Source organism: Rattus norvegicus, chromosome 5 (assembly GCF_021556685.1).
Source record: "Rattus norvegicus strain SHRSP/BbbUtx chromosome 5, alternate assembly SHRSP_T2T, whole genome shotgun sequence".
Lineage (NCBI taxonomy): Eukaryota > Metazoa > Chordata > Mammalia > Rodentia > Muridae > Rattus > Rattus norvegicus.
This window is the reverse complement of record NC_141538.1, coordinates 63,142,953-63,282,319: the sequence shown is the minus strand read 5'-3', so window position 1 is coordinate 63,282,319 and position 139,367 is coordinate 63,142,953. Positions and strand designations below refer to the sequence as shown.

Here is a 139,367-nt window from a genome sequence, read left to right as displayed (position 1 = left end):
CTCAGTTAGGACGCTCAAATCTAAATCTGAATGAGGGGAACTAGTCATTGGTGGTAGATGGAGAGAGAGAATAGTAATTTAGTTTCATTTCTCTGTATGTGTTTTAGAGACTATAAAAAATGGCAAAAAAAAGAACCAAAAATAACATGTTTGAGACACTCATGTATTTTGTATACATTTGCCCCTAAAAGCACTTCCTGTGGTATAATTTTGTTAGTTTCGTACTTCTAGTGAAAGATCACCTTACTGGCCTTCAACGTGGAAAAACTGATAAAGAAAATTCTGTAAAGGAGTCTGCTTCTTAGGGGCCAGGCAACTGGCTCACTAGGAGACGGTGACTGCCAGCACCTCCGGTGACATGACGTGGTCCCTGCGAACTCAGATGGTAGAAAGAGAGAACCAAATCCTTTAGTCTGTCCTCTGACTTGCACACGGACCTCAGGACACATGGACATCAGGACATGCCCATGGCTGCCCAACCCCTACACAGTAAATAGACAATTTTCTTAAGAAGAGAGTGCTCTTTTAAAAGAGTGGGTTCCTTAGACCCCTTCCTCAGAGCCCTCCACGTCCTGCCCTTGCACCCTCAGTAAGGAACAAACATAACGCATTGCTTTCTATATACAAGTGTGGCCGACTTTCTAACGTTTCTTATGCATTGTGTTCACACCGTAGTAGGCTATGTTTTCCTACTTGCATCATTGATATCTCACAGGTCTGGAAAACATGTAACTTTCCCCATTAAAATAGATGTGTTTGGTGCCAGTAGTGTATCTCAACTGATAGAGTGCTTGCCTGGCATGCAGAAAACTGTGAGTTCAATCCCCCAACACTGTATAATAACCAAATATGACGGCATGTACCTATGGTCTCCACACTAAGGAGGTAGAGGCAGGAGGATCAAGGGCTCCAGGTCACGTTTAGCTCAGAGCAAGCTCTCATCCGGCCTATAACAGGAGGCCCTGTCTCAGGGGGTGGAGAGAATGGATTTCTAAAGCCAGGTATTCAGAGTAGGGAACACCTGCCATCTCAGCGCTTAACAGGCCGAGGACTGAGTATCCACAAGTCTGAGGGCCAGCCAGGGCTACCGTGAGATACTTTCTAAAACCAAGAGGCAGGGAGGGCCGGAGAGATGGCTCAGTGGTTAAGAGCACTGGAGACCCTTCCAGAGGACTGGAATTTGATTCCCAGCACCCACATGCTGGCTCACAACCATCTGACGCTCCAGTTCCAGGACACCTGATGCTCTCTTCTGGCCTCTCTGGGTACCAGGCAGGCATGTGATACACAGACACATGCATACAGAACACCCATATATACACTTCTTTAATTTTAAGGGTGGTGGTCTTCACCTAATCCCCTATCCCAGCAATGAAGTACCTCTACATAAAAAGTCATGGTTTGGAATTAGCATTGTCCTGCAGAGTGAAAACTGAGTCATATTGTCCCAGCTTGGCTTCAGGCAACTATTTTGGGAACTGATTGAAGTAGCTGTGGGTGGGACAGTCTTCATTCATTGCTTCAGGCACGAAGACAGCTTCTCAACATTCTGCGTTGGTGATCTGAGGGACCCAAGCTTGGCCTCTGACAGTTAAGACTTAGAGAATCACTGATGAGAGTCCACGAAGAGTCATGTGACCAAGGAAAAGGTGTTCACCAGCAAGGGTTGGGTTTAACTGAGAAGAGTGGAGCCTCCCGGTTATACTGCTTAAACAAGACAGCAGCATAGCTCTCTGACTAGTAGAGAGGCCTGCAGGGTGGGCGAGCCAGGGCTCTTGTCCTGGAATACTTCAGGCTCCCAATCCGCACTGCTTCTAGCGTCATTGGCCCTGTGGTACAGACCTTACCTCACGGTGTGAGTCAGCCTAGTTTGTAATGTGACCCCTCAAAGCACAGCTACAGGATGAAAAAGATGGGAAGTGATGGAGGCGGAAGCAGGTAGATCTCTGTGAGTTCAAGCCCCATCCAGACTACATAGCAATTTCCAGGTCAGCCAGGGCTGCACAGTGAGACCCTGTCTCAAAAGAAAACAAAGGCCGTATACCAACCATCCTTAGGAAAGGTGTCTATGAAGAACACCTATTCTCTAGTTCCACTTACAGTTAAATATTGAGACTGTTACTAGGCATCCATTACAGCTAATTGAATCTCTAGGCTAAGGCTAGTTTTGATTCTGGGTGACTGAGTCTCTTAGCTCCTTGGGGTATAGCAGAGTACCATAGGCTTAAACAACATTCAGTTCTTCCCATTCTGGAGGTTGGGGAGTTCAAGGTCATCCAGGCACCTGTTGCTATTCCCGGGAAGGCCTCCTTCTGGTCTTCCTGGCTCACGGATAATAGTTTCCGTGTTTGTGTGTGTGTGTGTGTGTGTGTGTGTGTGTGTGTAGGGGGGGAAGACAAAAAGAGACAGAGAGACAGAGACAGAGACAAAGACAGAGAGACAGAGAGAGAACATGTGTATACAGAGTGGAGAGAGAATCTGTGTGTATACATGGAGAGGTAGAATGTATGTGTAGAAAGAGAAAACAAAGAAAGAGAATGTCTCTATGTATTCTCTCTCTCTCTCTCTCTCTCTGTGTGTGTGTGTGTGTGTAGAAAGAGAGAGAGCGAAAGAGAGAGAGAGAATGTGTGTGGAGACAATTTTAGGTATTAGGGTCTCATATCAGGGCATAATGTTAACTACTTACCTCCCAAGAGCTCCTCCACATAGCATCTTATTACTGGGAGACCTGCTACAGATGAGCACAGGAGGGATATAAACATTCAGCTTCTAAAGCATCATGTGATCTGGTTTAAAATGGAGAATTCTTTGATCACTGAAGAACGGGAGACCAGACTTGGAGAGACAATCAGGGTTCTGTCTTCTCATTGTGGTTTGTTCTTATTGAATTCTGTTCTTCGACAATTTCGTACGTGAATAATGTATTCTACTTACCTTCCCCTACACACACCCTCCCTTATCCTTCCCCACACCTCTGACAATCCCTCTCCTCCCTTAAAAATCTTTCCTTCATATTTACTAGTTTGTGTCTTGCTCCATGTCCTGCAGCTTTTAATGAGGACGGTCTACCTGATCTTGGGTTTGAACTAACATCAGAATATGGTGGGCTCGCCAGTGGCGATACAGCCTGATACTATGCCTTCCTCTCCCAGAACCTGTGAGTGCCAACAGACCAGCAGTAAACGGTAGAACTAGTGAGTCCTGTCCATCCCTGCCTGTGTGTTCCTACAGGGACAGGTTCTTTGAGTTCATTACCACAGCCCTTCATACCAAGCCCTTCTTGACCTACAGGTCAAGAACCTGTTTTGTTCTTGATGTAAGAGCTGCCGCTGGGCCAGGCATGGTGGGTGGCACACCCTGAATCTCACCACTGGAGAGGTTGAGGCAGGAGGTTCTGAAGTAGGAGGCTAGCCTGGGCTACACAATAAGACATTTTTTTCAAAAGAGAAAAAGGGGGAGCTTTGGGGCTGCAGCTCAATGGGAGATGGTTACTAGAATTCAGAAGGCTCTAGGTTTGTGGCCTCAGTACCACAAACAAAGCGAAGGAAAATCCTGTACCTGCAGAAACTCATGCAGCTAATCAGGGAAAGAAGTCAATAAAAATAGGTATTAAAGCATTGCATTGATTTTTCTCATGGTGACCAGGACAATCTTACACAACTATTAAGTCACGATGAAATGACAATCACAGGACAGAATTAGTGGCTGTGCCTTTCCAGTTCAGACCCTGTGAATTATGAAGGCTTGATAAAGTGTCTAACGCAGTCTTTGTTCTTAATCCTCGCCCAGGGTCTGATGGGGTGGGCACAGGAATTATAAGCTGACCGTGTGCATCTGAACATGTGAGACCATGTGAGACCAGCTTCATTGACTGCTTCCAGACAGCAGGGACGTCTTTCACGTTCTGAGACACACTTCCAAAATGTTCAGGAATAAAACCTTCACTTGGGTATCTCAGAGATGAGACCTGCTTAGGAGTGATGTAACGACAATTTTCTCTGCTAGTAAATGTCCTGAGAAAACACTGCACCTCGTACCACAGCAAAGGCAGTATGCTGGCTTCATCCCCTTTTTTAAAGCTAGAGTCTGTAGCTCTAGTCTTAGTTACTGTTATCGCTGTGAAGAGACACCAGGACCAAGGCAGCGTTAGGAAAGAAAGCATTTGATTGGGGCTGGCTTACAGTTTAAAGGATTCAGTCTATTATCATCATGGAGGACAGCATGGTGCCCTGCAGGCAGATGTGTGCTGGGGAAGTAGCTGAGAGCTACATCCTGATCTACAGGAAGAGAGGAAGAAAGTGAGAAAGAAAGAGAGCGGGGAGAGAGGGAGGGAGAGGGAGACAGAGACAGAGAAACTGAGCCTTGCTTGAACTTTTGAAATCTCAAAGCCTACCCTCAGTGACATACTCCCTCCAACAAGACCACGCCTACTACAACAAGGCCCCACTTCCTAATCCTTCTCAAGTAGTGCCAGCCCCTAATGACTAAGTATTCAAATATATGAGCCTATGTGGGGGGCAGGGGAGGCAGTCTTATTCCTATCACCACATTCAGTGTTTCAGTTCAGATCTCAAAACTTCCCACACATTCACTCATTGGAGAAGGAAGATTGCCTTCAAGAGTTACTGCGGACAGACTCACCAGAGGCTACTTGTGCATGAGGCTTCTGCCCTGGACAGAAAGTGAACCAACCTCTAGGATTCTATCAGAGGCTCTGGCGGAAGGGGAGGGGCCTTGTCATTCCTGCCTCTGCCTCTGAGACTAAACACTTCCGTTGCAGACAAATATCCCCACAGCTGCTTCCAAGGCCAGAATTCCGGAACATCAGTAACCTGCAGACTTGATCCTGCCAGGGACTGATCTCGGGGATAGCACTCCCAGACCCTTAAAGAACATCTGAGCTGTGCTGCTCCTCATTGGCTTGCCGGCTTTTGGCTAGCATCCTGCTGCTGCTGGGTCCAAACCGGTTTCATTTAAACAAGCCCCAAGCGGCAACCTGCTTTAAGCTCACTTAATGTTTTATTTTCATTTTAAATACATTTCAGAATACTGTTTTTATTTTTATGCTTCTGGGCGCTTTGTTTTATGTATACATGCTGATACTGTGTATCATATCCACGCCTGGTGCCAACAGAGGCCAGAGGCATTGGATCCTCGGAAGCTGGAGTTCCAGATGCTGTGAGACACCTGACGTGGATTCTAGAACCTTCGCAGATCCTCCGCAAGAGCAGCAGATGCCCTGACTGCTGAGCCATCTCTTCAGCACCATGTTTGAAGCCCCCCACCTACCCCCTTAAGGTTATACCCTCAGATATTGAAGGCATGCCTGTAATATTCAAAGTTTTTCTTTAACTTGTCTGAAAATTTATCAGAAAATAATCTACTCTTTATGTACCTGGAATATCGGGATTTGGTTGTTTTTTTTTTTTCTTACAGAAATAAACTGGGGGGTGAGTAGCTAAGAGTTATTGCCGTTCTTCCATAGGACCTGTAAGATAATTCTCCATTCTTATTTTATATCTATGAGTCTTTTGTCTGTGTGTATGTCTGTGCACACTTACATGCCTGGTGTTTGTTCTTGGAGGCAGAAGAGGGTGTTGTGCCGGTGTTCCAGATGGTTTTGAGCCTCCATGTGGGTTCTGGGAATCAAAGCCTATCCCGGAAAGGCAGCCCCATGGTCTTAGCTTCTGAGCCATCTCCCATCCCATTAGTTATATCATTAGCTGAAGGACTCGTTCTCTCATCTGCATCTCCTTGGACACTGCACTTCAGGGTCACCGTTTACTCCCTTCTGAGTTCCATCTCGTGAACTTCTGAGAAGTGGGACTCAAACAGCCTGCCACCAGCACGTCTGGCCATATGCCGAAGAAGTTACTCTGACCCCAAGTAAAACCCGGTAGCTTGCCAATATTTTCACCAGTTAGGAATGAAAAGAATTTAGTCATAGGACTTGAAAATAAATTGAAGTCTCTTTTTAGCCATTTTTTGTTTTTAGTGGAGACCAAGATCCCATTCATTGCAAAGCGCTCTCCTAGGCATGAATGCCTGTGTTTGAGCCAGGAGTCACAAATGATTGACTATGACCCAGCACAGGGTGGGGTGGGATTCCTGGCACCTTTTTTTTTTTTTTTTAAGCAAAGGAAAAAACAACTGAGCAGAAATTGTTACTTTCAATAGCTTTTTGTGGGAATGTAGATGAAAGAGACCAGTTTTTAAAAATCCCTGTATTGCAAGAATTATAAACATGATTGTATAAAGCCAAAAAAAAAAAAAAAGTGTTCCAAGTCAATAGACATGTGACTTAGATTTTTACCTTTAGGGGCATTAACTAACAAGGCAGCTTTAGTCTGCTAACTTTTTAATCTAAGGGGCTCTGGATTCAAATGTTTACTTGTGAAATCTAAATATTTGCTTTTGCTAAAGCGAAGCTGAAAAATCTGAGCATCGGCCGAGTAGTCCGTACTGAAAAGGCCAGTCTGGTTGGAGACGGATGGGAAACCTACTGCGCACCTTTGAGCAAATGTGTTCTAAATCATCACCTTTCAGTGGATAATTTTACCTTTATATAGAATACACTTGGAAACTTTAGTCAAACGGCATCTCTTTTTAACTACATTTTTAAAGTTGTCTTACAAAGTAGTTGGTATCATTAGGTGACACAAATCAAGCGACCTGAATAAGAAAGAAAAAAAAATGCCTAGCTATCTTATGTGAAAGGAAATCTGGGGCCAGAAATCCTCAGTTTGACCTGTGGAATCCCAAGCATTAAATGTAGCGGGAGGCCTGCTGCATCAAAGAAGAATAGATACCCTAAATTAACGTGATTTTCAGATTAATAACAAATCCCTAAAACACTGGGGTATCCTGTGTTTTTCTGCTGCTCTAATATAATATAAAATATCAATGACAACGATAATAGCAAAAGACAAAATCTACCCCTTAGAGTGTCTCGAATCCCTGCTTAACGTTGGTTTTCTAACATCTCTCTCTCTTTATTTGAGAGACGTTTTTATTCCTATGAACTCAAGCACATGGGCTGGGGCAGGCAGAAGAGGGTGTCTTATTCCCTGGAGTTGTGGGGTTGTAAGTGGTTGTGAGCCGCAGGACCAGGGTACCGGCAACTGAACTCAGCTCTGGAAAAACAGCAAATGCAGAGCGGGCTCTCCAGCCCCGCCGCTTATTTTGCCCATGTCCTTGCACCTGTCGTAGGGCCCTCAGGTATTTCTTATTCATTTAATTTTTCTTTCTCTTTTATTCATAAGCCTTTCCTTTTCAAGCTCCAAAACACTCAAGATTTGATCCTCTGACCCTTCTCAAACAACTAAGCTATTACATGTTTCTGGAGGGGAGGACCGAGCTCGGAACTGAGAGCACAAGTGAGTCCCGTCTCCCCCACCCCCGCAAGGTCCCTGGCTGCTCCCTGCTCTGCAGCCCCAGGTCTTGCCTCCACAGATAAGCAGACAGCAACGCAAAGATCCATTTATATCCAGGAAGTTTTTCTGATCAGTTCTAATCCCATTTCTCTTGGTTTAGAACCAGGTCCCTCTAGCACAACAGATCTTTGCAAGCTTAAAGCAGACAGTTAAATATAGGAAAATAAGCATGAAAATTTATGTAGAAAATTGGGCACTGGTTTGAGAGTCAATTGTACCAAAACCTCATAATTAAATGTTTTAGGATGTGATAACAATATTTTAGTTATACTTAAGATAATAACCTCACTTTTAGAACTATTCGGAATGTTTGCAGGTTGATAGAATTTCTGGAATTAACTTTGTAACTATGAGTGAGGTTCATGGAAGATTACACCAGATAACTGAGTTGAAAGTGGCCAAACAGCAGGTTTATGTGACTATATCATACTATTCCGTGGGGGTTTTTGTTTGTTTGTTTTAGTGCTTTTTAGCATTATTTTGTTCCCATAAAAGTTTCAAGAACAAGATTTACAATCTCTGCCCTCAGGAGGCTGAGGCAGAAAGAACCCAAGTCTACAGTCAGCCTGGGTTGCATAGTGAATTCCAGGCCAGCTTGGGCAGTTTATGGAGGCCCTCTATCAAAAATAAAATAAAGTGAATTTAAACATTAGAAGTTATTTTATGCCAGGTGGGCAGAGGCAGACAGATCTCTGTGAGTTCAAGGCCACCCTGGTCTACAGAGTTAGTTCCAGGACAGCCAGGGCTACACGAAGAAATCCTGCCATGGACACAAACAAACAAAAGTTAATTGTATACATACAAGCACCCTGGTGCATTACCACGAAAAGAGAATGTTTTGGCACTTGCTACATCATGATCAACCTTGAAAATGGTACTTTGAGTGAAATAAGCAAGTCACAAAAGGAAAGAGAGAGTGACCCTGCTTACAGGAGAGAAAACTAAGTAATTAAATTCAGAGACAGAAAGGAAGATGGCTGGAGGCTTTGGGCAGAATTACCTTGTAATCAGTTACAGAGTTTCAGTTCAGTAGAATAGACATAGTTATGGAGGCAGTGGTGACGCTTATGCATCTTTGAAAATGTACCCAGTACCACCGAACTCTGCCCTTAAATGGATGGAAATGTGAGATACAGATGCAGCTCAGTGGTAGGTGGCCCAGCAACCACCAAGCCCTATGTTCGAGCCCTGCTACAGGGAGAAGCAGTTAAAATGATTAACTGTTGTGTGGCACATGACTAAAAAACAATTTGTAAAAGACATAGGGATTACTATGGTTAAAAAATAGAATAAAATAAATCTCAAAAAATGTTTAAAGGGAATCATATTCCTGGTTTCTCTAAACAAGCACAATTGTGTAGCTTTCTAAACCGCACACAATAGTGGCCTCTAGTGGTCAATCACTAAACTACAGCTCCTTAGAAAGTTGAATCAGAGCCGGCCATGTCATTTATTTCTCCGTTGTCAGTGGTTACCAGATTTCCAAACTCCACAGCCACGATTAGTTTTTAATGACAATTTGTATGATTTTCCCAATATATAAAGCAACAACAATACCACCTACTACATAACAGAATAAAACGCATTCTATGCCTTCCTGGGATCTGCTTACCAAAAAGTGAGTTAGAAACATTTGTCAAAAGACTCTATGTAGAAGGCTGGAGAGATGGCTTGGTGGCTCAGAGCACTGACTGATCTTCTGAAGGAGCCATGTTCAATCTCCAGCACCCACATGGCAGATCACATCTGTGTGTAACCCTAGTTCCAGCAGATTCCAGGCCTTCCTCTGACCTCTGAGGATATCCGGCTCTATGGAGGCTTTGCAGTCCTTCTGAGGAGAGGCCAACCACACCAGACGCAACCTTTGCATGGTAGACTGGATCTAACACGCACTCTCAAGGCTCACAGTGCCACAGCAGGCAATGAACCCCTTGGGAGGTAGGATGTTAGCCCCTTTTCTCATTTTGTGTTCCCTGGCTTCCACGGAGAAAGCTGTTTCCTCTGCCACACTCTCCCATCATCATAGGACCAAAGCAACAGGATCAAGTGACCATGGACTAATAAACACTTCCTACTTTAAGTCACTGGTCTTGTGGATCTTGTCACAGCTGAGGAAAGCTAACTAAAGCACTTCGTAGGAATAGCCAGAATGGTCCAGAATGAGACTGGAGCCAGGACTCTAGCAGCCCATCCTGACTGCTATCCTGGGACCAGCCCTCTGCCTGAGTCCACCTCTCCTAAGTATGGAGCCTTTGAGATGCAGATGTGCCTCGTCCTTGGGTTACACTGTAGCTGTTCTGTAAGGAGCCAGCACTGCTCTGTAAATCAGAAGACTCTCATTGTGAGGGATACAGAGTGTCAGAGGGAATAGGAAGTATGAGGAAAGTCAAAGGTCATGGAAATAGGGCCCAGAAAGTCATCATTTAGTCTGGAAGTGCCATAAGACGTAGCAGAAAATGCCCATTTCCTTGTCAGAACTTGAGCGCTTTGCTTGAAATGTGGGGAGGATGTGGGTGACTCCATTTTTTTTTAACTTGGGAGATCCACCTCAACTCATTTCCCTGATGAGTGAATGCAGAAAAGGACTTTGTTCATCTGTGCCCTGAGTGTCCTTGCTGAGTGTAGCTCTGAATGCCTGCTAGGCCGGAAGTCTCTTTGTGGAAACAGCAATGTTTATCTGTAATGACAACAGCCAGGGTTGCCTTGATGCCACGCTTAAAAAAATAATGCTAAGACTCAGCCAGGCACAGGGACATAAGCCTTTTATCCCAGCTCTTAGGAGGCAGAAGCTGGCTTATCTCTGTAAGTTCAAGGCCAGCCTGGTCTACATAGCAAGTTCCAGGACAGCCAAGGATATGTAGAGAGGCTCCCTCTTTAAATAAAGAGATAGATACATAGAAATTAGTTACGGGGTTGGGGATTTAGCTCAGTGGTAGAGCGCTTGCCTAGGAAGCGCAAGGCCCTGGGTTCGGTCCCCAGCTCCGAAAAAAAAAAAAAAGAACCAAAAAAAAAAAAAAAAAAAAAGAAATTAGTTACTACACATGATGAGAAGCCACACACTCTTGTTCCATGTCAGACATTCAGAAGGTACAAAAGGTAAAAGTAAGTCTCCTGCATCCAAACCCATCCCTGTGAGGCTGTCAAGTCTTTCCATACTTTTATTCCACAGTCACACGAATGCATAAATAATATGTAAATTAGGAGTTTTAAAAATGTTTACGTGTGTGTGTGTGTGTGCGTGTGTGTGTGTGTGTGTGTGATATGTGTGTGCAGGAGAGCATGGCTGCCCCGGAACTGGAGTTCCATGGTTGTGAGCTGACACGTGGAGCTGGGAACCACATTGGTATCCTCTGCAAGAGGATAAGAGCAGTAAGCTCTCTTTTCTTTCTTTTTTTTTTTTTTTGAAGATTTATTTATTTATTTTGTCTCTGTGAGTACACTGTAGCTGTCTTCAGACACACCAGAAGAGGGCATCAGATCCCATTACAGATGGTTGTGAGCCACCATGTGGTTGCTGGGAATTGAACTCAGGACCTCTGGAAGAGTAGTCAGTGCTCTTAACTGCTGAGCCATCCCTCCAGTTCCTAAATTAGGAGTTTTTGAGTTTTGTATTTTATATGGAGGAGGGTTTTTCATTTTCATTTTTAAATCTCTTTTGTCACAGTTTCTTGGCCTCTTGATTTGTTTTTGAGATCGGCCTCAAAGTCACTGGTGCAGCAGAGGAGCTGAAAATCCTAATCTTCTGCCTCAGAGCTGGGTTGGCAGGCATGTGCTCCCACCCCTGACAGGCATGTGCTCCCACCCCTGACAGGCGTGTGCTCCCACCCCTGATAGACGTGTGCTCCCACCCCTGACAGGCGTGTGCTCCCACCCCTGACAGGCCCCTGATAGACGTGTGCTCCCACCCCTGACAGGCGTGTGCTCCCACCCCTGACAGGCATGTGCTCCCACCCCTGACAGGCATGTGCTCCCACCCCTGACAGGCGTGTGCTCCCACCCCTGATAGACGTGTGCTCCCACCCCTGACAGGCGTGTGCTCCCACCCCTGACAGGCCCCTGATAGACGTGTGCTCCCACCCCTGACAGGCGTGTGCTCCCACCCCTGACAGGCATGTGCTCCCACCCCTGACAGGCGTGTGCTCCCACCCCAAAGCTGCCGTTCCTTTCCTGAAGCCATTCGGTAACTTGCTGTATTCTCTATTTATTGCTGACCAGTGGCCAAGCCGGCACAAGTCTTCACTATTTCACTTTATGGATGGACTGTAATTTGCTCATATATTTTCCTACTGATCAATACTTGGATACAATATTTCACAATTAAAATAATACTGCAAGAGCGCCTCTTTATATGCTTTTACTCGTGTGCCCTGTTTCCCTAAGATAAGGCTGGGGTGTTCAGTGCCCAGGGCCTAACCACCTGCTGTTCCAGCTCCTGTCCTGCTCGGTGTAAATGCAATTTCTCTCTCCCTATCCCCACTCATCCCCCAAGCTCACAGCACCCCCACCCCTTAGCTCTCAGACCTATGTGCATCAAACACCACATCACCTGTTTCTCGGCTGCCAAGAATGGGACTGACTAAAGGAGCCGGTTCAAGGACATGTTGGCTTGTGTTGCTCATTGAGTACAAGAATTTCAATAGAGAAATGTATGGACAAACTATGGCGCACACTAGGCTAATAGGTGGTACTTTTCAACATCTGCAGCTTTGCTCAGACGGTACAAGCATAGAATCTCAGCACTCAGGCTAAGACAGGGGGATTGCAGCGATATCAAGGTCAGCCTGAGCTATGTCACAAGACTCCATCTCAACTAACTAAACAAATAAATATAAAAATTAGTTTTAAAATGGACATAATTTTTATTAAAACATCTTTTAAAGCCTCCCCCAACAGTGACACACTTCCTCCAGCAAAGCCACAGTGCCTAGTAGTGCCACTCCCTATGGGCCAAGTGCTCAAACACAGGGTCTATAGGGGTCGTTCCTTTTCAAACCACCATGGAGTTCCTACTGTGTGAGTCGATACCGGATGAGAGTGAAACATTTGTAAAGGGCATTCCCTAGTGAATCTATGCTTAAATAGTTTCTGGAAAATAACAAGCACTAAAAAGCCACTTTTCAGATTTAAAAACAAACGAAAACTTCAACAACAACAAAAGAGGTACGGGCAGGCTGCATTCCTAGCTGGACGCCCCAGGGATAGTGTGAACCCTTACCTTTTCCTTCAGCTTCTAGAAGCTGCCACACATGGCTGGCATTCCCTCACATTCTCCTCACATCTTATTGCTGTCACCCAACTCTTCCGCCTCCCCCTTCCACATTGGAGAATACATCTTTATTGTAATGGAGCCTCCCATGTTGACCAAGACAATCATGTTATTGCGAGGTCAAACAATTAACATCTGTCATCCGTGATCTGAATCCTCCTTTTGAATAAACCATACACACGAGTTCTAGGGGGTTAAAGCCATGAACATTTTAGGAAAATATTACTTACCAAGTGCAGATGCCAGGAGTCCGGAGGTGGGGGCCTCTCAGCAGCTTCCGAGTTCAGGCTTATATATGAGGAACGTTCTCTGGCCCTGGGGTGGAAGGGAAGGAGGGCTGCCAGCTCTTTGCAAGGAGGTGACTGACAGGTGAGGTAAGTTGACTGACACTGAAGAGGAAGCAACCGGTGTTTATCTATGGTTAGGATGCCAATGCCCCTGGATCTCAGAAGGACAGAGGACCTCTGAAACACCACAACCCCCGCTTCATAGGCAGGGTCTATGGGTGTCTTAGGGTTTCCATTGCTATGAAGAGACACCATGACCAAGGCAACTCTTATAAAGGACAACATTTAATTGGGTCTCGCTTCCAGGTTAACAGGTTCAGTCCATTATCATCAAGGCAGGAAGCATGACGACATCCAGGCAGACATGGCACTGGAGAAGCTGAGAGTTCTACATCTTCTTTGGAAGACAAACAGGAGAACACTGCTGTCTTCCAGGCAGCTAAGAGGAAGGTTGCAAAGCCCACCCCCAGAGTGACACACTTCCTCCAACAAAGCCACACCCCTCGATAATGCCACTCCCTGGGCCAAGCGTATTCAAACCACCACAGTGGACATCTGGAAGGGTATGTGGAAGATAGAAGTGGCCACAAGGAGTGTCCTAGCTGTGGGCTCTGTTACTTCCTCCACAACCAGGGTACACAGAAAGCTGTCTTGGCAGGTTTGTTTGTCTTACAACGGGAGACCTGGAAATGGGTTAATGGCCTGTCTCAGAAGGCCTGGGACCAGACAGGCACAGTTAAACATCTCCCATAGGCCAGTGGGCTCCAGACCATTCTTTATTCTCTCTGCAGTCTTCCCAACCACACCTTTTTGGAGCTGGGTATGATGTCAGACATCCCAGGACTCAGGAGGCTGAAGCAGAGAATCAGGAGTTCAAGGCCCAGCCTGTGCTACGGAATGAGACCCAGTCTCAAGAAGAAGGCTCACAGGATTGAAGAGTCCAGTGCTCTGAGAGTTGTCAACACTATTGCCCTTAGGCCTGTGGTGTCTCTAAGATTTACATCATGGTGGAACAAAACCACTCACCTTATTGTCAGGAGGTAAAAGAGGGGATGAAGGAAAGCTGGGGTCCCACCGCGTCCTTCAAAAACGTACCTTCAGCTACTGAAGAGCCTCTTAAAGGTTCCGCCATCTTCCAGTAGTGCCACCCTGAGGAGCAAGCTTCTCTCACCTGGGCCTCTGGGGGCTGCACGCAGTCTCACTTGCCCAGACAATAGTTCACCAGGGCCTAGAGTTCTCCACATTCTATGCAGAAAGTGTGTTCTATAGAAAGTCAAGTTTAACCATACAACTGCACGATCACTCTACTTCTTCCTTGATAGTATATGATGAATTATTGGTGGGGAGGAGTGCAGAAGCTAAATTTACCTCGTTGTTTAAAGACTGCTTAACATGGATTGTGATGGCCCTGCTGGGACGTGCCAGTCAGCTACTCCTGTTGGCATTTAAAGCACTTCTAGCTGCAGATGTGCTGTATGGGGGCAGGGGGGGGGTGTCTGAGTGGGAGTGTGGAAACACCGTAGACCTCCACGTCTCCAACTGTGTGCCTGCCTTTTCAAGTGTCACGACCTCAGGAATGGGGATCTGGCAAGACACAATGGTCTTTTCTATTCCTTGGAACAGTGGTTTCCTCTAAGGAAGGTACTTTTTCCGGAAAACATGTTATTTCAAGGCCTCTTGATTCCAGAATGTAGCGAGTCCCACAGAGACACCCCTGCCAGGTTTCAGAGCCAGGGGCTGTGGAGAGAGGGTACAGTGGGGGGGGGGTGCCCTTCCCCATGTCTCCTACAGCTCGGAGCTCAAGGATTTCCAGTTTTCATCCTGCAGACAAGCAAGACAGGATTCTCATCTCTGCAACCTAGCATGTTGTGGTAGAAACCCAGCCAGGACTAACACAAAATGGCCAGAGTCCCCGGAACCTGCGTGGCTCATTCATACTGCCCCTTGATGAAGGCTGGAACTGAGGAAGGAGCCCCAAAACAGTAGGGGAAGCACGAAAGGCAGCAGGAGCTACGGAGCAAGCAGAAAGGGCGCTATATTTGGAACTGGGAGGACTGGGTGACAGAGTGACTTGGCCCCACATTGCCAGGCTGGCCTGAAGCAGATGCCTCCCTCTCTGCCACCAGCTAAACACTTCCTATTTTGCTGGTATTTTGGTGCCATTCCCTTTTCCTTGTACTGATGCCTCCTCTCTTGGGGATGGTAGGCAGAGGACTGCCTCTGGCAATAAGGGGGCTCCCTGCCGGCAGTTGCTGGGCCTGTCTCTCTTCTTATACAACAGGTAACACCAGGGAAAATGGCACACCACATCCCTCATACACCAACCATACAAATACCACACACACAAGACACACACAACAGAGCACGCAAACACACCACACCACCCACAGTGAAACCACACCCACATACCAAACACAGCAGACACACACACACACACACACACACACACACACACACACACACACTCATACCACATATACAAAATATACTCCACATACCCACATCCTGTACACCCTGCATTTCCCACCCCTCAGTACACAAGCCATATACTATACACATATCACATGTGCTAGCAAACGTTGTGTCAACCTAAGCCAAGCTAGAATCATCTGAGAGGAGGGAGCCCCAACTGAGGAATTCCTTCCATAAGACTGGGCTGTGACAGACACCACTACAATGAGCATCTATGTGACAGGAGAGAAAGAGAAGCAGTTTGTGCACCATGTAGAGGGAGGAACTGAAGAAGTGACTGCACTGAGGAACAGCCTGATGTGAGGAGCCTTCACTTCCGCTTGAGGCCACGGTGAGGTTCCAGCCTGGGCTGCCACCGAGGGCCATGTCTGGGTTCATGTCCATGTTACCACCGAAAGCCATCCGGACATCCCTGGTCTGGGCTGCTGCCTGAGGCCACATTGATGCCCACCTGCCCCACCCCTGGCAAGCTGCAGCACTGGGGTAAGCAGCCTCCATCTCACCTGGGCATCCCAGTAGAGCTGGCCCTGGTGGCATGAGTTCTAGAGAGCCACCCTGAGGGCCTGAGTGCAGGAGAGGAGGCCCTGACCCTCACTGGCCTTGTGGTGGTGTGGACATAGGAGAAATGTCCTCCACCTCCCAACCCCTCAGCCCTGCCTGGGCAGTGTGGGAGAGCTGGCCCTGCTGGTATGGGCATAGGAGAGCTACCAGGCTAAATAAATAATGGAGAGCATTCAGGCCCAGAGTCAGGGCTTTGAATTGGCCTAACCCGGCATCGACACTACCTAGAAACTGTTGGAGCACTTGAAGGGGTCAGTCCTGCAGATCCAAAGCTGCAGGCTTTCCATGACACAGGGCAACAAGAGGATATCTGAGGAGTCCCAGTGAGGAGCCAGTATTGATAGTGTAGCCTCAAGGCAGATCAATGACTTACTGCAATGAACATTTGCAAGTGAAGCTGTTTGGGCAAAGGGGTGTACTGTGTGACACACTGAAGCTTCCACAGGTGTGGGGCAGTGGGCAGTGAAATGTACCCTGATTCCTGGTTGAGACAGGTCAAATCCCCAGGAGACCTTATAAGGGACAGCAGGTGCATTCCCAGCCTCCCAGATCAGGGTCTCACTCACTGCAGCCCCTCACAGACCCCTGCGGAGAGGTTTGAAATAGACCAGTCACATAGAGCAATGCCCCAAGCCCCTCCTCCACAGGTGAGGAGATAACCACAGGTCATGTAGGCTCAAGACAGATCAGTCGTAGAAACAGGACCACACCCCAAATATGTAGATGAGGTCTTCCCAAGCTCTCAGGCCAAACCAGTAGGAAGCACCTGCTGTCAGACACTGACCCATCCAGAAAAAAAAACTATATTTAAGTGTCGTGCTCAGAATTAAAGACGTGCAGGAGTTATTCCATCGTCTGAGAGCTTCTGTTATAGGAGCTATGACACTGCAGCTTGGGGAAGAGATCTGCTCTCCCAAAATCGTGACAGCCAGAAGCTCCCTTTCACCCCTCACTGGCTAGTCAGTCTCCTGCAGCAGCACATGACCAAAAGCAACTTAGGAAGGATTCTGCCTGCATGTTCTGCTTTGGCTCTTCTCTACCATTCGAAGAACTCCTGATGCCCCCTCTGGCTTTTGTATACACACACACACACACACACACACACAAACACACACACACACACACCCTTGTGTTCAGGTGCTTCATTGTATTTGGGGACTCACCCACCCCCCCACCCCCCCACCCCCGAATAATCTAAGAGTTGCCAGGAAGAAGGTTCTGCTGAGTTCCTGTGGAGATATGCTGACAAGATTCCTTTCAAGGAAGATCTTCAGAGTCTGCTTCAGGGCAGAACTCTGCCTGAGGGGCCGACAAACCCCCCCTGGTGAGCCAGCACTCAAGGGGAGCTCCAGTGAGGGCCAACAGGCTCTGCCTCAGACTGGCTGCTTCCTCTGGGCAGTGCTGCTTCTTCCTCCCCTCTCAGGTGCTCTTCCCAGCAGGCGTCAGACCCACACTGCCTCTTCTGACCTGTTGTGAGTTCCTTCACTAAGTCCCCAGGACTCCCTGCCCTCCCTTCTGTTCTATCTGTAAAAGCCCTAGTCAGGGGCTCCGTATCCAGACTGACATGTTTCCAAAAGTTTCTATCTCCTGAGCCTTGACCTCCTCAGACTCACTCCACCCTGTCTAGCAGCCCGACTTTCTTCCTGCGCTCCTTCCCTACCCGCCTCCCACCCCCATATATCTCCAGACCCAAGCCTGTCTCTCTGGATCCTTCCTGTGGCAGCCACATGTCTGGACACCCTTACAACCCAAAGGACCCTTGTTCAGTCTCGTCCCAACAGGCAGGTCCTGAGGGAGTCCATTCAAGGTTAGAGGCAGACATACAAGCCAGGAAGCTACTTTTCCATCCTTCAGATCACAGTCTTTAAATACGACACGGCATCTATTCCGTCAGCAGATTTTCTATTAATAAAAACAAATGTCCCCTTATTTGTGTTAAAATCAACAGCTTCTTCTCGTGCGCTGAAATGTAACAACATTTTAACTTTTTTTGGAATTATCTTTCAGTTCACGATTTTTCTATCATTCCTAAGTGACGCAAATCACTCACATTTGCTAAGAATAGAGGCAGCCTGTCGGACTGTGGCAATAAAGCAAGTCTTGTTCAAAATGTGTTTAAAAGTCTTCTTGGTGGCCTTCCTGCTAATGAAACACCTTGTGCTCTCTGCGGCTCTCGTTTTTCTATTCTGCTTCCTTTTGTGGTTTTCCAGAGCAGATTTGGAAAGAACCATAAAAGGATATACGTCCTCGATTATAAAATAAGTCACTTGTTCCCAGAAAACAGCTCTTTGTTTTCCGGATTTCAGGCAACAGGAGCAAGCCCCAGGTTTGGGCACTGTGCAACATCCCAAAAATACTAACAAATGTGTAGTTCTTCAAAACGTCCACTGGAGGGCTCTGGGTCCTTGGGTGGCAAATAGACTTCCGTCACAGCGCCCTGCTGACAGGGGGTTAACTTCCGGTGAGGTTTCATGGCTGGTTGGAGCTACCCCGTAGAATAACACACAGTATCCATCCACATCTCCTCAGCCCCAGCTGACCTTATAACCTCTCAGCTTAGATGTAACTCACACCTAGTCCCAGCATCTCAGCTCCGCGAGAATAGAGAGGGCAGAGCAAGCCAGAATGGGGAAAGGCAAGAAGTTTGTGAACATAGAAGGATGGAGGCCTGCCTATTGAAGGAGTAGATGAGCCTGACCCACTAGCCGCACAAATGCTGAGGGACTGCCAACCTCACACAACAGTCCAGAAGTTCTGGGCCCTCGGCAGTGGCCGGGATTGGAGAGCCGGCCCCGTGAAGAGCGACGCCTCCTGGTGAAACGTGGCCACAGTGAAGCTACGTCTGGGGCCGCTCTCTGCGTCTTGGTTGTGTGAGTCATAGCTGAAGTAGCAGAGGATGCAGGTAATGGCCATGGTGATGACAAACAGCACTACCACCATCCCAATCACCGCTGTCTCCATGACTTCTGAGCACTTGTGTGGCACTTGACACACCGAACACTGTGGGTGGTCTCGGAGCCTTAGTGCCCCATCAGAAGCTGGGGCTGTTGGCGACCACAGGCGGCTCTGTGCTGGATTGCTTCTCCGCCGCCTTCTAAGACTCCGGTCTGAGGCCTTGGACTGTGCCACTGTCGGCCACCAATCCCTTCTGCTGGAATCAGACAATCTTCGGTCTAGTTTTAACCTCAGGTCAGACCTCCAAGAGCTGTGGTCAACTCTACTGGCAGCTGCTAGAAGCACCATCAGGAAAGATGTAAGCAAGTGATTCTCTGAACACGGAAGGGGTAAGGAAAGGAGGGGCAGAAGATGTTGCGAGGCGGGAAGCCCGGCCCACTAACAACGCCTCAGGATTTCTAGAGTTACTGATTAAAAGAAAAAAAAAAATAGCGACTGTACAAAATTCCAACCTCCTAGGAGGACCCAGGAAGAGCCTGGCTCCTCCCTGGGAGGACTCAAGGCTAGCAATTGGCCTCTCTGCGTGCCTTCCCAGGCCCTGCACCTAGGCCGGGGGTGGGGGGTTGGGGGAGTAATGGGGTGTGGAGTAAGACACATGCCAACTCCGGGCAAAGTGGAGATGAGGTGAAGGGTGGGGGTGGGGTGGGGAGAGGGGGTGCGCACACAGGGGCCTGCAGGAAGGGAGATAGGAGAGTGAGAGTAGGTTGTGCTTGACCTCATTTTCCATGCAGGGTTGGGAGTTGTGTATATGGGGAAGGACTTCCTCCAACCCTTCCATTGAGTCATAGGGCCCTTTTGCTCGTCTCTATACCCCTCTCCCCCATTTGCTGCCATCCGGGGCCCACCATTCACATGGGGTGCTGTGAAGACTTACCCTGGACTCCAATAGTGACATCCCCGACTGTCTCTGGAGCTGTAGACCCCTTGTCTGGTGACCACCCCAGGTGGCCATGACCCTTCCCGGGAGCCTGCAGTGTTTTTGTTGGTGCTGCCCGCTGGCCTGGAATTTGGCTAGGAGATGCCTTGAGCAGCTGTGAGTACTTCCTGAATCCCTTCCTCCAATTGTGATTGAAGGCCTCTGACCTACAGCCACCACCTCCTCAGCCCCAGCACTTAGCCCGCCCCGCACACTTGCGGGCTCATTAACCGACCCTTGAGAGGATGGGGGAAGGGAGCCCGGCCCAAGCACGCTCACACCCAGTTCCTCTTGAAACTGTCCCACATTCAGAGAGGAGTGTAGTATCAGCCTGCCCTTTACCCACACTATGAAAAGCAGAGTCTTAAGAAATAGTGCTCGCTTCGGCAGCACATATACTAAAATTGGAACGATACAGAGAAGATTAGCATGGCCCCTGCGCAAGGATGACACGCAAATTCGTGAAGCGTTCCATATTTTTTAAACCCTCTTGCTGATTGCAAAAAAAAAAAAAAAAAAGAAATAGTACTTCTGGGTACTGGACACAGCCAGACACTGTCTCACAAACATTTATCCCACAGCCCTGTGCAGTAATAGGACCTCCATCCCCCCGTCCAGTCATAGGACCAGGACAGGGACAGTCGAGATGGTCACACCTGGCCAGACCTGCTGCTAGTGAGCCATAAAGGACAGCACCCAGTGACAGAACATCGTTCCCTTTCTCGACCCCAACTCTCTCTTCTGGGGACCAATGCAGTCAGAGTGATCACCTGATTCTGCCGTTTGCCTGATCAGAACCCCATGGCCCCAAAGTGGGGGGGGGGGGACAGAGAGAAAACAAAGAGAGACAGAGAGAGGCAGAGACAGAGAGACAGAGGCAGAGACACAGAGAGAGAGACAGGAGAGGCAGAGACACAGAGAGACAGAGACACAGAGAGGACCAAGAGAGACAGAGAGAGGCAGAGACAGAGAGACAGAGGCAGACAGAGAGAGACAGAGAAGGAGGGGAGCTATGCCCGAGGTCATGCAGCCAGTTTCTCCCAGGCCCAAGAGAACTTCAGGAGCAATATGGGCAAACAGCCCACTCACAGGGCAGGCGAGCAAACAATACACTGCCCTGTTCTACCACAGCCCTTCTTCTAAGACGCCCTGATAATCTGGGCTCGTCCTCCACATGGGCACCATAGGGTACCTCGTTGAATCCCCAGCATGGCCTGGTGGGGCTGGGAGATGGGCCCTAAGAGGCTGTTGCAAACCTTTATCTTGCTTCTCTTTTGCCAGCTCTTTGAGTGTGCTAGGGAGAATGGGCCAGCATTTTCAACAGGAATGCAGGAAGTTTGTCCGGCCCCATTTCCTTTTCTGCCTAGCCTTCTCTCTCTTTCCCATCTTTTGTGTGTCTGTAAACTTCCTGTGAAGCTGAAGTGGGCAGTCTGCAGCAAGCAGAATGCAGGTGGCTGTAGCTAGAGAGGGGCCAGGGTGGAGGGCTGGACTGGGCCAAGCCCCGCAGTGAGGAAGGAGAGATGGGTGTGAAGCACACTTCAGAGAGAAACTAGTCCATCAGACCTCTCTGGTCCACTTTGCCAGCACAGAAACCTTAGTGCAGCTGTCAGTGTGAATTTGCCTCACTGGTCACCCCTCGCCTAGTCCTCACAGAGTCCCCTGGGAAATAGAAGGAAAGAGGACATTCTATCCCAGTGAGTCACTGACTCTCTGGCGTTCCCTCCTCTGAGCCTTGTCCAGCTTCTCCCTTGTTCTCAGGCTCAGGCTGGGACAAGATTTCCTTCCCCTTCATGGACCCAACCGTTTATTCATAGTGTGTTAGGGTCATTTGCATGCCTGTTGACTGGGGAAGGAGTCTCTACTATTCCATTTTAAGGAGGAAGAAACTGAGGCCTAGGCCAGGCACATCCTCCTGAGGCTGCCTGGTGTGCCAAGCAGTTAATTGTTCCTTATCTCTGGTCTTATCGGGCCACTACCTTACATCTGCAAACGCAAACAGGCTGGCTGGAAACTCAAGGGTGGGATAAGAATCCCTACTCAGTCCCCAGCCGCTGAACCCAGTGTTGGTACCTGCTCTGGACCAGGCGAGGTAGAGCACTCAGTAGAGTGCTCCGAGAGCTAGGACACAGTCTAGGTGGTCTCAGCAGGCCCTTTCCCAAAGCTCTAGGCTGTCCACACTGAATTCTTCCTCAGAGCTTACGTAGGGACTGCCTGCTTCTCCCCGTTCCACAGCCAGACCCCACCTCAGCTTCTCCTTCCAGAAGAGTTCCCAGGGCCCCGTGACACAACCCTCCCTCCCTCCAACAGTCAAGAACCAGTTTCACAAAAAAAGCTTTCTAGTGGCTTTTATTTCTTACAGCCAAGCAGCTGAGAATGCCCAGACCACATTCTGCCCCTGGAAGCATGTCACAGAGCCCCCCCAACCAGAGCACTCCATATCCACCCAGGCTTCCAGGGTCACCAGGAGTGGCAGTCACAAGGTAGGAAGTTCAACCAGCCCTGCTCCAAGCTCAAGCCCTCCATTGTGCAGAGGGCCAATCAGGGGGTTCTCAGGTCTTTGTCATGCACAGGAAGAAGGGCTCGTATGCAAATGAAACCCAAGCAGGACCAGGATCCCAGTATCCTCATCCATCCCAGAGATACACCCTTTGCTATGGAAGCATCAGGATCCACTCATTTTGCTGCTGGGTGGAGGGCAAAGTCAGTAGGTGCTATCTATTGGCCTCAGCGGCGGGCTCCATGACCGTGGTGGTGGTGGTGACGGTGCTGGTGGAGACGATGGGGAGAATGATGGTGCTGGTGAACGCCTACACTGGTCACCCCATGTGGGCCACGGTGATGGTGATGGTGAACGACTCTTGGGAGACGCAGACGCCGGCCGTAGAAGAGTCTAGGCCGGGCTTGTCGGATTCGGTTTCTCTCCACATCATGTTCCTGTGACCTGTGGAAAAGACAGAGGGCCAGCATCAGCAGCAACATCAAAAAAGCCAGCACAGTGCCTGTGATCCAACACACAAGGGTTGTGTTCCCCAGAAGGCCTAACATCTGGAAGCCAGAGGTTCTCCACACTTCACTCAGTGGCCCCCGTCAGCAGCCTCTGCTCAGGACTCACAGTCACTGAACTCAAGGGTGTCTCAGCTCCTGCAGACTGGAGAACAGCCAGGGAATGTGGGAGAGGCCTGTTTGGACGGGCTTCTCAACAGCCAGAAGGCTGTTTGGGGTGGGGAGGGGGAGGCCACGAAGGGAAAATGGGTGGAGACCAAGGAGCTGTGGAACTGACTTCCTTGAAGGGAGAGCCTGAATTCAGGGATAAGAGGTCAATATCCTATCTATCCCTGCCTCCGGGAAGAAGGAGGGCCCTCCTCTGGGCTTGTTTTTCTCACCTAGGAACCACTGTGTGGAGGTTAAAAGTAGGCTTTGGATGGAAGCAATCCCCTAGCTTGTTGACTGCAGCTTGCAACACCCTCCACAATTGAGGGTCAGAGTCTGTCCAGTGAGTCAGCCCAAGTTCTGTGAATGTCAGTCAGGGATGTGTGGAGCCTGACGTGGGCCACAGGCAGTTCATCATCCAGGGATGCTTCCCCTGCTGGGTCTAGGATGCCAGAAGGCTGGGTGTCAGCCTCGGGTCAACAGGAAGCCACTTGAGGTCACATCGGCCAGCCCCTTGTCCCCCAGGTCAACAATCTCAGTGGACGGCAGTCTCTTTGCCCTGTCGCAAAGCTCGGGTCGTTCCTTCCTGGCTGGGGACGTGTTCCGTGATCAGAATGTGCACAGTCTTCAACTCTCATTACTCGTTCTGAATCTTCTGTCCCCTAGTCACCAAGCATGAGGCTAGGATTCAGGGTGTCCCTAGCATCTCTGTTGTCTGTAAGCCAACCAGGCTCTCATATGCAGCTGGGCTCCCCAAAGCCCCTGCTCTATGCCCAGGGACCCTCAGGGGTCCTTCAGCCCATTCCTCAAAGCTCCTTCCAGAGAGTGCTCAGCCCCGAAACCTCAGACTGGCTCACAGCTCTGCAGTAACACTACTCTGTAAAGTAGGGCAAGGCCCTACCTCAAGCCCACTGTGTCCTCTCTGAAGTAAACTCCAGGGACACTCCCCTGCCCTACTCCCAGTCACGCCTGCTTTCTCTGACATCTTTCCTGAAAAGCTGCAGCAGCTCAAAGGGCTGAGCATCACCTTGGGCCGCTGCTGTCAAGGGAGGCTGGCCTCCAGAGGCTTCCTGGCCCTCCCGAGAAGTCACTCGAACTTTTAATGAGGCTTGCATGGAGAACTCCTCCTGCAGACTCTTGGGACTCTGCCAGCTGCCTCCCCTTGAGGCACCTTGAAGAAAGAGCCCTGCAGGAACTGGGAAGGAGGGAGAAGGGAGGCGAGAGGAAAAGGGCGTGAGGAAGAGAGGGAAGCAGAAAATGTTCCTCTACAGGACTTCTCCAAGGAGGTGCCCACCCCCACACAAGCTGGGAACATGTTGTTCTGCAATGTGCGGATTTGAAGACCTTCAGTCATTCCTAAGGACCCCTGGGAACCACCCTGCCTCAGCCCACATTAGGGAAACTGAGGCCAAAGAAGGGAAGAAACTTGCCTGAGTCTCTCACCTGTGCGGGTTAGTGTGTACTGCAAGCAATCTCCAGCCCTTCGGTTGGGGTGGGAAGAACTGTGCAGGGTTGAGGATGTCCCAGCTGCTGGCACCTTCCAGAGACAGCAGACGATGTTGTGCAATGAGAGGAGAGCTAGAGGACCAGGGCTGAAGAGAGGCCCATCTGCACACAGCGCACATCTATTTTATGAGGTATGGATTTTCTCCCCATTTGGTTAGAAGATAGGACCTTGGAGTGGCCATCTTGTCAGCTGCTTTGGGTACTTAGTGGTGACAGGCTGCAGTCTCCAGGGCTTCAGAAGTAACTACTTACGTCCCCTGTGGGATACTGCCTTCCTACTTCTAAACTGTGCCTGCTTCCTTGATCACTTTGAGTGGCCCGACTCGACAAGGCTCTGCTAGATTGATGACCTTAGAGGGACTGACTCTGATGAACTAGGGCCACCCTCAGAAAAGCTGTCCTGCGGCCCTGTCATTGACTATCCCCCCTGCAGTTGGGTCTTTCTCCTGCAGGACTCCACAGGTAGCCTTCTTAGTCAGAGCCTTCAGACCACCAGCTGATGGGCAAGCCTTTGAAAATTCTTCCTATCCTACTTCAGTCCTATGCCTCCCAGGATGCCTCAACTCAACGAGTGTCTTTGTGTGCACACAGACACTTTTAAAGCAATGTACCCAGTGGGGCGTGCACGTGCGCGCACGCACACACACACACACACACACACACACACACACACACACACACGATCCACACGTTCATACATGTTCCACAGGAGGCTGTGTGGTTTCCTGGTTAACCAGCAAGAACAACCACATTGTTTTCGCTAATTGGTGGCACCACCTAGTGGTGGCAGTGAATAAACCCCTTTTGTATCCTGACCCATCAAAAATGTCTATTATCCTGACTTTGGTTTGTAGACCATATTTAACAGCCATACACTTAACTAACTCGCCATTCCAAATTATCAGTAACATGGCCAGAGAATTAAAAATGGGGAAATACTATTCCACAACATACCCTTGGCCCTGGAACTTTATAGTAAATGTCTCCGGGTGCAGTGCATGGGAGCCAGGGAGGGGGCATATTGACTAAGAAAAGGCATTCCTGGGAAGGAGCTGAGGTAAGTCCCAGTGGGGCTGTCCAAGAACTATGCAAGAGGCATCCGGGTCAAGGAACAGCCCAGAGGCCGGCTGCAGCAGCAAACAGCTGGGTGACCTGGACAACTCAGAAGGTTGAGGAAAGAGGATCGGGATTTCCAGGCCATCCTCAGATACTGACCAAAGAGGCCAAGCCATAAAGGTAGGACCAACGAGATCTTAATATCGCCATGACAATAATAATGATATTTAAAGGGACAAGGTCAAACCACCGGAGGGGGAAAAGATTGACAGTTTCATTAAAAACTAAACACAGTCCGCCATACGATCCAACAATCTACCTACGTGAGCTCAAAACACGCCTGCCCCAAACCCCGCATATTACATTCTGTCAGCCCCCAGCAGGTGAGCACACAGGGAGAGCCTGGGCAGGGAGATACTGCATCGCTGTTCAGGGTTAAAAAGAAATGGGCTCTCAACTCATGAGCCGATCTCTACAACGTACACTCACCTTTCGCTATGTAAAAGAAGCCAATAGGAAGACTCCACACCATGTGGACCCAACTCTGTGACACTGTGGGAAATGCGGCCCTAAGGGGTGGAAGGAAGAAAAGTGGACCACAGAAGTCCTTTAAGGTAGGGCGTCCATATTTAAGATGCTATAAAGGTGAGAATGTGGCATCAAATATTGGTTCAAATGTGTAGCACATGCCACCGAGCATGAGCCCTAACACAGACAGCCGTGACTTTCGAGTGTCACTGTGTCAGTGCAGGCTCATCGAGTTTACAGATGCTCTGCTGTGGTTTGTGAGGTTGATGGCAGGGAAGGCTGAGCATAAAGAGGACGGTTGGGGACTCTCTGCTTCCTCCACATACATTTTCTGCAATCCTCGCACCACTACTCTAAGTAAAAACTGGTTTTAATGGGAGAGGGGTGGGTGAAGAATGCCCAGGAACAGTGGGAGGAAAGCCTTTAAACAGTCTAAATATAGAGAGATGGAGTTCTTGTCTGTGGGTCTCTTGGTCTCTTGATTTTTGACAGAATCTCATTCTATAGCCTTGGCTGGCCTTGAATTTGTGGCAATCCTTCTGCTCCAGTCTTCTAGGTGTTGGGATTACAAGTGTGAGACAGACAGACAGACAGACAGACAGACAGACACTCACACACACACCCTGCCAGCTGCCACACTCCCTCCTACCAGCTGCCACCACTACCCCTCCAGCTGCCACCACTACCCCCCCCAGCTGCTACTGCCCCCAGCCACCACCACCACTGCCAGCTACCACCCCCAGCTTAGTGTTTAGTGTTCATTGTTTATGAGTCGACCAAGCCCTCAGACCAGGACTAACAATGCCCAGCACAGACGCCACAGACAAACCGCAGAGTCCTAACCATCAAATATGCTTCTTTCTGTCCCTAGAATATAGAAAGACAAATATCCACGAGCAAGTAACGCATGTTCTAGGAAGGCGAGGGCGGTTTGATAGACTTTTTTTTTTAATTTACTGATGTAATTAATTCTAGGATAAAAAAAAAGTGAGATCACATCAGTATCCCGACAGATGGCCCGAAAAAAGCATCTGATAAAATTAGCAGTGCATTCCTGATAAGTATTACAAATGAACAAGAAAAGGAAGACTACAGGTTTTTTAAATGATTTACTTATTTTTATTTCATGTTGTAAGCTGCCCTGTGGGTGTTGGGAATCGAACCAAGGTCAAGAGCCAGCACTCCTAACCACTGAGCTACCTCTCCAGTCCCCAGAAGACTACACTCTTAATGTGATTAAAAGGAAAGATATCTTAACTCAAATAGATAACATCATTATTTTAGAAATAACCATTCCTTTAAAAGCAATAACAAATTGTTCAGTGCCATTGCTTCTGCTCAGCTTAGAACTACTAAGTCAGAGACTACTAGAAAAGGCAGGAAGACGTGTAATTGCATAGCTACGAAACTTAGAAGAATGTTCTGAAAAGCCTTTAATCCATTAAGAACTGCGGTTCTGTTCATTCCTTTCTTTATCTTGAGTCGGCATGTTTTGCATCACACGCTGGCCTTGAACTTGTGTAACAGAGGAGGGCCTGGAAATTCTGATCCTTTTCCCTGTGCCTCCCGAGTACGGGGATTACAGGCATGTGCCATGAAGCACAGCTTATGCCCTGCTAGAGATCAAGCCCAGGGCCTTCTGCATTGTGTAAGCACACTACCAACCAGGTTACTACAGCCCGAACTCAGAATTAGATCACTTAAAATTAAATAGCTAGATGCAAGCCAGATGAAGACTTGGGACAACCAGGAATTCAAAAGCAGCTTCAAATCTACAGTGGATCTGAGACCAGCCCAGGCTGAGCAAAAGCGGATGTCAAGAAAATAAATAAGTAAATATGAAATTTAAAACTACAAAATATTGTGTATAGGACCCAATACTTTGTCAAGAGACATGAAGAAAAACACAAGCAACTGAAGTGACCGACCTTGAGTTTCAATGGGAAAAGCTCAGGGCCTATAAACCAAGCCTCACTTCAATAAAGGTCCGGTGGAACTAGAAACAGCTTGCCCCAAGCATTGCTGGAGGGATTGTTACAAGTAACAGAAGGTAATAGTTTGAAAGCTAGGGGTGCTTTTCTGCTTTGTCTCTCCAAATACATCATTTTCCCCAAATAGCCCAGGGTGTTCGTCAAGCTCAGAATTGTGCAGAATGGAGGACTTCACCTTCAAACCCAGATTTTGCCTAACTTAAGCCACTCCCCTGGGGAGCTTCTAAATTCTTGATTCTCTCCGTTTCAGCCTGCAGAATAAAGAACCAAGCTGAGGCCTCATGACATTCCCCCATGATGTCGAAAGCCATCCCTAGGGTAGGTAGACCGAAGCCATGATCTATTTCTGGCCCCAGGGGATGATGGAAAGAGAGAAGTGCAAATGTGTGCGCCAGCTGCTCTGAGCTCCAGAGATAAACAGGGAGCTGCGGGCAGATGGCTCGAGAGAATCAGCCAGAGCGCAGACGGAACTTGAAAAGGGGATTTGGTCTACAAAATGCACAAAACCTGGGTACTCGTGAAACTGTGACCTCATTTTTACACATATGCTGCTCATTAGCTTGGAGTGCTCATGTTACAAATATAAACAGGCGTGGATACACACTTAGAAAGCTACATAAGCCACAGTACATAACACACAGCAGTGTGTGTGCCTGCGGGTGTGAATGTGTGTGTGAGCGTGAGTTCCCGTGTGTGTGTGTGTGTGTGTGAATGTGTATGAGTGTGTGTTCGTGTCTGAAGGCAAGTGTGTGAGTGTGAGTGAGTGTGTGAGAAAATGTGTACGTGTGTGAGTGTGCGAGTGTGAATACGTGTGTGAAAGTGTACGAGTGTGTGTTAGTGTCTGAGTGTAAGTTGTGAGTGTAAATGAGTGAGTGTAAATGAGTGAGTATGTGATTGAGTGTGTGTGCACATGTGTGTGAGTGTGTGTAAGTGAGTGTGTATGCATGTGGGGGACAGAGGACATTCCTCTGGTGTCACCCACTTTTTATTTTTATTTTTTTGAGATACGGTCTCTGCTTGCCCTGGAACTTACCGAGCAGGCTGGTTAGCTGACCAGCAAGCCCCAGGGATCCCCCGTCTCCATGTCCCAGTCACATGGCTGGGATTACAAGGCCACACCACCATGCCTTTTTTAACTTCCTCCTTTTTAGCATGGTGGATTCTGTGGCTCAAACTGAAGTCCTTAGACTCCCGAGGCAAGGACAGCAAGCTCTGCTCTCCCTCAGCTCTCCCTCGGCTCTCCCTCGGCCCTGCACACCCAGTTTTTTGTTGCCATTGCTTTGCTGCGCGTTGGGTTTTGGAGGCAATTTCATGTAGCCTAGAGACTGGCCTCCAGAGGGCTGTGTAGCTGAGGCTCCTGGTGACATCCGGTGACATCCAGCTCAGTGTCTGCCACCCCTGGCTGCAAATGACTTATACTCGGCATTTCTAAACTTGCAAAAATGAGTATTTTCCTGTACAATAATGAAAGAAAAATTATTGCAAATTTAGGAAAATGATCAGGAATAATGCCAACTCAAATATAATACCACAGCCAAGGATCAACTTCATTCACCAAAGCCAAAAGACAGAATCGCAGTCTCAGACAAAAGCTGTCAAGAGCAGTACTGTGTGCCTGGGGCTGTGTGGCCAGCGCTCAAGAGGCTGAGGTGGGAAGATGTCAAGTTTGAAGCCAGCCTGAGCTACATATTCACGTGCGCGCGCGCGCACACACACACACACACACACACACACACACACACACACAGAGATTATATATAACATATATATGTATATATGTGTGTATATGTATATATACACATATAAATGTTTTAACAGACTCACTGCTAGCGGGGTCAGGTGGAGATGGTTTAATCCCTGGAGTCTTCGTTCCCTACCTTCCATGAACTTATAGAGCATGAACACAGGTGAGCAGCAAGCTTTCCTGACCCCCAGTTTCCCCTCATGCACAATGGGGAAGGTTGGAGACTGCTTGCGTTTGCACCCTCTAATCTTCCTTGTTCCCTCTCTTTCCAAATGGCTCTGATTTTCAGAAGGCATTTTTTAGAGATAACTTTGTAACTTAGGATTATGTTCATATGTGTGGTGCCAAAGCTGAGGAGGGAAGCAAGAAAGGCATGATCCTTGCTGCCCCGGGAGCCTTTTCCTTGAGTCAGAAGACAGAAATATCAAGTATTACAACACAGCGCACGTCAGGACCAAAGTGGTCCCAAGAAAAGCATACGAGAAATCATCTGTAAGCAATAAAGTGCTCTCCCAGCCCCAGCTACGTAAATCCCTACTTCACCATCTCTTCTCAGTCAAGCCTCAGAACAAGTCTGCCATCATCACATGACATACACATGCTGAGGCACTAGGCTGAGGGTCAGAGCTGGCAGGGCATGGTGCCGTGTGTGTGTGTGTGAGTGTGTGAGTGTGTGTGTAAGTGTGTGTGTGTCTGTGTGTGTGTGTGAGTGTGTGTCTGTATGTGTGTGAGTGTGTGTGAGTGTGTATGTCTGTGTGTGTGTCTGTGTGTGTGTGAGTGTGTGTGTGAGTGTGTATGTGTGTGTGAGTGTGTGTGTCTGTGTGTAAGTGTGTGTGTGTCTGTATGTGTGTGAGTGTGTGTGTCTGTGTGTGTATGTGTGTGTGAGTGTGTGTGTGAGTGTGTGTGTCTGTGTGTGTGAGTGTGTGTGTATGTGTGTGTGAGTGTGTGTGTGTGAGTGTGTGTGTCTGTGTGTGTGAGTGTGTGTGTCTGTGTGTGTGTCTGTATGTGTGTGAGTGTGTGTGTCTGTGTGTGTGTCTGTGTGTGTGTCTGTATGTGTGTGTGTCTGTGTGTGTGTGTCTGTATGTGTGTGTGTCTGTGTGTGTGAGAGGGAGAGAGAGAGCAGGCATGTGTGTAGTGTGGTGGTGTGAGTGTAAGTGTGTTCACATGTGTGTAGAGGCCAAAGGCTGATATGAAGTTCTTTCTCAATCACTCTCCACTGTTTGTCTGTTTGTTTGTATAGGGTCTCACACTGGAACTCTGATTCTCCTACTCTGGCTAGTCAACAAGGCCCAGGGTCCATCTCGTCTCCATCTCCCCTGAGCTGGGATTACAGGCACAAGCCGGCTTTTATGTGGGTGCCTGAAATCAGGTCTCCGTGTTTGCCATCTCCCCAGGCACCACAGACATCTCAAAAAAAAAAAAAAAAAAAAAAAAGACAATATGGCTGGAGAGATGGCTCAGCGGTTAAGAGCACTGACTGCTCTTCCAGAGGTCCTGAGTTCAATTCCCAGCAACCACATGGTGGCTCACAACCATCTGTAATGGGATCTGATGCCCTCTCCTGGTGTGTCTGAAGACAGCGACAGTGTACTCACATACATTAAACAGACAATACATCTTTTAAAAAGACAATAAAATAGTGTGAACAGACGGGTAGATATTGGATAAACAGATTGAATGTGATAAGACAAACTTATTAAATGGTTACTGACTGTAGAGACTCGGCGTTGAGTGTATGGCCATTGTTCTGGTTTAATGTGAGGCTCACGAACTTAATGCTTGGTTCCAGATGGTGGCACTGTTTGGGGAGGCTGTGGAATCTTTGCGGTGTAGGGCCTTGTTGGAGAAGTAGGTCACTGCAGATGTGTCCTTAGGAGTTATATCTTTCCCATATTCCTTTCCTCTGCTTTCTGGACACCATGTCAAACAGAAGCTCCTTGGCACTCACTCCAGCCATCATCATGAACCCAAGGACACTGGCCTAAGCAACGGTGAACAGAAGTTCCTGGAAGGAAGCCACACTTGAACTGGGCGTTCTGCAAGACTGATTAATGGAGTAGAATGTCATTGTTGTGGAGGGGTTGGGGTGATACAGGCTGCGGTGGGAGCTGTGTTTTTGCATTGGCATAACCATTGACTGGACCCTCTGAAACTCTGATCTCTTTCTGTCCTTGAGTTGTTTTTGTTACAGCTACTGGAACCCAACCAACACAGTTATTTATTGTAGCTTTATCTCGTATTCTTTATATATCTGAAATTTTTCAAGGAAGGAAGGAAGGAACAAACGAACTAACTAACTAACGAACGAATGAGCGAACGGAAGGAGGAAGGACGTGTAGGGGGGCAGCTCCAATGCTAAGGTTCTGTTCCCCTATTGGTTCTTTATCTGTCAGTAAAGGAAGCCATGGGCCAATTGCTGGGTAGAAGGTATAGGCTGGACTTCTGGGTCCCGGGAGGAAAAGGCAGGCACAAGGAAGGAGAGGAAGAGATCTTATCATGATTTGGAGGGGAAGAAGCCAGCAGCCATTCGAGGTCTTGGGAGCAGCTGGGGCCTGCGGCCATTGCTACCGGCAAGATGGTCATGGATGTTTGGCAGGGGCTAGGCAGGACTAGCAGGTGGGAGGAGCGGAGATAAGTCTGTTATTAAGGGGGCACTTTTCTAGGCAGGAGATAGTAACACTCAGCAATGTGTCCAAGGCAGGTTGAAAAGGAACAAACTGTGTATGAGTCTTTTGTCCAAGGATTCAAGGGAAGCTCGGTGGGGGCTGGTAGTGTGGTCACTTCCTGGAGATAATAGAGCATAAAACTACACATGACAAGAAAGAAAGAAAGAAAGAAAGAAAGAAAGAAAGAAAGAAAGAAAGAAAGAAAGAAAGGAGGAAGGAAGGAAGGAAGGAAGGAAGAAAGAAAGAGGGAGGGAGGAAGAAAGGATGGAAGGAAGGAAAGGCAAAAATTGCAAGAAAAGTAGGCAACTGTTGTGGGGTTGGTAGGTAAGTAAAACCTTCGGGTGTTGCCCAATATGGCAGCCACTACCTGCTTGGTCAGTGAGGAGACACAGCTAGTCTGAGTTGAGATGCTGTGTGTGTTGTACACACTCAGTATTCCAAAGACTTAGAACAGAAAAGGATGCAAATACATCGTTACTAACTATTCTGACCACGTTCATACATTAGCCTCTCTGGTATGGCTGCCAAAAAGTTCGAAGTGTGGCTTTCATTGCATTTCTACTTGCCCCAAATTGCCTTCTATTGCTGTGATAAAAGGCCATGCCCCAAAGCAACCTGGGGAGGAAGGGTTGGTTTGACTTACAGCTCCCCGCCACAACCATCATTGAGGAGCTCAGGACAGGAACTGAAGCAGAGACGTGGAGGAGTGTTGTTTACTGACTTGCCTGCTGAGGGCTGTCGCACTTCACAGTAGCCTAGGCGTTCCAAGCCGTGTCCTGTTCTGAGGGAAACAAAGGTGAGTCCTGCACAGTCACTGAAGTCAGAGAGCCGAAGTCCAGGACCAAGCCAAGCGGACCTGACAACAGCTGGTGATCTTTATCACTGGGCATCTCGGTGGCTGCCTGGCTGAGGATGTCCTTTGACGCCTTTGGATCCAGCCTGGGCGTAGCCACTTTCCTAGAGAACGTTTGGAAACATGAGCTACATCTAGACATGTCAGGAGGACGGAGCCTGCACTTGGTGCGCAAGAACCAGAAATGGGTAAATGTCCTCCAGTGGTGTGACGGTGCAGCAGAAGGGAACCGGTGTGGTCCCTCGCCAAAGTATCCCTGATGCTCCTGGTGAGAAACCGGAAGGTAGTAGAGGCCTGTGTATTTGTTTCTGTCTCCTGCTTGAGAGCCAATTCCACTGAGTAATCAGCGTTTGTTTGTTTGTAGTAAGAAGAGGAACCCCCAGGAATCCGACTCATCCAAGTCTCCCTGGGGGGGAAGGAGGAGCACCCAGGGCAGTCAGCATCCCCGAGAGCTTGGCTCCCATCAGGACACCCGTGTGATCGTGAAAATCACCCAAAGCAGTGTTCAATTAGCCCTTTCTAATTGACCTTCAGTCTAATTTGACCTTCTGGGAGGTTGTCCCTGGAGTTCAGCACAGGATGCCACAGCAGAGAACTTTCAGGAACAGCACCCGGGGGAAGTGACAAGTCCTTCTGGTTGAATCTCAGGGGCAGGAGCTGTGGGGGTTTGGGATTATGATAAACTTGGAGGTCCCCAAACTTATCAGATCTTAGAAAGCCTGGGCTGAAGCACAGGTCAGGGTATGAGCATCGGGGAGCCCAGGAGAGACGCCAGCCTGCAGGAGGATCCCAAGTCTCTTCTCAGAATACCCGGGAAGAAGGTGTTCCAATCCCAGCAATCCTACGGGGAGATTAGGAATGGACACAGGAGGGTCCCTGGAGGCTTGTCAGCCAGCCGGCCTGGCACACGTAGCAGAAGAACAATCTAGAAGCCCCGTCTCAAATGTGGTGGAAGGTTAAGACACCTGAGGTTGTCCTTTGACCTCCACACTTGTGTCACGGTGCACACACATCAGCATTCACACAGGCAAATGAAAAAGCTCATGGATGTGTGTGTGTGTGTGTGTGTGTGTGTACATGTTGCACAAACCCAAATTCACCCTCCCCCCAAAAATAGAAAAACCTGAGTAGACTTTTGTCCTTATTGTCAATTTGATACAAGCTAGAAGAGGAACATCAATGGAGGGAACACCTCCAATGACTGATTGTAGACAAGTCTGGAGGGCATTTGCTTGACTAATGATTCTCGCCGGAGGGCCCACCCCATCGTAGGTGGGGCCAGCTCTGGGCTGGTGGTCCTGGGTTCTATAGGAAAGCCTCAGGAAGCAAGCCAGTCAGCAGCACCCTGCAAGTCTCTACATCAGCTCCTGCCTCCAGGTTCCTGCCCTGTTCAAATTCCTGTCCTGACTTCTCTTCATGAGTTGTAAGGTGAAATAAGCCCTCTCTTCCCCAGGTAGTGTTTGGTCATGACATCCTATCACTGAAGTAGAAAGCAGACCTGAACAACTTCTGCTCAGTAAAGAGGTTGAATTGGTAAACAGAAAAAGCACAAGAGTGGTGGCTTTTCTGGCCAATGAACTAAACATTTAAAGAAAAATAGCAATTCCTCATAACCTGCTCAAAATATTAGGGACGGGGGATTTAAAGGCAACTCACAGGATGCGTGAAGGTGTTGTGAAGAGTCCATCTGACGAGGGACTCACACTCAGGAGACGTGAAGAACTCACAGAAAGATAGATACCACGACTTTAAGATAAAGTTTGAAGAACTAGTTTCTCAAAGATAAAAATCACCAATAAACACAGAAAAGAGGTCCAATGTCATTACTCACTGGGGTGGAAATAAAATCCAGGAGAGACCACTTCATCCTCTATTTTTGCACAGCTACAGTAAAAAAAGAAGAGGGGGAGGAGAAAGGGGAAGAAAGAAAAAGTCAAATATTAGCAAGAATTCCAAGGAGCTAGAAGCCTTGTGCACAGCTGCAGGGGTGCAAAATTAGGCAGCTGCCTTGAGAAGAGCCCAGTAGCTCCTCAACACGAGAAAGAGAATTTCCATGTGACTGTGGCTCTGCTCCTAGAAGGAAGCCCAGGAAAGGAAGCACTGCCACCCATTAAGTTCAAGGTTCACAGAGTATTGTTTATAACGGACAGAAGACAGAAGACGGGCACAGTCCAAACTAACCAGTCAGACAGCATATCCTGAAATTCTTTTCTGTAGTTTAGCCAAGCATGCCACCGCTCCTTTCTCTTCATTTCATATTGTAAGGTTGGCCTAGAATGCCTGGCAATCCTCCTGCCTCACCTCCCAAGTACAGAGATTACAGACCTGGTTATTAGGGAGTACTCCTCAACTATGCTTTCTGACTTGGTGACTTGCTTTTAACATAAGCCTTTAACGATCGGCAGAATAGATCTTCTTTTCTTTTCCTATATATTCATTCATTCATTCATTCATTCATGCATTCATTCATTTGCCCTGGCTACCCCTGAACTCGCTGTGTAGACGAGGCTGGCCTTGAACTCTCAGAGATCCACCTGCCTCTGCCTCCCGAGTGCTGAGACTAAAGGAGTGAGCCCGACTCTCATTCCTTAGCTGGCTTTCCTTTCATGCTGATTTATTACTGTTCTGTGGAACAGTAATAAAAATCTATTCTTATCCCTGTGGCGTGTCAATCACAGGACCTCCTCTTCTGCTTGTTTTGTCTTCTTTAGTGCTGATTCTTTGTTGGGTCTGGTTTTCCTCCTCCGGTGCTGACTTTCCTGAGTGCGTTCTACTTCTTACTGGCGTTTTCTTATCTAGGATTCCCCACCTCTGTCTGACTTTGTGCTTCTTTGTGACTGTGATTCGCAGGCACACATTGTCTCAGGCTGGAGGAGCTACTGGGGGTGGGGCCATCATCTGAGCTCATCCTTCCCCCAGAGACCCTTCTGTCTCAGATGACAATGCCCACTGAGGCCCTCCCTTGCCCGCTTCCCTGAGCTGATGCCACCCACAGCAGCTCCCTCCTTCCTTGGCTGTGCTTCACCCCAACTCATCCGCTTGCTGTCTCCCCAGAATTCCTCAGTATTTCTGGCCAGTTGGTGGCACTGTCTCTTGTTTTTCAGACTCCTTGGAAATCTCTTTGTTTAACTAGGTACAAATTCTACCTTCTACCGCTTTTCAGAAAGGTTTCCAAACAGTCTGGGGCAGCAGACACAAGAGCTTGTCTTCTGAACCCGAGGTCAGGACGTAGTTTTCTAACTTGTCAGTTCATTCATAGGAAAAGCCATCCTGGTTCATAAAGTGAAATTATATTTGAGGGTTTGCTTTATTGAAAGTGACCTCTGATGTGGCTGGCTGTTCAGCTCAGGGATGGGGCACTTGCCTGTTGTGCCTGGGGCCTGGCTCACCATCAGTCCCACAAAGGAAAGGGAAAACGGGAAAAAATGGTGTGAAATCATCATCAAGTTTAGAGAACAAGATCTGTTGGTGAGGGGTTTGGGGAACCTAGATATTTTTATCTTATATTTATCTGTACAACATGTCTTGATCACATCCCCTTCCCACCCTTCTTATGGGAGCGTTCCCTACCCCCTCTCTCTCTCTCCTTCACTCTCCCTTCTGATTCTCCCCCTCCCCCCTTCTCTACTGGAATGCTGACTGATCTATTTGGCTTGATCTTGCACGGGTCTTGAGCAGGTAACAACCACAGCAAGTTCATGAGTGCAACAGCCACGACATTTCTAGAAGACAACATTTTACATCCCCTAGCTCGTCCTAGAAGGCTGGATTCTTCAGATGCAGATTGCAGATACCTCTTTCTTAGGGGTTTCACAGTATTGACAGTAGTAGAGCCCCAGAGACCATGTGGACAATCACCCAAGGATACCCAGATTTTATATCTGCCTTGTTCCTAGATTCAAGATTCCTGCTGCCCTAGTAATCTGTCAGGCCTGAGCGCCCCAGTTCAGGATTTTACTGGGATCCCAGCCCCATCTTCAAAGGTCATGAGCATTGGCTTGATGGCCACCAGGGGGAGCCTGGGAGCTGGTCAACTCTCCTTCCCTCTCAGACTAATCTGCAGGATAAGAACAAACAGCAGAAAAACAAAAACAAAAACAAACAGCAGGAGGAAATAGAAAATTCAATTCACACACGCACACACGCGCACACACACACACACATGCACACACACCATACCGCACAAATATTGCTGTAAATCACGCTGTTGACATATAAGAAGAATCGTGTGATCAGAACAAAGCCAAAGACATGTATTAATGGAGGGACAATGTTCATGCATGAGAAAACTTGATTTTTGTAAAGATATCAAGTCCCACCCCAAACCAGACAATCAATCACCTGCAGGGTTCCAGAAGACCTTTCATGAAATCTGACAAGTTGATTGCAAAATCCGTGTGGGAAAGAAATGTTCAAGGATGGCCAAAGAATTGTTGAAGGGGCTGACAGGGCTTAGGGCTGGGTCACAGCAGCTTAGAGATGTTCATTTACTGTAAGGTGACCACAGCAGTTAAAACAGTGTAGTGTGAAGGGGTTGGGGATTTAGCTCAGTGGTAGATCAGTTGCCTAGCAAGCACAAGGCCCTGGGTTCGGTCCCCAGCTCCGAAAAAATAAAAGAAAAGAAAAAAAAAAAAACAAAACAGTGTAGTGTGAGGACAGGAAGAGGCATCTCTTTAGGACAGACCAGGGTGTCCAAAAACAGACACACGAGTACCTGTGAGATTAGTGCATGACCTACGTAACTTAAAAAAAAAAAAGCATGTTCTTGCCATAGAGCCCAGGCTGGCTTCAAACTTCCCCAAAGTGGCTGTTTAAGGTCTGTGAAGGACAGTCTTTATAATAAATTCTGTTATGGGAAGTAAATAAGTTTGCCAAATTCACTCGGTGCAGAGAAGATATCGTCTAAAAATGAGCCAAAGCGAAAAACAAGTTGAAAAGACTGAGGAATGAAGATGGCCATGAGTTCCAGGCTAGCCCGGGCTAGCTACAGAGTGAGATCCTGTCTCAAAAGAGTCACAACAAAAAATGTAAGTTATCAGGAAAAAATATTTTTAAAATGTATTTATAACTTGGGAACATGAACAGACAAGAGAGAGAGAGAGAGAGAGAGAGAGAGAGAGAGAGAGAGAGAGAGAGAGAGAAAGCTATGGACTCCAAATAATTGAATGTCAACGTAACAAAACACAGCAGTAAAAGGTTAAAAAAAGGGGTGAAGAGGTTAAGAGCATGGATGCACAGACACGTGCACACAGGCAAAACACCAATGCACATAAAATAAAAAGGAAACCAAGCTTTTAAAAAAAGTTCAGCAATGACAATGACAACATCCAGCTCCAAAATGAAATGGTAGCAAGGGTGGTTTTGTCGAGACAAGCCCTGTGTCTAGGAGAGGAGCTTTAAGCTACACCCTCCCTCACACCTTAGAACACTGCTTAAAGAGATCCCTAAGTCATCAGAGGTATGGACCCTGGAAGCTAGGAACTTCAGTGAAGAGGCATCACACGGATGCCTTGAGTACAGGGAAAAGGGACCCAGGGGAGGCATTGGATATCGGTCACTAGCCACCTGGGTGGTCATTAGCCACCTGGACAGTCACTAGTCACCTGGTCACTAACCACCTGGGCAATCACTAACCACTTGGGCAGTCACTAACCACCTGGGCTGTCACTACACCTGGGCTGTCACTAGCCACCTGGGCAGTCACTAACCACCTGGGCTGTCACTACACCTGGGCTGTCACTAGCCACCTGGGCACACCTGTTCTGTATTGACTGGGGACAAATGACACAGTGAACCAACCATAGCCATCCTTCTGCCTCACTAAATGGCACTGAGCTGCCACTGGACCTCTGTACAGCAATCTCTTGTCCATACAATAGGTCTTGGTCAAAATGGTTTTCAAGCACTGACTCATCGAAATAGTCAAACCAAGGCAGTTTTACTTGTTTCTCTACCCTGTGCCTCCCTTGTCACACCTTAGATTTTATAATTTTGTGAACTCTTGATGAGTGCTGACCCAAGACCTCTCACCCCTACCTAGGAGGCCACAGTGCTTATTTTCTGCTCACTTGTTCTCCCGTTTAATTTGTGAACTTATTAAAATTGTCTATGTATTCATTAATTATGAATTCACTCATTAAGCACCTACCCATTCATTGATTGACTTGTAAGTGTCCCTGGGCCGATTCTGGCTGGGGACTGACCTGCATGGATTCCTGAACCTCGAGTCACTTTCTCCAATTTTTTTTACACCAATTAAGCTCTCTAACTAGACTGGAAACTTACTAGTGTAATTGGGTCTTTGGGACATCCTCCCTGAAGCATCCCAAAGTTTGTTAGCTGGGCACACTTCCTCTCCTCTCTTTAAGTTGTCTTGGGGATTGTGCGATCCCTTGGTACACAGGGCACTTGGAATGGTGCTACTTTCATTTGGCCTGCTTGCTCCCTAGAAGAGTGTTGGCCAGGAGAGCACTGAGATCTGCCCAGAATGGAGAGGCCCCCTCCTGCCTGCAGTAAGCTACTGAGATCTATCCAGCCTTGATCTCACCAGAATGTCCTAACCCTCCGCCTCAGAGACTCCTGCTGAGTCTCAGCCCGAACAATAATCCTGCCAAGTTCTAAATGTTACACTTAATTTTATCAAGTTGCAAACTCTTCATGAATTCCTCAAAACAATAACAACGACGACGACGACAACAACCCCACACAAGAAAAGCTTGGCGTGTTCCCATGGTTTGGAAAGTCAGGCTGGAATGAAACTTCTCCCCCCAGGAGCCAGAGCCCAGATCTGGAGGAGGCCGAAGGTGAGACAGGTTTGTGCAGAGGAAATGAAGGGTGGAGAGCCCTGAGGAACAACCAAGGCTTTGGCTTCCCACTCTCATTCCTGTGATACTGACGATCTCTGAGCCTCAGTTTCCCCAAATGTAAGGATCCTGTTAATGAGCAGGTTCTGCAAGAGTGACTCTTTAGGCTGAAAGCAGTCCAGAATTGGCCAATTGGCCCTTCCGTTTACGTTAGTCCAACTATTGCAGGAAGACAGCAAGACACTACCTAGTCTCACATACTTGGCCTTCAGAACCCAAGGGGGGAGAGGAAAGGAGATGACATCCCTGTGGCCTGGGAGGGGACACAGCAGACAAGAAGTGAGAGAGGTGGCTCACCCAAGGCTGAAGAACACCAAGGTAGGAAGCGGACTGGCTTAAGAGGTGAGGAAAGGCTTACTGAGTGAACTGAGTTTTAGGGAGCAGCGGGTCAGGAGAGTGGAGAAGACAGAAAGGGCTCCCTGGCCTGCGTCTCCCTGGTTGTAGGAGAAAAGGCAGAGCTGGGGAGACTCTGCTTTGGCATGAAGGCTGGGAAGCAGACAGAACATGCAGTCCATTTTGTCAGCTTATCCCAGGCTTCTCTGTAACCCCCACCCTCGGGGTTGTTCCTTCCTAATGGACTCCCCTTCACCTCTCAACAAGCTGAGGTCTTTATGTACCTCCTCTAGAAATTGGGCCATTCTGCCTAGCTCAGTAAAGCACTTTGGCCATAGGACCAAAAGTCTGCCAGTCCTGGTGTGTGTGTGTGTGTGTGTGTGTGTGTGTGTGTGTGTGTGACACGAGAGAGAGAGAGAGAGAGAGAGAGAGAGAGAGAGAGAGAGAGAGAGAGAGAGAGATCTGTTTACATGCATTCACGTGAGTTTAGGAATGACACACATACACATACGAGCCCATGGGTAGGGTGGACACTCATGCATATGGTGTGGTAGACAGGCGTTTGTGCACTCAGTTGCATGTATGTGTCTGTGTGTTCCAGCACATAGCCCAGGACCTCGGGTGCCTGTGCGACTACTCGAAGAGGAGGGCAAGACTTAATCCTGTCACTGGAGCTTCAAGAGAAGACTGTGCCTTGCCTCAATCCTGACACAGTGCTTGTCTCGGATGGAGCCCTGATCCCAGAGAGGCCCCACCCAAACACCCAGCCTCAGAGAATCCCCACTGAGCTTTGGTGGGGAACTCTCAGCTCATACTACTCCTGACCTCACAGTGATGTGGGCACAGTCACGTTGAGACCAAAGCTTCTACTTGAATCCCTGGGACTAGATCAGAGCTCTCCTTGCTACAGAAGGGGCCTTGATTTCCCAAGGTGGGGCTCGGTGTAGGACTAAGCTCTTGACTCTCTGTTAATACTGTGTAAGAAGGAGGAATATCCAGCAGGACCACCCAGCCTTGACACTGAGGTATGTTAGAAGCACAGAGAGACGCTTCAAGAGCCCCCTCACCAAAAAGAAGTTTGTGTGCCTCGTAGGGAGGAGAGGTCCGGCATGGTTGAAGGGTTTGGAGTCAGCCCTGGAGGCAACCACGTGCTCAGTTGTTCCCCTGATGCCTAGCACGGTGTTTGGTGGTCCTAAGTCACTTCTTGCTTTCTGGAAAGATTAGACAAGCAGCAAATAAATGGGGGAGAAGTCTCCAGCTGGAGAGACAGAGAGGAGCTGGATTTGGGCACTGTGGTTCATGCTATGGTAGCATCGTCTCAGGTACTCCGACACTGAAAAAGGGTTTAAACCTGTCTTTTGTTTGTTTGTTTGTTTGTTTTATTTTGTTAGGTTGTTTGTTTTGGGGGGAGGGTGGTTTTGTTTGCTTGTCTGTTTTTTGCTGGTGAGAGGATTGTGGGGAGGAAGCAGGGGGGTGCCCATCTAGGGCAGCAGATATGGGGCTTGTTGGAGGCAAATGTCAGCTCCGTGTGGTTCGATGTTACAATGCTGTGAAGAGCCCTCCAGGAGATTTACTTCCCTGGCAGCTACTGTGTGAGCTCAGTTTCCCCACCCGCCACAAGAGATCTCGCCAATGAAGCTGTCAGGAAACCTCCTGTGTTAACAACCTTGGAGGTTTGGAAGCCAAAGCATCCTTTGTTCTGGCCGGGAGAAAATAAGACTGGGGACTGTGTCTCAGGGTCTGTTTTTTCTTGCCTGTCACTAGAGAGCTCACAAAAAGAAGCAACTTCTAAAGCTTCAGCCCACACAAAGCTGCTGACCGAGCATCTCTGTGGTGGGGAGGGGGGCGTTCCCACTCACAGGCTTAGAGACACAAAGTATAGGGTGTGTGGGGACCAGAGCTGACCTGAAGAGACAAGCCAGACCCCGACTCTGAGGGATAAATGAGTTCCAGACAGTGGGAACCAAGTAATGGCTCAGAGACTGCCTGAAAGACACGAGGCCCTCCAGAGACGTTCTAGCTTTAAGTGTGGTGCCCGCCTGGGCCAGTAGCACTGCAGCCGCATACAGACCCACTGAGCCAGAAACGCTTCGAGGAAAACAAGGTGTGTTTCGACAGCCTTCCAAATGAATCCAGTGTGTGGATCTCCGATCCTACTCATCAGCTCCCAAACTGTCCATAGGCTCCTTGTCTGTGATAGGTTACGTGTGGGAAGGGGATCTAGGGTCAAAGGACTTCGGGAGCACATGGTCTGCATTGCTTTTGGAGAGCTACTAATAAACGTAAGACAAGTCCTCTAGTAAAGCCTGTGCTTCAGTCAGCATTGGCTCACAGTGATTCTTCAGACTGCCAAGAACAGCCTTTTAGGGAAACACTGCTCTAAACCGCCCACCCTTCTCACACGGATGAACTGAAGCCTACAGAGGGCGAGGAGTCTGTCCCAAGGTCACAGAAAGTGTCGCCACGCTGGAAAAGGCCTTGACAATCTCTGTGGTCCCACGAGCTGCACCCTCTGTCCTTTCCTCCATCTGTGTATCCAACCAGAACCCTCCATTATGGAGCCCAGCAACAGAACAGCATTCTCTGAGTTCATCTTGAAGGGATTTTCTGGCTACCCAGCCCTGGAGCACCTACTCTTTCCTCTGTGTTCAGTTATGTACCTGGTGACCCTGCTGGGGAACACGGCCATCGTGGTGGTGAGCATCTTGGATGCTCGCCTACACACGCCCATGTACTTTTTCCTGGGTAACCTTTCCATCTTGGACATCTGCTACACGTCTACCTTTGTGCCCCTGATGCTGGTCCACCTCCTGTCATCCCGGAAGACCATCTCCTTTAGTGGCTGTGCCATCCAGATGTGTCTGAGCCTCTCTACGGGCTCCACCGAGTGCCTGCTGCTAGCGGTCATGGCCTACGACCGCTACTTGGCCATCTGCCAGCCGCTCAGGTACCCCGTGCTCATGAGCCACAGGCTCTGCCTGATGCTAGCGGGAACCTCCTGGGTGCTCTGCCTCTTCAAGTCAGTGACAGAGACGGTCATCGCCATGAGGCTGCCCTTCTGCGGCCGCCACGTGATCAGACACTTCACCTGTGAGATCCTGGCTGTGCTGAAGTTGGCCTGTGGGGATACATCAGTCAGCGATGCCTTTCTGCTGGTGGGAGCCATCCTCCTGCTGCCCGTACCCCTGACCCTCATCTGCCTGTCCTACATGCTAATCCTGGCCACCATCCTGAGGGTGCCCTCAGCCACCGGGCGCCGCAAAGCCTTCTCCACCTGCTCGGCACACCTGGCTGTGGTTCTGCTTTTCTACAGTACCATCATCTTCATGTACATGAAACCCAAGAGCAAAGAGGCTCGTATCTCAGACCAGGTCTTTACAGTCCTCTACGCTGTGGTGACCCCCATGCTGAACCCCATTATCTACAGCCTGAGGAACAAGGAGGTAAAGGAGGCTGCCAGGAAAGCTTGGGGCAGCAGATGGGTCTGTAGGTGAGGGAGGGCAGGGCTGTGCATGGGTTGGGGGGGTCTTGCCTTGTGTGAGTCATCCTATGCCAATACCACTGTGGGACAGAAGGTGGAGCTGTGGGGATCGACACTCCAGAGACACAGCACCAAATCCCAGTAATTCTGACACAGAATCACTCACAAGTCACCTTCTGCTCCTGCCCTGGCCTGGACCAGGCTAGGGCCCAGCACCTGTCCCTGGGCCTCCACGGTAGCCTCTGGGCTGATCTCAAGACTAATGAGTCTTTGGCTAGTGCAGTGGCTCACACCTACAATACCAGCATCTGTGAAACTGAGGCAGGAGGTCGGTGAGTTTGATGTCAGCCTGGGATAGTAAAACCCAATCTGAAAAATAAACAAATAGGTAATAGTCACTGAAATTGCCTGCTTCAGTCTCTCCCTGGCCGGGCATCAGGAGGACCATTTTAAGAAGCACTTAAGATGGCATCACTCTCCTGACTGACATCCATAAGTAGCTCCTCACTGCTCTCAGGACCCAGCAGATGCTTTTCAGGGCCTTTTAGGTACTGCCCGCCCGCCTGCCTAGCTTCCAGCCTTCTCCCACCCTTTCCTACCTCATAGCCCCACACACCAGCCAAGCATGAGCCTTCCCCATTTCCCACACTGCCCACCATCAAGTTCTGTGTTCTCCCTATGAAGCAGTGCTACACAGCACACAACACATGTGCAGAAGGACTTCCTGCCCCTTCAGGCTCACAGCCATGTGCTCCTCTCCTGTGTCCTAGGTTTCCAACACTATACCAAGGGCAGAAAGCATCACTTCCTCCTACTCTGTCCCAAATTCAGCCAGGCCCAAGTGCAAGCCCAGGACTTGTTTAGGAAGTGCATGCATGAACATGAAAATGTAGAGACACAGGGCCTGGAGAGATGACTCGGAGGTAAAGAACACTGATTGCTCTTCCAGAGGTCCTGAGTTCAAATCCCAGCAACTATATGGTGGCTCACAACCATCTGTAATGGGATCTCATGTTCTTTTCTGGTGTGTCTGAAGATGTTTGAAGACAGTTAAGGTGTACGCCTATGTGTAAAATAAATAAATCTTTAAAAGAAAATGTAGAGACACGTATAGTAGTATACTCTTCCTTCCCAAATCTGAACAGAGGTGGGATGAATTCCATAGAGGTTAGACGAGGCCTAGAGCTCTGAGAGTTTACAGCAGAGACAGGAGTTAGGTCCAAGCACAAGAGCCCAGACCTGTCTGGTCACAGGGCACTGACCACCCAGAGCAACCTCAAGTTGGGGTCCCCCTCCAATCCCCACCCTATAGTAGCAGCAGCTTCCAGTACTCCTGCTTTATCTGATTTGGGGGTGCTTGCTGTGTCCCTCATCACCCCACCCCTGGGCTCTCCACGACTGACACTTCTGGCTGCACAGTTACCTTGTCTGAGAAGCTTATAAGCACACAAATCCAGAGCCACAGAGGCCATGCAGGCCCCACCCACTCTGGCTTCAGTGCCCAGCATCATCTACACCATAATGAGTCTGACCTCCAAGCAGCAATCCTGCCCTCCTGCTAGCTGGCTGCAGGCCACCACAGTCCCACACAAGCCTTCCATTCCTCTATTGGGCCTGCCTCCTTCCTCTGGGACTCTCAGGGAGTCAGGCATAAGAGAAAGGGCATTAAGAGGCAGGGCAGGGGACAGAAGCCGCTCCCGCTGGGACCTAGTCTGCATGTCCGGCTGGCCAAGAGCCAAGAGACATCAACACAAGTAATAAAACCCAGACTGCCCACAGAGGAGGTGCTTGTTTTCCTACAGACATCTCAAACAGGATGTTCAAAACAACCAAGAATTCTGCTTACTTAGGGGCAGAAGGTCCATGCCCTGGGTTAAATAACCGTCCTAGCACTCCCTTCTTACCTCTAACTTAAGTAATGCATCTGACAATTCCATTTACAAAAGAAAGATTTGAGGATGAGAACTGAGCGCTGGAGGGATGGCCCAGCAGGTGAGAGTGCTCTGTGTCCTTGCAGTAGATCCACACCCACAAAGCAGCTCACACTGTCTCCTGTCACTCCAGGTCCAGGGTTCCAGCCCTCCTCCGACTTCCATGGACACTGCACACATGGTGCGCACACACACAAGCTGGCGAGCCTTCGTATGCATAAAGACAAAACCACCCCTCATCGTGGTGATGAAAATCAAATCTCATCATGGAAGCTGTGACGTGTCCCAGTGCGCCCCAGCGTATTCCCCTTCTGTCCACCCCTTTACTGTTCATTGCAATGAGTCCTTGGTCTGGTTCAAGGCTTCTGCTGCACTATCTGGATCCTCACGGGGCCTCCTCTCAGTTACCCTGTTGTTGTGCTGTGTCATGGAGGTCCTGCAGCTTTGGACCTGCAGGACTGGCCCCTTCCCGTGCTCCAGAAGATCAGAAGTTGGGATGGACCAACTCAAAAACCTGGATCTGGGCCTGGCTGGTGGCTGAGTTGGTCAGCCCAGTAGCTCTCCAGCACCCACACCACCAGGGGGAGTTCTCCAGCACTGCCCCAGCTACCTCACCCAATGCAGCAGCTGGCCAGGGCCAGGGCCAGCCCCCGGGGCTAGTTCACCTGCGCCCTCATCACCAGGCTCTAGCTGCCCGGTGGACATATAGGGTCTGATCTCCAGAACACCACAGCCAGTGAGAGGCAGGGTTAACTCCCTAGGTCTCATGGCCCCGGGGGCCAGCTCTCCTGCTTGCCTCAGGCATTGAGGGGCAAGGAGGGTGGACATCCCTTGTCCACAGCAGATGAGAAGCAGGCCAGCTCTCCCTAGCTCACGCTCTTGGTTTGCTCACCTTGCTTGGTTTGCTGCCACCAGGGCCAGCTCCACCAAGCTGCCCAGGCAAGGTGTAGGGCCTGCTTTCCCAAGTGCTGCAGCCAGTGAGGGGTCATGACTGTAATCTCAGCCCTTAAAGAGACAGAAGTTAAAGGAAGTCCTCAACCACATAGCAAGTTTGAGATCAGCCTGGTCTATATAAGATGCCTTTTCAAACAAACAAACAAACGAACGAAACAAACAAACAAAAAAAACCCTAAGGGTGCAATTAAAGATCTGTATATAAGAATATAAATTACAGCCCAAAACACATTAATCTGCAGTACAAAAATATACCAATCTTGATGTCCAATTGGGAAGGAATGTTCAAGTAAATTCAGGTTGAGTTCAACGGTGTAATGCAATACAGCCACCAGAAAGCACGTCTTGAGAAATACTGGATGATGGGAAATTATCACAATGTAATAAACAGGAGGGGGGAGCAGGCCACAAAACAGTGCATTCAGTGCCTCCCTAATCTTATTTTTCAATTATTTGCCTCGTGGATATTTGATTAAGTCTGTAGAAAATTCTGGAAAACTCTGATGAGATGCTAATTAGCAGTTGCTTCCTCTCTGGGCAATGGGGTTACAGATAAGTATCGTTCCCTTGGTCCTTTGTTCAATATTTCTAAATAAATATGACACTGGATCTAAGAAATGATGGTGTGTTTTTTAAGAAGTGGGAGATCTCATTGCTCCACGGGGCTCTGGGGCTGGGGATGAGGTGGTAAGGAAGCGGGTGCTACAGCCTTAGCCACATGAGCAGAGAGAGGGAGTGAGGAACAGAAAGAGTTGGGAACTTTGACACCCGTGAGTGAGCAACTGGGATGGGGAGCGATGTAAGATAATATTTGTAATTCGCCCGTGTAGTTTGGCGTTACAGAAGTGAGGGCGAGGAAGCAGGAGAGCCGTGGGCTTCGGGGAATTGTTTTGCTGTTGTTGGGTGTGGATAGAGAAGTTGCCTGCATCTAGGAGGGTGGGGCTGAGGAGACACTGATCCAGTCTCAGACTTCTTGGGTCCAGGTGTCCCCCCCCCCAACCCCCAGGCAGCAAACGCCATCCCAGAGGCAGATAGAAAACAAGAGATAATCTTGCTATAACGTTTCGCTTTGACTTGTATCGCTGATAAAATTCCAGAAGATATATTATGGCATAGTATGAAACATTGTAAATTCTCCTGTCTCATTTATAGCTGCATTTTAGTAATCTAAATTCTAAATACCGTCTTTATTGTAGACGGCCAGGAAGGGAAGAGGAAAGAGAAAAACCTGTAAAAAATAAATAATAAATAAAATCCACATGTCCAAGTTGAGCTTTGACTCTAAAACCTTTATATAAAGTTGGGGGGGGGTCTCACACTCCCACCCAGCGAGTAGCCTTTCTCAAAGTTGGGTGAACAGATCCAAGGCCACACAGTGATTATAAAAGGAGACAACTCATTCTTCTGCTCAAGTGTCCAGGCCTAGTAAAGGACCAGCCCTGTCCCAGAGCGTGTGGCGTACACCGGGCCAGGTCACAACAAGTCCCAACCTTCACGTTCTCTGTCCCTCTCACATCAGCAGGAGCCTCCGGGGACAGGACACAGAATCTGTGGACTCCCGGGAGCCCAGGTTCCTCAGCTGGCAGACCTGAAAGTTTGTGAGTGTGCAGTCTAACTTTAAATTGGGCAGGGACTATGTGGTCCCTGGAGAGGGAGCAGGAAGGCTGTGTGACGGGGGACCTGGACGCTAATCCTTGGGGCCCTTCAGCCTGACCCACCTTAGCGCACTGCACCTCCTAGTTATGAGCTCAGGACCACCCGGCCAGCTCCTCAATCTTCAGATCAGCTAGCGTGGCTCCAGATCCCCACAGTTTCTCGTGCCAGGGCATCAGCAAGTCTGTGGTAAGGAGCATCGTTCGGCATGCTATTCTCAGTGACTTTTCTTCAAAATATTTAAAAGGTAAAGCGTTTACCACATGACAATGTCTATACTGGCTGAATATTTACCATGAGCCAGGCTCTGTACTAGTAGCTTCTGCGCGCACACACACACACACACACACACACACACACACTTACACACACTGCATCCCTAAAATATCGCCACTTCCAAGGAAACACTGCCATCTACCTATGACAGGTGAGGAAATGAAGGCTGTTAGCAAACTAAACATGGCGTTGACACTTGCAGTCCCAGCACTTGGGAGACAGAGGTAGGAGCATCACTATAAATTTGAGGCCAGCCTGGTCTGTGTAGCAAATGCCAGGCTAGTCAATGGCCCTGTCTCAAATGACCACACAAAAAAAGCCTGCTAGGGCAAGAGGGAGGGTGGATGGATGGATGGATGGATGGATGGATGGATGGATGGACGGACCCACCCAAGGCCACCACACAGCAATTATGAAAGGAGACAACTCCTTCTGTGCTAGCACCCAGGCCTAGTAAAGGATCACTTCACCCCCAGAGTCTGTGGCATACACAGGGCAAAGCTTCAACAAGTCCCAACCATCACATTCTCTGTCTGATGCTATCAATCAGCAAAGCTGTGTGTGGGCCCAGGTCAGACTGACTCAAAGGTCTCTCTCACCACCCTGTCACACAGTGCTGGTGCAAATGGTGATGCAGGAATTTTAAAGAAAGTGAACTTTCTAGTTGTTATGACCCTTCCTTTGTATAAAAATAATGTCTGAAGCCTGCATTTTTAAGAATTTCGTGGTTAACATTAGACTAACCAGCAACGAAACATCATAATTACCTTGCAAACTAACACTAGCCTGCCAGGCCTCGGGGTTAGAAGTTTCTGGAACAACATGATGGGATGTTTGGGAGGTCACAGAGGACCAGAGATCAGCTAAGTGAATGTCTCTATTTTCTGAGTTGCAAGAACTTGGCCAAGGTCACACCGCAGATTAAAAGACAAAGAGCCAGAAAGCAGGCCCAGGTCTCTTCTTTCCTACTCCAGGGCTCAGCCCTGCTTTGCCGATGCCTCCACAAGGTCTAAGACCATAGAAAGAGAGCAGAGATGTGGTTCTGGGGGACAGTCAATGTCTCATAGCTCTTTGAATATGGTGCTTTTCCAGGGAATAAGAGTGTCATCTGGATAGATGCTAGAGTCACTTGTGAAAAAAAAAAAGATCTGACTTGGTACTCTTCATGGAAACCAGACTGACTTCAAACCTATGATTCTCATGCCTTGGTCTCCCTTGTGGTTTTTAAAAAAGATAGATTTATTTATTTATTTATTTATTTATTTATTTATTTATTTATTTATTATGTATGAGCACACTGTAGCTGTCAACAGACACACCAGAGAAGGGCATCCGATCTCATTTACAGATGGTTATGAGCTACCAAGAGCAGTCAGTGCTCTTAACCACTGAGCCATCTCTCCAGCCCTTCCCTCGTGATTTTATAGGCATGTACCACCATGCCTGATTTAGAAGGGATCTGAGTGTGCCATGAGATGCCAAGGTGCCCAGATGCAGTGCTGATATGCAGTAACCTTCCTGGTTCTCTCTCTTCTGAACGTGTGTCGGGACTACACAGGCCCTGTAATCTGCAGGTTGATGTTGCACTTTTGGGTATGAGCGTATAACGATGCTGGAGCTATTCCAGAGTGTCCTTCCCCAGCAATAACTGGTCATATCCCAAGTGGCAGAGGCCTCTCTTAGCCAGTCTCTAGAAAGAACCCTCCGGAATCCACAGTGTGTGAACACTAAGAAAGACACATTTGTCATGTTAAGACAGCTAAAATTATGAGGTTGTGTGTTACTGCAGCACAACCCAGCATATCCTGACTGATGTGGCCCATCCTGGGCCCAAGTTGTGAGTCGAAGCTGCTGGTTGCCTGGCAACCGGTATTTTCTCCACTTAAAATGGATTAGCTCTCATTGCCCTAATGTGTCATGAGCAGACCCTGAAACCGCAGTGAAGCCCACGATGCTCCTGATGTGCCCCTCCCCACTGGAAAAACAACTATTCCCAACAGTTACATCTTTCTGGTGGAGTGGGAGGAGTCTTCATATCAGAGGTCACTACACGGGGCAGAGTGATAGCAGCCATCTCAACACATGGTTCAGTCGGAATGACAATCATTGACCTTCTTGGGAACGGGCCACAGTAACAAACTGGATGTATACTTTTCACTTAGATAACTCACTATTCAACAGTCTAGTCAGAGAAAGAGAGAGGAGGGAGGGAGGGAGGAAGGGGGGAAGGGAGGGGAGGGGAGGGGAGAGGAGAGGAGAGGAGAGGAGAGGAGAGGAGAGGAGAGGAGAGGAGAGGAGAGGAGAGGAGAGGAGAGGAGAGGAGAGACCATAACACAATACAGCGAAATCCATCTACCAACAGCCAGTTGTCAGGGTGGGCAGCCAAGGAAGGTGTACAAGCTGAGCCTCTAAGAGTGGGCAAGAAAGGCGGGTCCACCCCAGGATCTCTCACAGTAGAGGCCAGAGCCTGGATTACAGGGACTATATCTAACGGCGGAAACACTCTACCAAGACTGAAGCAGATGTGTAGAACGGGTGCGGTTCCCATGAGGTAGGAGAGCAGAGCAGAGTGTCCACAAAGCCTCTGCCATCCCTCTTGGTTTTATGTGAGGGATGGAAATGAAGGAAAGGGCAGAGAGGTCGGTTTACGCCTTTTGCCGATTTACGACAGAACCAGACCCTTTTGTAACCGCACAGCCAGTGATGACTAAGCTGTCTCTTCGGAGCTCAGATTTGACTTCTTGAGAGACTCTCAAGGGACAAAAACCCCAGGAAAGGAAGCATTGTGTCCAAGGTCACCAAGAGCAAGAGGGCAAGTGGTTCTAAACTTCAGAGTAGCAGAAGCCACCGCTGTCTCTGCTGTGTCCATGGTACATAGCACGGGCTCATGGGCTCTCAGAACCAGGTTAAACCAGCAGCAGCTCTCCTGAGCATGCGTGCTCTTGGATCTCCCTTTTAAAATCAAGAGACTGCCTGGGTTCGGTCCCCAGCTCCGGAAAAAAAGAACCAAAAAAAAAAAAAAAATCAAGAGACTGTCCTGCTGCAACTGCTTAAAGAGAGATGACCAACCGTCGGATTTACACATCCCTGGGGAGCCAAAATGTCCTGTGCTAGGTGACAGCAGCCACCAAACACCTGACTTCCGGAGCACCTCTTGCCTCTGGCAATGCCTATGACAGGTGTGGGAAAAAATTCCCTCGCTCTTTTTGTTTCTTTTGGAGCCCCCACCTCTGAAACAATATCTAACACAGAGAAGGTGCTCAATAAACACCCAGTGAATGAATGAAGCAGAAATGCTATGGACGGCACTGTCCTAGGAAGTCATGATTTAGAAAAGGGGTTCCTTTGAACAGCCAAGGACACTTGACAAGCTGGGCGTGACGGCACACACCTGTGATACTAGCACTCGGGAGGACGGAGACTTGGACATCACACATGAGTCCCCCGCCTCCTCTGAGCAACGCTGTGGAGAACAGCGAAGAGTGCAGGGGACCAAAATGTGCCACGTTATCCCCTGGCTATGTCAATAGAACTGGAGACCTAAAGTCCAACTCTCTCATTATACAGATGGCGGAACGAAATTCCAGCGAAGGGGGCTGACCTGCTGCAGGTCCCATGCCCGCCTTGCACATTTTCCATCCAGCCAGAGCTGTGTGGTCCTGGTGGCAAAAGAAGACATGAGATGGATCGGACAAACCACACAGCTGCGACAGAGTATATCCTCCTGGGACTCCAGGACCACCACAGCCTAGAGATAGCTCTGTTTGTGCTCTGTCTAGGCATCTACTGTATAACTCTGTTAGGAAACGCCTTCCTTGTGGGGCTGATTGTGATGGACCCCCACCTGCACAGCCCCATGTACTTCTTTATCAGCAACCTCTCTCTCATAGACATCTGCGGTACCTCTTCCTTCACACCTATGATGCTCCTCAACTTCCTGGATGTCCAAAGGACCATCTCCTTCCCCAGCTGTGCCCTGCAGATGTACTTGACCCTGGCACTAGGTACTACGGAGTGCCTGCTTCTGGTTGTGATGGCATACGACCGGTACGTGGCTATCTGCCAGCCACTCCGCTACTTGGAGCTCATGAACGGGCAGCTGTGCACACAGATGGCAGCAACAATCTGGGGGACAGGCTTTGCCAACTCACTCCTGCACTCCATCCTTGCCTGGCGCCTCCCCTTCTGTGGTCATCACATCATCAACCATTTCTTCTGTGAGATCTTGGCAGTGCTGAAACTGGCCTGTGGGGACATTTCCCTCAACGCACTGCTATTAATGGTGGCCACGGTTGTCCTGACAGTGACTCCTCTCCTGCTCATATGCCTGTCGTACATTTTCATCCTGACTGCCATCCTGAGGATCCCCTCTGCTACAGGCCGGAGCAAGGCCTTCTCCACCTGCTCTGCCCACCTCACGGTGGTGGTGATTTTCTACGGAACCATCTCCTTCATGTACTTCAAGCCCAAAGACCAAGACCCCAGTGTGGGTAAGATTATCACGTTACTCTATGCAATTGTGGCGCCCTCACTGAACGCCTTCATCTACAGTCTGAGGAACACAGAGGTGAGGGCTGCTGTCACAGCCCTGGTGTGGGGAGGACTCCTCACCAGGAAAACGTCCCACTTTTAACTCTTTTTTTTTTTTTTTGTTCTTTTTTTTTCGGAGCTGGGGACCGAACCCAGGGCCTTGCGCTTCCTAGGTAAGCGCTCTACCACTGAGCTAAATCCCCAGCCCTCCACTTTTAACTCTTAGCCTCTATCTTTGTCAGCCTCAGAGGCTAAGTTCTATGGTGGTAATGGCTTCAATTTTTCAGCAGCTTAAAAACCATTAAGGCCTGCTTCTCACTCGTGCTTTGGTTTTATTTGAGCTTGGCTGGGGTTCAGCTCTGTAGCACCCTTCTGGGACTCAGGATAATATAGTTATAATCCAGAATGCTGCCGATCACCATGGCCAGGGAAAAGGGAGGTAAACAGGCCTGCGCCTAGAAGTGGCTCGCATCACATGGGCCACTTCCACTCTTGGGTCTCTGTGGACAACACAGGACCACAACTAACACAAGGGAGACGGGGAAGCCCAGGCTGGCACATGCCTAGAAGAAAGGAGAGGACTTGAGGTTTTTGAAAACCTTAATGATCAATAAAAGCTGGGGGTGGGGGGGTTAACAAAAAAAAGGTGAGGAGTCAGCCCAAGGGGACGTAGAGACTTGGTTTCCTCTGCCCTCATCTCTCCTTCACAGACTCATGCAGGGTCCAAGATCCCGACAAAATTAGCTTAATTACTAATGGCAGCTTTGTACCAGGACGGCCAAACAAGGCTAAAAATGTGCTTCTAAGAATTTCCTTCTGCATGGGTTTGGTGAAGCATCGCCCATGAGAAACATGCACAGAAACTGGGAAGCCAAAGAGAGCAACACCCAGTCCTTCAGGAGCACTCACGTCACAACCTTGTTAGTAGCCAAGCCAGTTCTAGCCAGATCTCCTCCCTGAGCTGATCTCAGGGCCAAGTGCAGCCATGTGTCAAAAGCCCACTTCTCTTGCAGGCCACACACGCAGTTAGGCTTGGAGAGCGGTGGACACATTTCCCATTTTGTTTCTTCAACTCTAATTCTTTCCTCAATGGTGGCTTGACTGCCAGACCACCAGGCCTGGAAAAGCTTCCGGTCCAGTGCCAAATGCTTTCACAGATGGAGCTACTCCCATGATTGTGTAAGTCTTAATCCTGTACTGATACAATCTTAAGAAAATACGAGTTCCCCCAAAAGACTGAACTTTTGGCAGATCTCATAGTGAATATCCCTTGAGATTATTTAAGACTGTGTACTTAACCTGCTGTCCTACTGTGTGCTCAGCTTGCTTGACAACTTTTAAGAGAATGTAATTAGTCTTACGAGGTGATTCCCTATGCAATCAGCTTCTCAACCTAAGCTAATGCATAGATTTAATTTTATGTGCCTGTCCATGCCCTCGACCCAGAATACTGTACGTTGAGGTAATCATTTGCTACAAACAGCTAACGGGTTGGAAGCAACTTTAAAACAAATGCCTGACATAAATGTTGAAAGTAACATGTGGTTATAGGTTGATAACCTCTGTGTGGTTTTGTTTACTATCCTGGGTCTGTTGGGAGCAATAAAGCTACTTCCTTTTGAAAACTCTAAGATTTTGGTAGGAATTCCTCATTTGCGTCTTGTGCTGTATTGTCTGTGCTGCTCTATAAATACACTTCAAAGCCAGTTTGAGAGATAGGCACGGGGCAGCCAGAGAGCAGACAGACACAGGGAGAAAGCAGACACACATTCAGACACAGAACAGATAAGAAACAAGGACAGTCAGACACCAGACACACATATACCACAGTCAGACTATAGATAGGCCAGTAACCACAAGCCAGAAGACACAGGAAGACAGTGAAGGCTTCAAACGTTGGCTCATTGTTGGTCAAATTACTCCGAGAAAGTAAAGCACGGTGGTGATTCCTTTAATCTCAGCACTCGGGAGAAGAGGCGGGAGGATCTCCATGGGTTTGGGGTCAGCCAGGGCTACACAGTGAGACCCTTTCTCAAAAAATAAAAATTTTAATTCACTAGAAAGTGGGGTTTTGGTTTTTTTTTTTTTTTTTTTTTTGGTTCTTTTTTTTTCGGAGCTGGGGACCGAACCCAGGGCCTTGCGCTTCCTAGGCAAGCGCTCTACCACTGAGCTAAATCCCCAACCCCTTTTTTTGCATTTCTTAACTCCATGTCAATGCATTTCAGTGTCCTCCGGGGTCATGTTTAGTGTGTCAGCTACCCATGGGGGTGGTGGTCTTTGCTCATGCTATTCGTGAACCACACCAAGGTCAAGTTTTCGGGCCACTTTAGACATGATCTCATGCACACATTTCTTGATGTGTTGAGGTTGTCCTTTGCTGGGGCCATCATTTGGGACCCGGCCCATGTTTACATTCGTGTCACCAACAGGAGAGCTCCTTTGGGTCAGGATGCCATCAGCTCCAACTCATGCCTCTGGCTCTCCCAGGGCTTTCTAACAAGACGGTGGAACCGAATTGTCACATGGTGTTCTCACTCCACCACCCGGCAGTGCTGAGCTAGTGTTACTAGGTATGCCCCACGCAGGGTGCTAGGTGTGACTGTGTGAACAGACTCATGCAAGGAAGCAGCAATAGCTACTGGTCACAGCCCTGTGTCTACAAGGCTTGATGGATCTTAGATGTTCCCGATGATCCAAGGCGGCAGACAACTAAGGACTCAGGCATGGTTCAGCCGCTGTGTCCAATCCTGTCTTACTGCTGCCCCACCTACCCACCCAGTACTCCAACAAATATTTCTAATTTAAAATGTCTCAAACTGTTCTCATCATCCTCTGAGTGCTAACATTTCAGGAAATGGAGCCATAATCCATGTCAAAGAGAGCGGTAATCCTAGACTTTCATACCTCACACACCACACTTGCTGTCGGGAACTTATGCCCTAACGTCTGTTTCCTGGAGCTCTTAAACCAGTCTCCTCCTTCCACTGTAAAAAGCCCCATCATTTCTCTTTCAAATACTGTGGTGCTTTGTCACTGACCCTCCTCTTCCAAACACATCCTTCACACCAGCCATCAACACACATCTGTGCATGCTGCCACCCCACTTAAGTGCTTCCAGTATGTAAGGGGATGTTTTCATTTCCCTGTCCCCTCAAGGTAAAGAGCTCACCGCCTCCCTCTCATCACCCCCTTCCCCCTTCCTAAATATCTGTCAGGCTTTCCTACCCCTGACTCTCCCCATCATCGTAACCATTTCCAACCAGGCCCTGACCTTTGTCTGCAGTGTGTGCCCCAGGCTGGGCAATACATCACGTGTCCTTAGTACACTAGTGACTAGTACAACATCTTGGCACTGTAGCAATCCACTTAAGTCTTTCTCACTGAAGATCCCCTTCACGAGAAGTCCCTTCCAACCCCCAACAGAGTAGGGTATCCCAACTCCCTTCCCTCCTCTGCCTTCTGTCCAGTCAGTCCTGAGCCCTGGCTATTGGGTCAACTGTCCTCATGACCAGTTCTACCTATCCCGGGGTGAGAATGGCTTATCTCCCACCCAAGCACTGATCAGCCCCAGCCCTGCTTAGCCTCTGAGATCAGACAAGCACGGGTGTATTGAGAGTGGTACGGCCACAGAGAAGGTAAGGAATAGCCTTTTTTCTTTTTTAAAAAATTTATTATTTTTAACCATGTGTATGTGTGTTTGTGTCCATGTGAGTGTATGTCACTTGTGTGGAGAGTGCCCATGGAGCCCAGAGTGTGTGTCCCCTCGAGCTGTGGGTACAGGGATTTGAACTCAGGTCCTCTGGAACAGCAATGCATGCTCAACTGCTGAGCCATTTGTCCAGCCATTTTATTTTACTTTTCTTTAAGAGAGGATCTATGTAACCTCGGCTGGCTCTCACTCACGCTACCTCACAGCTCCTGCCCCCAGAATGCTGGGGTTGAAGGCATGCACCACCATACCTGGCCCAAGAATAGCACTTTTAATCCAGGAACGGACACCCGGCCACACACCAGCACTCCTAGCCACTCAGCCAGCTACTTTATTCTGTACTCGGTGCCTCAGGGAAGAGATTTTATTACAGAGAATAAAGAATAAAGTGGTATTGTCTAGGCTTTGAGCTTCAAAGGCCTGGGCTGTGAAGAGAATAGGAAGGACTTAAGGCACAGAGAGAAGATTTGGTAGAAATGTGAAACTGGCTCCTGCTCCAGACTGACAAGTGGGAGGGGTGAGGGGAGGGAAGAAGTGTGAGCACTGTCCCAGGTTGCCTAGAGAGACAGGAGCAGAGCCCCTGGCTCCATCTACGGAGCTCAAAAGAGAAAACCACCCATCATTTGCCTTATCAAGTAAACCCCAGCACAGGACCCCGGAGGAGAACCGATGTCACGCTGTGTCTGAGTAGCCAATCAAGAACTTCTCATGTGGCACAGAACTGGGGTACAGGAACTCGGGGCTATGCAGACAGAACAAGAAATTTCTCAGCGTTTAGTAGCCTGTCTGACTGCTGACTGGGAACCAGGTGAGTGGACTGAACTCTCGGAAGTGGGTAAAGTATGGATACTGGGGACCAGAAAGAATGTTCTAGTATCTCAGCGTAAGACAACATCCTCAAAACTCAGCTATGAACCCATGAGAAAAGAACAAGTCCAGCTGCCAGGTATGGTGTCCATGTCTGTGATTCCAGGACCCAGAGGATCACGAGATTTAAGCCAAAACAAACTATATACATAGAGATTCTCTCTCTCTCTCTCTCTCTCTCTCTCTCTCTCTCTCTCTCTCTCTCTCACACACACACACACACACACACACACACACACACACACACACACACACACACAAAGAAATGAAATCTCAATTTATACAAGATTATTTCTGGCATGCAAGAAAAAAATGGAAGCTTAAAATAGTAGTTCCATTCTTGTGATGCCTTCTACATCTAAAATTCGTACCTGTTACTCTAATTCCCTGGAACCTTAGCTTCCCTGTGTGTGTGTAGGCGGCATGGGGAAGTCTGTCTCACTAATTCATCTCTGTGTATACACAGCCAGCACGCTCACACACACGGATACACACACCCTCTTCATGACTCCAGACTAGGATCCATAGCAATTGGGAAACGGGCGTCAGGGAGGGACACATGAGAGGGAAGCCAGTGTACAAGCCACAGGGCGGAAGCCACTGGCAGTGAGTGGCTCCAGCAGCTTCTCCAGGAAGGTCCCTGTCATTCTCAGGATTTCCTCAGTGTCCCCCTTCCCCACTTCCCCACACCCTGACCCCACAAGGGAAAAAACGGCAGCACAGACTCAGCACAGACTTCATTGGAGACGTCCCAGACTCCACCTGTACCACATCGGGCACCAGCTGCCTGGCAGTGCCAGCCCCATCTCTCTTAGAGCCCAGCCCAGCAGCCCAAGGCCAATCCTGTGAGCCACTGGGAAAATCTGGTGACTTTCCTCCAGGATGGACTCCTGCTTCCCCGTGTACTGATGACACGTTGTGGATGAAAGTTTGTCTCCTTGGGAAGTTCTCTCGTCTGTAGGAAGGCTCCCTATGCCTGGGGAGGGCTCCACACCCCTAGGGACTCCCTGGTCCTCAAGGGCCCAGTGTCCTGCATAGCTCATCCTTAAGACTCCATAAACACAGGAGGACTCTGGGCTCTTAAGGAGTTCTCCATATCTTAGAAAAGCCTCCTGATCCCTGAAAACAGTCATCCTTGAGAAAGACTGTGTGTTGTTAAGAAACACAGCTTGTCCCTTGTACCTAGGTGGGTTCCGGAGCCCCCGGAGGAACCCTAGGCAGGTTCATACCCCTCAGAGCTTGGCCCAAAGCCCCCTCAGCTGGCACAGATGCTGCTGACAGTGGCCCCTCCTGGGCCCACAAGGCCCAGCTCCTCCTGTTCATTGATGCACAGCTGGTAACCACAGCCCCTGGCCCGGGCTCCGGAAGGGACCCGGTGGTCAGTCTTGGCACGAGGAGGCAACAGGAAGCCCACACTGCCAGCAATGAGCATGTGCCAGATGCTGTGAATGTAGAAGTAGTTGTCCCGAGTCTCCACGAAGGCGTACAGCAGGACGGCACTGCCGGCAATCAGGCTGCCTGGGCACAGGTAGAAGAGCCAGCGGCGCCACGTCGGCGGGTAACAGTGCCGGCGCCGGACGCTGCGAACTGTCTGTGGGAAGCAGAGAAATGGGGTTCAGGAATACAAGGCCCTGGAATCCAAGCCAGAGCCAGTTCAGACCGGTGGCACCTGCCAACACTTGAGTGGCCACTGTGGCCACTCAGCAGGTGACGGTGATGGAATGCAAGGCTACCTTAAAGTGGGGACCAAATAGCCAGCACCCCGTACTCACTCCTGTTCCCTCTTGGGCCTTCACAGACCTCTCCACTCTTACCCAAGCTGTGGCCAAGATCCCGAGGGCGAAGAGACTGGGTCCAAGCAGGTTCCAAAGTCCATGGCGGTCAAGCTGCAGAGCCATGGACAGCAACATAGCCCCGAGCAAATACAGCACCTGCAGAGAGAGCACCTAGGGCTGGGCCAAGCTGTGGCAGCACTGGGAAGGGCCTGAGCACGAGTGGATTTAGATAGAGGTTAGCTATGCCTGCCTCCCAGGACACACGCTGGACTGACCTGCTTGATCACAGGCTGCAGACGAGCCATGGCAATGACAGTGACCCACACGGACATTAGGGAGCCCAGGAAGTCACAGAACTGAAGCACATCGTAGTCCATGATACAGAAGACCACAATGCCTGGCTGGTCACAGGCGTGGTAGAACTGCAAGAAGAAGTAACAGGTGATAGTAGGCCTTGAGGTCACAAGTCCAGGGCTATGAGGCCAAAGACAGACCCCATGGAGGCTACTGCTCTGTCAGAGAGCCAGAGGTCAGAGGTCACAGGTGAGCAATACTAGAATGCCTGATTCTTTCACTCTTTTTTTTTTAGATTTACCTTCTTTGTGTGGTATTGGCCTATATGTATGTCTATGTATAGCACGCATACAGCAGCACAAGAAGAGAACAGAGAATCCACTGGAACTGGAGTACAGACAGTTGTGAGCCACCATGTGGATGCTAGGAATCAAACCCCAGTCCTCTACGAGGGAGGCCAGTGCTCTGACCACTGAGCCCTCTCTCCAGCCCTGACGCCCCTCACCCTTGAGAAGAATATGGCAAGTAGGTCTGGTCTGCTTTCTGGCCAAATGTGTCGGGCAGCTCAGACACTGGCCTTTGTCATCTTCACCTTGCTTCTTGGATATGTATGCTATGGAAAGTACCCAGATGGGACTCAGATATCAAGCTGAGGCCAGTCCTACCTTACCCTCATGCTTACTGAGTCTCGTCAACACCCCCACCTCAGGCCTCCATGTATCCGGCTCTGGTCTCTAAGGCAACCTCAGACTCTGAGCTAGGCTTCACTCTCATAACTTACCTCAGGAAAGCATCTTCAACAACTCCCCACCCCCACCCCAAAGCCAAGGGCTGGAAGCTCAGGAAGCAAAAAAGGCAGGGCCTGTGGCCATGAATGGTGGCATGGTAGGGCTATGAAGAGTGGCACTGTGGCCATGAAGAGCAGGGTGGCACTCACACTAGGACACCATGTGGCAAAGGGACATGACCCTCCTCTCCTCAACCACGAAGAATTAATACTTGAATATGGATTCATTGGGCATTGCTTCCTAAGTATCTGTCCCCCAACAATGTCTCACCCATTCTGAGAGAGCGTCTGACTCTGTTGCTCAGGCTGGCCTAGAGGTTACTGTGCAGCTCACTCAAACTTGCAGCAATCCTCCTGTCTTAGCATCCTGTGTGCTAGGATTACAGGCAGCTACTTGGCTAGTCTCCTCTTTCAAAACCAAATGCAAAAGCTATGAGGCACTACGTAAACTGTAAGCTAACCGACACTGATTTCCGGCTCAGCTTTACTTTTCAAGCTTCAGTTTTACAGTTCAGGCCTAATCAATGTCTTGCTCCTGCTTTGGGGACACACAGAGAAGAAAGCTCAGCAGATTCAGAAGGTGGAGCTTGTAGTGAATCCTTCAGCTCAGACAAGCGAAGACACAACACAGACAAGGGCACAGCAGAGGCACAGATGCTGGGGACACACCTCAGGGAGTCACAGGGACTTTCTGCTACGATTCTCTGCATGGGGTGGGTTGGGGTGGGAGCGGGCACTAAGAAAGACTTGCTCTGCTAACGTCATCCTAATGAGTACTCAGACTTCCTCACCTTGTATGCGACACTCGAGGTAATCCGGAAAAATAACTAAACTGTAGAAATTTTCCTTTTCAGAGTATAATTACGCAGCTTATTCAGTGATTCAAATTAGGGTGTTCAGGCATCAACCTAAAACAGCAAACACCTTTAACCCACGCACAGACCTGGGTGTTGTACTCAGGATGGGATGAGATTTAGTGCTGTTCACTTATTTTTCTGTTTCCTAAGTCAATTTTGTCCTAAGACCACTCATCAAGAGTCACTGAGAATTACTTGTGATGGTCTGAGGAACAGGAGAGGTAACAAGGAATGGAGCCCAAAGCCAGGATGTCAGCAACCACCAGGGAAGGCTGGCCTCAGCTCCAGGATGTGGGCCCTCTCTGGGTGTTTGGGCACCTGATCACAGGACTCAGGTAGCAGTGAAAGAATGTGGTGTGGACTGCGAAGCTCAAGTACTAAAATGTTTACTTACTAACTAACTAACTTACTAACTTACTAACAACTTACTTACTTACTAACTTACTTATTTACTTACTAACTTACTTTCTCTTACTAACTTACTAACTTACTTATTTACTTACTAACTTACTAACTTACTTACTAACTTTCTTACTTACTAACTTACTAACTTACTTTCTTACTTACTTACTAACTTACTAACTTACTACTAACTTACTTTCTCTTACTAACTTACTAACTTCTAACTAACTTACTAACTAACTTTCTTACTTACTTACTTACTTACTTTAATTTGGTCAGATTTCCTAAGTGGCCCTTATCTTTTGAGAGTTTTGAGGAGTGTGGGATATGACTCAACTGAGCTTAGATTCACTTTCCAGGAAAGAAGGAGGGAGAGATGGAAAAAATGGGGACAGTTGGAAAAACCTGGCCAGAAGTCTACACTTAAGTCCTGTATTTCTCTACAGTCTCCAGGAGTTCTGAGACGTGTGTGGACTCATGTTCAGTGCCTGAAGACCTGGGAGTGCGGTAGGTAAGTGAAAGTCTAGGCTCCACCATTCACTTTCCCCTGGGGTAGCACATTCAACTTCCCTTCAGCTACAGACACAAGAATGAAGTGTGTGTCTATCATTTTAGTGCAGTCGTGGGAATTAATTACTGATGTATCACAGACATGTTCAATAGCTGTCAGTTTCTGGTCTCAGTATCTGAATTGCTTGACTACATAAAGAGTCACGTGCTGTGCTTTGGGCCTACGTTTAAGGGAATATTTTATATCTAAAAGTCCTGACGTGTAGACTTGCTGCTGTTCTACCTCAGATAGGCACCAGCACCCACTTCCTGGGGTGAACTGTCCTAGAAGATCTTAAGGCAAGGAAGAGAATGCTCATGGCCCATCCGTGTACTCTCAACTACAAACTAACCAATGAGCCCTCCAACAGGCACATCTGTGAAGTGAGTAAGCCCAAACTCTTGTTTAGAATGGGACAGAAAAGACAACAGGGGGCCTGTACCCAGAAAGGACAGTGAAGGAAGGATTTTCTGTCAGAGCCTTAAAGCCATGGCTCACTCCCATCCTCACACTCACTGCTGCTTTTTGTTGTTTGTTTTTAAGAAAGTGGGGGTTAGGCCAGAAGGTAGTTTGGCAGTTAAGAGTATAGGCTACTCCTGCAAAAGACCTCAGTTCAGTACCCGGGAGCCATAAGGTGGCTCAATACCTCCTGTAACTCCATTTCTAGAAGATTCAATGCCCTCTCCTGGCCTCCATGGGCACTGACTGCATACACATGGTACACAAACATTCATGCACACAGATAAAAACAATAAATCTCGGTCCCCAGCTCCGAAAAAAAAAATCTTTAAAACTAAGGTGGGTGGTCTTCCTGTGGCATGAAAGGCCATGTGGCATGAACTGGCCCCACCAGTTCCTCCAGGGGGAAGGTCTTCCCCCTGCCTAGACTATTCCAGGACAGAATGCTTATACAAAGTACAAGGGAATGACTATGTTGGCTTGCAGCCCCCGCTGCACTAAGGTGCTCTTACTAATTCTGGTCATTTTAGCTCTCCATGAGGCCGAGTGGGTGGGCAGAGCAGCCCCTGGGGGAGGAGCCTGTGAGCAACAGTGGCAGGGCAGCCCTAAGAGGGGACAGGATCTCATCTAAAGAGAGAGGGCTACCAGACCAGGCCTGAAAAGCAGCCAGCTAACCTGGGGTACACTGGCCCCATCTGGTGCCATGACTACAGCCTCCTCTGCTCCTCTGTATCTGAGTACCCAGGAAGACCCCACAACCTTTACTTGGACACACATGCTCCCTACTTCCTATGGGGCCTTGAATACAATTTCTGTGATCTGATCAGGGAAGCTCATAGTGAAATTTACAATATCTAGCTTTTAAATTACATTTTATAGTGGTATAGTGGGGTGTGTGTGTGTACATCTAACTGAATGTGGCAGGGCGTACCTTTAATCTCAGCACTGGGAGGCAGAGGTACATGGATCTCTGCGAGTTTAAGGCTAGCCTGGTCTACACAGAGAGTTCCAGGCCAGACAGAGCTACACACTCATACCTTCTTTCAAAACAAACAAACACCCTATACCTCCTTTGAGCTGGGATTTTATATCACATTGCACCTCCCATGATGCCTCAGGACAAAGTTCTCAAGACTCTTTGAAACAGGTTTCTGATAAACTGCCCAATATAAAGACCCCCTCTGCCTCCCAAAAGTTCTCATGGAAATCCAGAAGGCCAGAGTGACTGGATGGGAGGACGTGCTTGATGTCACAAAAGTGAACATCTACAGACAGAAGTCACTGGAGGAATCCTAGCACAAAAGGTTAAGATAGGAGTACTGAGTGTTTAAGGCTAGCCTGGGCTACCTTTGTCTATAGATTAAAACACTATTCTCCCCCCACCTCCAAAAAAAAAAAAAAAGGAGAGTGAGGGGGTTGGAGAGAGAACAAGGGAGACCACAGGCAGGGAGGCTCACCCACTGAGAGTGAAGAAGCCTCCATGCAGAGACTCCATAATGGTTACAGAGAAAACCCAAGCCCACAGTTCTGAGGTTCACTCTTGTGCTCAGCCACTATCTCTTCTACCTTCCATGTGGGTAGTGTGTGGGGGATGTGAAGCTCCACACTTGTTAGGTCAACTTGTAAACAGCTTGGGCCATTTACCCCATAAGGTGCCTCACTAAAAACACTGACTTTCTATATGTCATTGGGAGTAAAGCAGGACTCTAGAAGACATCTTCAAATTGGGAAATCAGGGAGTTTAGTAGAAATGTAAATCCTGTAGTAAAAAGACACACTGAAGCAAAGGTACCCTGCATACCGTGGAGAAGAACATGGTGAAGGTATAGACAGCAGCTTCCAGCACATATCGGCTCCGAATGGCCAGGACCACGGGTGGCAAAAACATGAGGTTGCTCAGGCAGAGGAGGAGTGTGGACAGCAGCTGGAACCCATAGGTGAGCGCGTCGGCACTGTCTGTGCAACCCCAGCCCCGCCACCCTGCCGGTGGGGAGGGTAAAAGGTGGAAGAGGACAGAAGGCACCCGTGGGTTCAACAGACAATTGTGCTCACCCTGTCCCCATACCCAGTTTCTCAGGGCACCCTTGCTGGCCACCCTGATGCCCAAGAAGCCCCCAGTCTAGCCTGCTCCCCGCCCCGGCCCGCTCACCAGCCTTGCACTCGCAGGCGGCGTACAGGTAGTTGTGGGTGCGCAACAGCTTGCACTGGCCATAGGGCCCACAGTCATCCACACACGGGGACAAGAAGGTGCGCAGGCGCACTTCAGCCGTTGCGTTGCGGCACCGCACGAACCTGCAAGCAGACACACTCCTGGTTATTTGAGGCCAGGGTCGCCCCAGCCCAGACCCAACTGTGCTCCATGTTGCTCACCGAGGTCCCACCCCACACAGAGAACGGAGGGTCAGGAACCAGGTCCCCGTCTGTGGGAATGGGATTCGCAGCCTGGCCACTCTGGAGGTGACACTGACCGAGAGAAGGAAACCTGCCAGGGACTCTAAAGGAAGAAGAGCCCAGGAGAGAGAAGGAGGCGTGGTCAGCAAGGAGTCAGAACCCACCTTTGGGAACACCTGAATTGCCCCTCCCCCGCGTTGTGAAGACACCCAGCTTCCCTACTCCCCAGTCCCCTCCTCACCTTTGGAACAGGTCACAGCGGCATCCCCCAGGCTCAAGGGCACCTCATGAGTCAGGCATCCGAATACTGTTACATTTTCCTGGCGCAGAGAGCTCTGAGCAGGGTGTGTATGCAAATGAGGCTGTCAGACCCTTGGGATGGGTGGGCCACAACTACCCAGCTGTCAATTCTCCCACTCCCTGTGGCTAGACAGCCTAAATCTCCTCCTGGAGAGTGGGACCTCTTCTCCAGGATCAACCCATCAAAGCTGTGCGCTTACTTAGGAGAATGAAAACCATGAGATCCTCACAGCCAGACTCTTTCAGAGCCTAATGAAAGAGCAAGACCCAATCTGAATCTCCCCTTCGGAAGCGAAGGCACCTTGGCTCTCCTAGCTAGTGTACAGGAGGAACTGGGCACTTGGTACCAGATGTAGAAACTAGCTGTGGATAAAGGGAATTTTAAAGTTCCCAGTTGCCTAGCCCTAGTGCTGAAGGTAAGAGGCTTGTTAAGAAAATGCTTTGGGGGCTGGAGAGTTGGCTCAGTGGTTACGAGCACTTGCTGTTCTGCAGAAGGACCCAGGTGTGATTCCCAGCACCCAGTGGAGGCTTACCACTTCCTCAGGCATTAGGCATACATATGGTGTACAAACCGACGTGCTGGCAAAGCATTCTGATGACTAAAATAAATCTTTAAAGACAAACAAACGAACAATAAAACCCCAAAAACTGAATAGAGGCCAGAGAGATTGAATGTTAAATGGAGCAATCTGACTTGGATTTATTAAAAAAAAAGCAGACACCCCCAGGTGTGGGGTAAGGGTCTGTCTATGAGGAAGAGACAGGAAATGGGATACCATTAGCTCATCTAAGGAAGGACTTGAGGCAACCCGATACATGGAAGCAGGGTAAGAATAAATGCATATGAGAAAATTTTAAATCAGGATAGAAAAATAACTGAAGAAGGACTCTCAGGGAGGGTTCACATTTGTGAGCACACCTCAATTTGTTAGTCTCCAGGGAAGCAGCATCTGGGCAGGGAGGGCTTCAGCTAAATTCTTACTATTATTTTTGGAGTTCCTGAGCTAGCATTTCAGTAATCCAGGCTGTTATTGCCTGAAATCACTGTGTACCCAGGTTCTAATCCTCTTGCCCCCTGCTGGGATTACGTATTTACACCATGACATATGCCCTTCCTCAGCTACAAGAGTGAGCACCGTACAACAGCTCTGTCACTTCTTTCAGGGGAAAGCCAGGAGGGCAATATGCAGAGGTATACTCCATAAACATTAGAATAGGACTAGCCAAGGGCAGTCTCCAGGTATATAGTCCTTGATCCAGAGGAAATAAATAAATACTTAGAAAAAAGAGAATGGAAGCCGACCCAGGGTTCATAATCTACCACAATCCCAGACGAGCTCAGTGGGATGCAACAACCCGGGATAAACTTGCCATCACGATACCTGAATGCAAGACTTGGCTGGGTGTGGCTGCACACTTCAATCCCAATGCTCAGGGGCAGAAGCAGCAGATCTTTGTAAGTTTGAGGTCGGCCTGGTTAATATAGCAAGTTCCAGGCCTGCAGGGCTACATAGTGAGCCTCGGCCTGATAGATAGATGATAGATAGATAGATAGATAGATAGATAGATAGATAGATAGATAGATAGATAGATAAGACAGATAGATATATAGATGGATGATAGATAGACAAACTTGCCAGCCACACTGGTCAGACCAGCTCAGATCATCAATTTCAGAGACATGATGGAGAATCAACAAAACCAGAAGCTAGTTCTTTGACAAAATCAACAAAATGGATAAACCCTTAGCCAGACTAACCAGAGAGCACAGAGACAGTACCAAATTAACAAAATCAGAAATGAAAATGGAGACATAACAACAGAAACTGAGGAAATTAAAAAAATTATCAGATCCTACTACAAAAGCCTATACTCAACAAAACTGGAAAATCTTGGATGAAATGGACAATTTTCTAGACAGATACCAGGTACCAAAGTTAAATCAGGATCAGATAAACCATCTAAACAGTCCCATAACTCCTAAAGAAATAGAAGCAGTTATTAAAGACTCCCAACCAAAAGAAAAGCCCAGGACCAGATGGGTTTAGTGCAGAATTCTATCAGACCTTCAAAGAAGACCTCATACTAATACTATCCAAACTATTCCACAAAATAGAAACAGAGGGAGCACTACCCAGTTCCAATTCCTTCTATGAAACCACAATTATGCTTGTACCTAAACCACACAAAGACCCAACCAAAAAAAAAAAAAAAAAAAGAACTTCAGACCAATTTCCCTTATGAGTATCAATGCAAAAATACTCAATAAAATTCTCACAAATCAAATCCAAGAACACATCAAAACAATCATCCATCATGATCAAGTAGGCTTCATCCCAGGGATGCAGGGATGGTATCCAGCAACATAATCCACTGTGTAAACAAACTCAAAGAGAAAAACCACATGATCATCTCATTAGATGCTGAGAAAGCATTTGACAAAATTCAACATCCCTTCAAGAAAAAAGTCTTGGAAAGATCAGGAATTCAGGGCCCATACCTAAACATAGTAAAAGCAATATACAGCAAACCAGTAGCCAAAATTAAACTAAATGGAGAGAAACTTGAAGCAATCCCACTAAAATCAGGGACTAGACAAGGCTGCCCACTCTCTCCCTACTTATTCAATATAGTTCTTGAAGTCCTAGCCAGAGCAATCAGACAACAAAAGGAGGGCAAAGGGATACAAATTGGAAAGGAAGAATTAGAAATATCACTCTTTGTAGATGATATGATAGTATACCTCAGTGACCCCACAAGTTCCACCAGAGAACTACTAAGCCTGATAAACAACTTCAGCAAAGTGGCTGGGTACAAAATTAACTCAAACAAATCAGTAGCCTTCCTCTATTCAAATGATAAGCAGGCTGAGAAAGAAATGAGGGAAATGACACCCTTCACAATAGTCTCAAATAACATAAAATACCTCAGTGTGACTCTAACCAAGCAAGTGAAAGATCTGTATGACAAAAACTTCAAGTCTCTGAAGAAAGAAATCAAAAAAGATCTCAGAAGATGGAAAGATCTCTCATGCTCATGGATTGGCAGAATTAATATAGTAAAAATGCAATCTTGCTGAAAGCAATCTACAGAGTCAATGCAATCCCCATCAAAATTCCAATTCAAATCTTCATTGAGTTAGAAAGAGCAGTTCCGGGCTGGAGAGATGGCTCAGCGGTAAGAGCACCCGACTGCTCTTCCAGAGGTCATGAGTTCAATTCCCAGCAACCACATGGTGGCTCACAACCATCTGTAAAGAGATCTGATACCCTCTTCTGGTGTATCTGAAGACAGCTACAGTGTATTTATATATAATAAATAAATAAATCTTTAAAAAAAAAAAAAAAAGAAAGAGCAGTTCCAAAATTCATCTGGAATAACAAAACAAAAACAAAGACAAAAAACAAAAAACAGGATAGCAAAAACGATTCCCAACAATAAAAGAACTTCTGGGGAAACCACCAACCCTGACCTTGAGCTGTACTGCAGAGTAATACTTACAAAAACTGCATGGTATTAGTACAGAGACAGGCAGTTGGATCAGTGGAATAGAATTGAAGACCTAGAAATGAACCCACACACCTATGGTCACTTGATCTTTGACAAAGGAGTTAAAACCATCCAGTGGAAAAAAGACAGCATTTTCAACAAATGGTGCTGGTTCAACTGGAGGTCAGCATGTAGAAGAATGCAAGTTGACCCTTTTTATCACCATGTACAAAGCTCAAGTCCAAGTGGATCAAAGACCTCCTCATAAAACCAGATACACTCAAACTAATAGAAGAGAAAGTGGGGAAGAGCCTTGAACCCATGAGCACTGGGGAAAATTTCCTGAAGAGAACACCAATAGCTTATGCTCTAAGATCAAGAATCAACCAATGGGACCTCATAAAACTGCAAAGCTTCTGTAATGCAAAGGACAAATGTCCTATTTGTCAATAGGACAAAATGGCAGCCAACAGATTGGGAAAAGATCTTTACCAACATCTGATTAGAGCAGGCTAATATCCAATATATACAAAACTCATGAAGTTAGACTCCAAAGAACCAAATAACCCTATTAAAAATGGGGTACAGAGCTAAACAAAGAATTCTCAGCTGAGGAATATCGAATGGCCGAGAAGCACATAAAGAAAGTTCAAAGTCCTTAGTCATCATAGAAATGCAAATCAAAACAACCCTGAGATTCCACCTCACATCAGTCAGAATGGCTAAGATTAAAAACTCAGGTGACAGCAGATGCTGGCGAGGATGTGGAGAAAGAGGAACACTCCACCATTGTTGGTGGGGTTGCAAGCTGGTACAACCACTCTGGAAATCAGTCTGGCAGTTCCTCAGAAAATTGGACATTGTACTGAGAACCCAGCTATACCTCTCCTGGGCATATACCCAAAAGATGCTCCAACATACAATAAAGACACATACTTCACTATGTTCATAGCAGCCTTACTTATAATAGTCAGAAGCTGGAAAGAACCCAGATGCCCTTCAACAGAGGAATGGATACAGAAAATGTGGTACATCTACACAATGGAATACTACTCAGCTATCAAAAACAATGACTTCATGAAATTCTTAGACAAGTGGACAGAACCAGAAAATATCATCCTGAGTGAGGTAACCCAATCTCAAAAGAACACTATGCACTCACTGATAAGTGGATATTAGCCCAAAAGCTTGGAATACCCAAGATATAAATAACAGACCACATAAAGCTCAAGAAGAAGAAAGAACAAAGTGTGGATGCTTCAGTCCTTAGAAGGGGGAACAAAATACTGGAGGAAATATGGAGACAAAGTGTGGAGCAGAAACTTAATGAAAGGCCATCCAAGACGGCCCCACCTGGGGATCCATCCCACATGCAGTCACCAAACCCAGTCACTATTGGGGATGCCAAGATGTGCTTGCTGACAGGAGCCTGATATAGCTGTCTCCTGAGGTCCTCTGCCAGAGCCTGACAAATACAGAGGCAGATACTGGCAGTCAACCATTGGACTGAGAACAGGGTCCCCAATGGAGGAGAAAGAACTAAAGGAGCTGAAGGGATTTGCAACTCCACAGGAAGAACAACAATATCAACCAACAAGAGTTCCCAGGGACTAAACCACCATCCCAAGAGTACAGACCCATGGCTCCAGCTGCACATGTAGCAGAGGATGGGCCTTGTCGGGTATCAATGGGGGCAGAAGCCCTTGGTCCTGTCAAAGCTTGATGCCCAGTATAGGGGAATGTCAAGGTGGAGAGGTCAGAGGGAGTGGGTGGGTGGGAGAATAAACTCATAGAAGTAGGGGGAGATAGTGGGTTTCTGGAGGGGAAACCGGGAAAGGAGATAACATTTGAAATGTAAATTTAAAGAGTCCAGTAAAAATTGGAAATTATATAAATATATCTATATTATATATCATATTAACTTAACAATATATGTAAATACCATATATTAATATATGTGCATAACATATAATAAATTATAACACAATATATGTTATATATGTAAATAAGTTAAGGATAATAAAGTATTTTTTTCAAGTTAAAAAAAAAGAGAGCCATGATGGCCACTTGAAGTGTAAGCAGAGGAATGAGTGTCAGGTGTAGAGAAGTCTAAACACAGGGACCCAAGGCGCTGAGGCAGTTTCAGCTGTTAGGAGCGTGATGGGAAATCTCTGACGGGTGTTAAAATGGGATAAGGTTGTAACCATGCACAGCTTTAAGGTAATTGGTTAAATTGCATGGGGCATGGAGACTATGTGGAGTCTCTACTGTCTTTGTATGTATCTGTGTGTACATGTATGGGTACATGTATGTGCATGTGGAGGTCAGAGGTCAATGCTAAGTATCATTCCTCAAATGCTATCCGCCTTGGTTTTAAAACATGGCCTTTCATTTGACCTGGAACTCACCAAGTAGGCCAGGCTAGCCCAGGGTCCACCCTGCTCCATCTCCTCAGTGCTGAGATTATAAATGTGTGCTTGAGGGGCAAGTACTTTACCTACTGAGCTAGTTTCCCACACCCAGTCAGTAACTTACTGCTCATCGTGTCTGTAAATGTAAAACTTCTCTAAGAGACTCTATTAGGAAAAAGGGCACATGTGGATTTGCGAGATAAAGCTTCCAGACCAAACAAAGCTCAGTGGGAGAAGTTCATGAAAGCAACCCTGGTGGACCATCAGGAATACCGTCAGCTGTTTAAACACAGGCTGCACGGCCTGCAGGGATGAGCCTCTTGTTACATGAGTGAAGCACCCCTGAGATCAGCCTCCAGCAGGCCAGCCTACAGGACTGGCCACTGAGCCCAGGTTAGTGCAGCAATCACAGGACAGTGAGTCTCCAGAACACTTGTTGGCCAGAGCTGTGTGGGGACTTGAGAAAAGCATGAAAGCCTCCTGAGAGCCTCCTGAGAGAGACAAAGGCCCTACCCTCCTGCGACCTCCCCTTCAGACTCCCCAACATGGAAGCCACCCTTCCAGGACATACCGCATTGAGCTGGAGCTCCAGACTAAGGACGCCCCCACTGTCTAGAACTGGCAACAGCCTCAGGGCAAACACGGCTGGGCGCTCCGGTGGAAGAGCCACACTGGGACCGAAAAAGATGTAGAAGTGGACAGAGAAGGTGTCCAGCTCATTGCGCAGAGTCGGACGCACTGGCCAGCAGTGCTCAGGTGGTGCCATGGCTCCAGACCCTTCTATAGGCGTCCCCAGGGACGGTGGCTCCAGGGACAGTGGCTGGGTGCCCAGTGACTGGGGCATGTTCATGGCAGCCCCAGGGACCAAGGCACGGGACAGGCTGGGTTGTGGACACTCTGTGAAACAGGAAACCAATGATGACATGTGACCTGCATGGCGAGTGGCACACCAGACACCAGAATGGAGCCTGAACAGGCCTTGGTGAAGGGGAGGAAGGAGTGTGAACTAGAACATGGTGGGCCTGGAGAAGGACGCACCCAGGGTCATAGGACAGGGCCCAGATGTTTCCTAGTTCAGCTTCCAAGTTGGAGGGTATGACGATCATCTGTCCCTCCCAAAGTCGTACTACAAGCAGTTAAGGTCATGTGTCCCTCCTTGAGGCACTGGAAACACTGCAATGTCAGTTAATGTGACATGCTGTTCTAATGGTTTACAACTGTGTGCAAAGGCACTTCCAGAAGTCCTGGCTGTCTGTGTCCACCCCAGGAAACTGAAAAGGAGATTAAGTCAAGAAAACTAATGACAGCCTTTAGCTGTTCCAAGTCAGGTGCAGACACACTAGACGGAGGCCCCATGACCTGAGGCTCCAAAGAGCCACCTCAGGACCTCAGGAGTATGGACGTACCTGGGTTGGGGAAGGGAAACTGCGGGAATTGGCTGAGGGTCACAGAACACAGCCCCATAATCCCCAGTCATGGGTCACTGCATAGGTTAGGGAGCTGAGGCAGGGATTCTAACCTTGTAAGCGCACACACAGCTGGAAGCGGACAGTCCTGCCAGGACCACGGGATGGTGTCTCCACGCGTACATAGACCCAGTGGCCCCAGGGGGGCAGGGCCAGCTCCAGCTGGCATACGGAGGCCCCTCCACAGGTCACAGAGCTTGAGTTGTGTAGGGGTGGGGCCTTGGGACGTAGGCGCAGTGTCAGGGGACAGACAGACGCCCCTCGCCCCCCTACACACACCAGCTGGGCTGAAACCCTGTAAGTGAAGCTGGGTACAAAGACCCTGGGCAGAGAGTAGGTTGGGGACAAGAAAAGACATAGAGGTAAGAGACGTGGGGGAGGGAAGCAAGAAGCAGCCAGGGAATGGGTGGGGGCAAAGGACAGGGGACAGGAGTCTGCTCTGGTGTCTCTGTGCTAGGGGAGAGGAGACTGGGATGTCTCCCTGGATCCACCCTGGGGACTGTGGGTTACTTTGGCTAGAGGGAAAGCAGGACTGCCCCTGTGTAGGATCCGAGGAGGAAAGGACAGGGGCCAGGTCTGAAGTGTTTACTTACTTGTACAAGGCTGAACGATTATGAGAGGAGAGGGTTTGCTCTGAGGGACGGCCAGGAACCAAGACAGCCACATCCAGCAGTCGTCGAACAATCAGCTGTGGCTGAAGGAGGTACTGGCATTCATCCTGGAGACCCTGAAAGAGAAAGAAGCAGCAGGCGCAAGAGAGATAGTGAGGGAGCTACCAAACCAGGTTCACGGAAGCCACAGGGTCTTGAAGTCTTGAAGAAACCCCTTAGCCTGTGGCTCCCAGGTCTCCTACTCTGGTCTCTAAGCTCCTAACTTTTCCTACCTGAGTAGTTGCTTTATTAAAAATTGTGCTACATTAAAAATATTTAACAATAGGCTTAACTAAAGGGTTAAGAAAAGAGGCACTCAGGGGGCTGGGGATTTAGCTCAGTGGTAGAGCGCTTACCTAGGAAGCGCAAGGCCCTGGGTTCGGTCCCCAGCTCCGGAAAAAAAAAAAAAAAAAAGAAAAGAGGCACTCAGAAGAAAGACATAACAGAGTACGGATGCCGGCTCCTCTGGGGAGAACTGCCTTTTCTATTTGTGTGTTTATGTATTTGGGTGCAAATACATGCCCATAAAACAGGTGTCTGTGAGAGGGAGCCAGATGTTAGTCTCCACCTCCTGCCTTGCTCACCAGGCCTCTCATTAGTTGAATGAGCTAGGTTAGCTGGCCCATGAGGTGTTGGAGATTTTCCTGTTCCCACCCCTTCTTTGCCACAGAAGCAACAGGATTACAGATGTGTGCTACTGTATCCAGCTTTGTGTGGGTTCTGGGGATTTGAACTCAGGTCCTTGTGCTTATAAAGCAAGTGCTTTGCCTACTAAACCATCCCCTCAGCACAGTCACTCATCACCTTTGACCTATCTGGGTCTTCAAAGTCTCAGCACTGCATGAAGCCTCAGGACTCAAGATTAGACCCAGCTGACAGCAGCACCTAATCCCACATCCTCCCCTTAGACATTCCTGGTCTGCCCCCACATCACCATAACAGCAAACTACAACTTAACATGGGCTCTGCTAGGGGCACTGGGAAGACTTCTAGGTCTCCGGTCCAACCTTTCCTAGGCTCAGTCTTTAACTGCTTCTGTTGCCAGGTTGCCCTCCTGATATGCACCGGTCTGTCCTCTGCTTCGTCACACCAGTGAGGACTGCTCTCTACTTCCCCAGCAACCCACAGACTGTTTGGAACTTGAGAGCAGGACTTGGCTCTCCAGCACAGGCCTAATGAAGTGTGTGTGACTTGCCATGAATGTTTGCCAAGCACATGAATCAGCCCAGCTGTGGACAGCACTGACCTTTTATGAAGCCCAAATCTGTCCCCTCTGACCTGACCCTCGGCCTCAGACTGTTTCTTCAGATACTGAAGGACGGCTACCCTACTTTCTAAGGCTCCTCTTGTACTGGATAAACTACCAAGCCCCTTCTGGCCTGTGATCCTGAGGCCATACTCCCAGCATTCCCTTCACTTAGTGTCAGAGTTCCTTCCACAGCATCCAATCTTAGAGCCTTAAAAACCATCAGACTCCCATTGAGGCTTCCCAAGTGAGATAAATGGCCTTTCGTTGGCTCGATGAACGAGAGACTACCGCTCACTCCGGCGGTCACTCTGATGAAGCTGTGCCTCCAAAGCCTGTTCTGGGGAGAAGTTCCAGGCCCTGGCCTTTCACCATGTTTTATGTCATGGAAAACGTCAGCCAAGCCATGCGCTTTGGGCTACGTCCCCGGTGCTGTAAGGAGGCCTGGGTCTATGTCAGGTCAGAAGACTCAGGCACCCAGAGCCACACTTTTCTGTGCCATCTCAGGGTTGCAGGATTAGAGCTCAGCACACCACCGGGCACGTTTGAGGTGCAGAAAAGCAGCCAGCTGCATCAAGGTGAAAGACAGGTGTCAAAAGACAGTTCCCAAAGTGACCTGATGTACAGCATTTTTCACCTCTGACATCCAAAGCAGAGGTCCTGCGCTTTTGATGTAAACCCCTACGGATCAGAAATACTCTGGCCAGATCCCAGTGCAGGGATCTGCAGCAAGTTCACACAGCATGTGGCCCATTTCCCTGCCTCACAGTCGAGGGAGAGAAACACTGATCCCATTTTTTACCGTTGGCTTCAGGAAATATCAGGACATATGCTGCTCTGCGTGTGTTCCTTCGACATCCAGAGTCTTCCTCAGCGTGAAGCAGAGACCAAGAAAGGTAGTAGGCATAGTAGCCAGACTCTGGGTTATTGAGAACTCCTCATACTTTGTGGGACACAGACAAAGTCTTTCTTGTTTGTTCTTTAGAGAGGATACATAGTCTTACTCTGCAGTCTAGGCTAGCCTTGAACTCACCTTGTGGCCCAGGCTGGTGACAATTCATGCCAGTCCTCCTGTCCCAGTCTCTCAGGTATGGGATTACAGATATGAGTCACCATGCCCCATTGGGCTAAGTTCCTTTAAGAAATTCCAGGCCCTGAGGGGCTTTGTACTGTCTAGTTTTATATAAACATGATATAGGGGAGAGTCATTTTAGAAGAGAGAAATCTCAATTAATACAATGCCCCTACTATAGCAAGCCTGTGGTGCATTGTGTTGATTGGTGATTAATGTGGGAGAACTGTTAAGCTCACTTGTGGGTGGAGTCAGCCCTGGGCTGGCGGACCTGGGTTCTCTTAAGAAAGCAGGCTGAGCAGTCATGACGATCAAACTGGTAGCAGGACCCTCCATAGTCACTGCATCAGCTCCTGCCTCCAGCTTCCTGGTTTGTTTGAGCTCCTGTCCTCACTTCCCTCAGCAGTGGAGTGTGGCCCGAGAGTTGGAAACTGAAAGAAACCATTCCTCCCAGCGCTTCTTTTGCTCATGGTGTTCTTTCTCCACAACGGAGAGCTAAGACAGGCTTACAGACTGAAGATGCCCCAGATGTGTGGCTTCCTCTGTACCCAGCACAGCTCTCTTGTCCTCAGTCCGTCAACACCTATCAATGTGGAAGTGAATGGGGACAGGGCAGACTGCAGGGGGCAGAGGAAGCAGAGCGACTCTTTAAAGGTTACTGTGGTGGTTAGGGAAACTCTAGAGGAGATGTGCTTCCTGCAGAAGTAGAGACACACCTGCAGATGGGCATTACGTGCTGAGAAGTAAGAGAAGAGGAAGGGTCAAGGATGACAGGTTTGAGGTCTGAGCAACTGGTGGGTAGCAGTTGTACATATTGGGAAGGAAGCGGCCAGAAAGAAGAGGCCTAGACTGGAAATAAGTTGCAATCAAGAGGCTTGGACTGTTCTGCTTTGAACGTATCGAGCTTGAGACTTCTTAGACAAGCAATAGAAAGCCGGTAGACATCAAGTTTGAGATTCGAAGAATACAGCACCGGCTGTCTACTCTTACAAGGCATCAATGCATACATGGTATTTAAAACAATTGTGCCACAGACAACAAACAAGAGAATGAAAAACCAGAAAGGAGCTCTTCTGGGGCCAAGCATCAGGTTATGACTGCACACACAGATCAAGCACAGATGTCAGAAAAAGGCCAGAGGAGTGGACAGTGGTCATAACTGCCAAGAAGTAGATGATCAAGAAGGAAAGAATAATATTCACAAGTAGTGGAAATCTGGGTACCAGTAGCCTACAGGGAGAGAACCGCAAAACTAACAGGCGGGAAGGCAGACTTACTTTTCACTGTGGGTCAAGGGCTGTACCAGGTGCAAATGCCACCTATTTGGAATATAAATAAGATAACTTAGAGAGGAGAGCAAGTGGGGAGGCCATTGGAGATATAACCTACTGTGGCTGAGCTTGGTCCTCCTCGGCGCACTGCCTATAAACAATCTGTGTCTGCACTGTCCTGCGTGTCCTTTTCATGACTTTACCGATCCTATTTATGCCCAGATCTTAGACTGGAAAGAGAAGGTCTTCAAGAACTTTCTCGCTATGAGCTATTAGGTGCTAGTTGGTCCCACAACCCCAAAGCCAGCTCAGAGTGGTAAATAGGAGCCTTAGGAAGAGAGGAGAGGCTAACAGGAAGAAGGGACAAGGAGAAGAGGAATCAGGTCAGCCTGGAGCAGCAGGAGTTTGCAAAGGTGGAAGAAAGACCACAAAAGTACCAGCTATGCTGGGTGCTAAGACACACAATACAGGAGAGACTCAGGACTAAAGAAGGGCAGCCTTCAGGGCTCCCTGTCACTCTTGGGGAACAGTTCAAACTGCTAGGCCCTCTTTGGTCTGGCTTCTGCCCACCCTTCAGCTCACACTGACCTCCTTCAGTACAACCCCCAAACTCCGGCCCATGCTGCTCCCACCGCTGAAATACTTTCCCTGTCTCCTCCCCATCAGGCCTCACTGCCTAACAGTCTCTGAACACAACTGCATCATAATGCCAAACCAAGTTAGCCACCTCTCTTTGTGCTTTTAAAGCATTTCCCACATCTCACCCTCTCTTATTTACCTCAGTATTCCCAGCATCCCACTCAAGGCCTAGTGCAAAGCAGCTAAGGGACAACGGGTTTAAGATCTAAGCTCATCCCCAAAGTCCAGGACGACTCCAGAAACAGTGCTGCCTTCTTCTCACTGGAATTCTTCCTGCCCCCACACAGAGTTATCCCTAAGCCCATACCACTTCCTGTGTTTGCTATGCCTTACAGTAAGTCTGAAGAACCATGATCCAAAGAGGATACAAGTTGGGGATGCAAAAGAACGTTCTAGAAAAAAAACCCTTAGGTTTAAGACTGGAAAAATAGCCAGGATCTGGAGAGCTGAAGAATCCTCAGAGGCACATGTAAGATTCCAGAATGTAATCAACATTTAGAAGAACCATCCCTGAGATCCCTGTCCATCCTGAGGAAGACTCAACTGTGCGCTTTCTCTCTGGTCTCAGCACACTGCTGGGAGCAGCCGTCTAGGCCTCCAGTTGCAGTGCCAAGCCTCCCTAGCACCGTTTGCCCCCTCTAGATAGGAACATATATGCCAGGCCTGGCTATTTCCTCACCACCAGTGGTCTGGCCACTTTGAATCATGCAATAGGTTCTGGGAAGCTTTGCTCCGTACTGCTACGCACAAGCAACAATGACCACTTCTTCCTAGGCCTCCCTCCGTTCAGTGACCCTGCCCAGGTCTAGGCTCCAGGTAATTCCTGCTCACTTGGAAAGGTGGATACAGGGCCTAGAGGATTCTAACATCAAGCCTTACAAAGTGCGGCAAGATCCTGGCTGAGTTAAGAGGCAGACTCTTTGAGATTTAGCCAAAGGTCAATGAAGACATTGCTCCTAGGGGAAAATTTATTTTTTTTTTTCTGACATGAATCAAGAATCCAGAGACTTTTCCAAGTGAGCTCTCATCCAGGGGCTCTCAGGTCCCCTTGGACTTCACAAAACTCAGCCTAAAACTGCTCTAGACATTTTACCAATTAGAGCCAGTATTCCCCTGGTTGGGGATTTCTGTCCCTCTCGGTAGACACAGCACTGGCTTCCTGGCTTTGTGCTGCTCTTGCTTTGTGACTCTCTATAAAATTCCTGTTCTGTTCATGCTCTGTCTTTCACTCCTACCAAAGCCCCACACAGATGGCTACCAGATTAACAACGGCCAGCAATGGGTGACAATAGGACCTATCTATTTCCTTATTACAAGGGGGACTCCTGACTTCTCTAACACAAGAGCAGTGGGAAAGCAGTGTGCTGTTTTCTTTCCCTCGAAACCAAGAAGCATCCTGACCTTTGAACCTGCCCTTTAGACTCACTATCTCTGCTGTGTTATAATCAGTGCTGGTATTCAGAAGAAAGGGAGGCAAGATATAGCTATCCAAAGCTTCTTTTATTAGGAAAAGCTTCTCTTACGGCTTCTCAAAGGGCGAGGGAGAGACCTACCAGAAACCAGGATGCACGGGCAAGAGACAAGGATATGGCCTGAGACAAGTTTCAGGGCTGTCATCATCAAGATAAAAAGTAAAACCAGTGCTGGGCTTGGACAGCAGATTCCACAGGCCCAGAGAGCTGTGACCACCTTCATTAACCTTAGGGCCCTCCAACAGGAAGGGATACAACTGCCCAGTTCTAGGGCCTCGTTGCAGAATTCGTAATCTCTTTTGCTTCCTGGAATCACTATGTCCCAGTTGCCCGCTATAGACCATCCCATCAAATAACCCGCTGGCCTGGAGCAGTGGCCCATCACCGCCATTCTGGTGCCGCTGTTCATTCTGGTAACAAGGCTATGGTGTCAGTGAGCACTCAGCGGGGACGGGGTGAAGATATGACCCTTCCTGTCCCAGGTAGCATCAACCCACCTTGACAGAGATGTGGCCATGGGCTTGGGGAAGGTGGGCAGCCAAGAACCAGTCCCCAGGTAAGGGACTGCTGACGTTAAAGATGCCTGAGGTTCTGTTGGGCAGTGTCCAGCTGAGGGTCAGAGAGAAAACCCCAGGCACAGCCGTGTCTGCTGGGAAGTGTGTGTGCAGTGGATTGATGACGGGAGGTGCTCCAGATCGGAAATACCTGGGGGACAAGAAGTAAGAAGAGAGAAAAGCAGACAGTGGGGCAGGAATTGGGAAGCAGGCTAAAAAAAGGAACTGTCACTAGTGAAACAAACGGATTCCCTATACTGACATATACCACAAAATGACTCCAGGTCAAGGGGCCAAAGGGCAGCTGAGACACTCACAGTAGTTACAAGTGCTCAGGTGGCAGAGGTCATGGCCTCCAGTCACACTTTAACCTGGATAAGGGTCAAGGCCAGGGTCAAGAGGCATGTTTAGATTCCCCCAAAAGTCATAATCCAATTGGAATGTGACTAGGGTTGGAAATTGGGGTTGCAGAAGGGTAATTCAAACACTCACACAGTCACACTTTGGTCTGGGCAGTGGTCCCCAAAGGTTCCTCCTTGCTCCTTGAAGATGATGAGGTTCCAAACAGCCAGGAACGTGTCCTCAGGAACTCGGAAGTGGAAGAGCTCAGTACTGGCAAAGGAGCGGAATGGGCTGAGCTTGCGGGGTGAGCAGGTGGAGTAATCAGTCAGGAAGAGGCCTCCTGGGAAGCAGAGGGAGGGAGAGCCTGTCCGTTAGGTGGCAGGTATGCCCATTGTCTCACCAGCCACCAAGTCAACAGCAGCACTTTCTGCCAGCCAGGAGCTGTGGCCTGTGCTGCCCTAGTGTCATCTGGCTTATTCCTCACAAAGCCTCATTCTTAAAAAACTCATATTGCAAAAACGAAACCCTGATGATTTAAACCTACCGCTCTGCATTTGACTTCACAGCAGCTCACTCACTCAGAAGGAACTGTTCTCACCCACCAAACCTAACAAAACAGTGTGCAAGTGTGTATGTGCATGTGTGCGTGTGTGTGCCTGTATTCACGCATGTGTGTATGTGTATGTGTGTGTGCATGTGTGTGTGTCTGTGTGTGCATGTGTGTATGTGTGCGTGTGTTTATGTGTGTATGTGTGTGTTTATGTGTGTATGTGTGTGTATGTGTGCGTGTGTTTATGTGTGTATGTGTGTATATGTGTGCATGTGTGTGTTTATGTGTGTATGTGTTTGTTTATGTATGTGTGCGTTTATGTGTGTATGTGTGTATGTGTGTGTTTATGTGTGTATATGTGTGTATATGTGTGTGTATGTGTGTGTGTTTGTGTGTGTGTGTGTGTGTGTGTGTTGGCATAGGCTCCTAAGCCACTGAGCAAGCTAGAACTCCACCTGTGGGGCTTGGGAGTCAGCACAGAACTGTGTAACTTGTTTGTTTTCTGCCCTTTTCTATTCCCCAGTGGTTAGAAGCAGCAAAAATTCTCAGAAGCTTCACAAGAGCTGTCTGTATACCAGCTCGGGGCAGAAGACGGGAGGGGAAGGTGTGGCGAGGTTGCAAGGGAGCTGCTTGGGTGGCAGAGTCCAGAACAGGGGCTGGCAGGCCACCCTGGCAGTGCCCAAGAAAGGAGAGTGATCAGACTCTCTAGAGTCAAAATGAGTAGCCAGGGATGTTCTCCCAGAGGGAGGTCCTGGAAGGCAGTCATTCAAGGGACCCAGTGGCATCCGACATCACTTGGGACGATTTGGAGTAGGGGTGTGGAGGAGGTGGTTATCTCTAGCTGAAATGCTGATTCCCTGATCACTGTTGTCAGGAGCGGAGCCAGGGTGGGCAGGAAAGGCCTAGGCAGACAAGCACATGAGGATGAGTGGAAGCCACTGGCCAGAGAGGCTCAAAGGCCATGACAGCACCAAAGGAAGGACGGCTGTTCCATAGCTCATATGATAGGAGAGGGTGCTCCAACATGCAGACAAACTGTCCCCACATACGCTGTGCGTTCGCTCTCTCTCTTGTACTCTCTCTCTCCCTTTCTGTTCCCTCCCCCATCCCCCTCTCCCTCCCCCTCTCCCTTCTTCAGAACAGTTCCAAAGAAGCCCAGGAATATATCCCCGAACGGATAAAAAGCTGGGGAAACTCAAGCATCTTCAAGACAGAGTAGAGAGAGGTTGGAGGGAGGGCCCTCAGCTACACAAGAAACACCTGTAAGGCTTACCTAATCCGATGATCTCTACCTCTGGAGATGGGAGCAATGACCCCCCAAAACAAGGTATTTAAAGTAACAGAGATGGAGCAGCAGGGAAAAGGTGGCCGCTGAAGGAGTGTGCTAAAGAGGCACACTCAAGAGGTGAGGACTTAAATGAGTGGAAGCCGCTGGCCAGAGTGGCTCAAAGGCCATGACAGCATCAAAGGAAAGACTGCTGTTCCAACCAGATGATCAATTTCAACAAGAAAAAGGGCCGCCCTGAAAGCTGAGCACTGCCCAGGCGCACAGGGAGGCTCAGAACTGAACTCAGACGAAGTGCGGCGGACTAAGTAATGGAGAAGACAGCTAGGGAGCCTGCCTCTCACAACGGGGAGCAGAGGACCAACACTGAATAGCCTTGAAGACTATTGTTGTGGAAAATAAGGGCTCTGGAGCGCCCTCTGCTGGGGTTAGGGAAGGGATGCTCCTCCTAAAGCTAGTACCAGACAAGCACAAAGAGTTTGCTTTTGGCCTGGAGAATCTGGACCTGCCTAAGCCAACCTCAACAAAGCAGGGGCTATGGGGGATCACAAGATGTACTACTTGCTGGAAAAGGAGTGAAGAGCAGCTTAGAAATTTGGGGGAAATGTAGAAGGAGTTGGAGGCAGGGTGGATCCTTGGGAAACAGTCCTCTCCACCTCATGCCTTGATTTGGAATTTTAACAGGGCCTACCAGAACCATGTCCCAGGGAAAGCATGTCTATGCAAGTCTAAATGAGCCTGTCCTGACGTCCCTTCTACAATAACGTGAAAGTGCTTCTTCACAACCTAAGTCGTGTGTGTGTGTGTATGTGTGCGTGTGTGCGTGTATGTGTGCGTGTGTGTGTGTGAGTGTGTGTGTGAGCAAAACCAAAACCAAAAGCTAACTGCCAGCTGCTTCTGCAAGTGTCAAACCTGCCCTGTAGACAAAATAAATGTCCCCTTCATCCTGGGTCCTTCCTTCCAAAAGACTGGGTGGACGGATGAGTAAGAAGCTCTCAAGGTCCAGGGAGATGATCAGTGGGTAAGAAAATTTGCTATGAGAACCTGAGTTGAAATCCCCAATACCCACATTTGAAGAAGGAAGAGGAAGGAAGAGGAGAAGGAAAAAGAGGAGGAGGGAGGAGGACAAAGGAGGGGGGAGGAAGAGGGAGGAGGAGGACAGAGGAGGAAGAGGGAGGAAGAGGAGGGAGGAGGAGGTTGTCTACCATGACCACACATGCCTGTGCATGTACAATAAAGGCAGGTGGGTGACAGGAGCTTTGGGTTCAATGATAGTCTCCAGGGAATAAAGTAGCCTCTAGCCTCAGTAAATACACACACGATGTACACATTCACACACACACACACACACACACACACACACACACACACACACACCCCTAACACTTCCTTCCAGCCTAGGAACTACCTGCTTCTAAAAGTAGCACTTTGGTTATGTGTTCACCAGAGGAACGGGCCAAGCTGAGAAGTGTGTGGGCCATACAACGCTTCCTCACCTTCACACAATCATATACGCACCCCAAAGACATATTGGCTCACGTACATTCAGATACAATACATGTCACCAATATGTCACCATGAATACATGGCACACACGCACCATTCCCAGGTCCCTGCTACACACACAAGTTCTTGGTACCCACGCATCTCTGCAGACTGTGGCCCTAGGGCGGCACTGATCTCAGCCCTGGACATTGAGCAGGCCCACTGAGATCACAGAAATCCTCCTCCACCCACAGCTGTGGCTAGCTGTTATGGCCAAAAGCCGTGAGACAATCTCCATTCTTGCTACAGAGCCACTCAGCAAAGGTGGCTTGGGCTGAGGCCATGAACACTAACCATTTCATGACAGGGCCATTAGCCCCTTAGGCTAGGACCCTCTCTGCTTCTCTCACTCCAAGCATTAAGAGCCTGGACCACTCTACCACCTAACCAAGTGACTTCCTGGACTAGATGATGCCTGTAGGTTGGCGCCTGGCAAGTGGGAAACAGTTTATGAAAGAGATTATGCTTTGGGCCAACGGAGGGATACTTCAATCAAGTATTGTAGTCAGAGGAAGAGGGGAAGGAGACAACCAATGTGTCATAGGAATTAGGAAACCTTGTTTCTAGCCCCACTATAGTCATTTTTGTATAATGCAACTTTGAGCAAACTGCTCCCTCGCTGAGCCAGTTTCCCCATCTGTAGAATTGTGCCCAGGTTCAGTCATGCTTTAAAAGTATCAAGAACTACCCTAGCCCAGTGATGCTTGCTGGGAAAAGACCCAGCACAAGAAGAACGTTCATTATAATGGCAAATAACCCATGGCCATCTATTTAATGCAACATATTATCTTTTTTAGCCCCCCCCCTTAAAAATGTGTTTGTTATCTCAAAGGTTTAGGCTACAATGTCTCCATGTCTCAGGCTACAATAGAGGCTTCTAAAGTGGGACTAGGTCATCTCCATAAAACTTTGGAAAAACAAAAGGAAGAGAGCCCCCAAGACTTCCCAGGGAAAGACAGGTTCAAGGAGTCAGACTAGACACCGGGAAAGGAGATCTCCCAGTCTCTTGAGGTCTATTAGCCACCTGCTGAACTACCTGAGAGCTTCTGTCTTACCCACTCTTGAAGGCTGCCAATTCATCTCTGTTAAGCCCATTTCTCGCCCTTATCCACACAACCACCACCACCACCACCACCACCACCACCACCACCACCACCACCTGCCACCACCACCACCACCACCACCACCTGCCACCACCACCACTCACCACTGCTGAGGCCACTTCTTCCTCAGTGACCAAGCTCACCAAGTCCCACCTCTCCTGACTCTTTCCAAACCAACCCTCCCTGGAACACTGTCCCTTCCACTTCTGCACTCACCAGCCCCTGGACCAAGGACAGAAAACAGCAACAGCAGCAATAGGGCTGGTGGCAGCTGGAGCCCAGACCTGAGTCGAGGCTGGGAGAGGGGCAGAGTATGAGATAGGCGGGGGCCCAGTGGAAGAGACTTGGGCAAACACAGAGAGGGGGGCAAAGACTGAGCTATTGGGTGGCGCTGAACTGAGCACCGGGGCTCAAACAAGGGCAGGAGGTGTGATGGAAGGAGTGGGTGTGATGGAGACGGAATCAAGGGCTGGGGCTGGGCTAGGGGCTTAAGCAAACGTTGGGAATGGGACAGGGGCAGATGCTGGGCTGGGAATTGTGACAAGGGGTGGAACAAGGGCCGAGGCGGAGATAGCGGCCAGGCTGGGGACAGGGACCGGGGTTGGAATGGGGAACTGGACCTGGGCATTCGCTGGGACACTGGCCTGGGCCTGGACAGGTTTGGGAAGCGGGACGAGGGCGTGGCTGGAGGCCAAGGCTGAGATTGGGATAGGATGAGGGGCCGGGACAAGGGCTGGGCCATGGCCCGGGGCGGGGGCGGGGCCGGCCAGGCCAGCACGGGACGCTCTTAGAGCTGACCCGCGGCTCCGCTCCCCACCCCCGGGGGGTGGCCTCTGGCGTCCTCGCGGGCTCGGGGCTGGGACCGGGACCTGGGGAGGAGTTCAGGCCTGGGCGACTCCGGGCTGCGCTGAACCGGCGATAAGCAGGCCCCGCGGCGGCCTCGGCATGACGTTCTCCTGGCGCTCCGCCCCGCGCCCCATCGATTGGTCCCTCTCAGCAAAGCCCGCCCCTACCCAATTCTATTGGCCTCTAACTGAAGCCCTGCCGCGCTGCCTACCTGAGAGCCTCTGTCTCACCCTAACCACCCAGCCGGGGTGACCTCTCAGGTCTACAACGTCCCGGGAACGTCGCTCACACATCGTGATACAGGAACCTTCCAGAAATTCACAAAACCAGGCTCCTCTCGGGCCATGTTCCTCCCATTCCTATGTTTGCACAGCCTACAGAGACTCACTCAACTCTGATCCCAACTAGATCCAAAGCAGCCCTCAGCCACGCAGATGACCAGAAAACTTCTGTTGCCCGGGAGACTACTTGGTATTTCTGTTGCTCCGGTGATCGAAGCCTGCCCTGGGTTCTAGAGCACATCCTTCATTTGGCCCCGGACCTCTCCTACCCTTTACTGCCCTTCGTCAACTCGGGCCAGAGTCCCTTTGCTGCAGGTGCCCAAGTCTCCCCAAACAAACATAACACAACAAGGTCTCTCACTTACCACCTACAGTCGGGCTCAGCAGCAAAACCATTCCCTAGGTCAGGATCAATACTTCCCCCTCAAACCCAGCTAAAGATCCTGACCTATGGACTTGGAACCACCAGGCCTAAGCCCAGAGGTATGTAGTTTTTCCAATAGCCCTCCACCCCAACCCTTTACTCCACTCCCTTTCCTAACACCGTCTGTCCTTCCCCACACATCTTCACCCACTTTCTCATTATCCTACCTCTGCCCCTTTCCTAATTTGTCCTCTTTACAAAGACTCCAGTGAAAGTAATTACTTTAAAAAAAAAAAACGTTCATTTTATTTTATGTGTATGGGTGTGTTTGCCTGCGTGTATATCCGTACACCACATGTGTACAATGCCTGTGGAGGCCAGGAGAGAGGAGTCAGAGCCCTTGAGACTAGAACAGACTGTTGTGAGTTGCCATGTGGATGTTGGGGATTAAACCCAGGTCTTCTGCTAAGAGATCTCTCGAAGAAGCTTAAGACACAATATCTTAAGGTATCTGCTGCAGTCTCTGAAGCGCAGGGTAAACTACAGATCAGTGGAACACAGGACCCTCAAGTTACAAATGATGACAGATGTGCAGATGGCAGAGTCTGTTTTGGAAGCCCTAGTGGTGGCACTGGCCTGTAATCCCAGTTCTTGGGAAGCAGAGGCAGGAGAATTATTGCCAGTTCAAAGCCCAGCTTGGTCCAAATTCTAGGTCAGCCAGGGCTATATAGTGCTCCATGATAGAGCACCTTAGTAGCATATAAAGGCCCTCAGGTCATTCCTTAGCACTCGAAAGGGTCCTGGGACGGTGACTTGCATGCGAGAGCCAAGAGGCTTGGATGTAATTCATTAGGCTGGTTCAGAAGGTTTTGTGTGTTCAAGAGATCTTGCTGGAGTAGGAAAGAGAGCTTCCCTCTTGGATCTTTCTAGGGTAAATTCTGCATCCTCCCTTTTCACGGCATCCTGGAGATAAGCCATCCGTTCTGTCCCAGTGTGTTACATTACCTCTCTCCCAAGCTCATCTGGATCCAATGAGCACATGGTGCCTGAGTAAGGCTTAGTTCCGGCTGTTTATAAAATGTGTCCTGAATGAAAGGCTGAGTGCATGAATATGCTGGGGGAGAGGGCGGGAGGGTCGACGGTACTATACAGCCAGGCAGAAGATAATGAGAACATGAATGAACTGGGGGGGAGGGGGATGAGAAAGAGAGAGATACGGGGGGGGGGGGAGAGAGAGAGAGAGAGAGAGAGAGAGAGAGAGAGAGAGAGATTTGGGGAGTATTTGGAAGATTGGGAGTGGTTCTAGTTGCAGATGGCACTACAGAAGACTAGAGTGATACATGCATTTCCAAGTTTGAAGCCTGTGGGACTTCCCGTTGGAAATACCTAGTATGGCGTACCTAAAGCGCAAGGGAACAATGAGATCTGAGTTAGAGATGCAGATGTAGAAGCCAGAGGCAGCCAGGCCTGGCGATACACGTTTAAAATGCCATCCTCGTGAGGATGGGGCCGGAGTCCTATAAGGTGTTCAGAAAGAGCCCGGGCTACATAGAAACCTGGTCCGGGCTATAAGGCCTTCAAAAGAAAGAGAGGGGAGAGAGAGGTAGGAGGGAGCGCAAGTGGACACAGCAGGTAGTTGGAAGTAGTTGAAACCTTGAACATAGATGAGATTAAGGGAGGAGGCTGGTACCTCTGGGCAAAAAGTGTGTGTACTGTGGCATTCCCCTGCGCTCTTGGACGTCAACCCCACTCAGGCATTCCGCCACACTCTGCACTTGGACTGGCAAAGTGCAAGGGGCTCCCTCCTGGGGAATGGTCCCCTGATACCATCTCCTGATGAGATTCTGACCTCTTCTGTCGTTCTGTCTTCAAATTCCAGCTCCCTGCCAACCTACAATAGTATGCCATGGGGGACGGGGAGAGGGGTGGGGTAGTACATGAGAGACCTTCCTGGCACTGCACCCTGAAAGTCAGACTTCTTTCTTCCTTCTAATGCCTTAGGTGCACTAATCATTTTTTCCTTCTCCTGTACCATCTGTAAACCCTGGGGCTCTGCTCTGACTTGCAGACCCTTTAGCCCCAGCCTAATGGAGACTGTACCTTATTCTGCCACTAGATGGAAGCAGATAAGACCTCAGAAGGCCCTCCGGCCACTCAGGATGCAAAGAAACACCCTTCTTTAACAGTCCCCCATGCTGAAGACTTGCCTGAGGCCACTACCCCTGAAAGTCCCCCGCACCTTTTGAGCTCACAGGAGTATTTCCAGCCTCCAAAAGTCCACTCTAAAACATATCCTTCCCTCGATCTTGGCACCAAGGACTCTGAGGACCTCCAGGATCCTTCTGTCTCTGAAACGCCTTTAAAGTTGGATACTGCCAATCTTCCTTCCACACCATCTCAATCGTCTGCCCAGTCTGTGATCTCCCTAGAAAGAGCCATCTCTAAGATCCCTTTGGATGATTTCATCTATGAGAATTCTATCTCTGAAGTCCAAGAAGAACCTCTTCCGCTCTCACCAACCACCGATATCTCTAAGTATGAGTATCCTATCTCCGACGTCCAAGAAGAACCTCTTCCGCTCTCACCAACCACCAATATCTCTAAGTATGAGGATTCTATCTCCGACGTCCAAGAAGAACCTCTTGAGGACACACCAACAGCCGATATCTCTGAGACTGAGTATTCTATCTCCGACGTCCAAGAAGAACCTCTTGAGCCCCCACCAACAGCCGATATCCCTGAGAGTGAGGATTATATCTCCGATGACCACGAAGAACCTCTTGAGCCCCCACCAACAGCTGATATCCCTGAGTCCTCCTATGAGTTTATCTCTGATAAAGTCCCACAGACCCAGGTCCCTGAATCTGAGCCCTTTCCAAAGCACTCCGTTCCAGAACCTTCCGCCCAAGCCAAGGAGGCCGCATCTGCAGACGAAGAGGAAGCAGAGGAAGAAGAGCTGACAGGGGGCACTAGTAAGACTGCTGCGGCCGGATCTGAGCATCATGCGAGGAAGAAGAAGGAGAAAAGAGGTGGCGGTAACTGTTCCTACCTCTCCCCTGTTCCTGTGGCTTTGGCACTACCTTCGATTTACCCAGAAGTGGGGGACTGGGTTACTCTCGAGTATGAGTCCTCAGTCTTAAGGCCCTTTCTCTCCCCTCTGGTTACTCAGCCCCTCCCTTCCCAGGTTGTGAAAGCCGCCCAGTGGTCCCTGCTAAGCGGGCAGAGCTGGTGGAAATGGCTAAGGCAATGCACAGAAAGCAGTTTGATGATCAGGTGAACGATCTTTTCCAATGGGAGAAGAATTCATCCCTGAAGGCCATCCAGACAGGTGAGCCCAGGTGGCCTTCTAGAGGCCTATCGCAGGCCCACGGACAGCTTCCAATCCAACAGATTTGGGAACCTGCCTCTTCAGTGTGGAAATGGCCATGCCACCTGCCTGGAAACTGGAAGGGGAGCAGGTGGGCTATCCTGGAAAGAACAGTGGAGATTTCATATGAGGTCCGAGTAGCAATAGATAGGAGTACTAAAGTAACTAAAGTTGTTCCCAACAGAAGAGTCGGAGGCCAGCCCCAAATACAGTACCTTGATAGTCTAGACCAGGGCAACCCTAAGGTCCCAGGACCTTGGACAGTTTCTAGGAACCTTGTCCCCATATGAATATGTCAAAAAGATTTTGGTCCTTTATTCCACTCCACTGCTAAATTCATGAGCATGAGTACCCTAAACCCTGGAGGGGTCCTTTCTATTCAAATCTTCTATAAGGATAACCTTGAACTTCCGAGCCTCCTGCTTCTCCCTCCTGAGTGCTGGGGTTACGTGTGTGTGCCCACAGCTGGCTTTACGTGGTGCTGGGGTTTGGGGTGTGCTGGACAAGCACATTGCCCACTGAGCTATATCCCCAGTGCAAGGAGAACTCCTTACAGTCTTGTGAGTGGAAGCAGCATCTCTGTAATGGGTGTGTAGATGAGCCATGTAAACACGGGGCACACTATGTGTAAGTATGTCTGCCTGTGCTCCTGGGTTTCACAATCTATAGGGATTATTAATCTCAGTAAGAGGGCCACTCTGATCCCCTGGGATTCTGGACTTTCTAGGTGAATTCAGTAGATAGCACCACATCTGCTTGAGCCTTCGTACTTCTGCTCATGGTTACGATGGAAATGTGTCAACAAGGTTAAGATACAGAGACAACTAGGACATCCTATATCCTGTCTTCCTTCACGTGATTTATCCAGCCCCACTTCCACCCATGGATCCTCTCCCCTTCATCCCTATTTTTTTTAAGGTTCTCAACTTTATTACTGGACAAACACCCTAATTTAGACACAAGCAAGTCTCCAGGTTAAAAATGTTGAACTCCATCCAATAGGATGGCTCGACGACCACAATGAGTATAAACCCTCAGCCTTGCCGTTGTGTGGATCCTTACAGACCCAGCTTCGTTCCCCTCCGGTGTCTTCTCCTAGAGGTGTGCCTGATTATGTTACCAGCTTTCATCCGAATCCACTGAGGAATAGGACGACTTTGCTTTTGTTTCTTGGCAGGAATCGCTTGATTCTGAAAGTCTTGTGAGACGGCATGGCGAGAAGCCCACTCGGACATAGTGCACAGGATGGCGGAGGAAAGGAGAAGGGCGTCTCTATTATTTTTAAAGTCTCATTTGTTTCAGGGTTTCCACGGGTAGCGAAATCTCTGTTTAGTTAGCATCTAACACTGCTTCTTTCTTTGTTTTTTTGTGGTTTTTTTTGTTTTTGTTTTGTTTTTTGCAAATTCAGGTTCTGTCCAGTCCCTTTTTTGCTCTTTTAGAGCCTCCTGTCCACCCCTTACTATTTAGCATCTCTAACTCTCTTCTTGGTTTTAAATGTCTGTTTTCCTGCATAAACAAATGGTTTGTGCACTTAATCCTACACTAAGCTGTCTGAGGTCTGTATCCTTCTGATGTTGAAGACCTTGGTTCAAGACTCCCTAAGACTCTATGTGGTGTGCAGAGAGATGTGAAATGTGAGCTCTTCCTAAGTTCTTCTTTCAACACTTATTATACGCCAACCATATCCAAGCACTGAGTTTCGGTTGTGCAAGCAGTGGGACAAGAAAGGCCTCAAGGATAAAACTGTCCCTCAATCGCACAGTGAGACCCTGTCTCAAAAACAAAACCAAGATCTCTCAGATAATGTGCACTCTAGTAAGCAAGGCCGATAAGTAAAATGGCAATTATAATTTAGGCCAACAAATTGCTATGCTCAGGGTTCTGCAGGGACAGAGGAAAGAGGCACCTACTTTTGGTGCTAGACTAAAAAGCATTGGAAAGAAAGACTGACAGAGTTAATATCTGTAAGGGGATAAGGAACAGTCAGGCTGGGTGTGCTGCACTTGGAAGGCTGAGGCAGGAGGATCACACCTTTGAGGATATCGCTGTCTGTATGGTGAGTTCCAGGCCCAGCCTAGATGGCATAGCAAAAAGAGCCTAGCAGAATAGAAATTTAAGTAAAACGAACGGATTTGACAAGACAAGAGATCTTAGAGGGCTGCAGTGTTTTGCCTGGGGTAAGAATGTTGGGGGGCTGGGGATTTTGCTCAGTGGTAGAGCGCTTACCTAGGAAGCGCAAGGCCCTGGGTTCGGTCCCCAGCTCCGAAAAAAAGAACCAAAAAAAAAAAAAAAGAATGTTGGTGGGGTCCCTAGCTCAGCTCTGGAAATACAGAACCGCGCAGGCGTCTTTGTGCCCACGTGAATGAGTCACTGTCACATCCCAAGGGCACCTGAGAATCACCAAAATACTTTAAATAGGACAATGACACGCACATCTGTGCTTTTAAATGGCCACTTTGGCAGCAGAATAGACTGCAGATGGCAAGACCGGACACAGGAAGACCACACTGAAACACCAGTGGTAATCAAGGACCTTGCTGGGTGAAGCGGGAGAGACACAGATAGAGAAGGAAGAGCTGATGATTGGATGGCTGGATGTGCAGAATGAGTTGAGAAAGATGAACTACCTGGAGTGACATTTGGCTTAAGTGTCTGCCTGGACGAACAGGGTGCCTGAAACAGCAGGCGTGAGCACAAAGCTCGTGAGCTGAGGGCCAACAGCCTCCTCTGCCTGCCTAGTCCACTTCTGACCAGAAGTGAGTTTGGAACCAGCGAATGGAACCCAGAGCTGGATCCCAACTTTCCCACATTAGGGCATAGAATAGAGTAAGACGGCATTAGAATCTGAGGGATTCTCTCCAGCCTCTCCTCATACTTTTCATCTGAACGCTGGCTGGTTACTGATTCCCACACTCGTGCTTAGACTGGCCGAGCTTTGAGCTTCGCATGGACTCAGGCTCATGTAGGCACACCACAAGCTAGGTTTAGCTTTCGTAGAGTTCAGAACGTCTCTGGTAGAGTCCTGGTTCTGTCCACACCCATTGTGACCTTGCTCTCAACCAAACATTCCGGGTAGAGCAGGGACCTGGCACTGCAGACAGACTGCATCAATCCAGAAGCGGCCAAGCCAAAAGACACACCTGAGCAGGTTTTAGACCCTTAGGAATTATGGGTAAGCTAAGAACACCTGGGCTGAGGTGCAGAATTGTGGATTATGCCATGGTAGGAGTTTGTTCAGTCCGTCAGTCAGGAGGTCTATACTCTCTGGCATCTCTTTCACAGCAGGATTAGAAATATAGATTAAAAAATAGAGACCCTTCCCTTGTGACAACTATTAGAAGAGCTGCCGTTTGGGTTGAGACCTCTAACAGGCATGAGTCCTATAGCTACCAGTCCCTCATGGGGACTCAGGCAAGACTCTGAACTAGAAGTTGGGATGGTTTCTGCTCTCATGAAGAAGCAGGAGGCTGTCCAGCTCTCCTGTCACCTCTGCCTAGCCCTGTCCTCGACTTGTGATAGGACTTGCCATGAAGCTGAACTCTTTCAGACACCACGGCTAAAACCAGAATCTTGTAACCGCCTGCTACTGCCCACATTCAGAGATACTGGCTTCCCTTTCCTTTCCAGCCGCTCCTTCCGTTCCTCACAGCTTAGATTATTTTGGTCTTACGGTCATGAATTCTGACGGGGCCCCTTTCTCCTGCTCTCTGGAGAGGCCTCGGCCACCCGCCCCTCTCAGAATCATAGAGGGCATTGGTTACATCACACTAGAGCACAGGGGCATTGCAGAAGTGTCGCCCTGGCCACTGAGGGAGCAGGTATCCCCACCTCCTCTTCACACTAGGTCTGGCCAACTTGCAACCTCCCTCCGGGGTCCTTCACTAGCCATCCTCCTCATGAGCCAATTCCCACCACCTGCTGCCCCCTTGGCCAGTTAGCTTATCTCTTGTTCACCGTCGACACTTCAGAAAGGTTGGACTCTGGCATGGAGAGGGGAGGAGGTAAGAAACCCTATGGTCACAAGGGCCTCGTGTTCACCTCCAACGTTATCTACAATCTTCCCTGCCTCAAAACTGAAGCCTGCCTTCAGTTATCTCTCATAGGCCGATACAGAGTGGATCCCGGGATGGGAAGGGAACCGTTGATTCTTTGAGATAAGAAAATTAAAAAAAAGGGGTTGGGGATTTAGCTCAGTGGTAGAGCGCTTGCCTAGGAAGCGCAAGGCCCTGGGTTCGATCCCCAGCTCCGAAAAAAAGAACCAAAAAAAAAAAAGAAAATTAAAAAAAAATAATGAAAGTAAGAACCAGAGGTGGGCAGGGTGAGGTGGTGAGTTCCCAACCCCCCACTCCAGGGGACCCATCTGAACACTTGTAGGGAGTTGAGGACTTTTTCCTTTTTCACTCTTCCCTACTACTCCCTCTATACGTAGGTATCTACATTGGCTGGCGCTGCCCACATTATTTATGGGACTGTTTCCGGATAGGAGATGAGTCTAAGTGCTTTTGTGGACATTTGTTGAAAGAACACCAGATCATCTCAGGTAGGAAAGAAGTTACCAGACTCTTGTCAAATACGGAGGGGCTACTGTATTCTGTGTCTTGGAGGGAGAGACAGAGACAGAGACAGAGATGAATATGAACTGGGGAGAGATCTGCATAGAAAGATCAGGTCCTGCCTGGTGGTGCTGGTTTCTAATGCTCCCCCATCTCCATTCTCCAAGATCTGTCCGTGCCCTGCAGTGTAAGCCAGTGCAGGTGCCTCATGTTTTGTTTCATCCCATCACGCCCGGAGGAGGTGGGTGAGTTCTGGCTCAAGAAACGAGCCACCTTCGACCCCAAGGCCTGGAGGGCCCAATGTCGCTGTAAACACACTCATGAAGAGCACGCAGCCACTGGATCTCATCCCTGCAGGCACCGTGGTAACTTGAGCAAAGGGGTGTTCCAGTGGGGTGAAGGGAATATGGGGTGAAGACAGGTGTGTGGTAAGGAAGAGGCGAGGTACCGTAATTCCTTATATTCTTTTGCCCTAGGCTGTTACTGCAACTCCTTTGAGTCTAATTTCCTCTGTGCGGCTTGCGACCGGCGCTGGGAGGAGCACGAAACTTTCTTTGAGACTGAGGAGACCAAGCGAAGAGGAAAAAGACCTTATGGTGAGGGAACAACAGGGGACAGGGGGCTATGCCAGCATCTGTAAGCAGACAGCCGGGCAGGAAGCCACTCCCACCCTCTCCGTATCCTCTCCAGCCAGGTCTTACGTCCTGCCCACCCTCACACCTGTGTCTGCATGGCTTTCCATCCCCAGGGGCAGACTAGGTGCCTTTTGCAGAGATACCTGCCCTTCAAGATGTCATCTGCACCAACTTTACCCTGAGGCCCTCCAGATGCAGGGTCTCTGGCTGCCCAGTTCCCACTGTAGATTCCTTGCACTCCCTGGCCCAAGCGACCTCCATCCTGACTCTACGTCTGTCCCCCCACACCTGACCCTTTCGCCTCTGCTCTTTCTTCCTCCAGGGACAAACACTGCCAAGAACCGGCACAGGCCCTTCTGAGCTTGGCCACGATCAACAATAAAGTGGAAGCCAATAGAATCTGACCTGGCTCTATATGGAACAGGTAGCATCAAGACTCAGTTTCCAGTCAGCTCCAACTCCAGGCAAGAGATAGCACCGAGCAGAATGAAGGCTGACGCCAGCCATCTTCCCCTATCTGGGCCACATTCAAGCTCCTGGCCTTGACACCAGGAGACTGGCTTCAAGAGAGCCAAAAGCAGAGAGAATAGACTAGGCAGGGGCTTGTTGTGTGGCTGGGTTCCATAAGGCAAAGCCATTGAACTTAGTAGGTCTTTGGAGACGCTGCCATGGTGGAAGGAAACACCAAATACCCACGAATTTGAAGGAGTCTCTTCAAGGAGGTTGGGTAAGAAGTAGAGGAAAGAAATCCGACAACACCCTGAGTGGGCTGTAGATCAAGGTAGCGACTTTTTAAGAAGGAGCAGGGGAGGAGGCCCCTATGCAAAAGGATCCTGAAGGCTGAAGAAGAGAGGAGAGATGCTTGGTGAGACAAGAGCTCAGATGTGGAAGAAAGAGAGTGAGGTTAGGGCAGAGCTTGTGCTCTGATGAAGAGACACTTCACTTGTTTTGTTTTTTTGTTTTTTCTTTTCTTTTTTCGGAGCTGGGGACCGAACCCAGGGTCTTGCGCTTGCTAGGCAAGCGCTCTACCACTGAGCTAAATCCCCAACCTCGACACTTCACTTGTTAAAGCACAAAAGGAAGTGTGAGCTGCAGGGAGTAGAACTCCGAGGTTGCCTTCTGATGATATCTACATTCCCGGTGAAAGGGAACTGGTGGCTCAGTGGGCAGTGGGAGACTGAACAGGAAAGGTGAGCATCAGGAAAGGCTAATGTGGGGGACCAGAGGAAACGGCAGCACATGCAGAGGCCAGGATTCATGTGGATGGAAGTGAGAGTCTGATAGAGAAGAAAGGAAAAGTGTTGATTAGTGGGTGCACATGGCATTCTGTCCGGATAGTGGGGGGAACAAAGGCAAAAGACATGGGACTAAGGAAGTGAAGGGAGATGTCTCAAATGGACAGATTCGACATCAGGGAACAACTGCTAGGTGGTGGGGGCCATCAAAGGGATAAGGAATCTTGTTTGAGGTCCAGGAGCAGGTGTGTGGCATGCGCTGCAGCACAGGGCTCGCAGAACAGGCAGATTGCAGAGAGCAGCTGCAGGTGATGGCGGGTGTTTGGAATAAGGAGTCCAGGTCAGGGTCAAGTTTGAGTCAGGATCAAAATTGTGACTGTTAGGGAGTGACAGAACTCCATAGGTGATTTTATGGCCACAGGATAGTCTGACACTGGTGGGTTTGGGGATGCGAGGTTTCCCCTTTGCCACATCTACAAAACAATCAGTGTTGTCTGCTCTGTGTCAAAATCCAAAGAAATATCCAGCTACAGAGCTCAGCCCTCATCAGATCTCCACCCTCTTGGCATCCCAGCCCCACTTATCTCTTGCCCTTCTCGACTTTCAAGTCTCACATCTAGGGCAAGGTGACCCTACATAGTTAGAAAGGTCATTTGTCTTTGCAAAGGAAGGGATGCAGCCTAGGTTGCTAGGACCCCAGGGCAAAAATCATAAGGTCGAGTATCAACCCTCTGAAGACAGAAGGGTTTTTCTAATAATATAACTATATAAAAGAGACTTGCTAACTCCAGAAGTTTCTCAACGTTGGTTGTATGTGTTGTTGTGATAATCCTATAAAACAAATTTGGTTAATAGAGTTACTGTGATTAGGTCACTGGGGACACAGTGTGTAGCCATTGCAAAGTGTATAAACTACAATAATCTGGAAAACGTAACAAGAAGCATGTCGTTTATTACTGTATATAAAGAGCTTCAGAACAGTGGAACACCAAATACTCAGCAAACAACTGTTGGACATCTATGTATCAGACCATGTGCAAAAACAAAACAGCCTCTACAGATACAATGTTAACTTACATTATTGCGCCAGTCCAGACCTCGCCAGGTGGTGTGTACCTAGGGGGTTGCTGTGTAGACCAGACTGGACTGGAAACCATGAGTGATCCTCCTGCCTCTGCTGCTTAAGGGAAATACTGTGCTTCTTATTTCAAAATATGAAGCAGAAATGGGGAGATGGTTCAATGCTTGAGTGCTTGCTACTCTTTTTTTTTTTTTTCCGGAGCTGGGGACCGAACCCAGGGTCTTGCGCTTGCTAGGCAAGCGCTCTACCACTGAGCTAAATCCCCAACCCCGAGTGCTTGCTACTCTTGCAGAGGACTGAAACTTGGTTCACATCTGGAGGCTCACACCACCTGTATATAACTCCAGCTCTAGGGAATCCCCAGCACCCTCTTCTGGCCTCTGCAGCCACCCATGTGAACATGCGCATAACACCTACACACATACATATACATCTTTAGGGGCTGGAGAAATGGCTAAGCAGTTGATATATACTGATCTTGGAGAGCACTGAAACTCAGCTACCAACATCTACATCAAGTGGTTCCCAACAGCCTGTAACTCCAGCTCCAGGACATCCTATGCCTTATACACCCATGAACACCTGCACACATATGCACATAACTCACAGGCAGTCACACATACACAATTTTTGTATAAAAAATACACACACACATGGGGTTGGGGATTTAGCTCAGTGGTAGAGCGCTTGCCTAGCAAGCGCAAGGCCCTGGGTTCGGTCCCCAGCTCCGAAAAAAAGAAAAAAGAAAAAAAAATACACACACACACACATACACACACAAGCGCAAACATGCCTCACTGAAAATGCCGGATACAGAGACGTCACTGCACACTACTTAAACGAAGTGGAGAAAAAAATGTAATGTATAATATAGCATACATCCTCACCCGCTTAAGAAAAAAAAATGCCCTGAAAACTGCGTGATACTAATGGGAGAGCAAGAACAAGGAAGAAATTACCTTAATTTTTTTTTTATGATGTGGACCTCAGCTTAATTTTTAAAAGATATTTTCATACAATGTTTTAAATCTTTGGAGTGATCTAAAAGCTGGACTTAAGACTAGGTAACTACCCTACAGATTAAAAAGACCGGGTCCCAGTTCACTTTGAGCCCCGCCCATGTGACTTCTGGAGCCAATAAATACCGAATGTCCTCAGAACTCCGCCCTCCTGTCCAATGCGGAGATGTGTCTGCAGTACTTTTGTGCCGCAGGTGGCAAGGCCCCGCCCTCTTCCCCCACTAGTTGGGGTCAGAGCTAAAAGGGACAGGCGGAGAACGAGCAAATCCCGCCCACTCAGGAATCACAACCTATGGTTGGTCAAGGTGGTGAACCTGAGTCCATTAGGAAAATATCCCACCCCTAGGTTTAGTCCTTCCAATGGCATGGGAACGCATCTCTGAGTGAAACTGCGTAGGGACCCAATGGAAAAAGAATTTTCACGCTACCAAACAAAAATTGGCCCTGCGTTCGCAGAGGCAGCCAATGACATGCACAACGGGACCCGCCCCTCCAGCGGTCACGGCCAATGGGGCTGCACCTGCAGGCGACAAACTCGGGAAGATGGCTGCTGCTGTGCTGCTGGCCGTGGGTATGCGCGCCGCGCACAGAACCCTAGCGGCCGCGGGGTCCCGGGGGGCGCAGGTGAGAAGCAGCCAGAGGGACGAGGGGTCTTGCAGGCACTGGCGCGTTCCGGGGCCCGCAGGCGCGGCGCGCAGCCCGGCGGAGCCACTGCCTCTACCAAGGGACAAATTCAGGGACTCTGTGGGCAGGTCCGACTCCAGTCCCCGAGAGAAACGACCGCTTCCGGGAACAGCTGGGGAGTCTCAGTGAGGTGGAGCGGGTGCTGCCATCCGGGCGCCTGCTCCAGGCTGCCTCAACCATGCCCCTTGCAGGAAGTGAGCGCTTCCTTCTGGGAGCTAGCCGGCTGTCTTCCTCGAACTCTGGCCCTATAACGTACACCAGTTTTTGTTCCTTCATCTTCCACCCCACCACCACACGCAGCCGCGATCTAATTTACCCCACCGTTTCTCTTCAGTGTAACACACTGACTCCAGCCCTCTGAACCGGTGGGAAACTAGGATATTCCCACCTCCTATCCCCTCTGTTACAGCCTGGTTCACTTAGCTGAACTCTTACGTAACTCTGCGGATTCACATGACTGGAATTAAAAATCCAGTGTAGAAGCCAAGCATGGTGGCACATTCCTATAATCCCGGCATTTGGGAAACTGAGGCAAGCAGAATTATCACAACTTTGCCAGCTTGGCCTGCAGAGCAACAATAACAGGAAAGCTAGGTGCGCAGTAAGATTTGATACCCAACTTCGATCAACCAGTGTCAGGACAAATGTATTAAAAGCCTAAATTAAGTAATGAGGCTTAAAGATCAGAAAACACATAGTATTAATAAATGGAAACACTAGAGAGCTTCAAGCCCTTTTAGAATGGGACTCAAACCATGCTTCGAAGTTGTCAGGGGATTCATCTGATGTATTCAAGAACAGCTTACCAACTGAGGTCTCAGTGTTGTTTTGCTTGCTTTTGAGGACAGGGTCTTATGTATCCCACATCAGCCTAGAGTTTCTACGTAGCTGATCCTCCAGCCCCCTATCCTAGGTGCTGGAATTAGCACCAGGATGTACAGATGTACAGCTCCAGATGTACATCTCCACACCCAGATGGAGACCTCACTCTTGAAACTGCCATTCTGGGCCTCTTTACTTTTATGGTACAGATTTCTTAGGCACAGTTAAAGGACTCAGTTGCTTCCTAGGTAGGAATTACCACGTGCTCTGTGACCATGTCCACCATCACCTGGCCTACCCTTTGTTGCCCAAGCTCCGAAACCCAGGAATCTTTCCCTGGAGTGGAAGCACTAATGGGTTCATAGAAGAGTGAAGTTACTAACACTCTCAGAGCCCAGCTTCTTCCAATCCCAATTAAGTGTGTGGGAAAATTACTGCCAGCTTTCTCCCTTGGGGTCACCTGCCCCACCCTCAGGTCCGAGGAAATGCAGGTATGTCTGACGGGAGTGAAGTGGCCAAGGCCCAGAAAGCAGTTCCTGGAGGAGCGGCGCCAACCATCTTCTCCCGGATTTTGGACCGGAGCCTCCCAGCTGACATTCTATATGAAGATCAGCAGGTGGGGGTCCCCTTAGGGCCCAGCCCTCTTAAGAATGTCACAGGTGCAGTGGCACCTGATGGCCTGAGGAAGTAACACTGATCTCTCACCTGTCACCGCTCCCAGTGCCTAGTGTTCCGAGATGTAGCCCCTCAGGCTCCTGTGCACTTCCTGGTCATTCCTAGAAAGCCCATTCCTCGAATTAGCCAGGCTGAAGAAGACGACCAACAGGTGAGGCGAACAGGGTCAGTGGCTTGTCTGGGTGGAGCAGTGGATGAAGCTAGTGGTTTGACTCCTATGGGGAGAGCTACCTCTGCCTCTGCCCTCTCCCCTTAGCTTCTAGGACACTTACTCCTCGTGGCCAAGAAGATAGCACAGGCGGAGGGTCTGAAAGATGGGTATCGACTTGGTGAGTGGCTTTTGACCATGAATCCCTATAACTCGATGGTGATCTTTCTTTTGTTTCCAGCCCTCCCGTGACCCTGGTCCCTAACCTCAAGCTCTGTTTCAGTGGTTAACGATGGGAAGATGGGCGCACAATCTGTGTACCACCTGCACATTCACGTACTCGGAGGCCGGCAACTGCAGTGGCCACCTGGTTAAACCTGCCAGCTGCCCTGGGACCGCGGGCCTGGATGCTTGGATGGAGAACCGGAAAAGGGATCCTGTGATGTTAATAAACGTATTTCCCCCTCCGATTTTGCATCCCTGTCTTCAATATGTAACAAATCTATGTCAAAAAGGTGAAAGAAAATTGATTCGGGCCTATGAGCTCTCTTGACCATAGTCAGAATAAAAGATCGTAAGACCCAGTCAGTGGTTAAAGGAGTATATGGCGCAGATCTGCTAGTGTCTAATGGTCCATTCTGGGTCAAACGACTAGGAAAAAAAATAGCAGTAGAAATTTGCCTGGATGACTAGACAGAGACACGTCTATTGTACCATATTCCCTTCCATTTCGCTGTTATCTGCCTCTCTATGTGTGCTAAGGATCGAATCCAGGACCTTGGGCATGCTAAGCAAGCACTCCTACCGAAGACAGCAGCATTCTCATCTCCTATTTCATATATTTTCATCCTTAAACTGTTTAAAATAAAAAAAAAAATACACACTGCTCTTTCAACTTAGGGAATGAACCAAACCGGAGTTCATATTGATGCAATCCTGGGCTTTTCTCCAGTGCATCCCCTAGTCACCTTAGAACTAATCAAGATGGGCATGGAGGCGAGGGAGGGGTCAGATTAGTGGAACGTTAAAAGCCCAGGTGAGGCAGATTGGAGCCGGGACTATTGGAGAGCACCAAGTCTAAAACTTCCGCCGGTGGAAAGTATTTGTTTATTTCTCCTACTGGCCACCCCCAGGTCCGCCCAGCTCTAGTGCGCAGTCTCAACAAGTTGTTTGCCGTCTCTATGGCAACCCGGTAGGCGGAGTCTGAAAATGGAGACCACCGACTCTACAGAGGGATCTTTGACACGGTAAGAGCCAAAGAGAACAAGGGAGGTCAACGGACTAACTTTGCAGCAGTTTTGACAACCTTGATGAATTCGGGGTTTTTGTTTTTTTTCAGATCTTTTGATATACAGCCCAGCTCTGAAGGACTAGAGTCCACTTCAGAACCCATTCCTTCTTCGGGTAGCAGTCCTAAGCCTACCGTACAGACCGGAGCTGCCCCATCATCTGCAGTATGTCGAGGAGTTCCTTCGCCGTATTGTGTGTTTACAGATCCCTCCTCTGACAGTCTTTATGAAGCAACCTGCCCCGCACCCCATCCGAGGGGCCATGGGAGGTTTGGCTTTCAGCCCCTCTATGTTTCTTATATTCCTCGGGATCCCTGTAATACCGCAGACCTCAGCTCAAACCCTGATCCTGCCACTTCTTATCCTTGCCATAGCTCTGTTCATAGCTCTGTCTCTGGCTCTGGCCCTTGTTTTGGTGTTAGCTCTGAGCCTAGCCAGGGCTCGGGTCCCACCTCTGGGCCTGTTCCTGTCTCTGGACCTAGTCTTGTCTCTGGACCTGCTTCTGTCTCTGGACCCGATTCTTCTTCCTCTGGAACTGCTCTTGCCCCTGGACCCGGTCTTCCTCCTAGACCTGAGCCTGCTGAGCCTGTACCTGGAACTAAGCTCAGGACCTACATTCCTCAAGGATTCAAATGCATCCCAATAGATCTGTTCCCTAATTGGGGTCAGAACATACACTGGAAGCCGCAACACACCTGGGAACCTGTACAAGTCAGGGAACCTGGAGTAAGAGGGCCACGTAAACGTCCAGAGGTTGAATATGAGAAAATTCTCTGCAAAGCACAGCCACGTGGCCAGTGTCTCCTCTACAACTGGCAGGAAGAGGTAGGAAGGTTTGGTCTGTTCTCTCTTCCTAGGGAAGCCAGTAGTTTGTGATGAGGGTCAGTGTGAGAAAGGGAACTCACAGTTACTTAACATGGGGTCCACAGAGAGCCACCAACCAGCTGGATCAAATCCCACCATTGCAAGACGGCTCAGAGAGTTATTTCTTCCGACACGGACACCAGGGTCTGCTGACCTTGCAACCTCAGTTGCCCATGCCTTCTAGCACCACCCAGAAAGACTCATACCAGCTCCCAAGACACACCTGTTATCCACTTCGAGGTGTGAAGCATGAGAAACGGGGGACCAGAAAGAGCCCAGGAGGCAGAAAAGGAGATAGGACTTTTCTGGTGGGAGCGTGGATTGTTTGGTGGCTATAAGGGCAAACCCCAAGATTCCCCTTCTTTCCTCAACTCATTTCTAGAGCTAGTACTTGACTAGATTCTCTTCTGTCCTCCCGCAGGGAAGCGTGAAGCCATGCTGGAGATACTCCTGCAACACCAGATCTGGTGAGAACCAGGGAAGGGGGAAGGGGAGGAGAGAAACTGGGAAAAGGGTCTTGACCTCTCCCATGGCTACATAGTAAAGAGGTGCAGAGAGAGCAGGAGCCTACAAGGAAACTCTCTGAGACCGAGTCGGTAACACACCATGACTACAGAGTGGAGCTGGTAGGAACAGGGCCTCCTGCCCCAACAAAGGTGAGAACCCAGCCTGCCCTGCTTGCATAGCTCGGCTCTGCCCAGGAGTGGGAAAGCAGCAAGCCCAGATGTTTAGAGAGCGCCAAGGGGCAGGAGTTACTCAGTATCTCTTCCCTCACAGCCTCATGATTACCGCCAGGAACAGCCTGAAACCTTCTGGATACAGCACGCAGCACAGCTACGGGTGTGTGGGGGTCACTAGGTACTGGGGTGCAGGAGAGGCTCTAATCTGGCTTGGGGAAGGGTGGCACCTTTCCTGATCCTGGCACTCCTCCAGGGTGTCAATAGCATCAGGACACTGGACACTCCATTCCGGAAGAACTACAGCTTCTCAACACCAGCATCCTTGTCGCTGGGGCAGCCTTTGCCTTACGAACTGGAGAACAGCCCCCACCAAATGGGGGTAATGTCTTCCCTTGCCTGTCAGGGAGGGCAGGGGGATAGAAGGAAGAGAACAACTCCATTCTAAGTATTGAGGTGGGAAGCAGACATGGGATTTGGAATCCATTTCTATTTATACTACAGACGTACTTTGGATGGAGTTGATTCTCTGTCCTTGATGTAGGTTTTACATAAAGCACTCTCATCCTGCAGCTGTTAATTCATTGATTCTGTGAGTAAGTGTGCCCACACTCAGTATTCTTCTCTTGGAATGGCCTGGACCCCAGACAATGACACCATGATTTGTTGTTGTTGTTTTATACTTGGACAAAATATTCTGGTCTAGATACAGGTATTTACAGAAGGCAGGAAGAGGACCAAGATAGGGAGGGGCAGGCATATGTACAAGGCTGAGCGGCAGAGGGCTTATATGACTTCCAGATAAGGCAGGGGGATTGTGTATATGCATATTTTCCATCTCATATGACGTCTGTTTCTGTCAAGTGGAGACACAGTGACCATTGCCCATCCAAGTACCAACAGCAAGAAATTGTCTGCTTGGGATTTACAGGAGTCCAGGAGGTCCTTTTCGCTCTCCTAAGAGCCAATAAGTTCGCATTTTTCCTTTTCCCTGGAGGCAGGGGAACGAACATAGTTGAGACCCTTCTGCGTCAGTGCTTTTATCTCCCTCTCATCCCCTACTTTCATCCTCCCATGATCCACTCCCCCATGGCCCGCCATCACCTTCATCTCCACATCCCCACGGAGTTCTAGCTGGAAGCATCCTAGCTCATCCAGGGCATCCTTGGTGGTCGAGGAGACATGGATCTTTAGAGCTAGGGTGATGTAGACCAGGAGCAGATGGGGGGAGGAAGAGTCAAAGCAAAGCCAAAAGAAGAATTGTCAGTACTGGAGAGTGCTTTACGCAGCCAGCCACCCTTCAGAAAGCCCCCAGTCCTCCCAGAGCACATAAGAATAAACATGTGCTCAAGAATGGGGCACTTCAGAACTATCCAATAGTGAAAGACGGAGGAACTCTGGAAAGTAAAGAGCAAGACAGATCCAGGTCAAGTTCAGAGTTAAAAGCTGTTAAAAGCTCACCTTGACCATTAGACTCCATTCGAGAAGCAGTGTTTACTGTGTCTCCAAAAAGACAGTACCGGGGCATCTTCAGGCCAACAACCCCAGCACAGACTGGCCCTATAAAAACAAACTGGTTGGGAGAGATCCAGAAAAGTAGACTGTAGGGCCAGGTGAGAATCAGCCTTACCAGTATGGACGCCTATGCGTAACCTTAGCTGGTCGTGGGGTCGATGGCGAATGCGGAAGGAAGAAACTGCATCTAGTAATGCTAGAGCCATTCGAGCAATTTCTGGTGCATGGCGCTGACCATTTCGGCCCGGAAGGCCAGATACCACCATGTAGGCATCCCCAATGGTTTCCACCTGATTTAAAGGGAAGATTAAAGGACTCAGTAGTTAGAACACTTGACTGCTCCTCAAGAGGACCTGAGTTCAATTCCCAGCACCCACGTAGAAGCTCCAACTTCCTGTAACTCAAGTTCTAGGGCATACGACACTCTCTTGTGGCCTCCAGGGGCAACTGTACACATGTGGCACATACTCAGATACACACACACACACACACATTCCAGAGAGGGAGGGAGACATAAAATAAATAGAAGGAAATAAAAACAATGGACGAGCTGGAGTAAAGCATTCATGGGAATTTCGTTAGAGACACATCAGGAAGGGTAGAATAAGCTTTAAGAGATCCTCATTTATGTTTGCATAGGGTCTCGTTGCATAGCCAAGGCTGATCTTGAACTCACGATCCATCTGTCCCAGCCCCCTGAGCACTGGGAATGACAGGCAGGTGATGAGTGTGGAAGTCAGCAGACAACCTGTGGGCGTTGATTCCAGGGACTGACCCTAAGTCACCAACCAGCCTTGGTGCCTTTACCCACCAAGCCATCTCCCCAGCCCACCAGTTGGCAATCAGCTGCTATTGCTGTAACAAGCAAAGCTCAGAGACATCCTGGTCCTGCCTGAGGCCGCACAGGCAGCTGTAAAATCAATATTCAAATGCAGCACATTCAGTCCCGAGGGCAAGGAAGCCAACTCAGCGACTTTAACGAAGATCTTTATAACATGCATTCATATATTACACACACACACACACACACACACACACACACACACACACACCATAGTCAGTCTGTGCCCGCATCCTCTGTGACTGTTCTGGAAGGAGAGACCAGTTGTCTATATCACTAATACCCCAGAGAGAGGGGGACTAAAGCATGTGACTGTGATCAGGGAAGCCTGGGAACCACGGGCGTTATACCAGTGTCCACGTTTGCTAGAATCACACCCACTAGAGAACACTAGGATGCTGGAGAAACATGGGGAGCGCTGACTATGGAGTGGATATGGCACGTGGGGCTCAGGAAACTGGGTTTCAAATGGGTCTTAGAAGGAGGCCGGCTCCAGCTCTCACCTTGTAGACATCAAAGTTGTCGATTATGGCATCAAAGCAGGTATAAAGGTCATTAAGAAGTGTCACCACCTAACAGGATGGGAAAGCAGAGGCTCTGAAATTTGTGCCCAAGTTCCTAATAATTCTCAAGACAAAAGACAAAAGAACTCTAGAGCAAACTAGTCCAGGGAGGCTCCCAGGACCCAGCACCACCCACACCTGCTCACAGCTCTCACCTGCATGGGGGTGCTCTCAGCTGACAGCGCTGTGAAGCCCACGATGTCACTGAAGTAGATAGTGACACTGTCAAAGGCCTCCGCCTGAACCGTCTCTCCCCGTTTTAACTGCTCTGCCACAGAGCTAGGAAGCAAGAGGGTACCCCTCAGCCCAGCTCCAGGAAAGAGTGGCAGGGAGAGGGCAGGGTGCATGGCTACTGCACTGCCAAGCTATAGAGTGAAAGTCGGCTTTGGTGGAAGAAAAGGAAAGTGGCCGAGAAGATGTCACCTAGCCTAGTGCACATTGGGATGCGAAAGTGGTAAGGTGTTGTAAGAGGATCCACATGGGACTAAGCAGTTCCAGTTGAAATAGTTTTGCATACACTTGCTCAGACAGAGGTGAGGAAGAACAGCGCCCCCAAGAAGGAGGGACTGGAAGCTGAAAGACAGCTCAGCCCATTAGGAGACAAAGCGAGAGCATTTAGCCTGTAGCCAGGAGGGCTTACTGTGGCATGAAGTCACATAGCAGGGTTCCCAGGGTTGCATGCACATTTTCAGAAGGTTGATAAGAAAACACAAGGCAATTTCTGGAGAAGGGGGACGAAGGTCTTACTGGGGTAGAATTTGGTACAGCAGAGCCTCAGCCTTGCGCTTCTCCTCTAGGTAGGCCTGTGTGCGCTCCTCCACCAGTTTTTCCAGGTTATTGGCATACTGTTCCATGCGAAGCAAGAGGTTGTCCAATATGCTGGTACCACCCTCCCTGCAGGGAGGCCAGGATATCACACCTGCTCCAAGGTCCTCAAGACTAACAGGGCTTCCTATCCAACCCACCCTTGGGGGCACACCAGCCTCATCCACTAAGAACGCTAAGGTTTCTGTCCCCGGGAGCCTCTGAGCCTCCGTCCCTCTCACTTGTTAAACCGGCGAATGAAGCCCTTGATTTGCCCAAAGTCTGGACGTTCTGTTGGGTCCTGGGCCCAGCACCTCTCCATCAGCAAAACTAACTCTTCGTTCAGTTGTGTCCGGTCAATGCTTGGCCGGAAATACGGCCTCTGACCATTTCGCACCTTCTGGACAATCTCTAAGGGCGACAGAAAGTTTGAATGAAGACTCAGGCTCCCCTAGCAGAAGGGACGGTGCATGGCAACCCACTCCCTCACCTTTGGGACTGAGGTCCAGGCCTTCCAAGTAGAAAGGACCACTGCGGAGCGCTATTTCCTGCAGAATGATGGCAAAGCTATAGACATCCGCCTTCTGCATGCCCGTGGTTGGCAGGGGGTTCCCACTAAGAAGTTCTGGAGCAGTCCACAGCTTCTCTGCAATGAGGGAATAGGCTGGCTAGGTTCCACCTTGGCTCTTCCTCATGTTACTGCTACTGCTCGACCTCCTACATCCTCCCCGGGAGGAAGTGACATAAAAGGTAGGTGGCAGGGGGAGGAGGTGTGGGGGAGGGGTTGGTGTTGGGGGAGGGGATGTGTTGGGGGAGGGGATAGTGTGGGGGAGGGGATGGTACGTGTGGGGTGGCACAGGGAGCAGTCTCACTGGCATAGAGGGCATGACTGTCATCTGGTTCAGCAGTTGATCGGAAGCTAGCCAGCCCGTAATCCGTTATTTTGAGCACAAATCGACTATCCACCACGCAGTTAGAGGACTTGAGGCTTCCATGAGATGAAATAATGCTGTTGTGGAGAAAGGCCATACCCTGCAGGATTCAGAGGAAGGGCCTGGATCATATCTGGCTTAGGCAACCCCAGCCCATGGCATGATCCGGCTCACTGCGTAAAGATACTCAGACCGCCAACCCCAAAGCATTAGAAATTAAAGGATCTTGATTGAGACCGTCGAAAACAAGCTGAGTTGGGATGATGCCTCTTGCGGTGCCTCTACTGGAGGAAGCAGGCAGAGTGGGAGAGCCATTCCTTAGCAATGTAAATAGCATAGAAGCATCAGGCTCCAGGGATAGGAGGAAATGCATGTGAGGGACAAAGAGAGCCACCAGTAACTTCCCTGAAAATGGCAGCTTGCTGAACAGTGGAGGGAGCAGCCAAACAACTATGGGACCTTAATCGGCTTCACACCCCTAGCTACCATTGATATCACAGATCAAGACATAGCTCGTCTCTAGATGCACCATAGAAAACCAGGCAGTTGTGACTCTGGTGTGTAGCTGCATGTAGGATGCAGGTCACAGTGGGAGCAGAATGGGTCTATTACAGGAATGCTAGACCACACAGTAGTGAAGAAGGCTACAGTAAGTCAGCAAAATTTGAAAAATTAGACAGAGGTGGACAACAACGGCCAAGCCAAGGACAGAAGCTCTTGTGTGGTGAGCAGAATCACAAGAGTAAATTAAGCTCTGGCCTTAAACAGTCCGAGGTATTCTTTGAGTACCTCAAGACGTTTAGGAAGGAATGCCTAAGCCAGTGACTCTACTGCAGCGGAAAGTGTAAAGCACCCCTGGAGCTCACGTTTACCCTCACACCTCCTGTGGAAATCTGCATTGGCTTTCCCTAATATTTCCCTCTCTCACTTGACGGCAAACTTTCATATGCATAAATTAATTCTAGAAAACTTTCTGAGAATTCGGCAGAAAATCAGAGCCAGCGTCAGGCACAGTCATGTGATCTCGTTAGACCATCGTCTTCTGAACACCGTCTAACCCACGCAAGATTCACCTGTGTCCTCCTCCCACCATCCGTGGGCCTCCGGGTCATTTAAAAAAGCTGACTATTGGAATAGAATAAAGATTTAGTGCAATTTTCCTTCCTTTCTCTTAGTTTAACGAAGTGTGTGTGTGTGTGTGTGTGTGTGTGTGTGTGTGTGTGTGTGTGTGTGTGTGTGTGTGAGATTTCAGTCTCTAACCAGGCATCCAGGCGTGGTGGTGCACACATTTGGGACATAGAGGTGGAAGAGTCAGAGTTCAAAGCAATTTCTGGCTACATAGTAAGTTTGAAGCCAGTCTAGGCAACATGAAACCCTGTCTCCAAAAGAAGTCAGAGCTACAAACATTGTCACACGCCATTAATCCCCTTACAGAGGAGCCAGAGGCAGGCACATCTCGAGTTCAAGGTCAGCCTGGTCTACGGAGACAGTTCCAGGTCAGCCAGGGCTACACAGAGAGACCCAGTCTCTAGAAACAATCGATTAAATTTAGAAATTATAGTCAAATAGACACCTCTCCTGCAGTTAGCTATAGGCACGGCGAATATTGGTTAAAGTGGAAAATAACTGGAGACAAATGCATGGAGACCTCACTTGACTTCTTCATTTGCTCGTTTTGAGACAGATATACTATGATGCTCAGGCTGTTCTCGAACACCCAATCCTCCTGTCTCTGTGAGTGCTGGGATTATACATGTGCACCAGCCACATCCAACTATAGGATGTCTTTTCACCGTTTGGTTTGGTTGTATTGCCTGTCTTCTTTTTCTGGATAGGATCTTGTTATGCAATACCTGAAACTCACTATGAAGCCTTGGCCAAGCTCAAAGAGCAGCCTCTCTGCCTCAACCTCCCATATGACGGCAGGCCCAGCTATATATAGCTAATATATTTAATATTTAAATATTAATATAATATTTAATGTTCCTCTTGAGGTAAAAAGACACTAGAGAAACATTTAAGATATCTGGGAGAGAAGGACGAGAACCTCGCAGGGTATAGGACCCCTGTGTCACTCAACCACAGGAAGAGAGAACTTGGAAAGAGCACGGCTGTTAGAGGTCCGGGAGAGAAACTACAGCAAAGACCAAACAACTGACGCGTTCTAAAGGATGGAGAAGACTCACCTTCACAAGGTCATTAATGAGCGAGTAGCGAAACATCCAGTCCAAATTGATGCTGTCATTTTCTAGAATATCCTGACAGTGACACGGAAGAGATCAGCATCTGTCCCCAGTCTCAACGGCTGCCCCTTGGCACAGGGTGACTTTGGGATCTCCCCTACCCCACCACAGTCTCCTACACCTGTCCCTCACTTGTAAGCTCCCCCGAGGACAATACTCGGTGACGATGCAGATGTTGGGAGGGTCTATGCAAGCTCCGATGAATCGAGTAAGATGGTTGAACTGAACATCTCTCATCTAGGAAAAAACAAAAAAACAAGAGAATTGACAGCTCTAAAATTTAAATGCAGAGCGCTTGCCTAGCAAGCGCAAGGCCTGGTTTGGTCCCCAGCTCCGGAAAAAAAGAAAAAAAGAAAAAAAATTTAAATGCAGAGGCCAGCATGGTAACGCACATCTTTAGTCCCAGCACTGGGGAAGCAGAAGCAGTCAGATCTCTGTGAGTTCGGGGCCAGCCTGGTCTACATAGTAAGTTCCAGGACAGCTGTTTCACAGAGAGAACCTGTCTCACAAAAAACCCTGTAACTACAGAAGCACCAATGTGAGCAACGATCTTCCTCTTACTCATGACTGCAACTGAGAATCAGTGGTAAATAAGCCCCGACCCTGTTAGGCAGGGGACCATGGTTCCCTCATTTCCTCTTCCTGTTTCCCCTCACCTTCCACTCAGCCCTAAGTACGTACGTGTTTGAGTTCAAACAGAACTTGCCGGGTCAGCTCAATGCGCTTCTTATTCACATGTTTGATGGCAACGACATTTCCCTAAGGTGGGGTGGAAATAGAAAAAGAAACTGAGCCTCGGGAGTATCCGAGAAATGCTGGAGAACTGAGAACACCCCGGAACTTAGCTGGGAACAGAGCGGGGACTATGAGGGTCAGAGGTTCAGGGGCAGAGGTGGCAGATGGGGATGAGACACAATGAAATGGTCGGGAACCAGAACAAGCAGATGACTCTTCACCTTGAAGTGACCGGTGTTGGCAAAGATCTGGTATTTCCCATGGGCTGTCATGAGCGAGCCGTAACTGGATCCCCGCTGGGGCCAAGGGCAACATGGAGGCGGAAGGATGAAAGGAACATTAGATGGTGGTGGTGGTGGTGCTCGGGTCTATCATTACAAGCCAATGTGCTGGGAAAGGTCCAGGGTGAGAGAGAACAGGGAACAGGAAGTCAGAGGAAGGTGCAGGGCCAAGGGCTCACCAGCGACAGCGTCAGGCGACTGCCTGCACCTTTGTGATATCGATCCGAGTTGCCGAACTGCAGTTCTTCCCAGCGAATGCGCCACAGCATGCTAGCCAGCTCCTTCTCCAGCATCAGTTTTCTGTAAGGACTGCGTACCTCAGGCGACTGCCAAACCCTGTCTTGCCACCCACCAAGCTGCAGGGAAGCTTCAACAGTTACAGGACTGGGACATGGACACTCAGTGTCAACGGCAAAGTCGTTTGGTTCCGTTTGGTTTGGTTTGGTTTGATTTGGTTTGGTTTGGTTTGGTTTGGAGACAGGGTACAGTTAGGCCTTGAACTAATAATGATCTCCCTGCTTCAGCCTTCCAAATGTTGGGATTATAGATGTGTACCACCACACGCAGCTCTCTCTCTCTCTCTCTCTCTCTCTCTCTCTCTCTCTCTCTCTCTCTCTCTCCCTTCTTTCCCTCCCCTCTCCTCTTTCTTCATTCCTCTCTTCTGGTCTAGGGGTTAAACCTATGGCCTGGAACATGCTAGGCAAGTACTCTTCCAGGGAGCTGCTCTGACCCCAGCCTACAGCTAAGTCAGGACATCCAGTCTGTGACGACACAGTGAAACATTTCTTTCCACAAATCAGGACGTGCACCCTCACCACACATAGAATTTTTTGGTGACTTGGTCTCAGATTTCCCAAGTGAAAATGCCTTGCACTTCAGTGGGAATGAGGTGAGGAAGGAGAAGGGGGGGGGGGGGAGACGACACACAACCAGTGCATAGAAATTCACCTTTGACCCTAACTCTACCCAAAATCAGTACTCCAGGGCTGAAACGAGCCTAAGTGGTCAGGGGCACCTGTTGCTCTTCCAGGAGACCTAAGTTCAATTTCAAGCACCCATCCTGGGGCAGCTCACAACCACCTGTAACTTAGGCTCCAGAAGAGCTGATGGGTTTCTTCTGGCCTCTATAGGCACCCATACATGTGTGTGGGTGGCATACATTTACACAGGAGAGATATAAATAGAAACAATTTTTTTAAAAATTCGAATTCAGAGCTAGGCACGGTAGAGGAGATTTTTAATCCCAGCACTTCAAAGACAGAGGTAGGCAAATCCCTGAGAATTTCAGGGGCAGCCTGGTCTCCACAGTGGTTTCCAGACAGGCCAGTTCTACAGTGAAACTTTATCTCAAACAAAATCCCAGTATTCAAGCAAGGCACCATGACGCACGTCCGTGAGTGTGGGGAAGTAGAATCTTGAGTGCATGGCCAGTCTAGGCTATTTAGCAAGACCTTATCTCAAAACAAACACAACGGCAACAAGAACAAAACAATTCATTTACCCAGGTTACAAACCAAAGCAAAATAAATCCCTAGGATGAAGGGCAACCAAATCCAAAGGCCAGAGAGAAAGCTGCTAGTCCCAGAATCCCACACCAGGTTGGGAGACTTGCCAGCCACACAACAGGGACACCTGCCTCAGCCAGAGGCCATGTAGCAAGAGGGACACACGGAGTAGGAAAACCCAGAACTCACCGGAAAATTAGGAAGCTGGAAACACCAAACATGATGAAAGTGATTCCCGTGCCCAGGGCCACAATTGCCAGAGTGGAAAGTGGAGCTGAGGGAGAAGGAGAGAGAGACAGAGAGACCCTGAGAAAGACTGGAGGGGGCCCAAGGGCAAAGAGACAGGTGCAGGAGGTACAGAGCTTTCCTGAGGGACAGAGAAGAGAGCGGCAGACACAGATAATACACAGCCAGGAGTGGGAATGGGTGTCAGTGAGGAAGGGGCAGAGCGCGGGGGCGGGGTAAGAGGGGGGACTGCTCCCAGTCCCTGCACACACCCACTTTTATCACAGGATGGGTCGTCCAAGTCAAAGGCACAGGGGGGGTTGTCCAAAGGTGGGGCCCCCTTCACCCAGGGAATTGGCCGGCCTGTCCACCAAATCTGCTTCTCAGCTCCTGAGTAATGGGCTGCAGGCTGTGAGGAAGCAGAGCGCTGGGCCCACAGGCCTGCCCCAGCCTTCTCCCTGACACCCCACCGTCCGGAAGGCCCAGCCCAGGAAGCAAGCTCCTGTCCCCCAGAGCCGATGATTCTGTCCCCACTGGATCTTAGGGCCAATCCCTCCTCCCTGTCCTCTCCCCCGTCACCTGAAAGTCGCCAGACTCCAAGTCTCCCATGGCCCACAGGACGAAATCAGTCTCTCTGTCATTGTTCTTGTCCATAACAACCAGTCCAGTTACACCTAAGATAAAAGAGGGTGCCCCTCACTTTTGAGATCTAACCCTGGCCCACTCTCTCCTCCTGTCCTACCATCTCGTTGTCTCAGAGTCTCTCCCCACACTGGTTCTTCGTAAGTGTCCACCCTCACTGACTCTCCCTGCAGCACCCTGGAGTATTTCTTCTGCCCACCGCACTCCTAAGCCTGCTGTCAGTCCCCAGGCCTCCACTCCCTGCCCTTCATTACCATGGTATCTTCGTCCCTGCATCTTCTCCACAATTCGAAGTCCATCTTCCCGGGTGCCCCCTTCCTGTATTGTCTCATTCAGGACTTGGGCATAGAGCAGGATTCCATCATAGAAGCAGCCCGCAATGAGGTTCATCTGAGGACAGCAACTTCAGCAGCGCTCTCCAAATGCCCCCTTCCCGTTCTCTCTTCTACTCCTGCCCTGTCCCAGTGCCTCCCCACTTTCTCAGCTTACCGCCCTCCTCCCACCCCTACCATGCCCTCCCCATCCACCCGGACCCAGGGTTGGTCCAAGGGAGTCCCACGGTTGGAAGGGTAAAATCCTGGATGGAAATGACAGCCTGAAATGGGGCTTGCTCCATGATCAAGGACTCCAGGAGAAATCCCTTCCTCACAGCCTGTTGTGACTCTCAGAGATCTACTCACCAGGGATGGGGCCAGCTCCACGCCGAAGTCTTCCCGGGCTCTGATCAGCAGGCGGTTCTGGAACTCCTGATACTCGGGATTCGGGGGCTCTCGGTACGTGATCACCAGGACAGTCTGCACCACAGTACACGGGGAAGAGATCGCATAGGAGAACTGGCTAAAACCACACGCGGGTAACGCATGCACGAGGGAGGGGTTCTGGAGCGCGCCAAACTCTGGGGTGCGTATGAAAATGAGTAGTGGCGCCCCTCTATGAAAGACAGGTAGGGCTGGCTCTGGAAACGTGTCCGTAGGATGAAACCAACTCCATCTACAAACTCAGTCCATCGACCTCCCTGCCTCCCTTCCAGCATCAGGCCTCCTGCCAGGCTGTCACTCTCATGGGCACTCCTCTGCCCCACACTTTCAAGGTACCCACCACTATCAAGAACAACCACCACTCTGTGGCCAGGCGTTGGTGACACACGCCCTTGATGCCAGCACTCAGGCGGCAGAGGTGGGCAGATCTGGTGAGTTCCATCCCAGCCAGGGCTACAGTTCCGTCCCAGCAGCATTAAATGCTGATGGTGTCATCCACTAAAAGTTGGCTTTTCCCACAGCGGGTCACCGGTTCAGAGTGACTCTCTCAGTGAATTAGATTTCAAACCCTGAGAGAAATGCTTTGAGAAGGTGATTCCATCTCTGAGAAACATGAATTTAACTTACTGTGCACACAGGAAACATCCACTGTAGACAGCATGCTCACCGAGAGGCACGTGTGTCATGTGAGCCACGTGCCCACACACACTGCACAGACACACAAATGATGGTTTCGGCCACGCATGCACTTGACTGACACGAATCACCACATCCCTGTCCCTCATTAAACTGCCTGACTAGCTCCTTTGAGTCTCATATACCCCCTTCCGTAGCTGTAAGGGGTATCCAACCTGGGACCACGCAGCTAAATGAGACTGCTCTGACAGGAAACTGGACTTGCAACTCAGTGTAAGAGATCAATTCAATATCCTTTGTGACATACGACTCTGTGTAAATCAATAGATCAAAATCCGCCATTTCAAGCTGGGTATGCTGGCTCACATCTGTTATCTCAGAACTCAAGAGGCTGAGGCAGAAGTTAGGCTATAAGAACAAGGCCAGCGGGTTGGGGATTTAGCTCAGTGGTAGAGCGCTTGCCTAGGAAGCGCAAGGCCCTGGGTTCGGTCCCCAGCTTGGGGGGGGGGGGAAGAACCAAAAAAAAAAAAAAGAACAAGGCCAGCCTTGTCTACACAGTGAGTTCCAGACCAATCACTGCTCCATAGCAAGACCCCCATCTCAAAATCTGGCCATTTCTACCAGCTTTGCTTCTTCTCAGCACAGAAAGCACATGTGGACCACACAGACATACTCAATATATCACCTGTGATCTATCAATTTGTTCCAGGAAAGAAATCATAAAATCCATTTCTAGCATGCAGTCGTCATATTAGACCGGAGTTTTCTTACTATGGGACTGGCATGCTTGATGGTACCCTTTTAATATTCACACCCAGGCAAGAGAAAGGAAAGGAGAAAAAGAGAAGGGAAGCCCTAGGGGGAGGGAAGACAGGAAGTGCCCCTGGGGTCAGGCTAAAAGGGTTCCTTCACTAACACCTGTTCCAATAGAGATGTATGGTAGTGTTGACAAGTGACATGGTCAAGCCAAGAGTCGAAAAAACATCAGAGTAGCACAATTTGTACTTCAACAAAGACTGATAGTCCGCTTTAACATTTCTAGACACCCTAACTCTGCAGGTTGAAGATTCACCCCTAAGCTGGCAGGAATCACTTTTTTTGCCATGGGTTCCAGAATTCTGGAGGCTGAGGCAGAGAGATTGAGAGTTCAAGGCCAATTTGGGTTACACAGCAGGCCCTATCTTAAAAACAAAAATTTTCATAATCTCTGAATCCCTTTTGTGTGTGTTTGTGGTGTGGTGTGTGTGTGTGTGTGTGTGTGTGTGTGTGTGTGTGTGTGTGTGTGGTCTGTGGTGTGGTGTGTGTGTTTGTACACACCCTCAGGCATTGGAAGTTCCTGGGGCTGGAGTGATGGGAGGTTGTGAGCCACCTGATGTGGGTGCTGGGATTTGAACTTGGGTCCTCAGCAAGAGCAGTAAGTGCCCTTAACTGCGGAGACATCTCTCTGGTCCTTGTTTTGGTGTCTCTCCTTGTTTTGCTGTTGGCCTAAAGTTCCCAATCCTCCTGCTTCAAGCCCTAAGTGCTGGGATCACAAGCTAGCCGTGCACAAGTCTTTTCCCCTCTTAAAACTTATTGAGAACTGCAAAGAAATTTTATATCTACCAATAGTTACCAAATTAGAAGTTAAAATTAAAACAGAGCCTGAAAAATTATGAAAAAGCAAGAATGCACAAGCGTGTTTTCCATGGCTGTCAGAGAGGTGACATCACCCCGCGTGGTGTGGCCTCTAGAAAAATCCAACTGTGCAATCATAGGAGAGCATCGGTGAAGGCCAGTGACATCTTGACATTATTTTTAAACAGCTTTCACTTCACAGTCCCCTAAAGGGATTTCTGGGGGCCCCCAGGATCCCAAGGCTGTGCTTAAAAAATGGCTATTCCAGTATGTTTTGCTGTGGTTACTAACTAGCTACGAAGAAGAAGAAGAAGAAGAAGAAGAAGAAGAAGAAGAAGAAGAAGAAGAAGAAGAAGAAGAAGAAGAAGAAGAAGAAGAAGAAGAAGAAGAAGAAGAAGAAGAAGAAGAAGAAGAAAGAAAGAAAGAAAGAAAACCAACCCTAAAACAAAAACAACCCGGGCACTTACTCGGGGACTAAAAAGGTAACGGTAGCTATGGAGTCCCAGTTCATAGTGGCCCCAAGTGGAAATCAAACAAGGGACGCTGCCAAAACAGAGGAGTTCAATAGGAGGAAGCCAGGAGTGTGCCACCCACCTTGAGACCTGCTCTGAGCACAGCAGAAGGTGATGCCAGCCATGGCCCCAAGAAACCATGACTGGTCTCCAGGAACGAGCCTGCCTTCCATGGCCCATTCTACTATCTGTTTTGTTGCTGTCTCTTCTGAGATAAGATTTTACCTGGTAGCCCAGGCTGGCCTCAAATTCTCAGCAACCTTCCTGCCTTAGTCTCCCAAATGCTGAGATTACAGATAAGTGCCCCAAACACACGTACACACACACACACACACACACACACACACACACACACACACACACCACACACACACACTACACACATACACCACACATAACACACACACACACCACACACATACACCACACATAACACCACACACACACACCACACACATACACCACACATAACACACACACACCACAGCACACACACACACACACCACACACACACACACACACACACACACACACACACAGAGCACACACAGCTCCTTTCCTCCCTTCTTGTGGGAGTGTTTCTTGTGGGAGTGTTTCCCACTGTGCGCACGAGTGGCTCAGGATTTCTAACCTGCATTCTCAGTTGCTCAGTGCAAACCTGAAACCTCTCAGCCTGGTTGCTTGCGTTCTCACATCCACTTTATTGACTTCTCTTACCCGTCCGTCCTAGTTGATCATCTTGGTTTATGGTGCCTGGAAGGTCGGCTCTCTAAAACAATTCCTAGATCTAGCCCCTCCCCCTACACGTACATTTTAATCTGACTCAAAACACATGCATTGAACATCTACCACGCGCTAGATACAAGGAGTGCAAAGGTGAATGCAATCTGTGCCGGGCCGTGACAACGGAACAAGAAAGTAGAAACCTATCAATACACGTAACTTCAGCTCTTTCCCTCCCCTCCGCAGCTGGTACCCAGAGCCCGCTGGCACCTTTAACTTGATGTTCCAGCCCCTTACGAAGGTTCTGGGTATCTACGGCCTCCTTGCCTTGGGTTGGCCTGGTTGAGACCTAAGGGGACCAGCAAGCATCTCTGGAGGAAGGGCTTGCTGCTCCTTTGTTCTGGCCAGTGCTGACTACTGACCTCCATGCTGCCTTCCCCTCTGGCAATGAAAGAGAGAAGCTTTTCCCAAGATGCCTCACTCCCACCCACCCCAAGCCTCATCTCTCTCCAGCTTATCCCCCACTGCCTGTTTCTTGTAAGTTGTAACAACAAAATCTTCTTTTTTCCTGTCCGAATGAGGCCTACAGTGAGGGGAGGAACCGAGAATGAACTGATTGATAGAGCTGTCAGCTGACCAGATCGTTCTCTTCCCTGGTCTAAGTGTTGGGGTCTCTTGCTTGCTGGTAATTCTCACACAAGGAAGATCGTTTTTTCTTCTGCTTAAAGATGACAACCATATATGTAGCATAGTGAGGCAGGGGCACCTGTCTGGCAGGCACAAGGCCCTAGGTTGAATTCCTGAACATAGAGAAAAAAAACAAAACAGAAATTCCTACCCAGAGGGCTATGGAGCCCTGTGACCCAGGAAAGGTACCGACGTGCCTTGCCTGAACCAGCTAAGGTTCAGCCCCCTTTCCTTCCCATGCCACTCAACTGTTTTTCTTTTTCTGGAAATCCTTATCACCACTGAGTAAGCTTCTCTCTGGTCTGTCTCGCCTACGAACTGTAAACTCCAAAAAAGACGGAGTGCATTTCTAGTGGGCTGTGTACATATCAGTACCAAGAAAGGTTATGAGACCATAACAGGTATTCAGTAAATACTAACAATTAGTTGGCCTCTGAGGGACTCAAATATGAACTCAACAGTGTGCTCTCTAACAAGCAGAGTTAAGCACCAGAATGAGAGATGCAGCTCAGATTTCGGAATCTTACAGAACATAGAATCATTATATAGACACAGGTAAGCTGGTTGTTTCAGGAAAAGGTTACAACGTAAACAAAACCTGTCCCGTCACTGCCCCGTGCTCAAGAATGACGGTCACAGACTAATAGGCAGGCATGCAAACAGATACGTCATTCACAGTCAGACACGGTCACCATTCACAACCTAATATATAATCACAGCCGCATAAAACTTACTCACTGGAGAAGAATGGCCACCCAGGTCCAGGCCATGTATACTCTCCTTAGAACCAAAGAATCTCTGAGTGGGAAGAATCTTACCTCATCCCGTAAGCCACCTCAAATACTTTTTGAGGGCCGTGGATAAATAAATAGGAAACATTTACATACACAAGTCAGTGAAGACCGGTGAGGAAACCAGATGGAGATTCAGAGGTCTGATCTCAAGAGGGAGGTTTAAAATGAGGGAAGAAAAGAAAATGCACACAAAATAATCGAAAAGTGTACACTGAAGGATCAAAAAGTGCACACTGAAGGATCAAAAGGTGCACACTGAAGGATCAAAAAGTGCACACTGAAGGATCAAAAAGTGCACACTGAAGGATCAAAAAGGGAACACTGAAGGATCAAAAGGTGCACAGTAAAGGATCAAAAGATGCACACTGAAGGATCAAAAATTGCACACAAAAGGACCAAAAAATACACATTGAAGGATCAAAAAGTGACACAGACAAGAGGGTAGGGGGCCTGGGCTACAAGGAGTAAGTGTGCTGAACTTCTCTGCATGGGAACATCAAGAAATACTCCTGAAGTTACAGGCAGAGAGCTAACTCCCAAGGTCTTAAGAGGGGATTTTCTTCTTCTGGGAGCAGGTCTCTGAAAGCTTGGGTACAGACGGGAAGTGCACGGTAGCACTGACTTTCTTCTCCAAGGCCTTTCATATATTAATTCCCTTCCATTCTTCCTAACATCATCTTAGCTCAAGCCCTATGACCTCACCCTTTGCTGAACTACAAGCTGATCTCCTCTTCTAACGCAGACTGAATTATGATATACATGTCTTATCATACAAAAAAAAAAAAGTCAAGGACACTAAGCTCTAAACTCAAATCCCAGCCCTTAACACTTAATCCCAGTTCTCTTAATCTGAGTGTATCTTTGTCACTTTGTTTCCCAGATGTGCTTTAGGTGAACCCTTCTTAAAGCCCATGTCTACAATGCCAGTATTTGTTCAAGGCCAGTCTGAGACGCTGACTCAAAAATACTTAAACAAAAAACAAAAAACAAGCTTTCTTACCAGGTCACTCATGTAAACCATCTGTCCCCTGCACAGGATTCTGGATCCCTGTCCTATCTGTGAATGTGGCATGCACCATGACAATGACAACAGACTCATTTCATTTACAAAAGCCCAGATCCACCATCCCTCCAGAACCACTGTCTCTTGGGACCTGCTCATGAACAAACTGGTCTCCTTTCCTCGAGCACTGTACTATAATCTCACCTCGCCTCTCTGACGAGGATGGCAGCCCTTTCCAGGACAAGACTTAGGTCTTTCCCTTCCTGCCTTCTAGCTCACTGCTGACCCTTAGAGAAGCACCCTAAAATCTCTGTTGGTGGCCAAAGTCAGTCTTGGCAAGCACACCAAGTAACAGTCACAAATCTTGGGAAGGAAGCATGAGACCAGACACAGAAAGTTTTGACCATTTCACTTCCATAGCACACCACGTTTGGGGGTAGGGAGTGGTTTCAGGGGGGTCAGAAACAGACCCTCCAAACACTAGGTCTTCCCATCTCTAGCTTGGGTTCCAAAGATACCTGAAAGGCCTCTCTGAGGGCCTGAGCTTGTTCCTGGGTTCGATTGTCCTGCCATGGCCGGCCTGTCGCACGTGTGGGGCCTGCTCGTAGACTCTCCCCAAAGACATCAAGGTAAAAGAAGACATAGTCCCCATTGGTCAGGTTCTCCCTCTGGGCCTGAAGCAGGATCTCATGAAGCATCTCCAGCGGGCCGCAGATATACACAACTGGGAGTGCACAGGACAGACAGAAGGGCACCCTAAGACAGCATCCAGCCTACCCCCCACCCCAGTCATCCTATTACAAGAGAGTGCTCTACCCATCAACCACCCAACAGATGTTCCCATCATCCCCCACTTACAGCTCATGTTGTAAGTGCCATTGGGCCAGATAGACCATCTGGTCCAAGTCAGAGCCTGACTCCAGACCCCAGAGATAAGAGTGATGTCTCAAGCCCCCTCCCCCAGAGCTGTGTTTGGTATACTTCCCAGCCCCCCTGGCCCCCTCCTGCCTACCTTTCCCTAGACTCACAAGCACTTGTGCTCGCAATTTTTGTATGAGCTTTACCTGCTCTCCACCACCAAACCTGAACTCATAGAGTCATCCCTCTGTTACCAAGAGACCTTGTGTTCCAATCTAAGGGGTCTCCGCTCACAGACAGGTGCACATTTCAGAGCAGACATCACCCATATCCCCTACTCAAACCCCAGTCCCTGTCTCAGCCTTGCCTACCTCTGATTTGGACGCTAAGACTTCCTCCTAACCTAGGCTCTCTCCCAGGAGCTCTGTTCTCATTAAGTTCCTCCATCCCAATCATTACATAGAGCTTTCCCATTCCTATCTCCGTCTACTTTCTGTGCTGCACTCCAGGGACATAGTGGCCCACCTCCCCTGTTCCGGGCCACACTTACTGCGCCCGTTGGCTCTGATGAAGTGGGTGGCTTGCTCAGGGCCACCTGGCTCTCGGGTATACACCTGGTGTTGCACACTGAGGTTGCTGCCCTGCAGGGCCTCAAACACCCCCTCGATGGTGAAGTAGTGGGGCCGGTCATCTGTGCGAGCATCCAGATACAGCAAAGCAGCCCGAGCAGTCCAATTGAAGTGCCCGTGTAATGTCACTACGAACTCACCCAGCTTGGGCGCAGAGGGGCCAGTGCGAACCAGGGTACGATAATGCTCATTCTTAGCTGCAAAGCCAGAGGCCACTGCACCCGCAGTCAGGAGGGGAAGGTGCCAGTGCGAGGCAAAGCGAGCCACAGAGGCAGCAGGGTACACACAACCAGGGCCCAACAGAAGGTCGGGGTCATGGTACAGCTTGAGATCCACAGCGCGCAGTGGTGCCAGGTACTCAGAGCAGGCGCCGTCTAGTTCGGAGCTGACAAACCGCAGGTCCACGGGCAGTGCCCGGCCCAGCGCCTCCACAGCCAGTGCCACAGCAGGACCCACCCGTGGCCAGGCCCAGGCATAGCTCAGGTTGTGTTCTGGCAGCACCACCGCCAGCGTCAGGTTCCGTGCCCCCGGAGGACGCACCCCACCTGCCAGGGCTGCCACCACCAGTAGCAGGGATGGCAGTGCCATGGGGATAGAGCAGCTGACCCACGGTCCCCCGAACCAGGGGCTGCTCTGGCCTACTGGGCAGGCACAAGCGCCACCCAGCCTGGAGTCTGGGGAAGAGGGCCAGGAAGAGAAGTGGGGACAAGCTTAGTCGGCCTGGATACGGAAAGTGCTGGGGACCACGAAAGAAGAGGATGGGGGGAAGCCTGGGACGGGAAGGAGTGGGCTACCAGCCTACAGCAAGGTCCAAGGACTAAGGATAGGGTGGCAGAGGGAGGAAGGGACCAAGGGGGCCTGCGACGGGGATGAGGACAGTGAGAGGTGAAGTAGCCTGACAATCCCAAGCCAAGAAGGGGGGGATATGAGCCTGGGATGGGGTAGGGACTTGGGGGAGGCTGGTACAAAGAAACGGCCTGGGGACACCTCACAGCTGACCCGGCCTGGAGGGCAAAGAGCTGCGAAAAGCCAAAGCCCCGGGCTGAGGTGGGAGGGCGCCCGGCGCGGAAGGACTGGGACATGGGCAGGCAGGGAGCGAAGCGAGGCCTGGGCCAGAGGGGAGGGAAAGGCAGGGGTGACTCTCCCAGTGACGGCTTCTCCTGAAGCTCCTGCCTGGGCTAACGGGCCGGGGCGCTGGTCCTATCCGGAGCTGCGGCAGCCCCGCCCGTGTACCCCGCTCCTCTCGGCTCCGCTTCTCCCGGGCCCCGCGGCCCGCGCTGCCCGGCGCTGCCTCCCGCCCCCCGCCTGGGCCCCCGCGCGCGCCGCTCGTCCAGGTCAGGTCGCCTCGGCCCGGCGCGTCTCCGCTCGCTGCGCCCGCGGCGGCGGCCGAGTGTGACTTCCCCGGCAGGCCGCCCGACCCCGCCCCTCCCCCTCCCCTCCTCTCCCTTCCCCGCCCGGCCCCACCCTCCGGCTGCTGCTGCCTCCCCCCACCCCTGCCCGGCGCCCAGAAACCTTCCAGTCCCCGAACCACCCGGTGAGCGCCCCAGGGGCTCAGCACCCGGGCCTCTAGGCCAGCGAGGTTCCTGGGCGTCCCCACCCTGAAGGGCCTTCCTCTGCTTCCCCTAAGCCCCTTGTCCACAGGACCGCTTCCATCTCACTCATGCCTGGGACCCCCTAGGCCTGTCTTCTCCCGGGACACCCCACTTTTCTTAGGATCCATTCACTCGATCAGATTTTCGCAGATGCTCCGGTCTCCAGGAAACTGTCCGAAACCCACAAACACTGGGTATCCATTTATGTATTCCTGGGTAGGGAAAACTCTACCCATCTCCTCAATGCCAGGGACCTTTTTCCTCAGTCAGGAGGAAACCAGGACCCTCATGGCACCAAAGGACTCCATTCTTCTGGACTCTACGAAGTCCATGAGTCCCCCCTCTTCCCGGGACTCAACTCTCCACTCTGTTTCAGTCTCCATGGCCTGGAGACATGTCTATTGGATCTACCAACCATCTGTTCCAAGGCCTTGTCCTTTTGTCTTCCTGAGCCACACTTGGTAGAAGCTTAAGGACTGACTAAACCCAAGAGGCTTCGGCAATCAAAGCCTATTGTACCCCACCTAGGGTTCCACCTCATTCCTAAAATTCCAGGCTAGAAAGTTCATCCAGGTACCCCACATCTGGAGGGCTGACCCCATCTGGAGGAACAGCTTGTGAGAGATGACATCATTGCAAAGGGGACAGCTATGGCACCTTGGGGAGTTCTCAAATTGTCATAAAGAACTCGCACATAAACACACTGTCCTCCGTGCAGACAGCCAGTCTCTCCCCCCCCATCCCCGCCCCCCGGCCCCCCTTAAAGCCACTTCTCCAGAAATCACAGCACCAAGAAGCTAAAAGCTCCCCAGCAGAGAGGGAGTGCTCGGACGCTGAGGACGGACACTCTTTCTCTGAGATGAAGGCGACACCTAGTGGCTTGAGGAGAAATTAAGGACCGTGTCATTTTATTCAAAGGCATGAGCTCTGGCTGCTATAGGCAGAAACATGAATGAAGCTAAGTGTTTCAGCCCTTACCTTAGAGGGGCGTACAGCTGAAAAACCCGGTCCACGGAGTGAACGCGAGTCCATAAGAAAGCCCCAGTGACTGATGGCCCTACTGGATGCTCAATGCAAATAGAAGATTATGGGCAGCCCCTTCTTTTAACACCCAGGGAAGTGGGCTCTTGCTCCAGGCTGTCAACCCTGCTGGTGAAAAGAAATTCTGCTCTATGTGGGCAAGAAAAGGAATAGCACTCACAGGGGGATGGACAATACGAAAAACACACAACTCTCAGGCCAATCATCTTGGGAATGATCATGAATTTGAGTAGTCCGGGCTACATAGAGTTCAGAGATAGCCTGAGCTAAATAGCAAATGTCTCAAAGAAAATGGCTCCTAACTCTCGCATATATAATTTTACTTCATTTATTTTATTATTTATGTATATATTCTTATATACTTACTTATTTGTCTAGAAACAGGATCTCGATGCAGTTCATGCTGCTCTCCAACTCCCAGTGCTCCTTGCCTCGGTCTCCTGAATGGGGTGGCAGGCATGAACCACACAATGCCGTTCTCTAACTCCAGACCGGTCAACTGAATCCCTATTCTCGTAAGAAAAGCAGGTCAAAATGACATAACTTTGACAACTCACAGAATGCCAAAGGTACAATCATTCCAGTCCTCCTATTCAGAAATAATCAAAAACAGTCTCCAAGAGAGAGGTCACAAGGCTGCCCTCTCCAACCCTCTCATCCCAAATGGCTTTTCAGTAGTGGGACAGAAACTGGAACCCGGGTTCCCTGATTACTAAGGTGGGGCTCTCTGCAGATATTCTGCTGATTCATGAACTCACAGTGTCTTGGCCACGAAGGCCCAGACAAGTCTTTCAGGGATGCCTGCAGATCCCCGTGAGAAACAGGCATCACAGTTACCCAGAAAGTACAACTATGTCATTGGTCTCAGTATTCAGGACTAGACAATATCTTAAGGATTAAACATGCCAAGCATCGGGCTGGAGAGGTGGCTCGGTGGTTAAGGGCACTGACTGCTCTTCCAGAGGTCCTGAGTTCAAATCCCAGCTACCATATGGTGGCTCACAACCATCTATAATGGGATCTGATGCCCTCTTCTGGTTTGTCTGAAGACAGCGACAGTGTACTTATATATAATAAATAAATCTTAAAAAAGATTCCAAGCATCATCCAGTGCTCTTCCTTCCTTCCAATTAGCTGTGTGTCTAGATAGAAGGGGCCAGACATACACGTTAAATGGTTGAAATTTATTTATTTATCATGTACATGTGTGGTGTGTTTTCACAGGTATGTGCAATGCATGTATGCATACAAAAAAAAAAAACAACAAACAGCCCACACTCTATCATTCTTCACCTTACTTTTCAAGGCAGAATCTCTGACTGAATATGACGCTCAGAGAGTCTGCCATACCAAAGCAATCCTTCTGCTTCTGCCTCCTCAGAGCGCTGGGATTTTGTCTTTCTGTAATTTTGAAAGGAAGGCAAAACATCTCATGACTGAGAGTCCCACGCTCTACTGACTGAGCTAGCCTGGCAGCTAAGGAGTGACAAGAGTTACCCTAGCAAAGTAACAATGGATATGGAACCTAAATGGGCTATCTCCTGTAACCAAGCAAGGCTTCCAGCAAAGGGAACGGCACACCAACCCAGCCACAAAACCTTCCACCTACAGCTTGTCCTGCCTGCAGGATGTGCTAGGGAAAAGGTGGTTCAGAACTTGTGGGCATTGCCAACCAGTGACTGATCCAACTTGAGGCCTGTACTTGAGAGGGATCCACTCCTGACACTACCTGGAGTGACAGGAACCAGAGACTGGAAAGCCCAGAGACCTAGGATAGAAACAAAAAAAAAAAAAAAAACCTGACTGGTAAAAACAAAAACAAAAAACAAACAAAACCCAAAAGTCTGCTGTACTCGAAGACTGGAACCCAGCATAGCCATCATCAGAGAGGCTTCATCCAGATTCATCTAGAAGCAGATGCAAAGACCACAGCCAAACATTAGGCAGAGCTTGAGGGATTCTGTGGAAGAGGAAGGGGGAGGAAGGATTGTAGGAACCAAGAGGGTCAAGAATACCACAAGAAAACCCACAGAATCAACTAACCAAGGCTCATAGAGGCTCACGGAGTAAACCAACTATCCGGGAGCCTGCACAGGACTGACCTAGGTCCTCCACATGTATGTTATGGTTGTAGAACTGTCTCCAACTCTTTGGCCTGCTTCTGGGACCCTTTTCCTCCTACTAGATTGCCTTGTCCAGCTTAGTCTTATTGTAATCTGATATGCTGGGTTTGGTTGCTATCCCTGGGAGGCCTGCCCTTTTCTGAATCCCATTAGGAGTAGATCTGGAGGAGAAGGGAGGTTGGGAAGAAGGGACTGGGAACAGAGAAGGAAGGGAAGACTGCAGTAGGGATGGAATATATGAGAGAAAAATAAATGGACGTTTAAAAAGTATCATAAATGAGGACTGTGATTATTTAATATATTCAAAGTACCGCTTCTGCTGTTGCTGCAGACAGTAAGGGCTGGGTAGTGTGTAGTGACCATGCTCCAATGCTTGCAAAGCCTGAGAAATCTCAGTTCTACTGATCTAAGTGTCCCCCCTCTGTTGTCGCCATGGTTTCCCACTCTTCCACAGATAGCCCGTCATATCAGTTCAGAAGTAAGCCACAGAACATCGTCAGTCTGCTAGATGCTAGAAGTACTTATGGGTTCCAAGCAGCTATGTTCCTTAGCAAGAAGAAATCCTAACCCCACTCACGCTTGGTCAAAGGAGCCTCAAAGGCCTGGCAGACCACGTGAGAGTCACATTCACACAGATCCCCGTGGTAGCTTAATCTGGACTCTGCACTCTACTAGACTGTGACTTGCCTGAGAAGTGTGTGTGTGAGGACTTTCCAGAGAGATTTAACTGAGGAGGGAAAACCCAACCTAATGTTGAGTAACACCGTTCAATGAGCAGGATTCTGGACTGTAGCACGCAATCCCTCCTACCCAGCTTAAGCTCTGGGCAGACAGCACTACCAGCCCCACCCAGGATTCTTCAGATCCACAAATAAAAGACATACACAAACACACACACACACACACATATAAACACACACATACAAACACACATATATAAACACACACATACAAACACACAAACACACACACACAAACATACACATATAACTCACACATACAAACACACAAACATACACACACAAACACACACACACACACACTGGCTTATTTTTGATATGCTTGAGCTCAGTGGCCAGCCTCTCCTAAGCCTTCCTCAGCTATTCCAGCCTTCTTTTCACTCCCAGCTCAGTCTAAATCTGCCCCCAACTTTTGTTGCTCAGTTACCCTAGCTCAGCACTGGAAATCTGCCCTCAGCTCAGTTGGTCTCTAATCTCCTGCCTGCTACCTCAGGCCCAGTCAGGGAAGAAGCCAATGGCCGTTCCACCATAGATCTCACATGGCTGGTGGCTCTTTTTCTCTCTGAAGCGTGGCGAATCTTTTTCTCCTCCCTTGTGTCTGCTAGCCTGCCTTCAGGAAAACTGGAAGACCCGCCTATTCCGTCAAGTTCATTGGCTGCTAGCATCCTTATTGATTGATCGAGAACCAATTGGAGAACAGGACCTTCAGTGTACACCAGCAGACTCCTGATCAAAGCATCAGAACCACCCCATGCACCGGACTGAATAAAAGAAGCAAACAAATTGTGACCACTACCTTCCCCACCACAGTGGACTGCACCCTCAAACTATGGGTCAAAATTAAGCCCATCCTTTAAAAAAGTTTTTATTGTTTGTTTGTTTGTTTGTTTGTTGAGACAGCATCTCTCTCTGCAGTTCTGGCTGTCCCAGCACCCTTTATGTAGACAGGTTGCCCTTGATCTCACAGAGATCCACGGTTCTCTGCCTCACAAGTGCTGGGATTAAAGGCATGTCCCAGTACACTCAACTCGAAATTGCTTCTGTCAGGTAGATCATCAGCAGTGAGAAAGGTAATGAACATGGCCATATTCTCTCTCTCTCTCTCTCTCTCTCTCTATATATATATATATATATATATATATATATAAAAACTTGGGCCAACAACTCAAACTCAGAAGTTGAAGTCATGAGCATAGCCATCTTTCAACAATAAAGAGCTCCTGAGAGTCTAACAGCAACACAGAAAGAAACTTCGCCATTGTTAAAGTGCTGTAGATGGGCACCTAGCAACAGGGGGCAGTGTTTTCAGTTTTCTAAAGTGTGCATATTCAAATGTTTGCCAGATTCTGCCTTAAAGTGTAATGACATTCACACATGCATGAGCCGACACACACAGACACACACACACACACACACACACACACACACACACACACATTATCATTATCAACATCATCATTGTTATTTTAAACAATTATAGAACAGTAGCGGTTAGCCATACATTTATATCCTTTTGTTTTGTGTAGGGATTAGTTCTGATGCTAATGTCCCGTTCTCCCACTGGTTCTTAAAGACACCAGCAACCAATGACTGAGGATGGGGCAGGACACTTAGAATTGCATGGGAAACGCAGGCAGACTCTGAAGAGAGGGAAAGAAGCTGCAGGAGATAGAGCCAACCGTCCATGTGAGTTTTAGGTTTTGAGCGGCCAATGGCTGCTCTATTGGATTATGCCTGGGGTGGTAGGAGAGGTTTAGCCATGCTCAGTCATTGAGTTAGCAAAAGCATTTTAAGATTAACTGGTGTGTGTGTGTGTGTGTGTGTGTGTGTGTGTGTGTGTGTGTGTGTGTGTGAGAGAGAGAGAGAGAGAGAGAGAGAGAGAGAGTGTGTGTGTGTGTGTGTGTGTGTGTGTGTGTTTCATCTGGGGATTCAAGGGAATCTGGGTGGGGGTTGATAGTGCAGCCCCTTCCCAGAGCTTAGGCAGGGTAACAAAAGCTACATGCAATATATGGTGCCTAACGAGGGAACAAGAATCCACTATTAAATTAGGAATGGACTTTTGGATGAATTACACACACACTGTGATAAAAATCTAGGAAGGGGGGCTGGAGAGATGGCTCAGTGGTTAAGAGCACTGACTGTTCTTCAAGAGGTCCTGAGTTCAATTCCCAGCAACCACATGGTGGCTCACAACCATCTGTAATGAGGTCTGATGCCCTCTTCTGTTGTGCCTGAAGACAGCTACTAGGTACTCATATACATAAAATAAATAAATCAAAAGAAGTCTAGGAGGAAGGAAGAATTTGTTTCTCAGCAAGGGGGACAGAGTGAGTCACATGGCTCCAGGGCTCTCCAAGGGAGAGCCTCAGCCCAGAGATGCTGGGATCCCCTGCTGTGGAAAGAGACAGGATGGCCACTCTGGGGCAGAGACTTTCTGTAGACCAGGATGGCCTGGAATTCACAGAAATTCCTCCTGTCTCTGCCTCCTGTTTGCTGGGAGTGCCCTGCTGCATTTATATTCACGTTTATATTCTTTTTTTTTTCTTTTCTATTTTTTGGAGCTGGGGACCGAACCCAGGGCCTTGCGCTTGCTAGGCAAGCGCTCTACCACTGAGCTAAATCCCCAGCCCCTCACATTTATATTCTTAATGAGTCAAATTTCACATTTGTCCTGACAGATACCACTGTGAGTGTGCAAGAAAGTCCCATTACTCCTCCATACTTGGCTTACCTTCTCTCAGGTCCATACACTGCTCAGCTGTGCTCACCCTTAGGGAGCAGCTGATAACAGAGAGCCTCACACAAAATATTCTATTATAATGTCTACTCTACACCATTTAAAATTCCACTTTCTTCACAAAAGTCTTTCCCTGAGAAGAAGTGGTAACTGCCAAACAGAGGGAGCTTCCTCACACTGAGCCATGTTAAGTTTACAAACAGCACATAGAGAAAGAAGCAAAGAAAACAGAAGCTAGCTCAACCTTCTGTTCTACTTACAATTTTCTAAAGCCAAAGACTCTGTCTAGGAAAAAGGAGCTGAAGAAATATTGGACAAAGTCACTCTCTTGTTTGTGCTGCATTACTCCACAAAAAACAAAGTGTCAAGGGGTGACAATGAGTGATTGGCCAGGACAGAGCAAATCCAGAAGGCAAGTTAAGAGACTCCAAGAAGGAAATCCTAAGTACCTGGTGCAAGACAACGGTGGCATGTGGTGCTCGAGACACACAAGCAGCAGAACCACTTCAAGTGTCAGGCCAGCCTGGTATACACAGTGAGTTCCAGGGCAGCTAAGGTTATATAGCAAGACCCTGTCGTGAACAAACAAAACCAAACTAATGTAGACGGCAAGATAAAAATAGACAGAGAAACGAACTTGAAGAAAGAAACAATGGGCTTGGTAGCTGCTTAAATTTGTAAGACAGATTCCAGGGACTAAGCCACTACCCAAAGACTATACATGGACTGACCCTGGGCTCCAACTGCATATGTAGCAATGAATAGCCTAGTAAGAGCACCAGTGGAAGGGGAAGCCCTTGGTCCTGCCAAGACTGAACCCCCAGTGAACGTGATTGTTGGGGGGAGGGCGGTAATGGGGAGGGGAGCACCCATAGAGAAGGGGAGGGGGAAGGGCTAGGGGGATGTTGGCCGGGAAACCGGGAAGGGGAATAACAATTGAAATGTAAATAAGAAATACTCAAGTTAATAAAGATGAAAAAAATTTTTGTAAGACAGAAAGAAAGGAGCCAAAGATGGCTACAGACAGGGTTCCCAAAGCAAAAATCCTCAGGAAGTGTGGGTGGAGGGGCCACTGGGATTGTAACACAGGAAGTATGGTTGGAGGAGCCACAGGGACTGTAACACAAGAAGCGTGAGTAGAGGGGCCACTGGGATTGTAACCCAGAAAGCCTGACACCACCATTTTTGACACACAGAAGTGTGTCCACATGTCAAAGCAGTCTTTGAAACAAAAGTCAATTATGCCATTTCCCTGTTTCAAATCTTTCCATGGCTCCCCAAGGAAGCTGTTTTTCAGACTATTGTTTATAGTAGCAAAACCCTGCCTTTAAATGAAACAAACGAAACAAAAACCAAACAAAAAAAGAAAATAGATAACTAAATCAGCAAGCCCAAGAACTCAAGATGGGCAACAATAGCCCAGAACCCCTTGCCCTTACAACCTTCTCACTCAAGGACTCTCAAGCCTCTCCAGGAACATTGTGTAAACAGAGATGGCACAGAAAGCTTTGCCAAAGAGTGTGTAAAGATGGTTTTAATGAATGCTTCCAGAGCTTCTTCTGTATACTTCCCAAAATGATCTGCCTGAGAATGGACTGAATCCACACTTTCTTTATCATTCCTTTAAAAAAGGGGGCAGGGGGAGGTTTGGAGAGATGGCTCAGTGGTTAAGAGCACTGACTGCTCTTCCAGAGGTCCTGAGTTCAAATCCCAGCAGCGACATGGTGGCTCACAACCATCTATAATGGGATCCAGTGCCGTCTTCTGGTGTGTCTGAAGACAGCGACAGTGTACTCACATAAAATAAATCTAAGAAGAAGGAGGAGGAGGAGGAGGAGGAGGAGGAGGAAGAGAAGGAGGAGGGGAGGAGGAGGAGGAGGAGGAGGAGGAAGAGAAGGAGGAGGGGAGGAGGAGGAGGAGGAGGAAGAGAAGGAGGAGGGGAGGAGGAGGAGGAGGAGGAGGAAGAGAAGGAGGAGGGGAGGAGGAGGAGGAGGAAGAAGAAGAAGAAGAAGAAGAAGAAGAAGAAGAAGAAGAAGAAGAAGAAGAAGAAGAAGAAGAAGAAGAAGAAGAAGAAGAAGAAGAAGAAGATGATGATGATGATGATGATGATCTAGGCCGTGAGGGCACATACCCGTAATCCCAGTACTCGGGAAATTCATGGTAAATTCACAGCTAGACTGCTTTACATAGCAAGTTCCAGTACAACACCCCCGCTCTACCCCTCCACCATCACCCACCCCACCCAACAGTTGGAAGGCTGAAGCAGGACAATTATCATTAGTTTGAGAATAAACTAAGCAGGAGGAAATAGAGAATTCATTTCACACACACAAATATTGCTGTAAATCATGCTGTTGACATATAAGAAGAATCGTGTGATCAGAACAAAGCCAAAGACATATATTAACGGAGGGACAATGTTCATGCATGAGAAAACTTGATTTTTTTAAAAAGATTTATTTATTTATTTATTTATTTATTTATTTAATGTATACGAGTACACTGTAGCTGTCTTCAGACACACCAGACCTCATTACAGATGGTTGTGAGCCACCATGTGGCTGCTGGGAATTGAACTCAGGACCTCTAGAAGAGCAGTCGGAACTCTTAACCGCTGAGCCATTTCTCCAGCCCGAAAACTTGATTTTTGTAAAGATATCAAGTCCCACCCCAAACCAGACAATCAATTACCAGTAAGGTCCCAGAAGACCTTTCATGAAATCTGACAAGCTGATTGCAAAATCTGTGTGGGACAGAAATGTTCAAGAATAGCCAAAGAATTGTTAAAGGGGCTGACAGGGCTTAGGGCTGGGTCATAGCAGCTTAGAGCTGTTCATTTACTGTAAGATGACCACAGCAGTTAAAACAGTGTAGTGTGAGGACAGGAAGAGGCATCTCTTTAGGACGGACCAGTGTGTCCAAAAACAGACACAAAGATAGCTTTAGTAGAGCGTTTGCCTAGGAAGCGCAAGGCCCTGGGTTCGGTCCCCAGCTCTGAAAAAAAGAACCAAAAAAAAAAAAGATAGCTTTAAAGAAAAGGCCATGGTCTTGATACATAGTCCAAGTTCCCCAAAATGGCTGTTTAAGGTCTGTGATAGGACAGTCTTTATAATAAATTCTGTTTTGGGAAGTAAATAAGTTTGCTAACTTTACTCAGTGCAGAGAAGATATCATCTAAAAACGAGCCAAAGTGAAAAACAAGTTGAAAAGGCTGACCGCCCCCAATCTGCCCCTCCACTCTACCCACCTACCCCACCCCACCTCTCCAGCCCCTCCACTCCCACTCCATCCCAGTCCCCAGCCCCCCAAAAATGGGAGAAAAGCATCCTCAAACTCACAGAGATCCGCCTGCCTCTGCTCCCCAAATTTTGGGACTACAGAATTGGGATACCATGTCCTTCCTTAGCTCTGTTTTACTTAAAAAGTTAACGTGTATATTTTGGTGTGGTTTTATTTTTGTTTCTATTTGGGTTTTACTGTTACTTGATCACTTGTTTTTAGAAAGAAAAGTCCATTTAGTACACTGCAAGAGACTCAAGCTGGGCAGTAACAAAATAATTGCCTGCAGCCTTGTTTTGTTTGAATCTTTAATTAACATTTATTTAATTATATGTGCATAAATGTTTTACTGCAAGTATGATGTGCACCACATGTGTGCTGAGTGCCCTCAGGTGTCAGGAGCTGGCACTGGGTCCCGAGACCTGAAGTCACAGGTTGTGAGCCATCACGTAGTTGCTGGGAACCAGACATGGGTCTTTGATAAGGGAAACAAGCACTCTTCACTAATAAGCCATCTCTCCAGTCTCTTCCTCCTCCTCCTCCTCCTCCACCTCCTCCTCCTCCTCCACCTCCTCTTCTTCTTCCTCTTCCTCCTCTTCTAAGACAAGGTCTCATTATGCAGTCCTGCCTGGCCTGTAACTTACAGGTGACCTTCTGCCTCTGCTTCTTGGTTAGCCAGGATGGCCGGCCTCACTAATACACCTGACCTCACTGAGATGTCTAAAATGAATGGAGCAAAAGAGAATGTGACACATTTTCTTCTAACTCTAGAGCACAGCAGGTTATAGGTCAGTAGTGCAGCACCTGGCTAGCATGCACAGAGCCCTGGCTAGCATGATCAGAGTCCTGGCAAGCATACTCAGAGCCCTGGCTAGCATGTTCAGAGCCCCGGCCTAGCATGCTCAGAGCCCTGGCTAGCATGCTCAGGGCCCTGGCTAGCATGATCAGAGTCCTGGCAAGCATGCTCAGAGCCCTGGCAAGCATGCTCAGAGCCCTGGCTAGCATGTTCAGAGCCCTGGCAAGCATGTTCAGAGCCCTGGCTAGCAAGTTCAGAGTCTTGGCTAGCATGTGGAAAGCCCTAGGTTTGACCTATGCACCAAAAAGAAAGGGACAGAACAACAAAAACAAAACCAGCTTCTGACCCAGGCACTTGCCTGAGGCTCAAAAATAACACTAACCAGTGTTAATTAGTAATCCAGTGATACATAGTAATCCTCAGTGCTTCCTCTCCACAAGCAGATTTACTAACCTAAAATAAAATTAAGAGATGACACAACCTATCAATAAATATAATTTCAATAAGATGACCTTAAATGCGATATGAAAGAAATGGGGCTGGGGATATAGTGCAGGGCAAGAGCACTCTCCTAGCCCATGCAAGGTTCTCCATCTGATCCTCAGCACTGCAAAAACAAACAACAAGTAAGACAGAGAAATAAAGACATCATAAAATGATGGATATTGCAGTGTCTACACAGTTAGACCATGAAAGAAAGAAGCAGCAGACAGGACAGCGATTCTCAACCTGTGGGTCTCCATCCACTGGGGGTTGAATGACCCTTGCACAGGGGTTGCCTAAGACCACCAGAAAACACAGATATTAAAATTATGATTCATAACAATAGCAAAATTACATTTGTGAAGCAGCAATGAGAATCATTTTATGGTTAGGGTCGGCACAGCATGAGGAATTAAAGGGACACAGCGTTAGGAAGGTTGAGAACCGAACCGCTTTCACCTTAAGAAATAAATAAGATAGAATCTAAGAGACTTAAGATGAAAAGCCAGTCCATATCAAAGGCTACTAGATTGACACTCGTGTTAGGATAGCGGAGGAGAGTTATTCATAGATAAAGCCCTAGATAACTGTTTGGTGGAACAGGCAAAGATTTTGCAAAACTCAGCTAATCATACAGAATTTTTTTAATATCTAAAAGGTCAACAAAATAACATTTCTCCCTTTGATACGTTCTTTAAAAGATTCATTTGTTTGTGTGTATGCACATCTGTACCCTCAGAGGCAAAAAAGAGGGCATCAGGTCCCCCGGAACTGGACATTTCTCCAGACCAGTGTTAGTGCTGGGAACCCACCCTGGTCCTCTGGAAGAGCAGAAAGTGCTGTCATCTGAGACATCGCTCCAGCCCCATGTGATAACTCTGAATTATGAAGGCTCTCATTCAGAGTCCCAACTACTAAAATGCCTGTGGCACCCCTTACGTCAGTTTCAGCGGGCAGGGGGCTCAGACCTGTCATCCCAGCGCTTGGGAGGCTAAGGCACAGTAGGTACTCTTGTCTCCCTCATCAAGTGCACTTCAGTGACTGGGAGAATCTGACCAGTGCATGTCAGCACTTGTGTACTTTTTTAGATGTCAGATAACAGTTTCTGTGGGATAAACAGGGTGCAGATGAAGGGATTCACATTAAAGGGAAAAGCATGGGCTGGAGAAATGGCTCAGCGGTTAAGAGTTCCGACTGCTCTTCCAGAGGTCTTGAGTTCAATTCCCAGCAACCACATGGTGGCTCACAACCATCTGTAATGAGGTCTGGTGTGTCTGAAGACAGCTACAGTGTACTCGTATACATTAAATAAATAAATAAATAAATAAATAAATAAATAAATAAATCTTTAAAGGGAAAAGCAGTAACTCTCCTCAGATAGCAGGGCAACATGGGGACAACGTGTGGTAAGTAAATGTATGTATTGAACATTAAACTCAGTCTGTATAAGTACAGCTCCCATACCACCGTAGACTTCACCTATGCAATGACTAAAGTCTCAAACGCATCTCTTCAAGGCCTTACAAACAGGAGCCATCACACTGTGGCCTGGTGTGTCTGTCCACAGCCCCAGCCCAGTCAGAAGACAAGCTCCATTCTCAGGTTCAATGCAGAATTCGCTTCCTTTCCTCATCCAGATCAGACTGGAGACTTAGCTTAAGAAGCCTCTACCTAGTCCTCTGGAAGGTTCTCTAGAAGGATGCTTAGTTTTAAGCAGCTGGAAATTTCAAGGATAACAGGGGTGGGAATGGGGACAACTGCCTCCTCATGTAGCCCAGACCAAGGCAAACTGCAGCCTGCAAATTGCTAGGCATGAAAAACAACCTCAGCTCGTATGACAGATGTCAAAATGCTGGCTCTTCTGGGCAATCACAGCTTCTTCAGGAGGTAAGGGGTTGGGGGGGGGCTCTTCACTGCATTGTGCCCTATATAAACAATCTTGATCCAACTTCGTGTGTGTATGTATGTATGTGTATATATGTGTGTATGTATGTGTATCTGTGTGTATGTGTGAATGTGTGTATGTGTGTATATGTGTATGTATGTGTGTATGTGTATATATGTGTGTGTGTATATGTGTATGTGTGTGTATATGTGTATGTATGTGTGTTTGTGTGTGTATGTGTATATGTGTGTTTGTGTATGTGTATGTGTATGTGTGTGTGCGTGTGTGTGTATGTGTGTGCATGTGTGTATGTGTATGTGTGTATATGTGTGTGTATGTGTGTGTGCCCCCAAGGCTGTAGGCGACTGACCCCATGGCCTGCTGCATTGCAAGGCAAGTGCTCTGTCACTGAACTGCATCCTCCCCCACCCTATCTTTCTTTAAATTTTGCCTTGTTTCATTTTGAGACTGTCTCTCTCTGTAGCCCAAGTCCGCCTCCAACTAATCATGTAGTACAGCTGACCTCAAACTCATGGCCGTCTGCTAACTCAACCTTCCAAATGCTGGGCTTACAGACACAAGCCACTGTGCTTGTCTTTGTTTTGCTTCTGAGCCAGAGGCCTGGCTGGCTTCGGATTAACCACGATTCGGTGCCATTGTTGTTGTTGTTTTTTTTTTTTTAAGCACCATTTCTAGCTGAGCGCAAAGGCACACATACCTTCAATTCCAGCACTAATAAGGTGGAGTGAGGAAGATCAGGGGTTCAAATCCAGCTTTAACCGTCTGGAGGGGCAGGTGTGGGGGAAGCCTGGAGAAATGGCTCAGTTTGTACCGTGCATGCTATATGTGGGTGAGTGTGAGTCCTGAACCTTAGAAGGCACGTAAGCATAAAGACTCATGCCTGGCAGCACACACTTGCAACCCCAGCAGTGAGAATGGCTGATGGGCAGCCAAACCAACCTACTTGGGAAACTCTAGGGCAGTGACAGACCCTACATTTTAAAAAAAGTAGACGGCCTTTCCGAGACCTGTGGTGCGTGCTGTGGAGCCTTGTCCAGTCTGCTCTGTCCCGACTCACCGCTGTTCGCTCCTGCTGAGGAACAAGTCGGTCAGGAAGCCACGCCTCAGCCATGGCATTTAAAGATACCGGGAAGACTCCCGTGGAGCCCGAAGTGGCGATTCACCGGATTCAAATCACACTCACCAGCCGCAACGTGAAGTCGCTGGAAAAGGTTTGTGCGGACTTGATCAGAGGCGCAAAGGAGAAGAATCTGAAAGTGAAAGGACCAGTGCGCATGCCTACCAAGACACTGAGAATCACTACCAGAAAAACAGCTTGTGGTGAAGGTTCCAGGACGTGGGATCGTTTCCAGATGAGAATCCACAAGCGACTCATTGACTTACACAGTCCTTCAGAGATTGTTAAGCAGATTACTTCCATCAGTATTGAGCTTGGAGTGGAGATTGAAGTCACCATTGCAGATGCCTAAGTCAACTGTTTAAATACATTGACTTAATTGTTAAAAAAAAAAAAAAAAAAAAGTAGACGGTACCTGAGAAATGGATCCGAAGTGCAGATTTTGTCCTGGAGACATGGTCTCACCTCCTACCCCAAGCTGGCCTCAAAATCCCTGTGTAGCCCAGGCTAGCCTTGACCTCTGCATTCTCCTGATCCTGCCTCCCAAACAGGATTAAGCTTCCTGGATCCATATGTCATGGCAATAATTACCTAGGTTACTTTTCAGTGACTTGGAGGCCATTTTTTTTTTGAGGGAGCCATCACATTTGGGTCAGCTCAGGTGTTTGACACCAGAAGATCATATGCTTTTCTTTCTTTTTTTTTTTTTTTCTTTTCTTTTTTTTCAGAGCTGGGGACCGAACCCAGGGCCTTGTGCTTGCTAGGCAAGCGCTCTACCACTGAGCTAAATCCCCAACCCCCATATGCTATTCTTTTTTTTTTGTTGTTGTTCTTTTTTTCGGAGCTGGGGACCGAACCCAGGGCCTTGCGCTTCCTAGGTAAGCGCTCTACCACTGAGCTAAATCCCCAGCCCCCCATATGCTATTCTTAAAACATACTAAAGGCCCTATTTTCTGGACATGCTTCCTGTGAAGAGCCCTAAAAACTGCTTATGCATGCATTTCCCACAATTGTGTGACCTCTGACCTCCTTTTTCTGCATTTTACAGACTCTACTTCTCCACCCCACAGAGATCTAAACCTGTGGTCAGAGAAGTGGACTGGACACGTCTATATTTGGTTCTTTAAGAACAACCTTTCATCTTTCAGTGACTGGCATACTGTGTGGCACTCTGGGGTGGGCAAGATGAGCCTAGTTCAGAAACAAAAGCTCTTCCAGGGAGATTAGACCCGTTATGGGTTTGGTTGATATCAAAACTAAAGGGGCTTTTCTGAAGACCAATCATTTGGGGCAAAAGATACTAAGAAACATCACAGAGTGTAATCCAAAATCAGTAGATCTAAAGAAGATACAGGACCAAAATATTCTATATGAATAGGTATCCCCAGAAGTCACTAAACATGGTTTACACAGTTTCATATACAATATCATAAAAACAAAACTGCAGCCAAGTATTGTGGTGCACACTTTTCTGAGTTTGAGGCCAGCCTGGTCTAGAGGTTGAGTTCCCGGCCAGCTATGACTGCACAGTAAGACTCATATATCGGAGTAATAACAGCTGGAGAGATGGCTCAGCGGTTAAGAGCACACACTGGTCTGATCCCAGCACCCACATGGTAGC

At 48.8% G+C, this 139,367-nt stretch overlaps 10 protein-coding genes, 1 long non-coding RNA gene and 1 other non-coding gene across 35 annotated transcripts; 7 read left to right on the top strand and 5 right to left on the bottom strand.

Annotated features, from left to right (window-relative positions):
* Window positions 1–10,836: 10,836 nt before the first annotated feature.
* On the bottom strand, window positions 10,837–14,409 carry LOC148005765 (uncharacterized). Its single transcript, XR_015620192.1, has 3 exons — window positions 14,082–14,409; window positions 11,580–13,014; window positions 10,837–11,432 (listed from the first exon to the last, which is right to left on the bottom strand). It is a non-coding gene; the product is annotated as an uncharacterized LOC148005765 (long non-coding RNA).
* Window positions 14,410–17,904: 3,495 nt separating this feature from the next.
* On the bottom strand, window positions 17,905–19,983 carry Spaar (small regulatory polypeptide of amino acid response). Of its 2 annotated transcripts, none has more exons than XM_087660175.1 (2): window positions 19,849–19,976; window positions 17,905–19,246 (listed from the first exon to the last, which is right to left on the bottom strand). In XM_087660175.1, the coding sequence occupies exon 2, from the start codon at window positions 18,978–18,980 to the stop codon at window positions 18,753–18,755; it is 228 nt and encodes a 75-aa protein (XP_087516301.1). In that variant the 5' UTR covers window positions 18,981–19,246; window positions 19,849–19,976; the 3' UTR covers window positions 17,905–18,752. The 2 variants fall into 2 exon arrangements, with proteins under 2 accessions (XP_087516301.1, NP_001386561.1); NM_001399632.1 differs by having other exon boundaries at window positions 17,923–19,249; window positions 19,849–19,983.
* Window positions 19,984–20,264: 281 nt separating this feature from the next.
* LOC120103380 (U6 spliceosomal RNA) lies at window positions 20,265–20,371 on the top strand. Its single transcript, XR_015621545.1, has one exon. It is a non-coding gene; the product is annotated as a U6 spliceosomal RNA (small nuclear RNA).
* Window positions 20,372–22,218: 1,847 nt separating this feature from the next.
* On the bottom strand, window positions 22,219–23,061 carry Hrct1 (histidine rich carboxyl terminus 1). Its single transcript, NM_001399053.1, has one exon. It carries the CDS (start codon window positions 22,933–22,935, stop codon window positions 22,615–22,617), a length of 321 nt encoding a protein of 106 aa, NP_001385982.1. The 5' UTR covers window positions 22,936–23,061; the 3' UTR covers window positions 22,219–22,614.
* Window positions 23,062–43,007: 19,946 nt separating this feature from the next.
* Window positions 43,008–47,558, top strand: Or13j1 (olfactory receptor family 13 subfamily J member 1). Of its 2 annotated transcripts, XM_087548223.1 has the most exons (2): window positions 43,008–44,023; window positions 46,126–47,558. In XM_087548223.1, the coding sequence occupies exons 1-2, from the start codon at window positions 43,136–43,138 to the stop codon at window positions 46,531–46,533; spliced, it is 1,296 nt and encodes a 431-aa protein (XP_087404349.1). In that variant the 5' UTR covers window positions 43,008–43,135; the 3' UTR covers window positions 46,534–47,558. The 2 variants fall into 2 exon arrangements, with proteins under 2 accessions (XP_087404349.1, NP_001000407.1); NM_001000407.1 differs by lacking the exon at window positions 46,126–47,558 and having other exon boundaries at window positions 43,136–44,074.
* A 4,999-nt stretch (window positions 47,559–52,557) lies between these two features.
* On the top strand, window positions 52,558–53,508 carry Or13e8 (olfactory receptor family 13 subfamily E member 8). Its single transcript, NM_001000408.1, has one exon. It carries the CDS (start codon window positions 52,558–52,560, stop codon window positions 53,506–53,508), a length of 951 nt encoding a protein of 316 aa, NP_001000408.1.
* Window positions 53,509–57,053: 3,545 nt separating this feature from the next.
* Tmem8b (transmembrane protein 8B) lies at window positions 57,054–86,214 on the bottom strand. 12 transcript variants are annotated; one of them, XM_087549202.1, is made up of 14 exons: window positions 85,949–86,143; window positions 85,108–85,186; window positions 80,559–80,748; window positions 80,010–80,217; window positions 73,756–73,889; window positions 73,216–73,484; window positions 72,268–72,593; window positions 65,738–65,831; window positions 65,476–65,599; window positions 65,255–65,397; window positions 64,907–65,085; window positions 60,032–60,178; window positions 59,796–59,912; window positions 57,054–59,572 (listed from the first exon to the last, which is right to left on the bottom strand). In XM_087549202.1, the coding sequence occupies exons 7-14, from the start codon at window positions 72,544–72,546 to the stop codon at window positions 59,237–59,239; spliced, it is 1,419 nt and encodes a 472-aa protein (XP_087405328.1). In that variant the 5' UTR covers window positions 72,547–72,593; window positions 73,216–73,484; window positions 73,756–73,889; window positions 80,010–80,217; window positions 80,559–80,748; window positions 85,108–85,186; window positions 85,949–86,143; the 3' UTR covers window positions 57,054–59,236.
* Window positions 85,943–95,336, top strand: Fam221b (family with sequence similarity 221, member B). Of its 6 annotated transcripts, none has more exons than XM_087548225.1 (7): window positions 86,262–86,501; window positions 88,499–89,411; window positions 89,552–89,710; window positions 94,179–94,289; window positions 94,470–94,667; window positions 94,779–94,898; window positions 95,260–95,336. In XM_087548225.1, the coding sequence occupies exons 1-7, from the start codon at window positions 86,469–86,471 to the stop codon at window positions 95,295–95,297; spliced, it is 1,572 nt and encodes a 523-aa protein (XP_087404351.1). In that variant the 5' UTR covers window positions 86,262–86,468; the 3' UTR covers window positions 95,298–95,336.
* A 3,464-nt stretch (window positions 95,337–98,800) lies between these two features.
* Hint2 (histidine triad nucleotide binding protein 2) lies at window positions 98,801–101,071 on the top strand. 2 transcript variants are annotated; one of them, NM_001107955.2, is made up of 5 exons: window positions 98,816–98,896; window positions 100,254–100,394; window positions 100,500–100,604; window positions 100,710–100,782; window positions 100,885–101,071. In NM_001107955.2, the coding sequence occupies exons 1-5, from the start codon at window positions 98,816–98,818 to the stop codon at window positions 100,974–100,976; spliced, it is 492 nt and encodes a 163-aa protein (NP_001101425.2). In that variant the 3' UTR covers window positions 100,977–101,071. The 2 variants fall into 2 exon arrangements, with proteins under 2 accessions (XP_087405335.1, NP_001101425.2); XM_087549209.1 differs by lacking the exon at window positions 100,710–100,782 and having other exon boundaries at window positions 98,801–98,896; window positions 100,843–101,071.
* Window positions 101,072–101,455: 384 nt separating this feature from the next.
* On the top strand, window positions 101,456–104,011 carry Spag8 (sperm associated antigen 8). 2 transcript variants are annotated; one of them, NM_001173555.1, is given in 7 exon segments: window positions 101,790–101,848; window positions 101,941–102,715; window positions 102,820–102,994; window positions 103,176–103,221; window positions 103,296–103,410; window positions 103,532–103,594; window positions 103,688–104,003. In NM_001173555.1, coding segments are annotated over 7 exon segments (1,404 nt in total). In that variant the 5' UTR covers window positions 101,790–101,810; the 3' UTR covers window positions 103,880–104,003.
* Window positions 104,012–104,093: 82 nt separating this feature from the next.
* Window positions 104,094–123,326, bottom strand: Npr2 (natriuretic peptide receptor 2). Of its 4 annotated transcripts, none has more exons than XM_087660083.1 (22): window positions 121,854–122,199; window positions 120,964–121,169; window positions 114,398–114,511; window positions 113,972–114,107; window positions 113,655–113,749; window positions 113,348–113,484; window positions 113,040–113,124; window positions 111,525–111,645; window positions 111,286–111,360; window positions 111,011–111,088; window positions 110,462–110,566; window positions 110,273–110,344; window positions 108,027–108,186; window positions 107,645–107,800; window positions 107,397–107,565; window positions 107,098–107,244; window positions 106,506–106,629; window positions 106,291–106,359; window positions 105,062–105,236; window positions 104,893–104,991; window positions 104,536–104,627; window positions 104,094–104,422 (listed from the first exon to the last, which is right to left on the bottom strand). In XM_087660083.1, exons 7-22 carry the CDS (start codon window positions 113,069–113,071, stop codon window positions 104,357–104,359), a joined length of 1,740 nt encoding a protein of 579 aa, XP_087516209.1. In that variant the 5' UTR covers window positions 113,072–113,124; window positions 113,348–113,484; window positions 113,655–113,749; window positions 113,972–114,107; window positions 114,398–114,511; window positions 120,964–121,169; window positions 121,854–122,199; the 3' UTR covers window positions 104,094–104,356. The 4 variants fall into 4 exon arrangements, with proteins under 4 accessions (XP_087516209.1, XP_087516208.1, XP_087516210.1 ...); NM_053838.1 differs by having other exon boundaries at window positions 104,104–104,422; window positions 113,352–113,484; window positions 121,854–122,592; XM_087660082.1 differs by lacking the exon at window positions 111,286–111,360 and having other exon boundaries at window positions 113,352–113,484; window positions 121,854–123,326.
* Window positions 123,327–137,624: 14,298 nt separating this feature from the next.
* Window positions 137,625–138,146, top strand: Rps20l1 (ribosomal protein S20 like 1). Its single transcript, NM_001402105.1, is given in 1 exon segment — window positions 137,625–138,146. A coding segment is annotated over 1 exon segment (360 nt). The 5' UTR covers window positions 137,625–137,738; the 3' UTR covers window positions 138,099–138,146.
* The last annotated feature ends 1,221 nt before the right edge of the window (window positions 138,147–139,367 follow it).

Coding starts and splice junctions, on each gene's coding strand:
- Spaar (NM_001399632.1), bottom strand. CDS start 18,980: ATGGAGACAGCGGTGATTGGGATGGTGGTAGTGCTGTTTGTCATCACC.
- Hrct1 (NM_001399053.1), bottom strand. CDS start 22,935: ATGTTAGGCCTTCTGGGGAACACAACCCTTGTGTGTTGGATCACAGGC.
- Or13j1 (XM_087548223.1), top strand. CDS start 43,136: ATGGAGCCCAGCAACAGAACAGCATTCTCTGAGTTCATCTTGAAGGGA. Junction 44,024..46,125: donor ACAGCCTGAGGAACAAGGAG/GTAAAGGAGGCT, acceptor CTGTCACTCCAG/GTCCAGGGTTCCAGCCCTCC.
- Or13e8 (NM_001000408.1), top strand. CDS start 52,558: ATGGATCGGACAAACCACACAGCTGCGACAGAGTATATCCTCCTGGGA.
- Tmem8b (XM_087549203.1), bottom strand. CDS start 72,546: ATGAACATGCCCCAGTCACTGGGCACCCAGCCACTGTCCCTGGAGCCA. Junction 65,832..72,267: donor TGGAGCTCCAGCTCAATGCG/GTATGTCCTGGA, acceptor CACCCTGCTCAG/AGCTCTCTGCGCCAGGAAAA. Junction 60,179..64,906: donor TCACCATGTTCTTCTCCACG/GTATGCAGGGTA, acceptor TTCTTCTTGCAG/TTCTACCACGCCTGTGACCA.
- Fam221b (XM_087548225.1), top strand. CDS start 86,469: ATGGACTTGGAACCACCAGGCCTAAGCCCAGAG. Junction 89,412..89,551: donor GAAGAAGAAGGAGAAAAGAG/GTGGCGGTAACT, acceptor CTGGTTACTCAG/CCCCTCCCTTCCCAGGTTGT. Junction 89,711..94,178: donor CCTGAAGGCCATCCAGACAG/GTGAGCCCAGGT, acceptor CTCTATACGTAG/GTATCTACATTGGCTGGCGC.
- Hint2 (NM_001107955.2), top strand. CDS start 98,816: ATGGCTGCTGCTGTGCTGCTGGCCGTGGGTATGCGCGCCGCGCACAGA. Junction 100,395..100,499: donor TTCTATATGAAGATCAGCAG/GTGGGGGTCCCC, acceptor CACCGCTCCCAG/TGCCTAGTGTTCCGAGATGT. Junction 100,783..100,884: donor GAAAGATGGGTATCGACTTG/GTGAGTGGCTTT, acceptor GCTCTGTTTCAG/TGGTTAACGATGGGAAGATG.
- Npr2 (NM_053838.1), bottom strand. CDS start 122,520: ATGGCACTGCCATCCCTGCTACTGGTGGTGGCAGCCCTGGCAGGTGGG. Junction 111,646..113,039: donor TCCAGCTTCCTAATTTTCCG/GTGAGTTCTGGG, acceptor CAGTCCTTACAG/AAAACTGATGCTGGAGAAGG. Junction 104,628..104,892: donor AATGGAGTCTAATGGTCAAG/GTGAGCTTTTAA, acceptor ACATCACCCTAG/CTCTAAAGATCCATGTCTCC.